General features: G+C 44.7%; 1 protein-coding gene and 1 pseudogene across 8 annotated transcripts; both read right to left on the minus strand.

The window, feature by feature from the left end:
* Positions 1–32948: 32948 nt before the first annotated feature.
* CSNK1A1 (casein kinase 1 alpha 1) lies at positions 32949–85078 on the minus strand. 8 transcript variants are annotated; one of them, XM_073355835.2, is made up of 14 exons: positions 84538–85078; positions 83641–83747; positions 64487–64613; positions 62449–62547; positions 59851–59934; positions 55664–55803; positions 51897–51975; positions 50799–50873; positions 49248–49354; positions 48140–48288; positions 47444–47484; positions 42143–44058; positions 40771–41621; positions 32949–34441 (listed from the first exon to the last, which is right to left on the minus strand). In XM_073355835.2, the coding sequence occupies exons 1-11, from the start codon at positions 84658–84660 to the stop codon at positions 47447–47449; spliced, it is 1128 nt and encodes a 375-aa protein (XP_073211936.1). In that variant the 5' UTR covers positions 84661–85078; the 3' UTR covers positions 32949–34441; positions 40771–41621; positions 42143–44058; positions 47444–47446. The 8 variants fall into 8 exon arrangements, with proteins under 8 accessions (XP_073211936.1, XP_073211944.1, XP_073211941.1 ...); XM_073355843.2 differs by lacking the exon at positions 59851–59934 and having other exon boundaries at positions 84538–85077; XM_073355840.2 differs by lacking the exons at positions 42143–44058; positions 47444–47484 and having other exon boundaries at positions 48176–48288.
* A 13207-nt stretch (positions 85079–98285) lies between these two features.
* On the minus strand, positions 98286–101135 carry LOC140916507 (uncharacterized; annotated as a pseudogene).
* Positions 101136–102070: the final 935 nt, after the last annotated feature.

A 102070-nucleotide genomic window follows, 5' to 3' on the forward strand; every position in this document is an offset into this window, starting at 1 on the left:
TGGGATAGGCCCCGGAACCTGAATCCCCAGTGCAGGGGCCTCGCCTCATTCCCCGTGACTCCTCTCCATTTGCCTGTCACCACCACACCACGCCTTGGTCATCTTCACACCTGGGGGAGGCACTGATGGTAATTCCACATGCCAGGGAATCACCAGCTTTGATGTGACTGGAGCTCTCTGATAGCCTGTTAATGACTTCTTCCTCCGCCCACCCATGGCACATGCCCCATAAGCCATCCTACCCCTGCAGTAGGATGGCTGGTCTCGTCTTCTGCCCGCCCGCCCCTAGGGCCTTCACTGGGAGTGTGAGTCTCTCACGCCACCTCCAGCTCTTGTGACTGCCCCAAGCACATGCCCCTGCAGTACCGCCAGCCCGGCGTGCACCCACTTTCTGCTCCAGTGCAAAGGCTGTAAGTGCACTGGGCATTTCTCTGCAAGCCCTCCCTTCCCTGCCAGTCTGGGCCCAGTGCTCTGGCCTACTTTAGCCATCATGCCCACACCCCCCCCTTGGACCTGCAGCCGGCTGGCAACAGCAAGTACAAACCTGCCGACTGCAGCGTTGTGGTGCAAAGACTGAGCCACAAGCACCACCTTCTGGCTTGAGGTGGTACTGTCTAGGCCATAAGGCACCCCGCAGTAACAGGACTCTGCCTAGGCCAGTGATGGATGCTCAGTGAACCTCACTGCAGTGCAGGGGTCAGGAGTGGTGCAGGGACAGTGAGGCTGTGGGGTGCCCGGTCACACTTATGATGCGCCTCTTCTGCAGTCTGCTTACTAAGCTGCCTGCCTTGGGGCTACTCCAACAGCCCAGGCCTCTTCAAACAGCTGCCACCTGCCAGAGGAAACCGTTTCCTGCTTTCCCTACAAAACTCTCCCCAGGCCTGAGGCCCAGGATGGGCAATAGAGAGCCCTGCCACAGTGTTGGGCTCAAGGCCTACTAACCCTCCAGGGCTAGACACAGGTGCTTTAGCTTGATTCCCAGCGGGACACTCTGTATGCATGTCTAGGCCTGAAGGGTTTGGGCTACTGCACTCAAAAGCCACATTCGGTCATTTTTAGAGTGGGATTGCAATCGCCACACAGGCTATGCAATTGGGTTCCTGCTGCTGAGGGTGAGGTCAATGAGAGGGACAGGTGACGTGAGTTCAAATCCCGCTCTTCTCAGAAAATGACATGGATTGGGAGGTGCCCGCATCCACACTCATCTCTGCTCTGCAGAGCACCAGGAGCCTGGCACCTCCGGAGAGCTGTGTAAAGGCAGACACACGCCCAGCAGATGGCGTTGCAAGTCAGGCTCATAGCCCAGCATTAGCCAAGCAAGGCTTCCTATGGTTCAGGATTGAGGGGCAGTAGCAGAGTGGGGTGACCCAGGATGGGAATAGCAGGGTGTGGGATGTGGGATCAGGCCTAGGAGATTAGCATAGTTTTGTGGGGAGCTCAGGATGGGACTAGCCTTGGGGTGGGGGTGGGCTGCAGGTCCGGCTTGAGGGGCCTCATTGCGTGCAAATATGCTGGTGCATGTGAAACACGTACCAAAGGTGCTTTCTGACTGGGAGCTCCAGCTGAAAAAAACCAGTTGCCCTTGAACAGCCAGTCCCCCAGCACCCATGTTCTCCCTCTAATGAGGAAAAGCCACCAGGTGCTGCTCGAATGACCCCCTGAATGTCAGCACAACAACCGGCTTTGCAGCGCTGGGAGGAGGAGCCAATCATCATCAGCATCTCCCTCCCCACCACTCCTGCACAGGCCCTCTCTCTCTGTCAGATCCCAGGGGGTCCCAGGCCCTCACGTCCTTTGGGCTACTCACCCGGCTTCACCGGGCATATCTGGGAGCCTGGGGGAAGGCAGGACCCTGTGTGAAAAGCAGCCACTGGTCTGAGCTGAACTTGCTCTGGAGAAGGGAAGGGAGGGAGAGGCATGCTGGAGAGTGGGACAAGGAGGGGGACACAGCCCAGGCCTGTTCCTGCCAAGGGGAAAGGGCTCAGGCACCAGCAGCTCTCAGGAATGGGTGCATGGAAAGGTCAATCTGAGCCATTTCAGTTCAGGTGAAGGAGTGACCGGAGCAGACCCATGTTCCAGTCTGCCAAGCCCATTGGGATCTCGCTTTCCTGCCACCCCAACACTCCAGAGCCCCCCCAAATAGCTGCCCAAGGATCCTTCTCTTGTGCTGGCTGAATCCCCCGGTCCCTGGCTTCCCATCCACACCTTTGAAGCTCTGTGATGCCAGCCTCGGCTGGCACCCCATCCAGCTCGCTATGCTCTTCCTGAGCCCCCAGCCTCAAGCTCCCCTTGGCTCCTTGACCCCTGCGGCCTGGCGCGGCTGTTACCTGGCAGCCGGAGAGGCAGACTCTGCACTGTACTGGAGTAACACACAGCAAATCTCTTCCCCCTCAGCCCTGGGCTGTGTCGCATTGTAGGGTGGGGGGTGGAGTAGCTGCTGTGGAGCCCAGAGCTGTTTGCGGGAGCAGGCTGGGGTGAGGCATCGCACTGACGCAGAGCAGCTGCAAGCAACACGTCTATGTCACTAGCCGCCACCCCTTCCCGCCCAGCTATGGGTGAAACAGGCAGGGAGCCCAGCCCAGCTCCGCCTGCATGGCTCAGCACTGAGGCGCCAGGGGCCACAAAGGGAATTTCCTTGGGACAGTCCCAGATGTGAAGGGTGCAGGGCATAGAGAGCTCCCCCTTCCCCCAAGTTGTACCGGAAATGGTCACAGAGGGCTCCCTGCTGCCAGCTTTCTCAGAGCCGAGCCGAGCCAGACTCCCTGCCAGCATCAGGCAACAAGCACTGGCAGCTGAGCCCTGGGGTCTCCCACACAGGCATAGGCCTTGCCAGCTGGCTCTTTCCGCCTGGAAGAAGAACATTGGGCCGGACTAAACCTAGCAATGCCGAAGGGTGGGTAGATAGCTAAACGGATGCTGCGCTGATTGGATAGGAACTAGCTGACTATTATTAAAACAAAACTCTTGATGTCCCTGTTTGCTGTCAAAAACCAGCCCCACAATGTCTCTTACCCACAGTACCCAGGCCCTTGCCTAGCCCACGGTCTTGGCTCCAGGCCATGACCCCTTGAAGCTCAGACCGACATTACCCCAGGAAGATGTTAAGGGGGCAGGACTTTTGGGGCACCCCAAGTGCCTGAGTTCTCCAGCCAGGCCCCCCACCTTGCGTTTCTCTGGCTGGGCCCCACGCTGGGGGAGCAGAGAGGTTCTGGGTTAGTGTGTGGGAAGGGGGTCCCAGTGCTGTCTGGAGCAAGTAGCCCTGCCACCCACATCCACCCCAGCTGGCCATGGGAGCTGCAGGAGGCCTCGTGACTCATGCTGCCTGCCTTTCCCCACCAGAGGGCAGCGGCAAGACTGTACTGGGCTCCCCCATCTCCTCAAGCCCCAGGGGGCTGATGCCTGACTCACTGGGGAGGGGCGTTCCCAGGGATCATCTCCAGGTGATTCATGGCCAGGAAACGCTTCCTTAGCGCAGCCCTCTGGGCCACGCATCGCATCGCCCCATGCCAGCTGCCTGCTGCGCTGATTCCCAGGGCCCAGGCTGCCGGGCCTTGCCCATGGCGCATTTGCTCCACCTAATGGTGGTCAGTGCCTCCCCTCTCCCCCTTCCAGGCTGCTGCAGGGCGACCAGCGGGGGTCTGCACTGCTCCGGAGCCGGCCGGGGTTTGGCTGGGATGGGGTGCACCGTGAGAACCGTATCAGCTGTCACTGCCAAGCGGATCCCAGCCAGCCACCGGCCCCACTCAGGGGAGGGGAACCTGCCCTCTCCGTGAGCGCTGCCAGCTGCTCTGGGCACTGCTTGGCAGGTTTCCTTCACCAGCGGGCCCCGGTCCTAGGAGGCACATAAAGAGTTAGCTCTGCAGGGCTCACAGCACAGAGAAGGAGTGTGGGCTATCTGGGTGACCCCTGCCGGGCTGTCACTGAGGAAGCAGCCCTCGGTGCTTCCTGCCTCGTGGCAGTGGGCCCCTCCACACTTCCACCCCCAGGAATACATGGTGCGTGCAGGCCCCGTGGTGTGCCCGCCCAGCGCAACCCAGTGCCCATGCCTCTCAGTGCTCCCAGCACCTGCCTGCCCCACAGCGCGAAATTCCCCATTCAATGGCCCTTCCTGGCTCAGGGAGCCAGAGCAGATCTGATCATTGTTGTGACCTGGGAGGCAGCTGAAGGGAAGCAGAATGGGAGGAGCTCAGTTCCTGTTACTGTCTGTCAGGGGATACAAGTGACAGAGAGGCTAAGAATAGCCCTGAATCTCAGCCACCGTGCACCACTGGCTTGCCTGGGAAGCTGCAGAGCGAGGGGCTGGGGGTGGGTGGGCAAGGACTGGAGGCATGGGTGGCTGTTGGGGCTGTGTCTGGGGGGATTGGGGGGGAGTTTGAGAGCAATAGAGCACGGTCACTTGACACAGGCCGTGGCATAAAGTATAGGGACCTTTGGGGAATGGCCCCGACGGTGGCTCAGGAGCCTGCTGCTTAGGGCGCATGATGGCGAACAGCCTTGCATAAAGGGCTCTGAGCAGGACATCGTCCCTGCTTGTCACAGGGCATGTCTGCACGACAGGCTCTACAGCTGTTGTGTAGACACCACCAGCATTGACAGAAAGGGGCTTTTCTGTTGCTGTAATTAATCCACCTCCCAGAGGAGCAGTAGCTAGGTTGACGGAAGGACTCTTCCATCAACCCAGCTATGTCTATACCAGCGTTAGGTCAATGTAACTGCTCGCACCCCTGAGCAATATAGCTGGGTCAAGCTCAAGTTTAAGTGTAGACCGGGGCTTAACTACTGCAGAGGCCCACAGAGACTGTGGGCAGCCAGACATGGGTTGGGGCATCCCCAAAGGCTGCTCTAACCAGCTCCAGGGCCTGAGATGGCTCCCTTCAGCCCCAGCTTAAGGGAGGCACAAAGATGGTGCAAAACACAGTCCCTGTGCTGGGCTCATTTCAGGCCCGGGGATGAACTGGAGCCTGAGTGTGGGCTCTGGGGTCAAGGGTGAGTGTGAGAACTGCCTTCCATTCAGACTGAAAGAGGGAATGATTAAGTGCTCCATTGCAGAGTGACAGCTGAAGCAAAGGAACACCACCAGCCAAGGACCAGAATACATACAAGCCTGGGCGGTGGTTGGACCATGCAGTCCAAGAGGCTTCCTAGGAGTCTGATAAAAAACATAGTCCCCACATGGGTGGATGACTGATTTGATTGCAACTGTGTGTGTGGGAGGGGAGAGGTGTGGGAGAAGCAGCAGAAACCCAGAGAACCTGATAGAGAAGCAGCTGAAAGCCAAGGAGACAGAACAAGCACTCAAGTGTGGCCCTGAGGAAATATGAGAGCGAGAGAGCTTTTGGGCAGAGTGCTGGCTGAAAGAGGCTTGAAACTGAGAGCAGAGAAACGTCCTCCTGCTGCTTGATTGCTCCTGTGTTCGCAGAAACAGGACATTGTGCATTCTTTGAAAATAAACAGGACTGCATCACAGATACCTGACTCCATGATCAGTTTCTTCTCCTAACAGAAACAACCCTCGAAGCCCCAAATATTGGTTACGTGCTGGGGTCAAGAGGGGCCTTTGCCTAAACAAGGCCTAAAGCAGAAGGAAGGACACTGGGATTTGTTCTGCAGGAGTTATCTAGTGGTCTCTCGGGCTTCCCCAGACTCTGTTCCCCACACACCCACCTCAGCCCAGACACACTATGCCAAGGGACAGGCCTTCTCCACCCCCCAGCGGTTTGTTTTCTGCCCTGCTCATTCAAGCCCTGACTGCCTGGCTCTCCCAGGTTTTTGCCTGTCACAAGGGGCAGTGAGGGAGTGTCTGGGCCCATCTCTTGCTGCTAGGACTTTCTCACTGACTCATAGCCGCCTGCTACAGCTGGTGGGCAAAGCATTTCCTCCAGCTTCTGTGGCCAGTTCCCAGGAGTCCACCCAAACCCCAACCAACTGGCACCAATCCCCAGCTCCCATCAGTATAAGGCTCCAGTCACGTTTCACACGGCTTCCAAAGGCTCCCACTGACAGCAGCTGCCCCTCACAGACACTCACAGCAACACAGCCGTGAACCCGCACACGGATACCCTCCCAATACCACACACAAGGGATCTGCGCACATCACATGCTCACACTAATGCCTCCTCTCTCTCTCTCTCTCTCTCTCTCTGTCTCACACACACACACAGACACAGAGTAGAACAACCCTGAACCTCCAGTAGGCAGGCGCACACGTCAGCCATCCCAAGGTTAGCAGAGATCAAAGTCTCTTGGCTGCTGACTCAGCTTTGCCCAGCGCAGGCAGGACACACCCCAGGAGGGTACAGGACAGGGCAGGGGAACAAACTCCTGCAGCCTGCATCTTTTCTTGGCAGAAGTCGCCAGCCCTGCCTCCCCCACCGCCTTGCTGGCTCTCTCCGTCCCGCTCCTCTCTGTGTTGCAGGTACCAGACACAGCCTGGTGTCATTCTCTGTCTCACCTCACTGACGCCTGTGTCTCACCGGAGCCAGCCACCCACGGGGAGAGCGGAGCGTTAGCTCCTCTCACACGCTGGCTGTGTCACTGTAAGTGCCATCAGTGTGCTCAGAGCTGCCCCAGACACACACAAAGACATGGTCACAGCCCCCATGGTCACAGCCAGACCCATCCCTGCTACCATAGCTCTCCTGACCCCAGCGGGCTCCCAGTCCCGGAGAAAAGTTTCAAGTAGGGCTGGGAGTGGGAGTACAGACTAGAAAAGCTGCCTTGATGAGAATTGTGGGGCTGCCCCATTGCATCCAGAAAGAGCTGGAGTCAGCCCCAGGGCTGAAGCCCAGCCCGCCCCTAGCACGCCCCTCCCTGAGAGGGGGGCGAGCAGCATGTGCCTCCGTGCCAGCTCTAGGGACCAGGGGAGTGATATGGCTGTGATATGGAGTCTGGAAAACTGTCAGCTTGTAGGTTGGCAGAGACCCGGGTGCCTTGAGACAGGGCAAGGGTGGGATAGGCAGGATCGTCCCACACAGACACCGTATATTAACACAGGGCCCCCAAAGACTCCTGTGCGCCGAAAGGCCCCACAAACTGCACCCGCCACCCTCCCCACCGCAGGAGGACCCACTGACTGCCTGCTCTGCTCACCTGCTGCTGGCTGAGCGGGTACCAAACTCTGAGCTTTTGCATTTGATCCACTTCATCCTGAAGATGAACCCTGCTGCTGAAAGAGGCTGGCCTGGGAAACCCAGTGACCAGTATGGGCTCCCACCCCCCAAGCAACATGGCACAGATGAGTCCCGGAGAGGCCACCCCTGGGCCTGCGTTGGGCTCCATCCCCCCTGGCCCCAGCCCCAAACACAAAGCTGCACTTGCTGAGATGAAATGCCCTCTCCTTGGAGCGGGGCTGGCTGGGAGAGGGTTTCCATCCTGGGAGAATGCTTGCGATTTCAAAAAAATGTTCCCGTCCCAGAACTAGGCCAAAAGTAGCACTCCTGGAAATGTTCACAAGCCGAAAACCTGGGGGGAAATGTCAGTTCGGGCTAATCCAAAAGGTTGGCATCAATTTCAACCATTTTAAACCTTTCTTTTGGTATACATTGTTCCACTTCAAAGGTGGACGGCATCCCGAGCCAGAGAAACAGACCGCATTTTTAAAACGTCTCAATGGGTTGTTTTAACAATTGCAAAACTTGCTTTCCACGGGGTTTTTTTGAGTTGGGACGTTCCAAACGCCCCTTACCACAAAGTTTTGGTTTAGCCTCGTCAGCATTTTCAGCAACCCCCCACCCCCAAAAAAACCTGTTTTGTCAAAACCTTCTGACCAGCTCCTTTGTAAGGGTGCAGGCCCTAGGCCAGGTGTCTCCGCAGCACTAAGGCCCTGTGACGCCATCCTGGGCCTACAAATCGTGGAAACGGTCACCAGGCCTACGCATGGCATAAGGAGAGTCTCAGCTGGTGTAGCGCTACGCCGCTGCCTTCTCCGCCAAGGCAGCCTTGCCCACCCTCCTCTGCACCCGTGGGAACTGAACAATGGAGGGTTAGGGCCAGGGACCTCACAATTCCGCAGCAGGTCCTGAGCCCTGCTAGTAAAACAGCTGCCTCCATCTAGGCCCCTTGAATAGAATAAAGGGATGTTTCCATTTGAAAAGCAGCTTTCACCCTGTGGGATGCCCCAGACATTTCAAACTGTTGACATTATTATAGCACCATTAAAATACAGCTGTCTCTGGGGTGGAGGGTGGGAACCAGACGTCCTGCAGGCAATACTAGATCATGACATTTTGTGCTTCCACCGCACCTTCCATCTCAGGCTCACAACCTGCTTTATAAAACCTAGTTAATATAGCCTCCCAGCAGCCCTTGGAGGGAGGGAAGGAGCATAGATCCTTTTGCTGACGGGGAAACTGAGACAGAGAGGGCGCCTATGTGACCAACACAATGAAGTTGTCTCTTGCCTTCCAGTCCCTGCTTTAGTCACAAAATCCTCCTTCTTCTCGTGGTGGGAGGCTAAGCTTTGGGCCAGGACGCTAGTCAAACTCCTGCCCTTACAAGAAGTGCCATGGGAGCTTTCCTGTCCATGTAAAATTTCAGAGTAACAGCCGTGTTAGTCTATATTCGCAAAAAGAAAAGGAGTACTTGTGGCACCTTAGAGACTAACCAATTTATTTGAGCATTTCTTTTTGTCCATGTCAAGGAGATAGGAGCTTAGGGGCCAAGGTCAGATCTGACTGACGCAACACAGTGATCCACAAGGGACTCCTGTCCCTCAGAAGGGTGAAGGGCTTAGAGGTCACAACTGGGGTTTGAATCTGTGATTCTAGCCAGGCTGGATGCTGCAAGCCTGATGCTCGCATCCTTAAATGTTGGCCCTGCACCTACCTCAGCCTTTGCTTTAATGGCTGCAGCTCCTTCCCGAGGTCCGTGCATCCCTCTTCCAGGATCCAGTTCCCCACTGGTTCCAGCCCAGCTGCTGCCACCTTAGAGACTTTGCAGAGTTAATGAAACCTTCCAGGGATGCTGCACTGCAAGCAGATAATGGCTGTAGCTAGGTGGAGCCAGCTGCCTCCTCCTAAGCCCCAGAGCAACAGCAGGTCCACAGGTGGCTGCACCAGCAGGGCTGATTCCCTGTATCACCCCGGAGCGCATTTCAAAGGGGCAGTGAAGACACTGACTTCATCCCACTGGCAGCCCAGCCCTTCCAGCCTTAGTCCCAGTCATCCCAACCTGGGGTCTTTCCAGCTGATTGTTTTCCTGGAGGTGGGGGAGGAGTATTTGGTGTCTGAGCCCATGCAGAGCCTTTTAAGCTATTCTCCAGAGGTTATTATACCGTGCTTATCACCGTAGCATCTGAGCAACACGACCGCACATCTGTCCCGTGTTGTTTGTTCTCTCTGCCTCTCCCTGAAGGGAGATGTGTGTGGCATGGAGTGTCTTGCTCTGGAAGGTTTGTTGTTGTTGTTAAATATACCTGTTGCTATGTGTTTATATTAGAGAAGGCAAAGAAATGCCTTCAGTACTGGTGTAAGTGTTCACCTGTACAGAGAGCCCCTGGGCTGCACAGAAAGGGCTTCGGACGCTGGGGATCGCTCTATTGCCAACCCCAAGCATTGGAAGAACAGGAGCCAGGCCCCCAGAAATCATGAGACTGGTTTAGAAAAAATACGTAGGGGGTATTTTTCTTTTCTTTGCCTTCTGGTTCTGAACTGTTAGACTGCACTTGGGTCACATTTTCCAGCTTTTCTCCCCAGCCACGAAGGATAGAAACTTCCTTTTTTTTTTTTTTTTAAAGCTGAGATTCCCACATAATCACATAATTCCAGGAACTGGTGGCTGCAAGAAAAACACCAAATAACATGAGACTCTCAATAAAATCACAAGGGTCGGAGACAGTGGAACCACTCTAGTACAATCCCTGACGGGGAAAGGGAGTGCTTCTGCAGCTTGTCCCTCCCCAGAGCCCTCCCGAAGGCTATTCAGTTAGATCCTGCTTCAGTGGGATGGGTGTGGCAGCAAGGTGCCTCTTTAGATGCTCATTGATCCTCAGCAGGTGATGACAGGTTAGCAGAGTGGATTAATGCAGGAGGCTTCCCATTTGGGTCTGGTCACAAGTAGAGATGGCCCCAAACCCCTGATTCAAACACCCCCAGACTGTGGGAAAGTCCAGATCAGCTCTGAGCTCTGGTTTTGCCTCCAGTCACCCATGTGACTCCTTCCTTAGAATCTCCTTCCTTAGAGGTTTTTAAGGTCAGGCTTGACAAAGCCCTGGCTGGGATGATTTAACTGGGAATTGGTCCTGCTTCGAGCAGGGGGTTGGACTAGATGACCTTCTGGGGTCCCTTCCAACCCTGATATTCTATGATTCTATGATTCTATGTGCTGAATTTGGTGGAGTCTCAACACCGTCTCTGGTGGACGTTTGCCTCCATCCATTTTGAGCTGACACTGCCAGTCACACCAAGATGGAGGGCACTTTGGGGGGGAGCCAGGCGTGGGACAGTACAAGCTGCCCACATCTAGGCCTAACAGGAGCTGTTAGCTTTCACTTTTATGCATCCTACCAATCCTCAGATAAGTGCTTTGGGATGTCCCAGCCTGGGCTGCCTATTTGTTTGCAACAGCTGGGATTTTGTCAACAGCCAGAGGCCGTCTCCGGGGAGATGGCAAACCCTGGCTGCAGGGTCCATCTGAGACATGGTTGAAGGCCTTAGGGCAAGGCTGCTTCTAATCCTAACTGCAAAGGAAGGACCCACAACTCCCCTGAAGGCAGCACTAGAGTGAAATGCCCTCTTCTAATTCCCCTGTTTGCCGGACTTCCCCCTACTCAGCAAATCATCCTAGTAATGCACTTCGAGGGTCGCACCCCCTCCTGACCCTCAACAGGTGGGTCATGGACCCACTGAGACCTGGAAAAGGAAGCTGGGGCAGAAGAGCCAGGAGAACAAATCAAACCGCTACCAGCAGTGTTTGCAGGTGTGGTGGGGCTATCAGACAGACCTGCTGCAGCAGGATCCCCTATAACAAATGGTCCAGGGGTTAGGGGGCTGGCCTTTGACTTAGAAAGCCATGGTCCCTTCCCTTTGTTGTGACCTTGGGCAAGTTACTCAGCTTCTATGTGGGATAATAGCACTGCCCTACCTCCCAGAGGTGTTGGGTGGATAAATACATAGAAACTGTGAGGGGCTCATGCCCTATGGTGATGTGGGCTGTATAAGTATCTAAGATAGGCAGTAAACTGAAACATATGATAACAAAATGATAACAGTATTGTCAATCTCAAGCATTGAATAAATCAGGAGAGTTTTAAAAAACGAATACCACTTGGGGTTCTTTTTATTTGGCTTTGTGAGTTTGAGCCTTTAGGGCTCTCCAGTTTTCATGCTTTTCTTTGCAATAATGAGGGTGAGAAACTTGCCATATTTTTAAATGAAAGCTGAGGTCCTCATGTGATCCCCTGACTCCAGGAGCTGGGGCTTTAAGAAAAGCACTGAGTAGCGTGAGACATGTGATAAAATTACAAAAGTTAACAACATGGTGGTAAGCGCCTATGAAACTCCTGGTGGTTCGTCCATCAGGATCATCGTAATACTTTGCCTCTCCACAGCAGCTTCTGTAAAGCCCACTTCATACATTAACAAAGTTCCAGGAAACGGACCATGTGAACCATCACCAGCTGGGTGAAAGACATCAGCTCTTCAGCACCAAACAGAACCTAACTGGCTAGGAAAACAACACCGTATCCAGCTGAAACTGCTGGGGGCTTCAGAGAGGCAATTCCCTTCTGCCTAGGGCACCAGGCCTTATATTGCTGCTCTCACAGGCCATGCCCTGGGATCTTTTCTAGCCTCGGTCAGCAGGATCTGCCTTACATCCCCTTGCCCCAAAGCTGCCCCACCAGCCCAGCACTCACTGACACACGATGCACTGGGGTGTTACTTCAGTACTGATGCAGAAGAAAGGGAGCCACCTCCCCAGTCACCCTCACTACTTCCAACCCCACCTACGTGCTCCTTTGAAGGTCTCCCTCCCAGATGCAGCCATAGCTTAGCCCAGCCCTGCTCAGCAGCACGAGCTGGGGTGGCCTATGAGAGCCAGAGGGAAACCTCATGAAATCTGTGCTAAGAACCAGCCAGAAAGAAGTCCCACCTCCTTCTGGCAATTTTGCCAAGACAGGTGGGCTTCGGGGGTCGGGGGGGTGGAGTCTCATTTATGGATCATGCTCCCCTCACATGGCAAAGTGAAGCTTCTGTCATTTCTAGAAACCATCTGGATTTCCTGAGGCATCCCAGATCCAGCTTGAATCCATAGATCCATATGAAAACTCCTTAGATCTGATACCTCACAGAACCTCCCCTTGTTGGTCAGATTTTGGTCTCTGTGCCCCAAGTTTCCTGAAAAGTTGCTGTCATTACAGTGACTCGGCTACTGTGAATTCTTACACACACACACACAAAAGGGAAACCATATGAGAATGCAAATTCGTAACATGTCAGCTACTGCCCCAGCTACCAGCCTTCTGCTGCTGGAGGCTGCTCTCTGAACATGCCATTCATGGGCTAGGATGGTGGTGACTCAGCATATATCTACCAGTTCTGCAAGATGAGTCATGGCCAGGCTTCCAGAACGAGGCCATGCCTGCTTTATGGGCTGGCCTGCTGGCTTTTTGCAGCTGGTGTTGAATCATAATGGGGAGAGCAGTTCCTCCTGGTTAGGAATTGAAGGCTGCATTCTGGGCATCAGAGCAGTGGCAAGAGGGGATGCCAACAGAGCACACAAGAGTAGGTTTTTGTGGGACACTGGCTGCACGGAAGCTGGGTTTGGCATAGCATCTAGGTCTCCCCATTTGCTATTTATGCTGTTACGCAGACCCAGGATAGCCGCAAAACCTGTTCCTGTGCAAACTGTGGGTGATTCAGGAATTGCTTGCCTAAGGATGACCTCTGAAATGGAAGCTAGCCAATGTAGCAGCCTGTGCAAATGGTCACAGCTGATGCTCTTCCTTGTGGCACCTTGTTAAGATGTGATTTGGCGGGTACAGGAGACATCTGCTCTAGGAGGAGCTTGTCTGTTTCTCTCCATGCACATTTCCAAAGAAATCCACATTGCCCAAGAGAAAACAAGCCCTGACAGTGGCTTCAGGCCCTAGCCCTTGTGAGGAGAGGTGACAAGGACAAAACACATCGGGAACAGAAAGGACAAGAGAGAGGGTGAACTCCAGGAGAGCAATGGAGGAGAAGCTCCTGTTGGATAATGGATCTATTATCCAGCCTATAGCTGGATATTATACATATTGTCCAGTTATGGGTATTGCAGAAATTCTGCCTAATTAGAAAAAAAATTGTAAGCAATAAATAATGATGATACCTTCAAATATACTTATGGGCTAGAACTTGCTCCAGGGGATACATTTAATGAAGGTTTATACTCCAGGGGATACTGGCAGAGATGAAAATCCTCCCGGCAACACTTGTGATAAGCTGTGCTTACAGCAATACTCAGGCTGCAAGGGGTCCTGGAAATGGGCCGGGGGTTGAAGAGCAGATTGTAGAGTGAGAAGTTCAAAGAGCAACTTACCAGAGGGACTCCGAGCCGAGCAGGAATCCTTTGATTAATTCTTCATGGCAAGAAATCAAAACAAATCGTCGGGTTTGTTCCCATTGTTCAATGGGAGTTTTCTGCCCATCCCCAGTGGATGATCCCAAGGCCCTTGGCATAAGGCTGCTATTTCCTCCAGCAGCCCCCAGGCAGGTGGGAGGGGTGTTCGGGCACCACAGCAGTGGCTGGGGAGTAAATGCAGAGAGGGCCTCCTGAGTTCCACCGGCCGGCACCTGCAGCAGCACAGTGCATGTGGCCCCGATGGAGAGGGGCAGGAGTCAGGGCCCCAGGGTGCAGGAAGGAGCTTTCCGGCTATGCCCTTGGCTGCATGAGGCAAGTACGGAGACAGCCTGTCAAAGAAAAGGTGTTGGAGCTGTTATTTGCACAGCCTGTGGGGACAATCAGTTTCTAATCAGACCTGTGTGCATGTGTGACGGAGAGATCTGATTGTCCCATTTGGGGCTGTAGGGAGGAGGAGGATGGCATGGCAGGAATTAATATGTTCTCGCTCATCCCCCCACCATCCGATTCGCTAATGGAAAGGGGGCAGCTGTTCCCTGTGCCACCCCATTCAACAGCAGGAGGAAGATTGCCCCTCACTCAACTTCCCACAGCTCTGGGCTTGATGCTGGGTGTCCCATAGTGTCTTGAGGAAAGCCCATCAGCTAGCAGGTCGAGGCAGGGGGCTCCCACCCCAGGGTGACGAGTGGTTCAGAGTTTGGTGGGTAGCGCCGTACCAGAGAGATGAACTGGGTTCTGATGAAAAGGGGCCGCTTCCCTCTGGCCTTCACTTTGCCCTTCTCCAAAACCTGCCTCCCGCCAGCCAGGCTTTTTTGTAACAGGGGAGATCCGTGCTTGGATGGGGCCATCCGGTCTGTCCGGGGAGGCAGAGGGGCCCTGCTGGGACTCCCTTCACCTCCCACACTCCCTCTCTGCTCTGACAGTGCCATGTTAATTCCACCCCTATCCCAGGCGCATGCAGGCACCATGTGACTTGCCAGCAGCGGGGGAGACTGCGGAGTGATGTGAAGCATCTCCTCAGTGTCAGCGCTTCCCTAACAGGTGGCAGAAATCAGCTTAAAACTAATCCCCCTTGTCCTGCTTTGGCCTCCAGTGCCTGAGAGAGGCTGCCTCTCACATGCTGCACCACTCCATGGGCAGGAGCTGAGGCCTCCGTGCTTTTATCTGGTGCCAAGGGGAAGGGGAAGGAGTCATATCCTAGGAGAGCAACTTGTGTTGGTGAATCCACCCATCATCAGCTGCTCGAGCTGCCAGAGGGGAGCAGAGCCATGGTTCTGCGGCTGGGTCGGTGCCAGGAGAGTGTACATGGCCGAGCCCTGCACATGCCTCTGGAGTCCATCTCTCAGGCAGCCCCAGGGCTCAGCTCCAGCCAGGAGCTCTGTGGGTTGGACACACACACTCCCCTGCTCCTCACTTTGTGGATGGGGAAACTGAGGTACAGAGTGAGTAAGAGCTTTGCCCAAGGTCCCCCAGGAAGTCTGCCCTGAAGTCTGCAGGGCCAGGAATAGGGCCTGAAAACAGAACCCACAGTCCCTGGGGTTTAACCTCTACCCTGTGCTTCCACCAAGAATAGCACAGACTCTGCCCCCTCCAGGCCCAGTCACACAGCACCTTCACCTCAGCAGTGTCCGCCCCAGCTCTGTCCGACAGTCACCTTCCGCAGATACAGACAGGCTCCCGTATGAGCAGCACCCGCCTTGTGCTTACTTGTTGGCTGCCATCTTAGCTGACATGCCGTCACTGAACCATGGACCTCCTGAGCTAAAAGCACGAAGCTAAAGCGTTATAGCTGTGGGACGTCACCAACCCAGATAGTCCATGGATCGGCCCAGAGGGGGCCCTGAAACTCTCACTCACCAATGAGTTACCTTTACATACAGCTCAGCCTCTCTGTGCAGTGGCCCAGGAAGCACCCTCAGCTCCCCATTTCACGCCCCCCCCCACCCCCACTGGGCAACATGTCAATACAACAGCTCTAGCTTCACCCGGAATCAGGGTCATGTGCTGTTTTGAAGTGGATGGTTCATTGTTCGGCCTGGTGGGGATCAGGAAGGCACTGGGCTAGCCCAAGTCCTCATGGCTGCTCCAGCTCCGAGCTCCTGTGCAGCAAGACCCACCTGCCTGCTCCAAGTGCCAACCCCTGCACGCCCCGGGGGCTGTGCTTTGGAGCATGGGGCCACGGGTCTGCTCGTCTTCTAGCCCTGAGCTGGGGACAGCCACCTGCTCAGCACACATGCTTTTGCAGACCTCCTAATTAGAACAAATAAGCACATCTATAGCTAGAGGCAGAGCTCCCCTCCCACCCCCCATCTCATTTGTGCTCAGTATTTGTAGACCAGGATTTCCTGGAGTTCCTGCTCATGGGAGGAGCTGGCTGAGAGCCCAGGAGCCTAAACACCTTCAGCATGAGTCATACCATTGAGCTGGAGGGACTCTTCTGGCTCACTCAGTCCTTGGCCTCTCTGCCATGACTTCCCAAAAGGGAGCCAGTGCGTGCCCGGTGTGATGGGGGCAGGGCGTTCGGTCCATGGATTCTACGGCACAGCAGTGGCCGTTCCTGGAGCATGATACAACTGCTGCCAATGCACTGGAGCAGATACTCCTGCAGTGACCGAGCAGGGCTGGCTCAGAGAGGCCTTGGTCGGTCTCATTTCCATGTGTGACTTATGGCCGTTTCAGGCAACGCTGAACCTGGGCGGGGCAGCCACGTGTCCCTGGCTCCCCAGGGGAGAGGTAGCAGGTTGGCTCAAGCCCCAGCTTGTCAGCTCAAAGGAGGCCTGTCCCAACATCCTCTTCAGGGTGCGGCTAGTGCACTCCTCTGTCCTCAGGCACTGCTCAGGAACAAGGAGCTTGTCACCAGCCTACCCCTGGGGCCCCCCTCACTGCCATGTTGTAAGGGGAAGCAGCACAGCTGCTAATTATGGTTGCTAATGGGTGAAGGGCACTGTGGCTGTAATTAGCCTCTGTTGCACTCTGATTCTGGCCCAGTCACCCCCAGCAGACCCACATGTAGGCGCATGCTCGCTCCCCGGCACAGGAAAGGATGGCAGAGAGAGAGGAAGATGAACCAAAGCCCCTTGGTTGCCTCACGGGAATCCCCTGCACAGGCCTCTGCCAGCCAGGACCCACCCCAGTGCCTTCTCTGTAGGTGATTCCCGGGGCACCCAGCTGTCACCAGGAGCAAACCAGTCCTGCCCGAGAGAGTGCACCCTGAGCCCCCCACCCACAAGGGACAGAGCCGTGGGGGCCCAGTTTCTGCCGTGCAGGAGACACAGACCCACCGATGAGTTATGCTGCTTTGTGCTGTATTAGATGAGACCATTGACCCAGCCAGTGCCCTGCCTGCACTGCTAGCACCAGCTACTTCAGAGGCAAGTGAAGACCCAGGCCATGGTGCAATACTGTGCAACCTGGATGGCATACACGGGGACGTTTCCTTCCTGACTCCTGGGGGATCAGTTTGCACCTTGAAGCATGACACTGGCAAATGTCAGGACACCCTGAGCTGCAAAGTCTGAGCATTTGCCCAGCTGGCCTCCTGAGGCATTAAATCCCACACGGTGGTCACAATAGCATTTCCTGCTAACCATTCAACAGCTGCTCTCCTGCCAGCTTATTGAAGGCCTCTGCACCCACTTGCCTAGCTCTTGGCTGATGGGGCAGGCAAATATTTGAAGGAGCTGGGTTCATAGTCTCTCTCCCTCCGTCTGCGGACAAAGAACCAGCTGGGTCACCCCAAAGCAGACTCACCTTCAGAGCGATCCCCTGGGCATCGCGTGGACCAGAGGCCATGCCCAGAGCGCCTGGCAGGGGCTGCCGGAGGGGCGGCAGTGCAGATGCAGTATGAGTGATTAGGAAGGACAAGCCTGAGAAGCGGGGGATGAAGGGGGTGCTGGGTGCCCTTCCCCGGCCAGGCACACATTCCCGCTGTCTGCCCTTCACCCATCACAGCACAAACGCAACAGCAGGGGAGTTACTACAGCGCAGTACAGCTCTCCCGCTCCCCGCCTGCCTGAGTCAGCACTTCAGGAGATTCATGTAAACACCGAAGCGCCCGAGTGCGTTTTCCAGGCCTGCCTCGTGTGCGTGATAACAGCTGCGTTATGCAGCTCGGGCACAGCCGAGCACAGAGAAAGCAAACTCGGCAGAGGGGACCACACAGGAAAGGCCCAAGGGGCCAGGGTGCAGCAGAGGGGGCGCGCCTGGGGCTGGGTACACTGGGGTTGTGGTGCCCGTGGGAAGACAGCAGAGGAGCGGAGGTCATACTCCTGCCCCCCTGAAATGGGCACTGCGAGGCGAGGGGCTGTCACTTTTCAGGAGGAGCTGCCGACCCCAGCACAAGAGAGCAGCGAGACCCGAGGGGCTAGAAATGTTGGCGCTATTGGTATGAAGTCTAGCCTGCCATTCCAGTGCCCCCTGCCAACCTAGCTATGCCAGTGTCCCCACCCGCACCCATGGCCCTAACACCCTACTCATCCCATCCCTGCCCTGTCCCACTGCCCCCCGGGCCTGTGAGCCAGCAGCGTCAGCTACGCTCAGACACCCTTGCTGGTGGCACTGGCAGTGTGGGGCTTTCTGACCCAGCTCTCTGCTCCTTTTTAATAGAGGGGATAAAGCTTCCTCTGCCAGCAGACAAATGGGAGCCCGAAGCTCTCGGGCAGGATGGCACAGGAAGAAAGGAGGGCCAGGCCAAGCCCTGCCCTGGAGAGGGAGCCACGGCCCAGACATGCCCAGACTGTCAGCCAAAAGCAGGGCTTGAAAGCTCCATCGTCAGCAACCTTCCTGGCCCAGAGCGGAGCTGGCATCCCTGCCCATGCTGATGAGCAGAGCAGCTCAAAACCTGCTTGGCTGGGGCTGGGCTGGGCTGGGCCATGGGCCACAGCAGTGCTGCAAAGCAGAGAGGGGGGGCTGCTGCTCCCCGCCCCGCCCAGGGCACCGCAGCCTGCTGTGCAAGCACCAGGTGTGAGATAAGGGGCCAGTGCACCAGAAAGTGAGCTGAGTGCAGACAAAACACAAGCCCTGGCATATGGCAACCAGAGAGTCCTCTGGAGGCGAGAGGCTGCAGCAACAAAGACATCCATCCCCTGCACCCCATTAGGTGGGGGGAAAGCCCCCCGTTCATGGCAGGGCCAGGAATAGAGCCCAGCTCTGATCTTCCACCCCCACTTGGGCCTGCGCCTCATGGTGCTGAGTGCGGGTGGCAAGCACAGCCCTGAACCAGGCAGGAAATTAGCTGTCCCCAGGAGCTCACATACCAACAGAGGGAGAAGGGGCACACCGGGAGGCCCTGAGAAGGACCTGGTGGGGAGAGAGGGCTGTTCTCTTCTTGCAGGCATTCTAGGAAGAGCCTGAGGTGTGGTTGCAGGGCAAGCTGGGTCACGCACAGGCCCAGGAGCTAAAGGGGGCCTGGAGGTTGGCCAAACTAGCAGAGAGGAAGGGGTGGGAGGGTCACAGAGAGCCTAGGGCAGGGCTAGGGCAAGCAGGCAAATCCCAGTCACGCCCTTTCCTGCTCTCCCCTGAGATCAGCAATTGCATTCTGGCCGTTGGGGCGGATACCAAAGCAGCCTGCACTCTGACCTCTGGGCCCCAGGCTGGTGGCGGGAAATACCCGGGAAAGCAGGGTAGTGCCCTCTAATTAGCTCCTTTCTTCTTCTTTTGAGCCATTCAAAAGCTGCTGGGGCTTTATTACACCCATAAAACACAAGTGAAGCAGACTTAGCAGCTTTGGCTGCAGGTGCAGGAGCACCTGCTGGTAGGGGTTAAGTGCCCACTCCTACCCTATAGCCTGGGCAGGAGCTCCTGCAGCTAGAGCAGAAGGGAGGTTGACCCTCGCCAGCCTGCAGAGCTGGACTTTACTCTGCACATTCCAGTGGCTTTTCAGTAGACAGGTCCCCCCAACACACACGGCCTCCTTTGCTGGTCTGCAGCCATTGCCAGGCTGTGGTAGCTGCCTGGGAACATGAGGGGCTGCAAACCAAAGGGACTGCAGTGACAGGACAGGAAGAGAGTTCCCTGATGAATTAAGAAGCCAGGGCTGTCAGGCTCTCTTCTACCACTTCAAACTGCGGGACTTAACCAGCATAACAACAGCTACGTAGGAGAGGACACAGAAAGAAGCACGTTTCCCCTCTCCCCCTGTGCCTTTTGAATTAGGAGTCTGCTACATACTCCCCAGCTATATCTTTGCTAGAGGATCACCATGGAAGAGAGAATACTCCTGCTGGAATGGGCCACAGCATTGCCCCTGCCTGCCCTGACAGGAGATGCAGGAGAGAGATGGCGGACTTGCTTACAGGGGACAAAGCTCTCCGGCACAGGAGCCATCTTACCATTCTGTGAGTGTACAACCCCTAGCACAACGGGCTGGCCGCAGGAATGAGGAAAAATACAACATTGACATTGCTGGGGGGCTCCACCCAGGGAACAAGGGGCTCGCCCTAGCCAGCTGACTCTGCTCCAAAGAGAACCCCCTCCCCGTCCCAGCTCAAATCTCAGCTTGCAACGCGTCAGGGCAGTTGTCAGCAGCCGGCGTTCTGCCCCTCTAGCTTTTCCCTGTGATTCTGTTCCCAGCCCCTGCCTGTGATGGGGACCGAGCTGCTTCCTGGCTGGCTGGGGCATCACCATCGCAGTAACCTGGCCTGCTGCTGAACTTCGCCTTCGCCCCAGCCCTTTCCTGGGAGCCTGGCCCATCAGGGCTGGCTGGTCGCAGGGAGGCTATGTAAATAATTCAGCAATCGCAGCTGAAATCAGTCCTGACAGGAAGGGGGTGGAGGGATCAGTTTGTATTTGGGCCAATACCAGCTCTTGTCTAAAGGATCGGCTTCAGCCGGGCTGCTCTCGCTCACCTGCTGTTGCCAGGGGACAGAGTGAAAAGCTAAGCGCACACAATCCTGCAGAGGATTACCGCCTGAGCGGGGTAAGGCCTGTTTGCCTTCCTGCTGCTGCACCTGGATTGAGAGCATGCCCAAGGGGTTCCTCAGTCTGTTAACCAGCTGCACCCCACACTGCACTGCTCATCCCCTTCTGCAGGGAAAGGGCCCAGGGGCTTGTGGGATGTGAAAGGCAACACTCCAGCCCCATGGGCTTGTTTAGCCTGCGTGAAACTAAGGATGTTAGTTTTGAGATTTCTTCTTCCACACAGCCCTGACAAGCTGCCTACCCCTCCAGTTCCGCCCCGTTATTCCACTTCTGAGCTCTCCCCTCTACTTTACCACGGCACCTCAATACTGATCCCCGGTGCCCTTCTCCTCACTCCAGCCCTTGGCTTCACTCAGCACCGTGGAGTCTGTTTGCTCTACCCAGAGCCTGGCGAGACCCCTGGGCCTGTGCAGTGGTGAGAAGGCTGGTGCGGTCTCTGCTCCAGGATTGGCCTTTCCACTGGGTTGCAGGATGGGGCCCAATTATTTGGGGATTTCCAAGGTACTCCCCTCACCCTGGCATCAGGCACCCTGGGCCCAACTGATCAGAGTCCCACCCCGTAGGTCATGCCTTATGCTGGTGGAGAGCTGGTGCCATGTCAGTGCTCCCATGCTGATGGGTCCAGTGCAGTGCAAAGCTGGTTAGCAATCAAAGGAGACTGCTCTGGCCCTCAAGGAGAGTTCAGTCAACTCCACCATGGCTGTAAGACATGTGAGTAAATAAGGCAGGCCCTTGCACCATGCCCTGATGGACGAGGCCCCCAGGCTCTGTGGATCGGCAGAACTTGCTGCAGACACCCACATCCAGTAGGAACGGGGCTGAAAGCTCTGGCAGGACCGTGGCAGCCATTCTGCATCTCAGACAGGTCTTCACCATGGCGTCTGAATGCCTGGACTGGACAGTAGACTCCTATGCTGCAGCTGTAAATTTGACTCAATATTTCAACATGGCCCCTTCTTTCCCTTGTCACCCAAGGAAGCCAGTCACACTCCTGCGTGCAAGGACAGGGGCTAGAGGTCAGCACCAGAGGCGTGTGGAGTGGGGCTGGAGGAGGGAGTGGGGCACAGAAGCTTTCATGAAAGGAACTTAGACAGCATTGCTATTTCTTTCTCTCAACAATTGGTTTCAAAAGTGTTCTATGATGACCCTTTCTGTGCAAGCAACACATTCTCCATCTCACCCCCCAGCCCCACCCTCGCGACGTACTCTTATTGCCATTTCTCTTCTGCTAATAACGATTTTGGGGCTATGCCTTCCTGAAACTCTGCAGAAAACTGACACAATTAGTTCAGGACTCTATTGTCCAACTTCCTGCAGCGTTAGCAAAGCGTCCTGTGTGCTCAGACTAAACACCTCGGTTTAGAATGGCTGCAGCTCGTATTTATATCACTATGGCTGCAAAAGACAACACGGGATATGAGAACTAGAGCAACTTCGGGCCTGTGTGTAATTAACAACTCAATGCTTTGGAGGACATAGGGGCAAAAAGGGGGTGAAATGATTAAAAATCCTCATTGCTAGAGGAGGGGATTTTCAGAAGCACTCGGTGCTGGCTGATCAGTTTGCCTTTGGCTTCACATGGGAGCAGAGAGTTAGGCTAACAATGTTTTGGAAAATCATGCTCTTACCTGTTGGAATGCCTAATCTCTACTGCCTCAGCTCCACTGGAGTCCCTTTCCTGAGGAAATCACCCCTCTCCACCCCCGATACTTATGCAAAACCATCATTGGCACTGGTATGAGTTCTGTTTGCCTTTCATCAAAGATTAGCAATTTAAACTAGGACAATTCATTGTACTGGGGCCAGAATCTACTGCTCTGGCTTCAGATTGCACCCTTAGCCCTAGGGCAATAGATTGATGCCATTGTCCCTCTGTTATAAATCTTACTTCATCTCAAGGAGAATGTGTTCAAATGCATCTTCAAGGCCAATAGCTTGTGGCATCAGGAGTGCACAGAGCAAGCCAGCCCACAGGTTTCGGGTAGGGATATAACCAGCTGGTAGTGTCCTTGTTTTTATGAAGGCCCATCACAGGATCAGGACAGCAGTGTTGCTGGCATATTCCGAGACCCGGCACTATGGCCTAGAAGACCCTTAAGGAGAGGTCAGGAGAGTTCAGGGCCTGTTGATCTTGACAACCTCCCCTCCCAGTCCCCTCAACGCTCACTGAGCTAGGACTCTGAGCACCTGGAGCAGGCAGAGTAATTAACTTGGCATAAAGCACAGAGACACTTCCCTTTGCACACATGAATTACTACCCCTGGGAGAGAAGGAAGTGCCTCTTGTTTTCCTCACAAGTGGTTTTCTCAGCTCACTTAGCAAGTCAGTGACAGAGCAGGTGTTAGAGCCCAAATGACCTGACTCCCAACCCAGGGCTGTGCCAACATCACAAAATAATCCTTCCTCCCTGACCAGGCTTTGGAGTGGGAACAGACCAACCACCACAACACGAATGTCATGAGTTATCCAGAAAGATACAAGTTCTAGCTACTGCCAGTGACCAGGGTGATCCAGCATCAGGCATGCTCCATTTGCACTCCTTGAGAAGTCTATTGATTGATGTTAGCCGATTACAGTTCTTCCACTTTAACAGCTGGGGCTAGAAGCGATAGAGCCACCTGGGGTATGTCTACACCGCACACTAAGCCCGGGCTCTGATCCAGGTTTGAGCCCAAGCCCTCTTTCCCTCCACACACAGGCCAGTCTGACTCAGGTCAGCAAACATTCAGGACCCAGATCCTAGGACCTTGCTAGGGGGGTGGGTCAGAGCCCAACTTGCCCTGTTATTTTGCCAAGTGGACACAACTCAAGCAGCAGACCCAAGGCAGAAGGGCTGCGTAGTGCAGTATAGACACATTAGCATGACTCTGAGACCCGGATCCAGCAATTGTAAGCTCAGGTTTACAATCCAGTGTGGACACCCCGAGTCCACCAGGCTGGGTTTACAGTGCACTACCCTATAAACATACCCTGCATCTTTGAATCCAGCATGTTCACAAAGCTCAGTACAACCAGCGTTATTAAATCAATTGCCCAGTTCACTGTTAAATATTACACCAGGCTCAGCGTCCTCTGGCGGGATAACAACAGGATGCCACGTTTAGGAGTGGAGTAGCAAGATGGGAGGGCACCAGAGGATTTGAGAGGAGGGAGGCTGCAGTTTGGTTTAGCAGCACTATGGGGGCTTTTTTGGCGGGAACTGCGGCACAGAAAGGCTGAACTGCAGCGCGATGGGGTAAGGGGAGACGCGGGGAGTCCAGTTGGAGGCAGTTCTCTTTGTGGAAGGGGGGAGATGGGAGGATTCTAGGAGGATTCTGCCACCACATCCTAACATGGTGTCTTATATGGGGGCTGCGCAGTCACCCAGCTGAGTTGCTCTGATCAGATGGAGCACAGCTAATCCTTTCATCTAGCTGCCCTGGCGAGGGCTGGCCTATGGTAGACCATGGAAGCTGGAGCAGGAATAAAGCCTTCTTCACTGGTGAGCTATGGTGAGCATAGTGACGATGGAAGGAGAACATGGAGATGAAAGCCTTAGACCTTGTCTTCACTAGGAAAGAGAGATGAGTTTGTAACGCGTGCCACATACTACCATGCTTGTGTAGATGCTTGCAGCATTTAACACTAGCTTTAAAGCCAGGTGATGGCCCCAGCCAGTGTGTTAAAACTAGACTACCTTATCTACACGAGGATTTTCACGGTGTTTGTTAAGGTGTTAAACAGCCTGGTTTTTCCAGCAAAGACACAACCTTAGGCGGTGTCGTCTTCTTTTCTCGGTAATGTTGAGGAAATGCAATTACGCCACAGGATGGCCTCAAACAGGAGCAGAGCTCCTGCTGAATGGGGCCGTGCCGGTGCTGGGAGGCCAAAGGGCAGGCGGGGCACACTGCAGCCGTTGTCAGGCAGTCAGAATGCGCTGCCCGCCCTGAGCCAACTGCCTTCCAATGACAGCTCTGTAATGGAGACAGCAGAGTGCGCCACTTTGGTTTGCGCCAAACTCTGCACTAGGTGCTATCCCATTGGCTGTACGCAAGGTAGGCCATAAATAACCCACTCGTCCATTCTCCCTCTCCCGGCTGTAAAGCACAGGCTGAGGGGGGTGTCACCTTTAATAACAGCAGGGGGACGGCTGGGAAATTGGAATCAGAGCAAATGATGGAGGCTGGTGGAGTGGAGCTGTTTATGGGGAAAATAAAACAGCACATTCTTCTACTTACAGCCCTGGCTGAAGCATCAGAATCGATGACTGACAGACACTTGCCTACTATGAACTAAGCATAGGATTTTCAGAAGCACCTCGTGAGTTAATAGCACGAAGCAGTGGGACTTGTACTCCTTTCTCCCTTTGGCCTTGTCTGCCCACAAACATATCACTTCAACTAGCGCTGTAGTTCAAACAGCACAACCCCCTGAAATGGACACAGTTATACTGGAGTAAAGGTGCTTTATAACCGTACAGCTCACGCCCCTGCCCATGCATGGAGCTGGTATAAGACACCGTTGGACTAACTAACTACAGCTGTAAGAACCTACCCATAGCTAACAGCTACATCAGTCCAAACCTAGGAGTAGACGAGGGCAGGGCATTTTTGAAAAGCCCTCCTTAAACTGCTCCCGACGGTGCCTTGTAAGAAGTTTACTGGCACAGAAGGTCGTTGGCTACTCATAACCACTCCCGTTAGGGAAGAACGTAGGCAGACTGTTAGAGCACAGGCAAAGACAGGCAGCAGCTGGTTGAGATGCACACGTGAACAGCTGAAGCCTCCTTTTACAATGACAGTTTTTGAGACAGAGGCTTTTCCATTTGCCCAGTGGAACATTTTGACTGACGCAGCGTTTGGCTCCAGTTGCACAGTGCTAGAGAAGCAATGCAGAGGACTGTACAGAAGCCAAGGTAGCTCTCTGCCCTCAGGTGCATAGGGCACTGAGCCCACACTGTCACCGTGATCATCTCAGCCCCACCCAAAGGGCAGACTGGAATGGAGGACAATAGCTGGACATAATTTTGCTTGGAGCTGGTCAGATTATTGGGGGCCGGGGGAGAAGAGGGGAAATCAAGAGCTTGTCTCCAATTCAGGCTATTATTTTTTTAACCTAGGCTGTGTGTACACTTAAAACGCCACAGCTCTGCCCCCACAGCACTGCAGTATTAGACAGTCACTACAGGTTCTCCGGTCACTGAACTCCCCGAGAGGCAGTAGCAAGGTCAGTGGAAGAATTCTTCCGTTGACCTAGCGCTCTTGACACCGGTGGTTAGGTTAGCTTAACTATGTCTCCCAGGTGTGTGGCTGTAAGTAGGACAGCGTAAGTTTCCAGCATCAACCAGCCCCTGATAAGTAGCTGGAGGAGATAGCCAGTCTCCTCTACATCAGTTACTGCATCCTATTTGACACCCTTGGTAGACACCCTCCTCCTCCTCAGCCATTGGACAGTGATTTTATGTAGGGCTGCTGGAAAGCATTGCCATGAGGATCAGCATCTCCTGCTTCTATGAAGTGGAACTGCTTCCTCTGTGACCGCAACTGTGGGAGGACCTCTGCCAAGGTCCTGTATCCCAGCAATAAAGGCTGGACTGAGATCAGAGCTTTGGCTCTAGTTCACACTTACAGCAGTGCAGACGGCAGTGTCCATATGGTGTCAGCTGATGGAAGTTCTTCCTGCATATATCTGTGCCCTTCTAGAAACTGATGTAGGTAACACACACAGTTCTTTCCTGGAAGGAGTTCACATGGGTTTAGTATTTCCCCCCCTTGCTCTTTCCAAATGGATCCCAAGTGCTCTGCATTCTCCCTTGGGACTATGGTCCCAGACACACGAAACAAACAGCAGCAGCTGGTGAATGTCACTCTGCAGGAGGAGCGGGATCCCTCCCTGCCATTAGCCGGGTATGCGTTCGTTTCCTCACTCCAGTTCCATGATCTCCCGCCAAAAGCAAGGACTGCCAACATCTAACTGAAAGGAAAGCTGAGCTCTGCTGCAACTCAATATGCTTCAGCTCCAACACAACCCAGGAGGTGTCAACTTGCTCCAAAGAACCAACTGCTCTTTGGAGAGGGAAGAGCTGGGCACGCCGTGACAGCCACGTTTTTCCCTTCAGAGAGACAGTTCGCGTGCAGTCCATCAGGAAACCTGTTGCAATTTGGTTATTTGCAATAAACGGAAGAAATGCTCTATGGAAGCAGCGCTAGACTCCCAGAAGTACTCCTAGGATTCAGAGAAGGCTCTGGCCCAGGAGGCCAAATGCCTCGGCTTACATACTGCAAATCTGGAGAACAGGGCCAAGCAGCTGCTGCCTACATGAAGGACTCCGGCTCTGACCTGCGGAGTTCATCAGTATCAAGGATGTCCTCCTCCAATGTTAGAAGTGATTTTAATGTTGGCAAAATGAGCTAGACAACGAAGTCTCTCTCCACACGCCTCTGCCTGCTTTGACTCTGACCTCCTTTGAGTCCCTGCAGGTAATGAAGTCTCCATGCTCACCCAAAGCCTCTCTAGAATACAGTTAATACTAGATTGCACTTACACATTGGCAGGGCAATTTGAATTCTGACATGCTCAGCCGGAACAGAATGAAGGGCCATAGGCCCAGTGACTTCATTTCTCCCCTCAGTGCCTTCCCCCACTGTAGCCAGGAGGGGTAATGGAGGAATAAGGTGCAACAACTGGGCACCAGTTAAAGGAAAACTGCAACCCCACCTCCAGTTATCCCTTCTGTTTACCTGTTTCCTGGCAAACGCCAAGGAGGCGAAGGCTGTGGTGCGCTATTTTCACGAGCTGCCCCCTTTTAAAGGTAACGAGGCAGGCCAGAGGCAGTCTGTGCTGGCCCCTCTTCTAGAGCGCACCGCACCCTGGCACTGACCAGCAGCCCAACAGGGAGAGAGGAAACCAACAGCAGTGGCCTTTAACCCCACCCTGACCAGGTGATTTGATTGGGCCCATCTGGCCTTAAATTCGGACTTCCTTAGTCTCTGGCAGCCAGAGTGCAACAGAAGCAGGCAGCTGCTCATGCGATGGACCCTGGCTTTTGTTGAACTGAACGCATTTATTTTTTTTTTAAATTTAAAATACACCCACCAGTTAAAGGAACGTATCGTGATGGCAGAAAGGTGTTGGAAGACTCGGGCATTGCCTCGTGCCGTCAAACATCCAAACTGATGGCTGGTATTGGTCCACAAAGAGCTGGCCAGCCCCCCGGGGCGGCCTCTCCTTGGTCCCAGCTGATAAATTACATTTTAAAAGACCCAGCTAACTGTGCTCTTCCTAAGGGTACTTCTTCCACATAAAGCAATTACTGGAGGCATCACAGGAAGAACATGCAAGCACAAAAAAAGGGGGAAAGAGGTGCATGGGACAAACCACGTTTGGACATCCTTAACAAGATCATTTGCTATGGGGGTGGGGGGGATTTCGTGTAACGTGTAAGAGCTGAGGTTTTGCTGCATGACACATGAACAAACCATGCCTGAGCAGGGTTAGAGATACTGCAGTCTCAGGCTTCACTTTGCCTTCTGGGCACATGCAAAGATCTTTTCCCAAGGACATGACACACAAGAAGAAAAGCAAGTCTCTCTCTGAATTGCGGGGAGCACATTATTATGCTGAGGCCCCTATAATACCCTCTACATGGGCCCGCTGACCGGAGAGGCTCTGAGTGTTATCAAGAGGTACAGGAACGGTCAGATAAGATACAATTTAAAGAGTTGTCAGCATGGAGAAAGTTCATTCAACAGAATGATTTATGAAAATGGCGTAATCAGTTTCTGGGGCTTGCTACCAGATCAATGCTAGCCACAAAGCCATTATCACAAGCCAGATGGGCTCATTGCAACCGAGCCCTATAAACTCATGTGAAACATGGATAAGTGTTGGGCAGTGCCGCACTGGAGTGCCTGTAGCACATCTATTAAAAATATTGCTGACTCGTTTAGTGCACCTAGAAGAGCGAAAAGTACATTGATTAGGGCGAAACTGCAACCCCCTGAGGAGGGACTCAGGGAGGGGTATATTTCCAGGATGTGACTCAGTGTGAATTTCAGGTGTTATCTACTAGCACCACTGCAATTTGAGACATAAATTGGCAAACAACTGAGTCACATCCTGAAGGATTATTGAGGAGTACTCTAGATTTTGTAACGGCCCTAAATACTAGAAATGCTTATTATACATATTAATCAGCAGGGCTTGCCTTTTTACATGTTATGACACAACAGCAGCATAGCCTTGGAAGTGGTCCTTCTAAAATACCAACTGCTCCTGCAGGAGGAACTGCCACCAAAAAAAGAAATGAGTTCAGCATGGAAATCTGAGCTTAATTGCTTCCAGTAACCAAGCTAGAAGGAACCTAGACTGTGTTCCTCCCCTCTGGTATTTTCCAGTTTGAGCTTTTCTCTGCTGCTGTGTAGAACTGTCATGCAAGTTACTGGCTCCACACAGATGCTGCACTCACCTGCATGAGGCGCTAGAAGTTAGTCAGGGATATCCCATGGTTCATAGCACTGCCATAAGCAGAGCCAGTCTGTGAGTCTTTTCCAGCAAACGGTGGGAAAATGTCTGGCCTTCTAGGCACACCCAGGGAATTGTGGGAAGGCAGGATTTTTCTCAAGTAGCCCTAGGGGTCCGTATACCCAGGTTTGAAAACCACTGCTTTACATAATGCTGTTTATACAGAGGAAAAGCCTTGTCTCCAGGAGTAGGTCATTACACAGGTGCATGGAGAAAGGAACTTCCCTAACAGCAGGGAAGCTTATGAGCCAGTCCAGGCATTATGTCAAAAGGTGATTTTTTTTTTTAAAAGAATGGGGAGGGGGGAGAAGAGGAATCCGTTTTCTGATCAGGTGTTTCTTTACATCCTGAATTGCTGTTTTCATTGTACTTTTAAAAAAAAATTGTTCAAAACTCTGCCACTAAACAAAAGGTGGCTAAATTTAGGTAAGTTGGCAAGCTCTACCTTGTATGTTCTTAAATTCAGGATGCCCACCCCATCCTCTGAAATATGTACGAGTTCCATCCAAAATGTTGCCCCACTTTTGTTAGTTTAAAAACTTGAGACTTTTCCTCCTCTTAGCTATGAATACTGATATTCTGCATGACACCGCAGAGAACCAAGATTCACTGACATACAAGCAGCTTCCCCCATTCAACCCCCCAAATGGGAAATTTAGGATTTCTCAAAACCAGAATAAATATTTCAGATGGATAAACCCAGGAGAGAAGCGATTGGGTCACAGTAGAGGCAGGGGGGGAAAAAAATAAAACACAAAGATCAAATATTTACTGAAAATTTGGTCAAGTACCTTCAGGAAGCAAAACATGAAAGCTTTCCATTAGTAATACAAAGTACTTAGACTTTGAACAATAATCTAGCTGTATAATTAGAGTTTGTGAAAGCTTGATTCTAATTTACCTACTTCCCCTGGAGTTCATCTCTTCTCCACAAATTACTCCTAGCTATCCGAATCCAGCACTGGCTAGTGGTGGCAGTCAGACTATGCATGGTGCACTTGTGAACAGTTTCTTTGCACATGCTCTTCGACGCATGCATTCAATGAGTCAACTAGACCAAAGCTTTCGTATATAAAAACTTTAATGCCTCAAACTCAGCTGAATATAATATGTTTGGGACTTGCAAGACTCTTTTCAAAAGACCCAATTTCTTTGAGATAGATTGTGTGTTAAGGGGATAGCTTTCTCTTCACAACTTGGGACAAAGCAGCTTCACATGTGTAGTCTGGAAAGGTGTCCATCAAAGTAGTCCTCAAGGCCGTGCACTGGACAGCCTTACACCTCTTGTTTATCAGCCCAAAGAGACTTCACTGCATACAGGATTTGCACCAAGGGCCCATTGGTTTATTCCTAGACAATGGAACTTTAAAGATATACTGTCGCACACTGGTGCAAGCCATGAAGGGAGCTGTCCTAGAAAGGTGGTTTTCTATAGTCCCTTGCTTGCCCCATTACAATTATGGGAGACATTTGTGCTTGCAGCAGTTAAGAGCTCTTCCTCACAGCTCAACTTCACCTTTCTGCTGGAGTCTGCGGTGCTTGTAAACTTGCATTTACGACACCAGGCTGTTAATGAATTCAGCATGATAGCTTCACTCTAAGTAAGGAGCAGATGGAGCTGAGGAAGCAGGCTGGCTCAGCAACATCTTCTAAATTGGAGAACAGTGTCAAGGGAAATTAAAATCCCATGTGAAAAGCTCACTAGATGTAAGTTTTGAAATAGAAATCGAAGATTCCTTGGTGCAAAATTCCCACTTCAGAAGGTGTACAATCCACAAAGCCACATGCAAGTTCAGGGAACCTTTCAGAAGTGCACACTTACAATGGTAGAACAGAATAGATACATCTCTTCAACAACTGAATTTAGGTACAAAAGTTTAATAAAAACCAGAATGAACCCTCAGACACCTCAAGAGAATAAACTTTGTTAAAGATTGCGTACATCAAGATTATACATTGAACAGGCTTTCAATGTGTTTGGTAACCATTTGGCAGGCTCCGTTCTTTAAAACGAACCTGCACGTCCCAGTTAAAACCTAGAATCTCTTACGAGGACCCCCACTGCTAATACCCAGTGAAGTAAGCAGAGCGCTTCTTCTAACATGAACAGAAAAGTGCATGGAACTTCGGTGCCCTACAAACTTGGTAATGTGCCTACACTTTAAAAACAGCATCAAAGTGACAGTACACTCTTGGTGATTTAAACAGTTACAAAATTGCTTAAAACCTGTTTTATTGTATTATGTTCAATTGTCAGGAACTCTGGTTCTCACTAGGAGGCAAGTTCGCATGGGATGGGGTCTTAGTATGTGCCATATATATGACCATCGTAGGTATGTTATTGCTTGGAAATCTGTTGCAAAATATTTTGCTTTGCCCTTTAGGGCACTGGATATTATTAGTAAGGGAACCACCCATGTGACATATCTGGCAGAGCTGCAACTGAAAGCCATTAGCCCAGATTCACAGAGTTTAGTACTTTGGCTTCAGTTTTACATCTTGGTTACAGTATGTATTGCACAGTATACAGCCATCCAACATTCAGCTGGTGTTCACCCTCTTTGGAAGAGATTCTCTTTGTTGTTCAGCCTGATGGCTGCAGGAGTGGGAAGTGCCTTCCAAAACAATGCCATACTGTCTGATGTGCATATGACAGCATCTCCCATGCTAGACTCACGTTTTCACATCAAACAAGAACCATATACACGTATTAAATAGTATCAATTAGCTTCCATCCTTTCCTGCACATGGAAGTAGCACAATTCTATGACTTTTGTAGATTAACAGGATCTCTTGACTCCACCAAATCCAGGTTTTCCTGATAGGTGAACAAGGCAGGCAGCTAGGAATGGATTTCACTTATAGTGCTACACAACTGCTGAATCCACCCCCCCACCATTAATAATCCATTACATACTCATTTGTAAACAGAACAAGATTATAGCTACACAGGAATCTCCCCCCCACAACTGTCGTATCTTCCCAAAACAGTAGCTGACAGTGGCTGTGATGGCATCTCCCCACAATTTTGGGGAGCTACATTTATGCAAGGAAATAGCATTGGTGGCCTATGAAGTTCAGATCAACTAATCCTTTCTGGAAACGTTACAGCTGTCCAGGAGGAGCTTACATTTCAGATCAGCGTCTTCCACTTGTACCAGTGTGTCTTACAGAAGTGGGACTTTCCATTCAGTTTAGATATACCTCAGAATACTCTGGTTTGTGCCTAGTTGTAAATTATGTACCTAGATGCTATGGCAACAGGTGCCTTTGAAATATGGCTGTTTCCATTACTGAGACTGGGATTTGTCAAATACTTAGAATTTCAAAGTTTCCTTTGGCAAAATATGAAGTAGAGGAATGCCACCTAGAACCTCACCACTACCCCAGCAGACTCCCCCAAAAATACATGAAAGAAATCAGTTCCCCATTCACTCTGGAAAATAGCTCTCTTAAGCATCCTCCCCCCCGGCTGCAAGAAACTGTCTTTACTCAAAGGCAAAGTTACAAAAGAAAAATGAAGCCCTTCATATACATAGACAGAAGCACTGAAAGTATATTTTGATATATTTGAGGTCTTCAACACTTTCAAACCCCTCGCCCATCCAAACAGATATTTACCCATGTTAACTATTGAAGTGGTGTTTATTAATATAGTTGCCAACTCACAAGACACAGGTTTCTCCGGATATGAATTTAACATCTTATCAGGAAAACTAGAATACAAGCCCACCCGCCTGCCACCCCCCATTAGGTTGCCCACTTTTTGGAACAGCAGTAGTCTGTTATAATTGCGATCTCAGTCTCTTTAGTAAGAGTGCACAGGATATATTGCAGACTTGGAATAGAGTTTTTCAAATTAAAAGATTTTTTCCAACAAGAAAAATATGCCCCCTGGCCAAAAAACTTTGCTATATGCATGGAAACAGTCTAAAAATGCTAACGTAAAAACACCATTTACACAATAGGCATCTGGCAGCATTTTCAGATTTTTTTAATTTATTCTGACATGCTATAAAGGAATAAATTACACTGTTAAAGAATTACCAGCAATAAAAGTACTTTTCTTTCAGCTGGGCTAAAGTAAGAGTGAGGAGGAAAGCCCAGGGCAGTAACCAATGTGAACACTGCACAGTGTGAGGCTGTCCAAGAACAAGAGTTAATTTGATTATATCCACTTCACAAGAACTTGAAAGAAAATGCCTTGGTTTAAAACCCTCCAAACACTTCCATTCTAAATTTTCAAAACTAATCACCACAAGTCAGTTCAGCCAATGCAAGACAACGGCAACACTTGTGGGCTGCCAATACTGGGGTCTTCAAAAGATGCCAATCTCTTATTATAGAGGGCTGGGTATCAATGCAGCAGGTTATAAAAAATTGCAAGACTGCCCTTTCCCCTCAAGAAAAAAAAATTAAAAACGAAAGTGAGGAAGAATTACAATACTAAATCTAAAATGATTTAGAAAGAAAAATGACTTTTTGCTTAACAAATGGCCTTGAAATTGCCTGTTTAAAAAGAACTGGGGTGGTGTTGATTTCTTTAGACTGAATTAACAAGGCAAATTTAAAAAAAAAATTTCCTTACAGAAAGTTTTTAGTTTTTAATGAACTTGTAAACAAAAAAGCTCCCGTTTCAAAATAAAAACAAAATCCCAGATCATATAGATGTTTACAGTGATTACATTTATCTAAGCAACTTACATACAGGTTGAGTTGTAAGATGTTAACTAAATTTCTGTGACAAATATGCTGTTTTTCCTTTTATACCAAGAACATTATAGAGTTAATGCAGAGTCCTAAAGATTATCTAGTAGTCGCTAAGTTTCTCTTAAGTCTTCACTTTAGATGCTGTTATTTCTAGCACAGGTAAGCAGGCAGAGTCTTTCATACGCTTAAAAACTGGAATCTTTGGTTACTACCATGTCAGCTGGCTTGGTATGTTGCACATAGAAGCCAACAATTTTAAGAATGTTTTAAGTGTACAACTTTCAAAACCCAGGGAGGAATAACCAGAAAGAGTGCACAGTTGTGAGCATTTACAATTATCACAACTGTTGCTGAAGACTGTTCATGCCATTCTTCCAAAACAATGAGATCTCATAAGCAGTGTAGTTCAAAGTAAAAAGGTAACAAAAATTGGCATATGCACAATTTTCTCCACCATTTTGTGTCAACCATTTAGTTAACTTTTCCACTTGAAAAAATGCAATAGAAAACTGGACACCATGTTTCACTATCTCAGTAATTCACAATTACAGCTGCTGCTACAACTCAAAGTGCAGCATCACCAGTACTGCCCAGAGCCAGTTTATACTGAAATTAAGTTCTTTACACCAAGTAAATGGTTGCCCACAACCACTGGCAAGTGTACGTATGAACTAAAATTTCTAGGATTTGGGGAGTGACAAGTCCTGCTCCGATCTGCTCTGCTTTGTTTGTTCCTCTCTTCATGCTCAGAAACCTGTAAGATAAACAAAGGCAACTTACTGATATTTGAAAAGAAAAACGGAACAGCCTCCGGGATGGCAGGGTTAAACACAAATAATTATGGTCATTTACAGAGGAAAATGTTGTTCCATTTTAGAACGGTATGGTCCCTGCTTTCCTTTTCTAAAGCTAAACGTGGTTTGACTGATCACTGTTCCGAACCAACATCGCATGCTTATAAATTTATAGCAACAGTACACATATGCACTAACTAGATGCAAAGTCCTTCAAATGGCCATTCAGTTTGGCAGCCAGCCATAGAATTTAAGAACAAGATGTGTTCTTGCCACTAGGAAGCAGGGTGTAATTTCACAGAGTTGTTTTCTACTTGTCTGTAATGCTGTGTGTGTGTGTGTGTGTGTGTATTTTGCAGAATGTCCCCACCGGTCACCTGATGACAGTCTCTCGGAGGAGCATCAAGTGGCAGGAAGCAGATTTGATCCCGTTCTTTGGGGCCAGCCGGATTAGAACCGTTTTGGAACTGTGCAGAAATACTTTAAAATGCCTTTTCACTCCATGAAGCAACTATCAGCTGGTTTGCTTCAGATCCTTATTTTAAAAAGGCACATTGTGATGTGTTTGGAGGGAGCCACTGCTTTGGCTGGGCACCAGTTACTTTTACAGATCCTTCAGGGCTCCATTTAAGCCCTTTGTAGTTGTCTACTTATAATGGCGCGACTGGAAATGCTCAGGTTTAAGAATTGTAGGCAGGCCCCAGACTTTAAGGAACACGGTAGACTGAAGTGTTGTAGTGAGATGTTCACAAATCAAGGTGCATTTTGTTTATGAATGTCTCTGGCCATCTGATAGTTTCCTATCCCCAATTCATTTGAGAGCAGTTACTGGAAAACTGAAATTCTGTTCTCAAACAGATGCAGCCATTAGATCATTTACCACACAAGAAATCTTCAATCAAATCACCCCCATGAGGTCATTTTGATACCCCAAAACCTTTAAAAGGTGACCAGTATTTTAAAATTGGACTTGCGGCCATTGCTATTTCATGAGGGATAAAAGCCTGAAAGGTTGTTCATTTTTGTTTTTGAACTTAGAAATGCCTGACTTTTTTTGGAGGGAAGTCTGAACACTAATGACTTACTGAAGGGACTAGAATGCTGAAACTAGCAAATTTTCTTTAACCAGAGTCAATCATTGAACAGATTTTAAAAAAGAATTTTAAAACCAGCGATTAAAAAAAAATCCCTTTCCTTTAACGGCTCAGCTTTTAGCTCTTGTGATGTCACCATTTCACTAGTTCTGTAGTCAGAGAGCGTTCCAGAATACACAGCACTTAGATTTCTAATGGAAACAAGCAAAAACACTTTATGATCTGTAAAGAAAACTGAACTTCAATTAAAGAAGCCAAAACGGATTAGAGTCAAAGATTCTTTTCTTCTTTGCAACTCATCTTTAATATGCCTTATCCAAATGACTGCAGCTGTATGTTTTTAGTTGAAAGATAAAGGCCCATCTGACATGCTTTGTCCCAAATCATTACCCAGCTTCAGACTATTCAGACTATTTTACCAGCCTATCAGAATGTGAAGTACACTGCACCTAATTTGGAAAGCATTTAAAACGCTCAGCATTTACACCACCTTCTTTTAAGCACCCTCATTAAAAGCTGCAGGAAAAACTACCATTGTGCAGTCTGCATTTTTGCTGTGTGGCTGTGTTCTTCTGTTGTGATAAGCCTTCGCCAATTTGACAAACACTTCCTACAGTCTCAGGACTGGTTACACAGATACTGGGGCTGTACTTTGGGATGTCACGCTGATAAGACTGGCAACCACAATCTGGTATGTACACTTCCCCCCTGCATTCTGGTCACAATACCATCCAACACTAGTGCCATTTTGCCGTATCATTTGTTCAGGTGCCTCTATTACTACACACCTACCACTGTTATAGGTTCACTGCATTTTGGAAGTTCTTATGCTCAGGAAATCAAACATCTTTAGAGCTTTTATCAACTCTCCATCACAGATACTCAATGTACAAGATAACACGAACAGCATGATATAAAGAAATGATTTATGGGAGATAGTGGATGAAACAAAAGGAAACAAAATGCAATAATCACATGAATCTCCTGTGTTCTGTATTACTGTTAAGCAAGGCAGGATACTCTACATCAGTGACCAAACTGTGGCCTGTGGACCACTAAATTGGCTAGTCTTGTGACAACAGTTCTTTGTTTCCAGTTGTCAAGCTGCACTAAGGACAATCAGTAGTACATGTCTTTTAAAATGAGAGAGGGGAGGAGTCAGAGCGTAAGTTTGGGAATCTTCCTAAATGCTAATAGCCTTTCGGGAACCATGGGACCAGAACGAGATTCACTAGTTTGTGAGTTTACGGTAAGGAAAGCAATCTAAAAATGACACATTCAGTAGATTTGCTGTGTATGCTTGAGTCTCATCTCTGAAAAAAGCAGCCAGTTTATAGTGATCAGCACTGCGGAGTCCATACAGCTATGGCATGATGAGCTGGGGTCTTCCGTGTCATGAAAAACCCCCATCAAAGATCAAATTGCAGATTACTGGGGATGATAAGATGCGAATTTGAGCAGGTTTTTTTTGCATTTCTGGTGTTAGTAGCTAGAAAACATCTCACTAAATAACAGAACAAGTTTTATTTGAATCTGGGAAAATATGAAAGGAAACAAAAGCACACTTTTACACTGCCACTTTTGCCTAATATCAGAATTTGCTCAATTAGGTCTTAGGTACTGCCATGATCTATGAACAGCATGCCGTGTTTTGGATACAAGTACTACCAACATTAAACACCAAGGGAAAATACTGTTGCCATTTCTTGGCCTTCTTAGGCTTTAACGTCAGACGTTCTACCAGTTTGTAATATTTTAATTGACAAGAGACGCTTTCACGTTTAAAAGCTGTTTTTTTTCAGATAATTTTTGCCTCCACTTCCTGGAGGAAAGCCCAGAGTGGATGCAGTGCTCTGACAAACGAGCACAGCAGCACTTATCCAGGATACAGCGTCCTGGTACTGTAACGAACCAGCCCTCATGCTGCCTCTCCTCTGTATTGCTGATGGAGGACTGTGGGATTAACAAAGTGAGGAAGCAGATGGGAGCATCCCCACCACAGAAGACACAAGAGACAGGTCTCATGCTGTGGAATCCATGAACCTCCTTAATGCTTTCCTCTAGCAATCCTGAACATACAAGGAGTGTTAGAGGAACTACTGGGGAGGGAGCAAGAAGAAGAAAAGATTACAGAGTAGGTGCTCCCACCACACAAAGAGGATCCATTTCTTGGTTCTGGTAACTGTCCAGTCCTTGGATGAAATGGGAGAATTGGGACAATCATAGAATACCAGGGTTGGAAGGGACCTCAGGAGGTCATCTAGTCCAACCCCCTACTCAAAGCAGGACCAATCCCCAATTTTTGCCCCAGATCCCAAATGGCCCCCTCAAAGATTGAACTCTCAACCCTGGGTTTAGCAGACCAATGCTCAAACCACTGAGCTATCCCTCCCCACAATGTCTTCCCACAAAAGCATGTCCCAACAGTTTGTTGAGACCCTGCGGTCTACTACCTTTCTCTGCATAGAGCAGTGTAAGTGGCTTTCAGATGAGAAGGTTTCCCGGCTTCCCTCTTAGCTGACTACGGTTTTACTTTATAGCCCTAGGACTGACCATCACAAGCTAACAATTAATTAATCATGATTAATCGCACTGTTAAACAATAGAATACCATTTATTTAAATTTTTGGATGTTTTCTACATTTTCTAATATATTAATTTCAATTACAACACAGAATACAAAGTGTACAGAGCTTATATTTATTTTTGATTAGAAGTATTTGCACTGTAAAATATCAAAATAGTATTTTTCAATTCACCTAACAGAAGTACTGTAGTGTGATCTCGATCTTGAAAGTTGAACTTACAGATGTAGGACTATGTACAAAAAAACCTGCATTTAAAAAAAAAAATTTTAGAGCCTGCAAGTCCACTCAGTCCACTTCTTGTTCAGCCAATTGGTCAGATAAATAAGTCTATTAACATCTGCAGGAGATAATGCTGCCCGCTTCTTGTTTACATCACCTGAAAGTGAGAACAGGCGTTCTCATGTCACTTTTGTAGCTGGTGTTGCAAAATATTTACATGCCAGGTGCGCTAAAAGATTCGTATGTCCCTTCATGCTTCAACCACCATTCCAGAGGATGTGTCCATGCTGATGACAGGTCCTGCTCGATAACAATCCAAAGCAGTGCAGACCAACATTCATTTTCATTGTTTGAGTCAGATGCCACAAGCAGAAAGTTGATTTTCTTTTTTGGTGATTCAGGTTCTGTAGTTTCTGCATTGAAGTGTTGCTCTTTTAAGACTTCTGAAAGCATGCTCCAAACCTTGACCCTCAGATTTTGGAAGGCACTTCAGATTCTTAAACCTTGGGTCCAGAGCTGTAGCTATTTTAGAAATCTCATATTGGTAACTTGTGTTTTCTGAAATCTGTTCTGAAAGTGTTCTTAAAATGAACATGTGCTGGGTCATCATCCGAGACTGCTATAACATGAAATATGGCAGAATGTGGGTAAAACAGAGCAGGGGACATTGAACTCCTCGGGGGGGGGGGGGGGGGAGAGAACTGTGCCAAATTTAATTAAAACAAGTGTCATCAGTATGGAAGCATGTCCTCTGGAACGTTGGCCAAAGCATGAAGGGGCATACAAATGTTTAGCTTATCTGGCACGTAAATACCTTGCAATGCCGGGTACAAAAGTGTCATGCAAAAGCTTGTTCTCACTTTCTGGTGACACTAAATAAGAGAGCAGCATTATCTCCCGTAAATGTAAACAAACCAGTTTGTCTTAGCGGTTGGCTGAACAAGAAGTAGGACTGAGTGGACTTGTGGGCTCTGAAGTTTTACATTGTTTTGTTTGAGTGCAGTTATGTAAAAAACCAAAAATCTACATTTGTAAGTTGCACTTTTACAACAAAGGCTGCACTACCGTACTTGTATGAGGTGAACTGAAAAATACTATTTTTGTTTATCATTTTTAAAGTGCAAATATTTGTAATCAAAATCAGTGCATATTTTGATTACAACACAATACGATATATATGAGAATGTACAAAAACATCCAAAATATTTAATAAATTTCAATTGGTATTCTATTGTTTAACAGTGCAATTAATTTGAGTTAATTGCGATTAATCAACAGTCCTAATACATATACACACACATTTATTTATGCAATTTTAGTTTAATAGTTTCAGATTAAGCAATATCATTCACTGTTTTCTAGCATACTGAAAATGTACAATTATTTACTGGATAATTAACTTTTGCCCATAATTTGAATCATGCTGCATTAGGACAGCAGCTGGAATTTAAACACAGAAAACAGCATTTTTATTCAACAAAACTTTGCTTATCAAAACATATTTCACATTTACAACTAAATGATTTAGGAAACAGGGATTAACTGCGTTTAGCAGTGATTAAATTATTTCAGGTCAGCTCCTGTTACTTTCACTTTGGCACATTTGCCCAGGCTGAAGTTCCTTTTCGCATAAGTCTCTTGAACATGAGAGAGTCTCCTACATTTCTTAGGCCCTCCTTCAAACTTTTAGATTTCATCCCTTCCCCTCGTTTTTATTCATAGACTAGAAGAGGGACTAGCTTTCCTGCTTTTTCGACTCCTAATTGATTTCTCAAATTTGAATTAGTTCAAATAAAGCAAATATTCACTGTGCCTGCAGAAGAGGCTACTGCTGTCAAAAGCAGGTTTAGCACTTCAAAAAACTCTGGTTCCAGGTGCTTAACTAGTGACAGCCACCAGTTCAGTGGTAGGACTTTGTTTAAATCATTAGCAAACGTGTATGGCTTGAATGGTTTACCACCAGCCCTGAAATTTATTGTGGTTGGCATGACTGATGAGTGATTATTAGATGCCAGTAGTATAGTAGCACCTTCAGCAGTTAAAGCATCTACCCTGGTGCTTTGCATTGACAATATTGACAAGAAAAGGAGATGAGTAAATGATTGATCCATCTGCTTCCTTACTGCCTGCAATTTAAAATTTGTTGTTCATTATTTCCTTTCCTCAATGTCTCCTGATGTTCCTTTCTAAATTTCAACAGCATCAGCAATACAGCAATCTTTCTGCAGTTTATCCAAAGCTACAGAAAGTGGTTTCAGTATATGCAGCATGTATTCTACATTTCTCTTCAGTCTGATGTTGACTACTTCAGCTGTGATAGTTCCATCTATTTTGCCAACAATTTGCTTCACAAATAGTCATCAAAACAGGTCAGTTCTTAATAAATACCTCAAAAGTCAACTACTAATCCCATTGTACATATTGGGTGAGAATTGGTTTGGATCCTCCTCCTCTCTGCAGCAAAGCTGAAGTGGTTGTTAGGGAATTATTTTGAAATTTCAACATTTTTATTTATTCCTGGAGGTGAACTTCGGCTAAAAGATTAATCAAATGAGCACTGCAACCCCAAGTTTTAGGGTCCCTTCATTATTTTCTTCTGGATATCTTCTCATCTTTGCTACATTTGCAGCATTGTCTCTGATGCTACACACTTTAATTTTTGTTCAACTTGTTATAGCTTTTACTGCTACTGATAAGTATTCTGCTACGTGGATATTTCCTGATGTATCAATTGTTCTTGTAAGATAGACAACCCCATCTTCTGTTGTCACACAAGCACAGATTATTGGATCATTGTGTACGTTGCTCCACTCATCAAGACTCAGATTAATGAAATTTCCCGTAAATTTTTTTTGCACACAGTGTTCAATTTCATTCTCACACTCTGTGTCCAGTAACTTTCCAGCATGGTCTGCTCTGCCAGTAGTGTGTAGCCTCATCATAACGACTGCGCCACATCAATGAAATGTTTGCTCTGAACAAGACGAAAGGGAGAATTTGTTGCATAAATGAACCAAGCAATCTTGTCACCAAAGGAGTCTGGTTGGAATGGGCTGATCCTGATTACTAACGCATCCATGGTTTTACTGGATAATGAAGAAAGTCTTTTCTTGATTCAGGTAATTTACTGTCGGACACATATTTAGTTGCGGCAATCTAGTGGTACCGGCAGATGATGACTCTGAAGTTGTAAACACTGCAGACAGATGTTCATAAACCCTTATTGTCTAAGATGGACCCTGAAACAAAATGGTAAACGTCACTAATTAAGCATTACTCAGTGTTGCTTATAATAAAGTATATATAAAACACATGAAACACGCATCCTACTGGACCTGTTTGTTCCACTGTTTAAATAATTTATTCCGAACCTAGTTTTATTGGAAAAAAGTCATGAGAATTATCCAATTCTATTAAAAAACCCTCATTTCTAGAAACATACCAGACAGCGTGAAAATAAAAACCCCTTTAAATGTTAAAAATTCATAAATGCCTAATCAAACTCTACTTTTGTTTGATTATACTGCGCAATAAAAAAGTCATTTCAGAAGTCCACCAGTAACAGTAAAAATGGAATCGATAAATATTCCCACAACAAATTAATATACCAATTATATTGTGAACACAAAAACTTTGAAGTTGGTAAGTAAATAATCTACCCAAAACACTGGTGTGTGACAATAAGCTAAGTTATCATTCACTAACATAGTAAGACATGGTAGGCAGTCCATAAGAATGGTGGAAAAATAAGTTTACTAACCAGATAATCCAGATTGTTCAGATATGTCCACATCATCTTCAAAATCATTGCCTTCTGAAGAGCATTTTGCATCATGCTTCATTCTGACAACCAGACCTTGCATCTCTGTTGTGCTGCTTACATTTAGCATATGATGTTCCTTTTATACCCAGGAGGTACAATTTTTGTTTGTTTTGTAAATATGACTCGCAGCCATGGCAGGTCTCTTTCCTCCTCTATTCCCAAGTGTTGAAATGAACAGAGAAGGAGTTCTCAGGATAAATGTTTTGGTGGCCGCGCTATGAGGCCACCAACTTTTGCTGGTGGCTACTCATATTTTTTCCCTAAAATATTTGTAGGATGGAGCCTGAAATCTTGTGTCCAGATCCTGAAACGGACAGGGGATGGGGTCTGGGATGGAGCCCAAAGCCGTAGGGCTGGAGCCTGGTGCTGCACAGCCGGAGCCCGAAACATGGCCAGAGCCTTAGGCCCTGCCTCCCCAGGGCTGAAGCCCAAAGCCTGAGCCCCACTGCCCCTGGGAAGGTGAGGAACTCACTGGCTGCCTGCTCCTCCAGCGTTGTGCCCCAGGTTGTCACCGGAGGGGGGCAGGATCCAACCCCTACTGGCAGCCCTCCAACCAATACCAAGGCGGTGCATCCAGGAGCAACAGGGAGGGGCCGCTACTTTGCCACTCCTTCCCCCCCCACACTGTCCCCATCACGGCCCAGGAGGCTGTGGCCACAAGAAAAGCTCCGGTAGCTGCATGTGGCTACAATGGCTGCATTTGAAAAACACTGCGCTAGAGGCTGCACTCTGAAGAATGTTATCCCTTTTTCCCAGTGTCCTGTTTTCACTCCAGTGTTGCACCCTTCTGCTCCTTCTCCCTTGTTACAAAACTCCTCTACCCTGCCCCAGCCCCAGCCAAACAAAAGAATTAACAATCCAAGATATAAAACAGGAGGAGACCACCTCAAGGTGGGCTCAGTGGATGATCCTGATGAGATACAGGATATCTCCTGAAGTTAGAGGTCCAACATTTATGACGACTGCCAGGCTCTTGCACCAAGCAGTACAGCCTGTGGGTCTACCACAGGATCAAGCTATTACAGTACATGACCTATTACATCATTTATAAAGCTCAAAAGTTAGAATCGGGGAAAATATTTTATATAGAAAAGCATCCTTTAACTCAAAGTTTTTGATAGAGGCTCATGGATTCGGCATATGTATTTTTTATTTAAGTGTTAAGAGATTACAGCAAGTTTAAGCCTTAACATATTTTGGAGTAAATTCAAACTTCATTTTAAAACAGGTTTATTTTTAAAGAGAAAATTGTTTAAAAATTTAAAACCTAAAAATCCTATTTTTGTATTTTTTCAAAAAAAATTCACTCACCCATTTAGCAAGGAGAACCACAGAACAGTTCTTTTGCAGCTGTTTACTGAAACAAGTGACATGAATAACTGTCAAAGATTCTTTCCTTCGCTGTTTCCCTCAGTGAAGATTCAACTTGCAAATCAAGCTTTAAGAAACTGCATCAACTGCAGTAAGGGTTGAGCATTCAATCAGTCCAAAATAATTGGCCAGCTGACTTGGTCAAACATTATTAAAAAAAATGGCAAGTATGGAAAACCACTAAAGCACTAATTTATCAGAATAGTAACAACAAAAAGGTAACACTTTATGGTCTTCAATAGGCTTAGCTTTAAACACTTGTGCCTAATTACGAAACAAAAGTTATTTAACTTAGAAAAATGTGAAGCACAATGAAAACATTCTAATAAATAGAATTACTACCTTTTTAGCAATGTGAATGTTATGCAAGAAAACCTCCGTGTAAGCTGGTCTCTCCTCAACAGAAGTTGGTCCAATAATAAATAATACGTCACTCACCTTTGTCCCTCTAATATCTTGGGACCAACAGGGCTACAACACCACTGCATACAAAAGTTATAAAAGAAAAATTAAACAGAAAACAAATAGCATATGTAAAAAGTGATTTTTTTAAATGCACATATGCTAGTGAGTAGCAGGCCAACTCTTCAAGCACCTGGCTTTTCATTTATCTTTTTCTTCAGCTTCAACTACTTCATCTATTCCTGCCACCAAATTCATCATTATCGCTTTCTTCTTCATCCGATGAATACTGAGTCAACTCTTAATCTGCCATTTTCTTCTCTAATATTAAATTGTGACACATGGTCACCAGCTTCCCAGCACTGGCGGTCTTCAGTCTATTTCTGGTTTCTGAATGGATGAGGATTCCCCAAACTGACAAGTTTTGTTCCGCACATGCAGTTGTACCGTCAGAATTGTTTGCACATTTGTATATGCTTTAAAATTTGCAACAGTCACTAAGAGGTCACAAACTGAATTGAATGTGTCACCAGAAAGGTCTTGGCTCTAGAAATGTGGATCAAGAAGGTAGGCAGCATTATGTGATCACTTGGCTTTTCCATGATACTGTTTTGTCTATTACCTTTCCTCTTCAGTTTTTGTAAGTGGGTTGTGTTCAGTATTCTCAAAAAATTTATCCATCAGCAACTCATTCTTACCATTAATGTTTAACTATAATTTTCCGTAGTCTGAATGGACTGAGCTATGGGGTACAAACAGTGAAATGAACTTTGAGCTTTATATTCAAGATATTGAGACTGTCAGCGCAGAGTACTCAGGGGCAGCACTTGGCCACCACTTTTTCCAACAGCTGTGTATTGAATGACCTTCTTGAATATTTGAAGATCTTGGAAACATTTAATAGAAGATGCCCATCGAGTATGACTATGCTTACTCTGTGTGGATGATACTGAGTCCTGTACTCAATAACTGAAGAATGGCTGTTTTTTCAAAAACTTGAAAATGCTTTTCACTTTTGACACATGATGAGAAATTGTCAGATCTCGCCAATGAAAAACTGCATCATATGGACAGCACATAAACAAAGAAGGTGTGGACACATTTATTAAAGCCCAAGCAGGTTTCATATTAGCCATGTTGTTGGTACAACCAAAATAACCTTCCCTGGAGCCAATTCATTGATTACATTACTACACTGGTCAACAATATATTGGGCTGTGTGGTGATTCTCAGTTGTGCACTGAAATGAGTAAAGCACTGTGGAGTTATCATGAAGTTGATGGAGCACTCTGACTATAGCCCCATTCATCAAATACTAGAGAGACACGTGAGGAACTTGCACAGTAAATACATCAATTTTTTCACATTGTCTGCTTTGGCATTCAGAAGACTCCCTATAAACTGTATCCTACTTGGTACTTTGTAAATAGGATGCAAGTTATGAAAAAATTCTAGCATATGAGGATTTTTGATGGTATGAAATGGTATATTGCCGGCATGAACACCTCTACCAAATGTAGTCAAGTTAGGTTTTTTCTGATCATGGCACATTTTATCCAAAAGCCTCTTAAAAACGATTATGAACATCTGAATACTTTCCAGGAGTAGGAGTTTTCAATGTTGAAGCAGGTGGAGTATCAAAATACTTATCAGAAGACTAAGAAGTTGAATTAGCTTCACTTTCACCCATATGACAGAAAATATCCCTGCATGCTTCTTGATGCTGCCAACGACAAAGTTGGAGTGCACAGAAGAAAAATTTTGATGCAGACCAGTTTTCCCTTTCTTGCTGTTTGACTGCAATAGTTTTGCTAGTAGCTGGACACATCATGAGAATTCATCAGAGTTTCTCCATTCTATCTACGTGTCATACTCAGGAGAACAGAACTTGCACTTCGCTTTAACGTTTTTTCCATGTTAATGTCTAGTAAAAAAGAAGTTTCCATACAAACGATTCTGGCTTTCCCCAACTCTGCATTATTTATGTCACTGTTGTTAATGTCTTCCTACTTCTGGAATGCTTTCCAGATTATGAAGTATCTCTTGTATTTCAACCAACCAGTAGCCAATTTATTCTCTATCTGCTGCTGTTCCGGAAGAATCCAGCGAAACAAAACGTTTTTGGGCATGCTGCCCTCTCCCTCCCGGGACCTTTACAGAATTCCAGATCAGATGAAAGGGAGAGACAGCTCTTCCTCCCTACAGCAAACACAATGGATTCATAGGTGGCAGCAGCAGGAGGAAGAACAGCAGGAAGGGAGAGGCCTTTACTGAGATGTGATATTAGAATCCACTCATTAGCACAGGACTTTTCAGATTATTGGCAAGGTTTGGTTGGGATTAACTGTGTGGGTATTATAAAGGAGATCTTTGTTGAGAGGGAACTAGTGGAAGTTTATTTACATGGGCATTTAATGTTGCTGTTTGCTTTGTTGAAGTAAGGAAAGGTGTGTGTGGGGGGTTAATAGCGGAGATTCTTTTCTTTGTTTTGGGAGAGGTTTAATGGCTGTGTAGCTTCTCTTTGTGTTGGGGAAGGAAGTTTAATGACTCCCTCCCCAACTCCAGAGTTAATTTCTTACGTTTGGTCAGTTTAGAGTAGACTGTAAGCTCTTCTGGGTAGGGACTATGTCTTAAATTTGTTTAATGTACTTTATAAACAGCCATGTACATTGATGGCCTGGTATACAAATAAAAGAAAAATACACAGAGAGTATTTGTTCTACAAGGTTCTAACCAGTCAAGATGCTCAATTTTCACCTTCCAACCCTCCCACCCACCTCCCGCAAACAGGTGGCATTAGCATGTAGTAGAGTGAGCAACCAATACGCTCAAGTTGGCTAGCTAACTTGTGGCATCATGGTTTTGCTGCAATCAAAAAGGTAGGATGCCAGCTACATCAGACTATTCTTGCTGGAATACTTGATAGTGGTTAAGTAGGCCTTCAACTGATTGGCTTGCCAAGTGCAGCACTGACCTCAAAAACAAGTTTTAATATCCCAGAATGGTCTACCAGTAAGAGAATGCTGGAAGTCAGAATTGTGCAGTGGATTTCACAACACTTCCCTGCATTATTAGTCTTAAAACTTAACCTGCTAGTTTACTGACTTCACACCTAGATTCACTGTAGGTTAAATTCTAACCAGGCATTATCCAAGGTTTCTCTTTTATTTCAGCCATGCTTGGCACAAGGACCTGCTATAGTAGTAACTGTTACTGCATCAATGAAATATAATCTAATACAGCATATGCATTGTGAAGGTAAGATTGAAAATCATTTCCTTGCTCAAATAGCTGAGTTTTAAAAGCAGCTAGAAAACATATTCAAAGTAGTCCCTAGGGCTTTTCCAGAAGAATTCAACAGTGTTCAAAGTGAAGCATGTTTAGTCTCAAAAAGAAGTTTTGGACAGCAATTGCATCTGAACATTTCACAACATTTCCCCGCAAAATCATCATCTAAAAACTTACGTTTTATACCAAGAAGTCTAAAAACCAAGAATGTCCAGCCACTTTGAAATGAAAAAAGATGGAAAATTGTGACTTTCTGGGATAAAACCTTGAAGTACAACAGCAGTTCAAGATTATACCTAAATTTGAGCAAGACATTCCAGGCTTATTGGTCCTTTCCCTGGACTTTGGGCCAAGTGAGGCTGAATGCAGTATGTATTAACATTAGAGGAAGCCAAGTGATGAAACCATATCATTCACAGTTTTCCATTTTCACTGCTGGACAGATGCAGAGTGGAGAAAAACCCACAACACTCCTATAGCTGGAACAGAGCAGAACCCAAAGTCTCCAGATACTGGCCCTAGTTAATGAGGACTATCGCTGTAAAGTGTTAGGTCTAGGATTTTGGATTGTATCACTTATCACATTCCCAACACCAAGTCATTTTCTTGTTTTGGAAAAGGGGTTAATGCGGGAGCAAAAGATGCAGTGGTTAAAATGACCCAACATCCCCAAAAGAAATGATATGAAGAACAAGGACATTTTGGTTTAAAGTTAGTAGTCAAATTCTCCAAGGACGTCTTTTTTTTTTTTTAAACAAACAGCCAAATGTGTGTTTTTAAACCACCTCCTTGATCTAACACTTAAATCACTGGCATTGTCCAATTTAGTGTTTAATTTTTTCCTGTAACGTCACTTGGTTCTTGGCTACTAACCTTTCATGTTACTCTTGGATTTGTCAGTTTGCTTGCCTGTGGGGGTTTGGGCCTGCTGCCCCTGCCCACTGGAAGAGGCGGCTTGCTGTGCTGCTTTCTGCTTTAACATTGTCCAGTCGAACGTGTAGTCATATTGGTGGTTCAGGGTCCTAGAAGACAGGGAAACACTTACTGCAACGTGACTACCTTACTGTGAATTTCAAGCCAGTCTGCTGAGAAATGAAGCTAGAAGTTAATCTTCAAAGCACTTTACAAAAAACAATTAAGAGCAGTGTACAAATGCTAAATATTACTAACTGAAAGGAATCCTTGGAGTAAGTCAAAGCCATTTGGTAATGTCTGCTTCCCTCATTCACACAGATATCTGCATCTGTAGAAGTACTTCTGCACAGCCCAGCTTCTCCTCCTGCCTGCACTGGAGTCATGATTCTTCCTTTATATTGTCTTATAGGAGAGATTTCTGGTGCTACAAATCATCCTACATGAATTTATAAGATTCCAAAGGGCTCAGATTATAGAGGGTCAACACCAACTTCCATTATTTAAAGGCACTTTATAGAGAAAACAGTTGGTCTTATGTTCTTGTTTGCTTCTTTACAGTGTAAAAAGTATTAATGGGTTTTAAAACACCATTCCCTCAAATAAACTTCCAGGACACCACCACCAGATCTATATGTAGCCCCAATCCTCACCGCACCCAAAAGCTTCCCATCGCTTCTTCTCGTGATCCAGATCCCATAATCCTCTTGCCACTGAGAGTTGCTGGAGATGGTGGGATGTTGGACAATTTCAGCCATTTTGGGGGTTGAGGATGAAGAGGAATCAAAGTCACTGATCTACGTCATCGCCAGGGCGGACCAGATCAAATAGAAAAGATCCTCTTCCTTCACAGCCAGTTTCATATTGTGCCACATTTCCTGGTTTTCTAAAGTTGTAGTTTGCATACTGTTTCTAATTTTAAATGATTTCTTGAAGTAAACTTAGAAGTTTCCCCATTCCAGGAATTTAAAAAGAAAAAAAACTCTAAAGAAGATTCATGAAGCAGTTATTGTTCATTTGAATGCTGATCCGATTAGATTTCTAAATTATGCTATATTTTTAGACTGACCTGAAAAGAATACGGAATAATTGCCTCAGATACATGTAATCCGGTGCCTCTTCAAAGCGAAGGCCACGACAGTAGTTCAGGTACATGGCAAATTCTGCAGGAAATCCCTGTAAGCAACAGCATTAGTCAAACTATGACCCGCAATGAGGAGCCATTTGTAAGGATTCAGAAATCAAAAAGCCATAGCCAATATTTAAAGGCAGAGTTTAAAAATGGATTTGGGTCTTAGGAGAAGTCAATAACTTAAGTCTCTGTTTTGGCCCCATTTTGCTCAGGATGCTCATCAGATCACTAGACACCCAAGAATATATTCCTTTTCCTGTCTTAATTCACAGGACCTTAATATGATGTATGCAACGTAAAAATAAAGACATATACAAACAGCAGCATTTAATTAAAACTGAAAATATACCAAATGCTTTATTCTTTTATACCTTTCCCCTTTTATTCTAGTTATGCTTAGTTCTTAAAAATCCTTTGCCCCAACAGAAGTGGTTACAGTTCTTCAGAAAACTCAGTTACTTGTACAGGCTATTTTGGGGGTATTCTAAGTAACAGAAGCTACTGCTTAATGCTCCTTGGGACCTAATCATGAAAAAGTCTACTTTGAGAACTGGCATCATAATGTGAATTTCTGCATAATAAGTGCTGCTTAAACGCCCTATTCTTAATAATAAAATAGTTATTTGCATAAACTAATGCTTTAGTGTTGTAAGAAAAAAAGCAAGAGGAGGGAGAATTCAGTGGCAGATACTTGTAAAATCTGTCATCTGTAGGAAGTAGAACTACTTTTCCAACATTCACTATATGGTGATTTGCAGGATTGCAGAGTTAGACCCAAGGGACTCTTGGAAGACACCTAACCAACAACATAACCTTACCCTGGAAATGGGTAAAAAGCAGGCATCTATGCCTTTGCTTTTGATGCCATGAGGTGCTGACATCTGCAGCCCTGGAGAGGGTACAGTGAGCTGGTCCTTTGAAATCCCAGATGACAGCATTGGATAATTGTTTTTCTGCAGTCAGGCCTCTCAAGTGGGATTCCACAGGGGTCCATTCTATTGCTTCTTCTACTCAACAGGTATAGGAGACTATTAGGAAACACAGGCTGCTGAGTGTTCCCTCACAGCACTGGATGAGAGACCTCTGTAGCTTCATCTCATCCAATCTTTCCCGTGATGCAAGTATTCTATTTGTACCTCAATGAAATACTTTGAGAAGAATTTGGACGACACTCAACCCAGATAAACCTGACTGAGCGTTTACATGGTGAGAGCAAGAAGAATTGGCAAAAGTGAAGATTTATATTGTTCAGACCCCCCAAACCGAGGCTATGCCTGCCTTATTTATATTTGCAAATTAAGGATCTTGTTAGATTGCCAGCTGCACCTGCTGTTCAAGTAGCAATGGCTAGCAGGAGAATTCAAGTGAATAGAGAATGCAGTTTATTTAAAGTGCTTTGACCATGTGTCCAACGCACTGGACATGTCCTTTGAGTCTCTACGGAATGATGTCATGCGGTGAAATAAAATTATTTCCATTTACTCTTACCTTACACAAAACCTCAACAGGAGTGGACATCTTCTTTTCACTAATCTTTTCATACTTTTGCTTCTTTGTTGCAGCCTGTGGAACATGTGGGTCACAATATAAAAAGATGTTGTGCAACACTGGATTAACAAGGACAGTAGCAAAAAATAAAAATCAAACTGACAGGGAAAGCCCTTTGTCAACCAGAAGTTTTTTTTATGTGAAATCTCCAAGTCCCACATACTTATTGCACAGGGAATGAAGGTCAATCTGGTATTAAGATTTGGACACAGTTTAATACCATTTATTGCAGTCTAAGGCTTCCATCACATGGCACAACTCGTGTCTTTCTAGCTGCTGCTTTTGTCCACTCAGACCCTACTTGAATATCCATTTGCAAAAGTTCCATTAATTCCAATTTCTGAACTCCATTCAACTGCTGCCTCTACTTTTTAGTGAGAAACCATTACATTAGATTGCAGCTGGAAAGTTCTAGCATTTTACCATCAGATTGCCTGTTTAAAAACTTACTGGTTGTGCAGCTATAACGCCCCCTGAACAGCACAATTCCCATATGGGAAAGAAAACTAAAATACAGTAAAGAATAAGTCTACACTATTCAAATCACAAATTCACCATGCTTTTACATGATGACCTCATGTTCTGACATAGGGTAATGCAAATGCACACCTAAGTTAAGCTTTGCGTATGTTTCAATTAAGATAGCCATTCAGCTAACCCACAAACGAGACTTAAATTCTCTTTTTAAAGTTATACTTTCATATCCTACATAGTTACTGAGACTATTAAAATAATCTTTTATATCTATGTCTCCCTTTCCAAAATGACCTCAGCCTTGGATAGGAAGAGTACTTTTGCAAGGCTGATGTAAGCCACTGTTTAGCATAAATTTAAAAAGTGAAACAATACACACATTTTGCATACTGCATGAGTAAAAGCAGAGGCCTTCTCCTGTCACATCCAGTAAAACTAAACTTGGAAAAGAGCTCTGAGTTAGAACTGCACAGATCATTTTATGCAGGCTAGTAGTCAAGAGCATCCATTACCAGCTCTTACATGTTTAGAGTCTACAGTAAGACTGCAGACTGCATGGCCTACCTTTAATCCTTGCCAAGGCAGGCTGGTTCTGTTAAAATACATCAATACATAGCCTAGAGACTCCATATCATCTCGACGACTGTAGAGAAAAAAAGACAATCTTAAAAACTGCAAATGTTATCAGAACATTAAGATTGCACCATTTAGTGTTCATAAGAATCCTTAAACTAGAAACAGTCTCATGTTTGTTCAAACTATTTCTAACAATGACACAAGGAATCAATGAGCAAAACGGAGAAAAATCTGGGATTAAGCTATGTTTCTCTACAAGTCATTTTAGAGATACTGAAATTTAGGGAAAACATGTAACAATCAGTCTGAAGGCTCCAATGTTACTTAGTTTTTCAAAGCAAGGAAAGTGACTTTCCCATTCAGCTCCTATTGACATTAGTTGCAGTTGTGACTAAACAGCTGCACATCTATGAAAATTTGTTCCCATGGAACTCCAGAAAGCCAAAGTGAAAAATTTGATAACCACAGATGCATTAACTCCTTTTAAGGCCCAGTCAACACTTGATATTCAGGTCCACAAACCTAAATCAGGAGTCTGTAAAATCCACACGAGACTGACGTAGTTATGACGACGTAACAGCCAGTGATGTCAACAGAAGAATGCTTCCATCGACCTAATTATGGTCACGTGGGGACAAAATCCCTAATACTCCTTTCCAACAGAGCTATGCCAGTATAGTCTCTGGAGTGTACACACACCTTAAGTAACTCGGGCAGGAAACGGATTTGAATTAGTGCTATTTTAAGAGACTTCTATAGTCTTCCTTATTTACATCTTTGACCTACTTAAAACAGTTTTTCCTTGAACTCTGCTTTTATTATGGGGCTTACTGTAGATTCTGATGTTCAGTTATATCACCATATTTAGACAGGGAGCAGATGTGACTTCTATATTTAAAACACACTTTTAAACCATCAAAAAAGGGGGAAAAAAATGTAAGAGGAAGCTCCAGTGCTATTTGCAGACTGTATTAAGAGCCTGCTGCTGAAACATTGTTTCCACTAGACATGCTCCAGCACCAGTAAGCCGCCTCAGACCGTATCACACCAAACATGCTCCACAGATAACATTTTCCTGAATCATTCTTCTGTGTGAGTATTTAAAGACAGGTGCAATCCACTGCAGTGAGGAGGTATCTACTCCACCAGTCTTCCTTCTTGGCAATGTCCTCTCTGCAATGGCAGGGAAGGCCTCTGCCCTTCTATATGCCAGCCTGCTGATGCTGCCTATTTAACATGGTCTGAACCAACTAGTTTTGTGTGTCTACCCACAAACCCCAGTTCATCAAACACACCTCCTGCCAGGCTGTTATTCTGCAGGTAAGCTAGATGTTATTCTGCAGGTAAGCTAGATGTTATTCTGCAGGTAAGCTAGATGTTATTCTGCAGGTAAGCTAGATGGAAATGGGTTCCCTCCTTCCGCCTACTAGGGGTTAAAGGGAGAGGGGAGATGAGAGAAAGCTTTTTTTTTGGGGGGGGGGGGAAGGAATTTATTTAATGAGACTGTAGTGAAGGAGCATCTACATAAGTAGATTCCAAAAGAATCCACATGTGCATGTAAGACAACCCTGCCCTGCAGAGCTTACTACCTGAGAGAATACTCAGTGAATGTACTTACAAGGTAGGATGGAAAAAATGCGGGTGACAGCAGTCAGACTGTGCAGTTTCCTAGACCACAGTGTGCAAAATGTGCTGGTTCTGAAATCATTTGTGTTTTCCATTTTAAAATAAGCACTAGCAAAGCCCAGTGACCTCATGCATAGACATGATGTGCCTAAGAGCTTATATAGGGGTGGTGGCAGTAGGACTCTGGGGGAGTTTTCTCTGAGCCCAGGCAGTGAGGGGGCAGCATGCACCTTCTCTGTAATTTGTTTTAAATGGATTTTTCAATGCCATAGCTGTACAGTATGAAGCCTGGAATTGACAGTCTTGTACTGACATTTCCTAATAAAGGCTTCATTAGAATCCAAACGCATGTAAGTGGACTCCAGGATATCTGGCTTGTAAAGGATGAGATGATATCACCTTCTGTTATACTAGGTATTTATGTTACTTCAGTAACAGCTGTCACTACACTTGACAGAGCAAACCCTGCGGTAGTCTCAATTTAGTACTGTAACTGATGAAGGGTTCTGCTGTCAAGTTTCAGGTCTCCTCCACCTTCACATGATTTACAGCAGAGGATCACTTAGTGACCTCACTACTGGCTTAGTCTGAATGTTTTAGTAATTCTTAGAGAGGGGTAAAAGAAAGTTTACCATTAAACTAGAATTCCAAATACCAAAATAGAGGATGGGAGAGCTGCCAGACAAACTACTAAAAATAGCCGCAAAGAATGCATAGTCCTTTTTATGATCACTGCCTCTACCTTCAGATCCTGGCTTATCCAAATCTACTTGGGATGCAATGTATCAAAACCTGCGTTAAGAGCATGTGTTCACATCAGAAGTTCTAATGCCCACATTCTCTATTTGCCCCACATGTCTAAGATGTTAGAAAATTGTCTTGAGAAGAACCACCATATTTAAATTGCTATTCATGCCAACTGCTACACAAAAAAAGCCATAGAGGAAGGAGGTCAATATGGAAACATATGGACCTTTCCTAAAGTCTATGGTACTAAGCCCTTCCCACATGCTCTGAATAGTCAGTTATAAGTTTTGTTACAACAGATGAGATAAAAATAGCTGCTCAAGCTATGTTTTAATAATGTTCAAGCTCTGACGACAGACCACAGGGAGCAAAAATTCAGGAAAGGCTAACTACTTCAGGATATGACCTATTATGGCTCTAAACTAAGTCCTGCAGCAGGACTGGGATCCCGCAGGACCCACTGAAATAACAGCAGGAGCAGGTAAAATGTACTTTGTTGTGGGTGGGGGTAAAAAGCAAACTGCGATAATCTGAGGGAAAAGATTAAAAAAAAATTTAAATAGAGGTTTTAACACTGAAATTTAAGCGAGGGATCAAAAGAGATTTGATGTCTATTATAACAGGAGTGAAGTATTTTTTTTTACATCGTTTAAGCAAGATTTGTTTCATTCTTTTAGTAGTAAACACTCTGAATTCTGTGTGTTCTTCTGAACAGTTAGAAGAGTGAGCACTCTCTCCACTTGATTTCTGGAGGAGTGGAGCTCACGCACACAGAGCGAGTGATGCACTCTGGCTCGAGGTGGTGCGAATCCACCCTTTTGATTAATGAATTTCAATATTTGCTTTGGAGAAGGTGGCTTGCTCTCACCCTTCTAGGAACAGGGATACTACCAGAACCACAGCCAAGTATACAAAAGACTAGAACAGAGGAGGAAAGCAGGGGTACCGTGATCCTCATAACCTAACAATTAATGACTGGGGGAAGACAAAGTAAAAATACCAGCACTGAAAGTCAGTACAAAAAGGCCCCTGAAGCCAGTTAAGAGTTTTTCCCATTACTGAAACAAAAAACTGGGCTATGGAAGTGGATCTTCCAAGACCTTTCAAAGTGACAACAACAAATGCCAGCACAATGAAAACAATTTGTGCTTTGAAATTTTATTCAGCACAAGTGTCTCTTCAGCCTGCAAGACTCACTCTTCAAGGAAGAAAATAAAGCACTTAATTAGCTTTCATACTCTGGCAGAAGCAGGCAGAAAGGTAAATATTTGCCAAGGGATGTGTTCACACATTTGAGTGAAAGTAGTTTAGAGACTTCTGAGTCTTATGAATGAGGTCAGCCATAGCCTTCAGGAGCACTGCAGTAATCCCCTTGAACTCACCTCTGCTCAATGCCAAGATGTGCATTGATACTGGCATATCGAGCTGTGCCAGTGAGATTTTTGTCTTCTCTGTATGGTATGTGTTGCCTTGTCCTGTTGTCCCGGTACTTTTTGGCCAAACCAAAGTCAATAAGGAATAACTTAAAAGAGAAATGAAAGTAGGTTATTTCTTCCAGATACAAGTATGTGGAAACCCCACCCAATATGTACTTCGTTTCATTAGGTCTGTAGTTAAACCAGAGGCAATAGTTTAAAGGAAGCAAAGTAACACTACAGTAAGTCTTACTTGCTCTAACAAGCAAACTCGACGTTTTAATATTCAGTTTTTTTAAGCCTTTCCTTTTCCAGGTGGGAGGGACTAGATTGTGCTACTCAACTCAAAGGTTTAGTCTTAAAACATACTTTACTACTGTTCTAATCTGTATTATACTAAGGTTATGTCTACACTGTCCTACAGTTTGGACTATAGGGGTGTGGACAGTGCGCACTGTAACTCCCTTGTACAGATGCTGTGGGTGTGAACTAAAAGGTTCTTACTTTGCATTCATGTAGTTCTCTTCAAAGAGGATTACATTAATGCACACTAAGAACCTTTTAGTTGGTGTCAGCAGTGGCCACACGGAGGCGTCACAGAAGAGCACCCTGACACGCATGGCTATTCACACCCCTGTAGTGCAAACTGTGGGGCAGTATAGGCAAGCCCTTACTCAAGATCTGTGATGTGATTATTAGTTAGGAAGGGAAAGGAAAATATGGTATGGCTATATGCATCACAAAAATGTTTTTATCTGAAGCAATTTTGCACTACATACATTTAGATATTCACTTAATGGCAGCTCAGCAACTTAAACCCTTCAATTGTTTTGATGGGCTAGCATTTGTGCATTTTAATAGTCAAAGATCATTTTGCATAGCATAAAAGGCCAACTTCAATAGCAATGAGATATATTGCTTTCAGCCATACACCCATATTTTTAAGCTACTGATTAGAAGTCAGCAAGCTAAGCACCACAGAAGCATGAGATGCTTTTATTAAATCCAGCTGACTATATTCACATAGCCAAGCAGCGCTAGCCTAGTAAAAGGATCAGATTAAGATTTATTTCTACAGAGCCCATGTCAACTAAACCTCCCTAACTATCAAACTTAAATAGGAAGTATGTTTAACTGGATTCCAGTTAGTGTGGTAACAGTTATTGTATTTTCTTGTGGCAAAACTTCAGGCAGAATTTGGCAGCGAAGAATGAGACTGAGGTATGTAAAAAAAGTGTTTTCAGTTATAGATCTGGAATATTACTCTTCTGTCTCAGTGCTGAACAATTAAATCTGTTCCTTTCTTTCCTTTAAGATACTCATAATTTTTTAGCTGAACCTTCAAGTTTCAGCCTGATAACATGTGACACCCCACTGCCATAGATTAGATCCAGAGGCCAACAGAAGATTGGGGTCTCAGTCCATACATATGACAAAGGATTGAAGTGGCTGAGTGTCAGGCTATTAAGGGGGCTTTTGCGACTCCTAAATAATTCGCAAGAGAACCACATTCAGGGTCTTAAGTTCAAAAGATTATTCTAGGTAACTAAGATAGAGGACATGGCTCTTAAATTCACTCAACAAGTGGGAAGGAAAAGACTGAAGGCTAGTTTTACCCTAGTATAAGGAGAGAGGGCTGCCTTTGGTACATCTAGGTGGTAACACAAATTAAATCAACAATTCTACTGTGCGAAGAAGCTTCACTCTAGGGTGGCTGGCTGGCGATTTGTTAACTATAGTTTCTTCTGGAGAGCAATCATCAAATTCAGAGTACTCTTTAGCAGCCTGAAGACATGCGTTAAGTTGGCAGGGATAAGGGGTAATGTTTAATGCTGAACAACTTGGGGACATTCTGACATAATTTATACTTGTTTTATATTTAAGACCATGATCTTAAGAACTTGCTTTCACACAAATCTGCATGGAAATTTTTTCTTCCTTTTCTCTTGAGGGAAAGCTTTGCCTTACTGAAATTTCTTCCAGTAATTTGGGTTGCTGTTATTTCATGTTCCACCAGATGAAGCCACTGCCAGTCTCAAAAAAATCTCTATTCTTAAGCACACAACACAACTACTGGTGTAGACAACACCCCACAGGCTGAGCATACTGGTGTAGACAACACCCCACAGGCTGAGCAGAAATATCAAATTCTTAGAACTACTGGGACAATTTAATAAGTCCTAAAGTAGATGCTGTAAGGTTACACTTGTATTAGCATGCTACAAGTGCTACCTACCTTTGACATAGGAAAAACTAAGTGCTGATGTAAATTTATAGCTGGCCTCCACACAGAAAGACGGCTCCCATCCACTGTTCAAAGTTTAAAGCTTTGTGATCACATGACAAAGACCAATATGATGCTTTGATCACAAAAGCTGTTTGTTAGAGTGCCCCCTTCCAGCAACAAATACAAGTATTTTATGTCTCAAATAAAATAAGTATTTTATTCCTCAGTGATTACATACATTCACTTAGTCAGAACATTTAAACTACACAAGGAATTTACAAAGTACTGGAAATACTTCAAAGTCTCAGCTGATATGACAGGCACTTGTAATCCTTGGGGTCTGCCATTAATCGCAAGTGCAGGAAGAAACACAGCCTCATGATATTGATCACAATAAAAGGTATAGCCACACACAGCAACAGTCTTTATAGTTCTTTAGGCAAATTCTGTATTTTTTCCTGGAGTTTTGTTCCACATGGCATTTTAAAGCCTACCTGCTGCTGCTTCTTAAAAAAAGAACAAGCAAAAACAAACAAAAAAAAAAACAACAACAAAAACAAAACAAAAACCCCACACTTAGTTGCAGGAATTTTGTGATACTCCATGCTTCCTGCTACAACTCTTATAGACCTGCTTAAATGCATATTGGGCTGATACGGCTGTTGTTCCCTACTCATATTTAAAATTTACAGACAGCAATTATTTAAAAATGACCTAATCCAGTGATGTATAGTCCTGTTTTACACTGATCAAGTAACTGGAATCTGTTATATTCCACTAACTCCCCCCCCCTCAGGAATTTAACCTAGTCTCCAGGAGTGGGACAGCAAGTTCAGCCACCTCCCTTCTAGACTACTATGGGTTCAATGGAGTAAAGTAGTATCTCTCAGTGTAGGAGGCTGGGATCTCTTCAGAACACCCTCTGACCCAATTTTAACAGGGACAGACTCTTCCATCAGATGCCAGTCAGCACTAACAGAAGAGCCATCATAGAAACAAGTTCAATAGCACCTTGATTTGATTTGAGGTAGAAGGGCAGGGCAGCTGCAGATGTAGAATAAAGATTGCCTTGACTGACATGTTTTCAGAACTAGATTCCTAATATCTGTCAGTGAGGTGCAGCATATGTGCTACAGAACAACTACAAGCAGTGAAGACTACTGCTTCCGCAAGCCACATACCAGAATAGTACGCCTTACCAACCCAGGAGTTGCTTTCTGATCAATTTCCATTTAGTTTCAACTGCATGGTTAGAAATAGGCACAAGACTTGCTTTCCCTTTCCAACCATGTCCTCTCTCCTAGCAGCAAGGAACCCTACACTTAAGATTTGAAAGCAACAGGCAACGGGATTATCCAAGAGACAGGTTTATCAGGGTAGCCTCATTTTATGAGCACAGTCTTAAGTCATGAGTGACCTCACACCATCATTTGAAATGGATTTACCAAGCAAGAACTGCATGGGAAGGGAGACTGACTGAGGTGATCAACAGGATTTCCCCATATCTGAATGCATTCAGATACACAGCATGCACCCTGCTTAGTGGGCATGTGTACAGCCCTATGCAGCAAGTCTGGCTGCTACGTTGCTACCACTTTGAAGGGGTAACCTAGACACATCAGGACATGCAACGAATTGCACTAAAGTTTTATATACCAAACTAAAAACTAATTTCTGCATTTGACTATGAGGCATGTACATATAACCCATTTCACATTTATGTTTACAGAAAACACTTTACAGTTTAGACAAGTGCCACAGGGAAACATCTTAGAAATGTTACATGTTTGCCAAGTATGTCTGAATAATGCCAACATAAGAGGTGCTTTTGCAAGGTCTACATTGTCCAGAAACAAAAAACAAAACAAAAAAATAAATAAAGCACATGAATTTGGGGTTGAGGTTGGAATAGGAGACAGTTTCAGACCTGGTTTAATCCTGAGAAAGATGGGTCCTGAGAAGTACTAACAGTCATGCTTCTTTTCCTCTTCCCCACTGGAGATTCTAAACACTGAACAAACAATAGAGGGTGGCAGTGCATCAAACAGTATTGCTTACATTGCAACAATGGCCGGCGCAGACAGGCAACACCGAGGCGTTAGAGAAAGAACAGGGTAGCCAAATGCCATCCTTCTTCCACCAAGCACTGTAGTTTTCCAAAACAGTTAATATTTTTTTTTTTAAAGAGAATTTTGAAAAATGTGGCAAGATAATTTTTGAATACGAGCCACTCCATAATGGCACTGCCTTAAACAGGGATAGCAATGGTGACATTTGGCTCTATCAAAAAAGGAAATTGAAGCTTTGCTTACAAAAAGCATTCTTTGGTACCACAAACTGCCCTTCCCCAAAAGACATTAAGAAAAAGTAAATCTTCAGTAAGGAAGAGGTAGAAGGCATTTAGTCACCTTAAAGTTTACTTTCATAAGCATGCAGGGCTAATTTCTAGCAGAGCTGAAAGTTTACCTTTTAAGGTAGGAACAAATTACTCCCAAATATCAAATTGAGAATAATTTAAAAATTGATCACAAATTTAAATTGTGACTACATTTAAAAAAAAATATATTGTTTATAATTGACAGGAAGCTACTGGAACAAGATTACCATAGTACCCTAGTCTTTTTGTGACTGGCATGTCCTCAAGGAGTACGTACAAAACTACTAAATACGTAGCTGTACTTAGCTACAAAGAAAAGGAACAAAACAGTGTATTATATCTGGAAGCAAATGTTTCTAAAATGGAGCAGCCATTAGTCCAAAACTGAAACAAAATGTCCCTTTTCAATTCGGCTTAGGTAAAGCAACAATTTTACATTCTTACGTCAAAGACTATTTAATAAAACTCATGCCCGCAACAAAGAGTGTTTGCCACTATTTCATTGTGTGGCTCCCTAACACAAATAGCAAGTGGCATTGACTAAAAATTCATGGTCTGCAGACAATTTAGGTTTTCCACTCAGCTGATGTGACTAACATGCTCATCTAATAAAACAAGCACAGCAGTATTTTCTAGGCCATTATTCCATATCAAGGTAAAACAAGGAGCTACAATGCCAACCCAGCATGACTGTGCAAAAGTGTGGGAAAACGGCCAAAAACGAAAGAAGTTGGAAATCAGAGACTGAAACTAGTAAAAAAAATTAAAAACAAGCTATTTTAATTTTTTATAATTATATTGCCAGGTCTTGCCAGAGAATTAAAGAACCTGACTGCTTTATAGCAGAGAAAAATAGAGCTCTATAGAGTAAAAGTATGAAACTTGGGAATGAGCAAGGTTTAACAGCAACAGGATTACATGAAGACTTTACCTTTCAATTGGACTGTTACAAAAAGATTTTCCAACAAAAACAGTTAATCTAAATGTTCATTGTGCACTGCACCCCTTCAGACAGAACTCTGATGTTTCTCATGTTAGCAACCAATTTTGTTTCTAATGTTAATGGCTTCAAGTTGGCATTCATACAGGCAAACAAAGGTAAACATTTTATAGCTAATAGTGCCCAAAGATAGTAAACATCCTCAGATAGCATATAAAGAACATAAGTGGGAATCTTGCTTCCAATAAAAAGCTTAATTATGTACGTTTGTCCTGAAGTTAAAAATTTCTATTAAATAGCATGCTTACTGCATTGCCAATGCTGCCTGTCTGCCCGAGCTCAACATAACAATTGAGAATGAAACATTTCACTCAACAGAACTAGTCACGGAAAACAGTATTTCTCTATGCAAAGTTTCCAACTGGAAGCATGCATCTCTGGCTAAATTAACCCCCCTACCCCCCAAGTTTAAAGTTAGCAACTAGAAGTCCTCCCAATTTAACTTAAAGTATTTAAGGTCCAGTAAGGTCAGTTTTGGTGTGTGATCTTTAAGCATTCAACTAATCTACATTTTAGTACTTCTCCAACTTGAAAGGTTTGCAGAAATTCAGTTACAAACACAGTTTAAGTCAACAATGCTACCATCTATAGGCTGACCGTTAGTTTTGTATGCATAATCCTGAAGATTGAAGGTTTCATTACCAATCATTGCAAACTTTAACACCTTGGTGACAGGTAGGTCAGGAGCTCCTACACTGGTGCAAATACATTTTGCATCAAGATATCCATCCTGGAGCCAAGAGTTAAGACTTGATTTTAACATTACGGAAAAAAATTATGCTATTCGGATATTCACTAACTTTGAATAATGAAACACCATAGTTGGACAGAAAATGTTTAGGTAATCAAATTAGTTTACACTTCAGATTTTTATGTTTAAAAACAATCCTGTCATTAAATCCTCCTTGTGGGGTGGGTCAAAGGCCCACATGTTCATGCTACTGCATTTAGCAATACACATAAGGAAATCCCACCACCTGGCATCAAAGAATTAAACTGATTTAGTCTCTTTGGCATATCTGTTTCAGCAATGACAAACAAACAGTTATCGCAAGCTGAATAGCTTTTTTCAAAATCTGAAGTTTATCAGTACCATTCTTAGAGGCATTACCCTCCTTGTTCTTACATGCAAAGAGCTTTAGACTAACCTTATTACAGTGACGCCCGATACCCATTAGGAAGTTATCTGGTTTAATGTCTCTGTGTATAAAATTCTTTGTGTGCACATATTCAATTCTACTGATCATCTGTAAATATAAGAAAAAAAATAATCAGAATTTAACATTAGAAATAGAAAGCTAAAGATCAAAGATATTAGAAAAAAGTCCAGTGGTTTAGTTCAAGTTCATTTTCCTTACTAATGAATTAATTATAAATTGAGTATTTAACCAAGTACATTTTAACAAATAATCACAAAATAGATTTGTCAAGTGACGTGACAAACAGTTTGATGAAAATAATCACTGGTCTGTCATCACTTGACCAATACTACAGGTCTTCAGTGTAAAAGCCTCCAACTGTTTCACTATAAGTAGCACAAGTTGTATTCACAACTGATTTATTCACGAATTTAAAAAAACCAACCTAACTAAAGTTACTTTGTTTACTACAGGACTGTTTTAGAATCTTTTCCTGATATTGTCCGACTAGGAACTAACTCATTAACAGTTGGTTACTCCACATATGCCTTTTAGCTATTCTGGTTATCTTAATTTGCTGGACAATAATATTATAGCATTAGGAAGGTCTACATTATGGGGACTATTGTGGTATAGCTACAACACCATCACTATGCTGGCATAACCCCATATAGCAATGGAAGGTGTTTTTCCTGTCACTGTAGGACCACCTCCCAAGCAATGGGAGCTAAGTCAATGGAAGCGTTCTTCCATCAACCTGGATGCACCTACCCTAGAGGGTTAGTTTGGCATAGCTATGATGCTCAGGCATGTGGATTTTTTCACACCCATGAGTGCGAAAGCTATACTGATTAAGCATAGACCAGGCCTTAGTGAATTACAAGTGTCAATACTGTAGCATCTCTCTAAGCTAGTAGCAATCCTAGTGGACTCTGTCCCAGTGGCCACCTTTAAACTTACTGTACTAAAGTTCCTATCCAGCAATGCGTTTGAAGGCATTCCTATTGTCCCACAGATACTCAGGTTTTGATTCTTTGAGAATAACCTTTTGTTTTACAACATTTAAAGATGCTACTACCACAGCAGCCAAGAGTGGTTCTCCCTCTGAAGTGAGCATCAGTGACTAAAAGCAGCTGAGAACAAGGACAGTTGACACCTATCTCCACTCAGAAATGCCCTACCCTTCCTTGGCTGACAGCCTGGGATTTCATGACCATTTGGCAAAGTGACAGTTACTACTAACATCAGTTGGATAATCTTGGATAATTTTCAATACAAGTTTTAAACTCACCTATATTTAGGTCCATCTAACCCTGGCACTCAGGGCATGAAATTTTTCACAGCCCTGAGTGACTTAGCCAGATGGTTCTAATTTTTAAGTGTAGACCAAGCCCCAGATTCTATGATGGAATATTTCACGCCTAAATAGAGAAGCAAGTGAAGATAAGGCATTTCTAAGGCACTCACCACTAAATATGTAACCTCAACTCTAGAGATTTGAATTAAGAGATAGAAGTTTGGCATCCCCATGTTTGTCACTAAAGGACAGCAGACATCCCAAAACCATTCAAATTTGAGAAGACTAAAAGTCAGGATATCAAGGATGTAACAGGTACACACGGACGTGCAGTGGCAGAGCTCGACGGAGAAGTCTATATACAGCCTGCCAACAACATGCTTGGCTGAAGCCTATTGGAGTGCTTCATTTAATCAAATTAACCCAAAATGCTGAGGATTGCTTTTTACCATTACCAGTACTTGACATCTGTGATGTAAGTAAAATAAAATGAAGAGCATGACTTTATAAAGCGTTAACACTAGCATGAGAATACTAATATTTGTGTTGCATTCTGAGTTCTCTACAATGCTAATCTTATGCTCTGCTATACCACAAAACTGCCACTAACACTGTTCCTATTTTTTGCTTCTATGCGAGTCAAATAGGCACTTGAGTATACAGAGTACCGGGTTGCACACATTCTGACATACTTAAAAGGAACATTATTTGCTTCGTTTTCCTTACAACGCAAATTTAAGTTTCACATACCTGGTCTGCTAACATAAGTACTGTTTTCATTGTGAACCTGCGGGAACAGAAGTTGAAGAGGTCTTCAAGGCTGGGTCCCAGAAGATCCATAACTAGAACATTATAGTCTTTCTCTTGACCATACCACCTGCAATGACACAGAGATGTTTAAGTTATTCTGTTTAAGATAATACTACAGATTGTTAGTTTAACAGTGAGGTAGCCAGTTAATATTTAAATTTTAGAAGATGCCAAGTAGTACTATGTTTTCCCACATCAAAATAACAATTGATATTGTTGATACATAAATGCAATTAACTAGACTGTTTTACAAAGTGTTCAGTATTTATAAGCAAGCCCTGGCTACCATTAGATATGGAGTTTTTTGTGACAGTAATTTACTTTGATGTAGATTAGTGGCAATGATGCACTTCTTTTATAATATTCATTTTGTTTAGGTCTTAATTGGATCAGCCCCATTTTGTTCTTCCTGCCATTGATTTCCAGAAAGCAATGCATAATGCTGGCCTTTAACGATGTTAACTCCCATTCTCTTATTAACCACCAAAAGCACTGACTAAAAACAACCCACTGGCAGTTGGCCTTTACAAGCTGAATAGTTTAATTTTTTTATTATTATTGATTATTATTAAATAGAATACCTTTTTGTAAAGCAAGCAGCAACAGAAAGCTCTATAGCAACTTACTGAGTCACCCTACTTTCTGGAAAAGCACTCAACTTTCATAGGACATTGAGCAAAAAGGTTTTGTTTGTATTTTAATAAGGTGTGCCTTCAATTTTCACTTCAAACAAAGGAGTGTCAAGTTTCCACCTGCAACTCTCCCATCCCTCTCAGTCTTCAACTCGATGTCTGCCACTTTCTGACAGAAAAACATTTGAAAAATACCAGTGTACCAAATTAAAATGACAGAGCAAAGCAGAGGCAGCTGTATGAACGGTAAGGTTCAAACCATGTTTGGACTGGCACCTTTCAAAGGTATCACCTCATTTTTGGTGTTGCTTCTTGTTGTTTCCAGTTTCACCCCAGAGAAAGTTCACATATAAGCAGTCTTTCCAGAGGAGAGTTGTACAGTTTTTTTCAAGCTATGACTTTTTTTCACTAGATAACAACAGGGCAAGGAAGTTAGACTCTCCCTCACTACACATTCATCCAGGTTTTTATTGGCAGCCATCTTTCCAGCATTTGAGCACCCAGTAGATATATTCTGTTCTAGTAGAAGAAGCTGATAGAAAATCTAGCGAGAGATCCTTGCTATACTTAAGACAAAACTAAGATTTTACTAAAAGTAGGAGTTTAAAATTCCAAAAGCAGATATCTAAAGGCACTGTTAAAATAGAATACTAAATTACTTTACTCTGGACCAGGCAGATCTTGCAAGCCACCAGAGTGTCTAATCTCAATTCTGAGCAAGGACATAGAGAAATAGTAAGGAACGACTTACAAAAAGCATATCTATCCTTTCAGCACCAAGGGAAGATCTCTTCGCATCCACAGTATTCCTGCTAATGTGTCTATGGTATTTCACGCCATTGCATACTATTATCCTACCAGATGTAATAGTGGTTGATGGGAGCACTTAAAAATAATTCCAATTCTTCCCTTCAGAATGCTCAGTATGGCGATGGGCTCATCTACATTGAGAGTGCTCAACTGCGAAGTCCCACAAATCTTAATACTTCCCTTCCATCAGGGATAACATCTTTTTGAGGGGAACGGAAGAGAGGAAAGAAGGAGTGACAACCACCACTGCTTTCTCTCCAGTTCAAATAGCACCTCTCCAAATAATTCCTCTGCCTAACCAAGATAATTGGTTGGATGAAAGTCAGGAAAAGGGACATGCTTTAAAAAGTTCTTATCAGGATTCAGCAGTTTACAGCACATATGTCCTCCTTGCTCATTACTGCTTGACAAAATGGTCATGACAAAAACCCTCTGTCATTGACTAGCCAGAGGTTGCACCTCATCTTCTCAAAGATGGACCTAGCTACAGTAATCGTACTTTTGGGACCTTCAGCCTTGACTACTGGAACTCTGTACCTAGGTCTTTCAATGGACATACAGTCAGACACTGGAAACTTCAGATATACAAAGCGAAGAAAATAAGATTAACTTTTCTGGGATCTGACTAATATGGCCCTTGCCATAGCATTAGTAATAAATACCCCCCAAAATAAAGGTAGGTGAACAGAGTACTAGATCAAGTTCTGACTTAAGCCCCAACTACCACATGTCTGTATAACTCCTGTAGCAAATACCCACTTAAGGAGAGGACTCTAGGAAAGTAAGTTATCACAGATTGATCTGTCCTCATCAATATTGACTCCATCAACCCAGATCATGTGTTTCAGTACAGCCAAATGCATGGTCCTACATCTAGGAACCAAGTACAGGCCATGCTAACAGGCTGGGGGCTATATCCTGGGAAGCAGAGTCTGAAGAGGACTTTAGGGGTTGTGGTAGGTAACCAACTGAATACAGGCTACCAGTGTGATGCTACAGCTAAAGAGGGCCAACATGAATAGGAGGATTAAGGAGGCACTGTATATGACACTGATGAGACCACTACCAGGCAGGTGTCAACACTTTGAAAGGACTTAGACAGGAGCCACAAGAATGATTCAACATCAGAAAAATATGCCATACAGCAAGGCTGGAAGTGTAACTTATAGTTTATGGAACAGAAGGTTGAAAGACAAACTGATCACATTCTTAAAATACATACACAGGGAGAAGATGTAAGAGGCTCTTTAGTCTAGAGCAGCAGTTTTCAAACTGTGGGTCGGGACCACAAAGTGGGTCAAGACCCCGTTTTAATGGGGTTGCCAAGGATTGGCATTAGTCTTGCTGGGGCCCAGGGCTGAAGTTCAAGCACTCCAGCCCCGAGTGTGTGTGGGGGTAGCTTCAAGTTACATGCCGCCTGCCTGGGGCTGAAGGGATTAGGCATTGACACCCCCTACCCTCCCTCAAGAGCAGCGGAGCTCTGGCTTTGGTCCTGGCCCCACTGCCCAGGGCAGCAGGGCTTAGGCTTCGGCTTCAGTTCCCCGACCTGGGGTCATGTAGCAATTTTTGTCAGAAGTGAGTCGTGGCGAAATGAAGTTTAAGAACCCTTGGTCTAGAGACTTCATAAAGAAATCTAATGGTTGGACGTTGACTTTACAAAAAAAAATGAGTTGTGATATAAGGCACAAATTTGTTATAATGGAAGTAATTAGCCACTGGAATACTTTACTACAGGATGTGGTTGATTCACAATGAACACAGGTCTAAGTCAATACTGGACGTATGGAAGGTAAGCTCTAGATCAACTACAGGCTATTGGGTTCAATGTCGAAATTACTGAGTATGCCAACCACTAAGAGCCTATACAAGCTGGCATCCTAATAGTAATGAACCACCTATATTACCTAGACACATCTACACCATAAAGTTTAAAGCAGAGCAAAGGCACTCCTGAGCAGTAAACAACTGGACTGACATGAAGGAGAGATCAGTTTGGCTTGGGACCAACTATCTTGTCTTATAATGAAACTTGAAATTACTTTTCAAAGAATCCTTTAGTTGTACAACAATTTCAGGCACTCTGAGTCCATCTGTTCTTTGGCATAGAAGCTTCTGAACCAGTTATTCATGATGGTCTTATGAAGATATAGTAAAAAGCTCAATTAGCCATTAGACCAGGGGTCAGCAACCTTTCAGAAGTGGTGTACAGTCTTCATGTATTCACTTAAATTTAAGGTTTCACATGCCAGTAATACATTTTAAATGTTTTTTTAGAAGGTGTCTCTCTCTCTATAAGTCTATATATTATATAACTAAACTATTGCCATAGGTAAAGTAAACAAGGTTTTCAAAACGTTTAAGAAGAGTAATTTAAAATTAAATTAAAATGTAGATCTTATGCTGCTGGCCCGCTCAGCCCGCTGCCAACCTGGGGTTCCGTTCACCTAGGCCAGCAGCAGGCTGAGCGGGGCCTGCAGCCAAGACCCTGGCTGGCAGGAGCCGGCAGCGGGCTGAGCGGGGCTGGGACCCCAGACCGGCAGCGGGCTGAGCGGGGCTGGGACCCCAGACCGGCAGCGGGCTGAGCGGGGCTGGGACCCCAGACCGGCAGCGGGCTGAGCGGGGCTGGGACCCCAGACCGGCAGCGGGCTGAGCGGGGCTGGGACCCCAGACCGGCAGCGGGCTGAGCGGGGCTGGGACCCCAGACCGGCAGCGGGCTGAGCGGCTCAGCCCGCTGCCAGTCTGGGGTTTCGTCCGCCGGCTCCTGCCAGCCAGGGTCCTGGCTGCCGGCCCCACTCAGCCCGCTGCTGGTCTGGGATCCTGGCCCTGCCTACATAGAGTGGGTACTACCTTCTCCCTGGTTCTAGCCCATTCTCTTCCTCTCTTTCTGCACTGAGCTGTGGGTGGGAGTGCACTGAGCACAGGGCTGGGGGTAAAGGAGCAGGCTGGGGGTTGGGGTGTAGGGTCTGGCCATGAGCTAGAATGAGGGAGGGGGCTCAAGGTTGGGGCAGGAGGGTTGGGCGTGGAGTGCTTAGCAGGGCAGCTCTCATTTGGTGCTAGGGGTGCAGGTGGGAATGTGTTTGTGTGTGTGTGTGGGGGGGTTTGCAGGAGCTCCCGTTTGGTGCTTGGGGTGGTGGTGGGAATGTGGAGGGTGCAAGAGTCAGGGCATGGGGTGTGGGAGGGGCTGGGTATGTGTGGGGGCTGCAGGAGTCAGGGCAGGGGTCGGGGAGTTTAGGGGTCAGGGCAGAGGGCTGGGGGTGTGGGCTAGGGTCCTGGGGGTGCTCCCAGCCCTCTGCTCAGAGCAGCTCATGGCAGGGGCTGGAGGGGATATGTCCTGATTCCACCCCCCTTCCCCAAGACCACGTTGCCACCTCTTCTCCACCTCCTCCCCGGAGCAGCAAGCACACTGCTGCTCCCAGCTCCGCTTCTCCCTCACAAGGGCCATCAGCTGATCAGCGGCAGGGAAGGAGAGGAGGAGGGGCAGGAACCCAGCACACCCACGGAAGAGGGGGGGACTTTGCCTGCCCTGCAGCCGGCAGAACCAAGCTTCTTCACCCTGCCCCCGCAGGGGGGCGGAAAAGAGCAGGCCGGGGCGGGCAGGATTTTTAATGGCACGCTGCTTCCTGCCAGGATCCTGGTCACCAGCCCAGCTCAGCCAGCTGCTGGCCTGGGTTCGGCAGCGGGCTGAGTGGGGCCAGCAGCTGGGACCCGGCAGGCAGCAGCGTGCCATTAAAAATTGGCACGCGTGCCATAGGTTGCCGACCCCTGCATTAGACCTTAAATTCTTTACTGGAACTCCTGGACGGGTCCACTTTCTAAACTTTAAGTAGAGTTCTTGATGTCAAATTTTTTCACCTACTTCAAGACAGAAAGTAGGACCAGAAGAAACCCAGACAACACCATAGCCAGCACTATACAGTAGTTATGCAATGCCCTATAGATGCTAATCTACTAGTTTTTGAAGTAGCGAGTCAGTTTTTGCCTTTGACAGAACACATAAAACAGTCAAGACCACTGTAAGAAGCTTTTAGGTTCCAGTTTCCCTTCCAAAAAGTACTATATTTTGTTTGCATTATAGGTATTGTTCCCTGCACAGTCTAAAATAGACAAGGTTACCCAACACTGTCCATTGTAAGACCATTTTCAACCCAAACAGTTACATTTTGGTAAAGTTATAAGCAACTGAAATTTGACCAAGTTATGAGCTTCTGAAAGTCTCAGCACCTGGTTTGGCAGCTACATTCTCCAAAGATTCTCTCTCTAATGGGCATGCTGCAGGGGTAGAACAGACTTTCCTGCTATTGCTCCTTCCACCTGGCAAGAGCCACTGTCACAACATGCATTGGGAACTGAGTTTCTCATACTCCCTCTGCTGGGACCTAAGAAGGAGAAGGAGGAACAACTTGACTGGAATGCAGAGGGATGAGGAGCTAAGGGGACAGAGGCTAGACACAAACAGGCTGGAGAGGTCAGGACAGAAGGGTCTGAAGCCACTTGTGAATATTCCCTTCAGAACCTGGAATAGCACCCACAATTTCAGAGTCCACATTCCTTTTATGTCAAATAGCAGTGAAGCATACTGAAAATATATGCATCATCCTGCAACCCAAGTGTTTTTAAACAAATCTCATCACTGTAGGTTTTTAAGCATAGGTTAGACAAACGTATCAGAGATGGTCTAGGACTGATCATCTCAACCTGGGGAGGGGGTCCAACTTTTAAGGGGTTTGACAAACCTTCTAATAGTTCAGTAATTATAGTAAATGCAGGGGGGTACTGTGGCATTGCATCCTGATGCTTGCCTCTCATTCAAAAGCAAATTTTAGGGGGTAGGGAGGGACAAGTCCAGGAAAAACAATGCTAAGGTGGGATGTGATTTAAAAACATCTCGGATATAGGTGTTCTTGGCCCTGACTCAGCGCAGGAGGGCTGTATTAGATGACCTCTCAAGATCCCTTCCAACCCCACATTTCTATTATTTAAAACTTAACACAGGAAATGAGCACATTAACAATGGAGCTGATGAACTAGTTTAGAACTAAAAAAGCTGCTTAATTCAACATAAGAAATAAGAGGTCAGTGTGTTTTGGGATGTATATTTAGAGGTATCAAGCGTTTGGGCAGACTTTCCAGAGAAGTTGCTTCCTACTTGCTTTGAAAAGCATTTCAATCCCTCCATCCAACCCTCATACATTGTATGAGCAAATAGATGATTCACTAGGATAGCTCCACCTCGCTTCTGCCCAAACATGTTTCACTAAGTGCTTAGGTTTGCCTCAAATGTAGAAACTGAATGCTAATTTCAGCCATGTTTTTATTTAAGTTAAATTAAGGATTATACAAAGCAAGGAAGCAATATGCTGGATTCCTGCTATCAAAAATAAAAAGGTAACTGACCCCATCCAAAACGTGCAGGTATATCTCAGTGAGGTCCATGAATTGTTGGAAGATGTAGGATTTTTTTCCAACAAGGCATAGATTTTGTTTTTAAATAGACAGTTATCAAGAAGTGGACTAGGATCATTCACCCAGACTACAGTCCAGTTTTAGATTTTTGCTAAAATCTCAACGTATTCTCCCTCCCACCAAAACAAACTATGTTTTGGGTGGATTATGTCCTTTATGGGTCATATGCAGGCATTCTAGAATACACAAGAGGCAGATTTTGTTTGGGGATTTTTTAAAACACAGAAAGAAACCCTGTCCTCATAACCGATTCTAAAATAAATGATTTCAGTATTTATCAAGGGTTCTTAACAGGCTTTTAATATGTAGTCTCCCTGGTCTAAAGCAAAGCTAGTTCTGCAACAACTTTCTAAAAGGAATTTATGTTGGAAAATGCGGTAGTATTTCACCACCACTTTCATTTCTTAAATTGTAAGAAGGCAGAAATAATTCCTATTGATTCACATAACCAGTTAATTTGAAAGGTTTGGTAAAGGAGATCTGAAATATTCAGTGTTTGGCTTTGCTAAACACTGCAAATCAAAGACTTCATTTTCCTGTAATGTTTCCAGGAAAAACTGGATTAAGAAGTGAGGCTACATCTTGTCCATTCAAGGTTTGTTTGGTAGCTGCTACTATTGGAAACTAATAGTAAAGAATGCAGAAACTTGGCTCTCACAAGCAAACCCTTGGAAAATATACTTACAACGTTTAGCTAAACAGTCATGTTACTTCAGGACATGGCTACGGATTTACTGGTAGTCTTCGAATGATCAAATTTTTAATCAGTAAGTGTCAATAAATGGTGATTTCACCGTACACACACAAACTAATGAAAATATATGTTCATCAATGATGATCACAATTTACAGATAGGCAAAGAAAGAAAAATGATGCTTGAGAACTTAGTTTGCTTTAAGGATATTTACATTGTATATTTTGATGTGATGCTGACAATTTGCATTTTAACTGTTATAAATCTTTAACTTTTTGAATCAACGTCTACTGTTAAACAATTACTGTCTGACCTCCCCATTGTCTTGTTCCACAAACAGCTTTCCACAACTGAAAAATTTAAATTGATAAAAATCTAAAACACTTAAACACAAATATTGATATTATCAGTCAAAATAATCAAAAAAGAAAAATCAAATTCTGCCAACCCTAGATATAGGCTGCACTCAAGTTAGTAAAGTACACCTTGTTTATAGGGGTAAGAAATCTGGGAGATCAGAAATTGAGGTAGCCTTGAGAGTTTTAAGGCTGCAGAGCTGGGGCAGTAGTCAGATTTACAACTGTATGCATCCCTGCACACTTCCCTACTTTCCAATGGGCTGAAAATTTCATATTCATTAAAATGAACTATTCAAAGGTACTGATTAAAGAGAAACTTTCAAATTAAAAAACCTTACATGGCATCAAAGACTTGCAAAAATATACAAACCTTCCAGCCATATATGTGCATTAGCACATTTTTACTATAGTAAAGCAGTGTAACATACATAGGCAGAATTGGAAAACTTGTTTGTAACCTCCTGTGTTTCAATGTCTGTGTCACTATGCTGGGGAATTCAGTCATGTGATACTGTGGTGTGAGAAACTATTTGGTTTGCAGCTCCCAGATGGGCAAGCAGGCATTATGCCAAGTCACATGATTCACCTTAGTGCTTACTCAGCAAACCCATGGTTTTTATTTCTTTAATGACTAACCTTGAGGAAAGCAAATGAAAGTGTTGATACCACAGTGGTAGGTACACAATTACTGTACTTAGTTCCACCAAGGCATCATCCTTTAAACAGCAACTGCTTTTAAGTTGGCTACAACTAGGGCCCTACCAAATTCATGGTCCATTTTGGTCAATTTCATAGTGATGGCATTTTAAAAATTGTTAATTTCATGATTTCAGATATTGTGAAATTTCAGATTTTAAGTGTTGTAACTGTAGGAGTCCTGACCCAAAATGGGGGGGGGGGGAGCTGGGGGGTTGCAAGGTTATTGTAAGGGGGTCACAGTATTCATAGCTACTAAGGTCAGAAGGGACCATTATGATCATCTAGTCTGACCTCCTGCACAGTGCAGGCCACAGAATGTCACCCACCCACTCCTGCGAAAACCTCTCACCCATGTCTGAGCTATTGAAGTCCTCAAATTGTGGTTTAAAGACTTCAAGGAGCAGAGAATCCTCCAGCAAGTGACCAGTGCCCCATGCTACAGAGGAAGGCAAAAAAACCTCCAGGGCATCTTCCAATCTGCCCTGGAGGAAAATTCCTTCCCGACCCCAAATATGACGATCAGCTAAACCCTGAGCATATGGGCAAGATTCACCAGCCAGATACTACAGAAAATTCTTTCTTGAGTAACTCAGATCCCACCCCATCTAACATCACAGGCCATTAGGCCTATTTACCATGATTATTTAATTACCAAAACCATGTTATCCCATCATACCATCTCCTCCATAAACTTATCAAGTTTAATCTTAAAGCCAGATAGATCTTTTGCCCCCACTGCTTCCCTTGGAAAGCTATTCCAAAACTTTACTCCTCTGATGGTTAGGTTGCCACCCTTACTTCTAGGGTGACCAGATGTCCCAATATTTAGGGCTGTCTTATATGGGCTCCTATTACCCCCACCCTGCCTGATTTTTCACACTTGCTATCTGGTCACCCTACTTACTTCTGCACTGCTTTCAGAGCTGAGCCCGTCCCTCCGGCAAGCCAGCTCTGAAGGCAGCACAGAAGTAAGGGTGGCAATGCTGCAACCCCCTTACAATAACCTTATGACACCCGCCCCCCACAACCTCCTTTTGGGTCGGGACCCCCAGTTTGAGAAACACTGGTTTCTCTCATGAATTCTGTATAGTATAGGATAAAAACATACAAGAGACCAGATTTCAGAGTCAGTGACGTGTTTTTCACAGCAGTGAATTTGGTAGGGCCCTAGCTATAACATACATTTTGGAACTTTTCATTGTCAAAACCCTGGTGTTAGTGAATACATGTTACAAGAATATGGCCAGTGACAAATTAATATTTAGAACATCTTGAGAAACCAGATGTCACAATAGCAAGTTTACTAACAAAAAGCAATTCTGTTCAATTATCAAAGCAGTAATTTTATGGTCAAATGTTACCTCCTAAAGTAGACTGTACATTCAATCTTGTGTGAGGAAGGACTCACTAGAGTATTTAACAGCGGGAGAAGGAAGAAAGCCACGTGTAGGAGCAGAAGTAGATGAAACCACTTGTTTCTATGTTAGCCAAACAGCCAGTGAAATTCTAGGCCTGATTTCAGACCATGTTGTACCACTTCCACCGTTCCACAAAATAGCAGTTAAGAGCTAAATTCCAAATCATTAGGCAAGTATAAACAGCATTCACGTAACTTCAAGGAGCAGAAAAAGCCATTCCATCTTCAGATAAATACCCATCTAAGAGTTCTCAAACATATAGATCTGCCCTTAACTGGGGCACAAACTTAAAACTCAAACACTGGCATAAAGGACTCAAAGGAATAATCTCAAAGCAATCTCAAAGGCATTCTTAGTGACAGTTAAGAAGTACATCATGTTACTAAACACAATAAAACTGAAGCAGAAAGTAGCCATGTTAGCAGTCTTAGACACAAGAAGCACAACTGTGCATTTGAGTGCATGAGGAAATGCAAACAAAGCTGTTATAAACTGAAGTTCAAACATATCACTACAGCTTTAGATCTTGTTTACTCAAATGCGTTTTATCTCAGACTACATCTAATGAAACGGACTACTTGAAAATATCAGTGATAACTTATTGACATCCAGCACAACTTAGGCATATGGATTTCATACCTCTACCAGGACACTACACACATTTATTTGTCTTGGTTCCTTATGTTTTGTCAGTATCCTATACTGCTTTAGCCTACAATTATTCTGACTGGCACCAAGCAACTAGTTCCTTAACATCTTTCCGTTTCAAATATACAGTTTCATTATGGCAGTCACTTCTCAACTATTACAGAGGGAGGAAAATTTCACAGCAAACAAGTATGCCAATGTACCAAAAGTTTGGATTCTTTACACTTGCTAATTCAACCTCTCCAGAGGCAGCAATAATGTAATGCATAGAGTGTATATAAGAAAAATAGAGCCCGTCACCATGAGACATTTGAGACTGAACTGCCTATGTGTTAGCTTCTCCATATTGACTTGTATGTTCTCTTCCATAAAGCTGGAAAAACAATTGTTAATTGTTGACCAACTAAGTCAGGAATACAAATGCAATTAACATAATATGGGATAACTGGTACAGTCAAGTGAAATATTTAGCAGATATCACTCACTGTGGCAACTAACATTAGTTATAAATTAGGCCACCCAAGTACTAAATTAAGAAGTGGCAACTAAACACTTTCTATAGGAAAGTTAAAGAGTTACTATAAATAAAATATTGTGACTGTTTTGTACAGCTAAGACACACTTCAAATATTTGAAGTATGCTAGTGCAACTCATTCCCATAAATACCATGCAACCTGATGGTTTAAATTGACTAGAATTCTCCATGCTGCATATGCACTTCTAAGTGATTGACTTGCTATTTTACTAACTGCTTAAGGCAGAAAATCTACATCTGGTAAATTGTTTCTATGTATGTTTCTACAGAAATTAAGCCTTCCTGCCTTTTTGGTTGCAAAGGTAATCCTCCAATATAAGGAGAAACCCATGGAGTGCTTTCATCCCAAGTCTTTATATTGCTCTAGTGCCGCTCAGCTTTCCCAAGCAGGATGAAAACTGACAAAACTGGTCAGTTTAATTACTGCATACAGGATGCCACATATATTGAAACTGACAAAACTGTTGGCTACCTTGGTATCTGCTTCTGCTAGATAAAAGTGTGAGCAGAGGTAGACAGAACCAAGTATAAGAGAAGATCTAAAAAAAGACTGAAGCTATCCCTATTCAATAGAAGAGATTACCCTCCTTGTCAGCCAAAAGGCTCTGCCACAAAAAGAAAAGCATCAGCTGCTGGAAGGGAAAAAAAAGTGACAGGGGAGTCATACACGCCTACAAATATGAAACAGAATCCATTGACAGGACCCTACCTCGTTCCAGCAGCTCACAAAAATGGACTTTTCTCACCAGAGCACTGCCAGTGGAAGTTACAGTTGTGCCCTCTCCATGTCTCATATTAGTATCTGGCTAGCAGGTCTGTTTTTCAAGCCCTGTCTTATGATTTCAAATAAGCAGTTCCAAGCTGAGAATGCATCCTCACTGATTAAAATATTTAACTTGTATAAAACACTGCTTAAAGGGACATTCACTTGAAAAGATGTCTGAAAATTATGCATCTACTATTATTAATAAAACTCTAGGATTACTATTAAGTAACTTTTTTCAATTTACTTTGTGCATTTGACAGCACTTTATGTAACTCAGTTTCACCGTTTCCCTGAATAGTCCATTATTATGGGAGATACTAGTGAACGCTAAAGCCAAAAGACCCTTGAACATTTTTAAGATGTTTCAGGACACCCTGTTAGAAGGGTGCTTTATCATAAGCTATAATATTTATAAATTTGAATGGTTTTAAATTAATACATTTCCAATGTCCTTTACATCACTACACATCTAACTGCACATATTGCACTCTTAAGGCTTAATGCCAGAGTAGGTTTTACTCATTTTATGAGTTAGGAAGGACCCATGCTAAATGTTAAATTTGAATAGCTCCATACAATGGTGTGATTCTACTTACGACTAAATTAAAATGTCACTTTAGTCAGCTTCATATGCTTAGTGGGGTATTAAGACTCCTACAGTGAGAACATAGTGCAAACTTCTCTGAACCTGGTAGGTCATATCAGGAGAATAAGGTTAATCATAACAGTCTTCTAGAATTTGCTTTCCATGAAGATGATGGGAAGCAGTAAGAAGCTTCAACCTTCTCCTTCCACTCCCCCTGCATTAAGGAATATGAAAATTGGCATAAACATGCCTCAACACCTGTAGAATATAAAACAGGTTTGAACATTAAGCTGGGTGGAAGGAAAGCTATGATATACACAATACATATTTTTTCAGTAGTCTTGGAATTCAAAGAACCATTGGTATATTTTCAGTGCCATTAATTATCACCTATCCATGTGTGTTATTATGCCTTGTCTACACAAGAGCAATGGCTTCCTCATGTAGCCACAGCCTTAGTTCTGCCCTCAATAAATAAATGCAACATTTAATATGTTACTCATGATTGGCTGTAACCAAGGAGCAGATACATCATCCATTCCAAATACAGCCAGATCCTGTCAATTCATCTGAACAACTAATCCTCAAGAAAAATCTCTACCCAAAGAAAACCTATTTAAAAATATGTAGAGGGTGCATCTTGAAAGACATTTAAGTTACAATAAATTAATACAAAAAAAAGTTCAGAACAAGCCACCAGCCAAATATACAGCCAGCCAGAACCAAGGCATCTGGTACAAACTCAAATACCCCAAATTAATGTGATCAATTAAACAAGAAAGTAACAGATGAAAATGATTGCCAGTACAAGAAGCAGACTGACAATGCCCTAGAACCATCTGGATAAACCTGCCAGAAGAATGTGGCCTTTTCATTTCATTCAGTCCATCAGAGCTGCTTTAGGGCACAAAATCAGTTAAAGAAGTGTAACCTTGATTCAAGTTCTGTCAACCAAAAATGAAATTCATGTTGCACAATAAATGTAAATAACACGCATTACACTGTTTAACTACTAGTGCATTTATATAGTTCCTTGTACTCTGAACTAGTTTCAAATTCTTAATATTTGAAGGGGTCTGCATGGTGGGAGTATAGAATAACAGCTGTGCCCTTTTTTCAAGATTTCTTTTACACCATAAAGCAAAACCTTTCCTGCCCAAATCTGACTGTGTTTTTTTATCTTAAACATAAGGATTGCAAAGTCTCCAACCTGACCTGTTTACAGGGATGGCTGAGGATTCATGTACCGTCAGCTTTCTCAGCTCTGAGGTGACATTCAAAAATGTATTTTAAAATTGGATTTTGCCCTTTTGCTTCTTTATACATTATGAATGCATGTAAGGGTTTTTTTTTTTGCTAATTTATCTTAACATATCTGGAAGACCAAGTCTAGTCATCTTGGTTTTATTGGATGTATCTAAGCATGTTTCTGCACTTGCATCTAAGGTGCAAGAGAGCTGAATATTAAACAGAGACTTCCTCTTATTGCAAAAGTATTAATAACTGCACTTCCGTGTTTACTGCTTTGATATATGTAGGGTATATCTACACTTAAGCGTAGCACTTCAGTGTAACATTACCTACGGCAACAGGAAGGGTTCTCCTGTCAATACAAGTAGTCCACCACCCCAGGTGTTAGGTAGGTCAAAAGAAGAATTTTTCCATCAACCTAGCCGTCTACACAGGCACATAGGTTGGCTTAACAATACTGCTTCAGGGTGTGGATTTTTCACCCCAATGGACACAGTTAAATCAACCGAATTTTCTACTGTAGGCTAGGCCTAAGAAGGCCCAACATGTTTTTCAGAAGCTAGCCTGCATAATCTTTACTTTAGTAACTCAGACGTACCATTTTATTTCTTGTATAAGCATAACAAAGTTATGCTTCAGATGTTGCTTATCTAGTGTTTTTTATACACAGGTCTCAACACTGATTCATAGAAACACAGGACTGGAAGGTTCCTCGATAGGTTATCTAGTCCAGGCTGCTGCACTGAGGCAGGACCAAGTATTATCTAGACCGGGTGGGCAAACTTTTTTGGCCCGAGGGCCACATTTGGGCATGGAAATTGTATAGCGAGCCACGAATGCTCACAAAATTGGGATTGGGGTGCGGGCCCTGGGGTGGGACCAGAAATGAGGAATTCAGGGTGCGGGAGGGTTGGAGTGCAGGTAGTGGAGTGAGGGCTCTGGCTGGGGGTGCAGGCTCTGGGGTCCACGACAGTGGGACTGAGAGGTTCGGAAGGAAATCAGGGCTAGGGAAGGGATGATGGAGGGGGTCAGGGGTACAGGCTCCGAGCAGCGCTTACCACAAGTTGCTCCCAGAAGCAGCGGTACATCTCCCCTCTGTCTCCTTTGTGGAGGCGTGGCCAAGCGGCTCGGCACGCTGTTCCGTCCACAAGCGCCACCCCTGCAGCTCCCATTGACTGCGGTTGCCAGCCAATGGGAGCTGCGGGGCTGGCGCTTGGGGTGGGAGCAACATGCAGAGCCCCCTGTCTGCCCCATGCATAGGAGACGGAGGGCGGACACGTTGCTGCTTCCGGGAGGCGCACGGAGCCACAGCACGCATAGAGCGGGGCAAGCCCTGGATCCTGCTCCCTGGCAGGAGCTCAAGGGCCGGATTAAAACATCTGAAGGGCCAGATGTGGTCCCCAGGCCATAGTCTGCCCACCCCGATCTAGACCATTCCTGATATGTTTGACTAATCTGTTCTTAAAAGTCTCCAACTGCCGGAGATTCCACAACCTCCCTACATAATTTGTTCTAGTGCTTGACTACCCTTATAGTTAGGAAGCTTTTCCTAACGTCTAATCTAAATCTCCCTTGCTGCAATTTAAGCTCATCATTTCTTGCCCTGTCCTCAGTGTGTAAGGAGAACAATTTATCCCCCTCCTCTTTGCAACAACCTTCTACATTCTTGAAGACTTATGCCCCCCAGCCCCAATCTTCTCTTCTCCAGATGTAACATCCCCATTTTCTTCCCCAATGTTATCTCATAGGTCATGTTTTCTAAAACTTTAATTGTTTCTGTAGCACTCCTCTGGCTTTTCCCCAGGTTGTCAAATGTAATCTTGCATTCTTTTGTAAAGTATTACCTCGGTTTTACAGATGGGGAAACTGAAGTACAGAACGATAAAGTGACATTTCCAAGGTTATACGACAAGCCAGTGGCAAAGCCAGGAATGAGCTCTCGATTCCCTGTCAAGTGCCATATCCACTGGATCACAATGCCTCCTGCTATGACTACTTTAATAGAGTGCAGCTGTAAGGTTTTATAACAGTTTTAAAGCTTGCCTGACTTATGAAGAAAAAAAAAAGGATTAAATTTTCCTTAACATTTTCCTCCAGCAGAGCACAACTCAATTCTATTCCAACTGTTCAGATACACACATTCTGCCATAGTGCTGATGTGGTGTACTGTCAGAATATTTAACCGAAAACTAAACTAAATATAAAAGTCAAACATTTTCCAGACAAGAGTGCATTTAAAGCGTACCAGATCACATGCGTCTAAAGAGACATACTGGTAAATCAAGCACAATATGCACACTCTATGGACATCACCAGGATCAAAGTCACAAATTAATTCTTTGTACAATGTACGTATCCTTGATGGGTGTTCTAGTGACACATTCCATGTTGTAAGTCAGGTTATTCATCTTCATTCACAGAAACAAGTATTTGGCCTGAATCAAATTCCATCATCTTCATGTTTGTGGACAAGAACTTTCTTGAACAAATTGTTATTGCCCTTCTCTGATGTTAAAGTAGAAAACGCAAAATAAGAAGCACTTTATTTTAGGTTCTCTCACTGCAACTGTCACCAGATATCATCGAGCAGGATGCCAGCCAAAAGTAGAAGTGTGTGGCTAAAATACATCCCCCCACGCAAGATTTAAACCCAGCAGAAGTGCTGTGGAAGAATTTCGAATGAGGGCAGATGTTCTGAAAGGTAGCATTTTGCAGAACACCCTATGGTAGGACTAGGGCTGTGAGAACCTCAAAGTGAAATTGACCAGAGATCGTTTCAGTCACATAATCTAAGGGATTACTCAACCTGAACTTTCCTCAGTTTAAAAAAAGTAGTGAGTTGAGTAGTTTCAGATACCATATCAGTTGCCAAATCTCCCAATCAATTTTTTGTGGTATTATCCATCATTTCCTGTTCTTTAAAACAGCTGTTCATTCCCCTATTGTTGTGTGGAAAAAACACATTTAAAACAAAGGTGAAATTGCTGACTATATACAAAGTGAAATGGGATATATAAAATACTGTCAAATGCACAAAGAAAAAACTCAAAATATTAAAAACAAGTTTTTTCTTTCAGTGATATCAATCTTGTTATTTTCAAACAGTAGGTAAGTTTTATACAAGAATCTTATTTAAGTAGACTTTCAGCATCTCAGCTTGTAAAAAACAGTAATAAATTGTTTATCACTGATCAAGCCTGACGACATCTCTTTGAACTGTAATTCACTTCTGCTACATGGAAAGAATACTAAATTAAGGATTTGTTGGTAGCATAACAGGTATGTTTTTCACTTAAAGAATAACAATTTACATTTACCTAAAAACACCTGTTTTTTCAGACTGGCAGTGAAATATTAAGTACCTGTTCACTTTGGCAGTTTTTCCAAGTTATCATTTTAATGTTCAACTATTTCAGTAGTGGCATTTCAATAAACAATGTTACGTATTTCTTCAATGGAAGGCTTTCATTTTTAAAACTGAAAAGGATATTGAAACTGCGTAATCTGTGCAGCTCTGATTTCACACTTATAGCTAGAGGTTTTTTGCTTCATCCAGGTATATTTGCTCTATCCTTACATAAGACTATACTGATTTTATAAAGGGTTTAAATATATAGGACAACACAGCCTACGGCAATATAGTTATGGCATATGTGCAGGAGATATTACTGCTCATAACTGGGGGCACACACAAATGTCCTTATTTTAAATGAAGGAAAGCATTAAACTAATTAGTATTCGATAAGATTTACAAAACATGTCCTACAATAACAGCGGCCAGTCACAATGTCCTACAAAATCTCTTGGGTTATACCCATTATGTATTATAAAACAAGGAAAAGAATAGGTACAAAGCGTGTACTATAGCTAGGCTTGTCAGAGTTCAATTTTCATCTTTTTACAACTGATGGCTAATATTGAATTTAAACATTTTCTATATTTATCAAATTTTAACAGTTGCGGGAAATTTTGGGAGATCAGACAATAATAATTTAATGAGAGCAGATGCTGAGATTCAAAAAGTTAAAGCTTCAAACTCATTAAAACATCACCTCAAAATATACAACGTAAATATCTTTAAATCAAATTACATTCTCAAGAAGCATTTTTCTTACTTTGTCTATTTGTAAATTTCTATTATTGATGGAAATATTTTTTCCTTGGTTTGTGTGTACACTGTGAAATTGATGTTTATCAAGATTTACCATAAAAATCTAATCCTTCCAATCCTAACTATTACTAATACCCTATCCTTTGCAAACCCCTAAGTTTTGTTTATGTAGCCACTGACTCCAACAACATAGCTTTGATTTTCTTCACACTCACCACACAACAGATGTTAAACACAATTCACAGAATTTTAAATGCAATAAGCTTCTAATGAAGGCTCTCGAAAAGTGACAACTTTTTATAAAAAGTTTTTGTATAAAGATAGTTACATTGCCATTCATCTTTATATTGAAGTAAGGGGAACCCACCAGCTTTTGCTTTATTCTTGCTCACCTGGCTGACCTACCAGTCTTAGTAAATTAATCCAATTCTCAAGTATGCTTCACTACTAAGAAAATTTAAAAAATAGTTCTGACTAAGCCTCCCCTGATGTATTAAAACATGTTTTCACAACTAGCATGAAACACCGAGACCGCATAACAAGCAAATGGAAGGGGGAGGAATAATCTTGGCACTGTATCTCTAGAGGGCTCAGTGACGCATCTGTTGTGGGCAACAGAAAGGGGCTGCCATTTCATTCCTCCTGGAGGTTCTCTGCAGGCCTGAGCCTTCCAGACACACAAATGTGATGGAAGGGAGAGGTACATGCCAGAGCATGTCCCGTGTCCCAACAGAAGATGGGGGAAGGGTTAGTCACGTCCATCCGCCATTTTCTAAGCAGAGAAGGAAGACATGTTGGAACAAAAACACAACAAAAGAGAGCAGCCATTTCCAATGCTGCCTCCCCGGAAGCCAGCCTACACTCCCAAACACAAATCCTGCAGGAATTCCCCCTCCTCAGGGATTGCTGCATAAAGGGCTGAAATCTACAGGGCAGTAAGGGGGAATGGGGAAGGCTGGGTTGGAGAGATCCTGCTAATTCTACTGGATACACACTTTTCCACCTCCTAAATCAATCCTGAGTAAAAACACTCACCGCTTCTGTAACCATGGAGCCCCATCACAAACTGACGCACTGGACAAGAGCCCATACTGGTGTCCCACAGCTTGTTTGACTCTTACCTTATGTGTGGGATGCCAACTCCCCCTTGCAGAATCTTGTACAATTTGCTCTCGTACAGCAACTGGGGATGCCTGGCCTTCTGAGACTCCAACTTCACAGCCACTTCCTGCAGTGAGAGGGAACAGGGATCAGAGCATCCACCAAGTACAGGGGTTTAGGAGGACACAGCACTCCACTCCCACTCAGAGCTCTGCTGCAGTAAATTTTGGGAATATAGGAAAATTTTCTAGTGCTCACAACACTAGCTCAATATCCATAATATGGAGAAGCAGCAGGCTCTGCAAATAAAATCCACAGGGTGCTGATCTGTGCATAAATATCCATCCTGAAAGGGAAATTGGACTAGAAATGTTTAGTCTTCAGATCCATACAACTAATCGAGATGGGAATTGTTTCTTCGTGGCTCAGAAAAATGTGGGATGGAGAGAGAAAAAAGAAGAAAACCGAAGAGTGGGGGGGGTGTGTGGGGGTGTCCTTCTGTGTGTCTCACCATATGTTGAGTGCCAGGTAAGTGTGTGCCCCCTCAAAGCAGAAAAGATGACTGGGGGAGGGGAAGATGGCCCCCTGCGCTGCCGATGGCAAGGTACATACCCCCATTTGTTTTTCGGGGAGAGGTTCCTAACTCTACCACCCATCCCCAGGGTAAGTGGAGATCCCCCGAATCGATGTGCTATCATCCGGTAAATTTCCCCTGCGAAGGGCCGGCCAGCCTCTCTCTGGTAGCGGCCTAACCACCGCAGCGGGTCCGCGGGTCGCCCAATCTCTTGGTGAAGCCAACCACAGGGGCCTGGGCTCCCTGTGCTGACAAGACCCCGGCTCGAGGAGGGTCACTGGGGCGGGGACTCCCTCAAGGGATGAGTCCCGGGGCTCCCTGCGGGGCTACGTGGCGCCCTTACCTCCCCGTTGGTGATGTTGATGGCCAGATAGATGTCCCCGAACGAGCCCGACCCGATCTTCCGCACCAGCTTGTATTTACCCCCGACGATGAACTCGGCCTTGGAGCCGCTGCTGCTCGCCATGGTGAGGGGCGGCTCGCGGCCCTCCCGGCGCTGAGGGGAAGTGAGGTGGGGGCCCTACGCTGGAACAACGGGCCTGGGGGGGCTCTACGCCGCCTGGGAGGAGGCGGCAGCGGAGGAGGAATCTGGTCCCCGCCGCTCAGCTTAGGCCGGGCCCCTGCGGCGGGCGTCCTCCTCCGCGGCTCTGCCCTACTCCCCGGCCGGGCGCCACTACACTCTCTGCCCGCTCCAGAGATACGGGAGTGGCACCGGGAGGCTCTGGGTGTCCGAGCGCAGCTGGCACCGCCGGATCCCGGCCGCCACCGCTGGTACTTCACTCAGCAGCCGCCGCCATCTTGTATATCGCGCGGCTGCTATCACGGACACAAAATGCCTCCACTCTGCGGCCGCCGCTTCTTCACCGCGCAGGGCACTCTGGGAACGGGGCGGGGCAGCTACTGCGCATGTTCGACAGGACACAAAACGCGCAAGTGCAAGCTAAGAGGGCAGGCGAGGACGTTGAGCCAGCGCGCATGCGCATGCGTAGACGGCGTTGACTCAAATTCAATGAGCAGCTCGGCTCTTCACGCAGCGTCAGTTTCCGCAAGTGCACATGCGCACAACCCTATTCGGAAACCAGGCGGAAGGGTGAAAAGGAAAGGGTGCATGCTCGCCCGTCCTCCCTCACCTGTTCCCCCCCCCTTCAGCCTTAAAGGGCCAGTGGCCTTTCAAAATCACAAGGGGTCTCTGTCACTTGACATGGCCAACTTTGTGGGAATGGGGCCAGGGAGGGGCACGGGGGCTTTGCAGCCTGTTTCTGGCAGCCAGCCTTGTTTGGGGGAGAGCAGAGCCATGGTCCTGGGCTAGCAGTCTTAGAAATCAGTCACTCTCAGAGGGGGCCATCTGATTATGGGTGCTTCCGTTTTTGGTGACAGCTGGAGCCTGATTTTCAGAGATCTTCAGCATCTGTTGCAGCATTGAGTGCAGTTAGGGGGAGCTTCTCAATTGGTACTCAGCACTCAGCCCTGGAAAATTGGGCCCACGATGTCTCTAGCTGGCAGTATTCCTCATGCTGAGTATTCAAAAATCATGAGTCAAGCCCCAGAAAAATCACGAGCTTGGCTTAAAAATGATGAGATTTTAAAAAGTCTAAATTTTGAGTTCTTTTTTGTTTGGCATCTGTTTTTTGAGCCTCTAAGGTTAATATTTTCAAGTTGGCTCTGCAGACATGAAGGATAGAGACAATTTTTTAAATGTAAGCTGAGATCTTCAATTAATCACGTGACTCTGGGTGCTGGGGCTTTAGAAAAAAAACCAATGTCATGAGAGCTGGCATTGCAACACTTGGGCACCCAAAACCAGAGGTATCCAAAATCAGTGGCCACTTCTGAGAAGTTGGCTGCACAACTTCTTTTGCACAGCTTCTTTTTGTCCATTTCACAAACCAATCTGCTAAATATTGCTGGTTGGTTGGCTCTTTGTAAAGTGGCTGAGAGGACCCTAGGTGAAGAATACTTTGAAGATATAAAGGGCCTAAAAGTCAGACCAGGTGTAAATGGGTCCACTCCCACTGAAGTCAAAGGAGTTGCAACAGCTTACATTTGGCCCTTTTTATAAGTGGATGGATCTCCTCTAGAACCTCTTTGGAGCAGGTACCTGACTTAGGTGCATTATAAATAATAATTAATGCTTTGGGGTCACATTGAGGAAAGCAGCAGTAATGTTACATTATGCTTAAATGGAGTATTCATAGATCTGATTTTTGTACCCATCCTCTTAGTCAATTTTCCTGCTACATACCCCCTTCTTGATCTTCAGTGTGTCAATTACACCATCTTTCTAACCAGTACACACATGACCTTTAATTCACATCACCTTTTACATCAGCTCTGAGTATTGCCCAAAGTGGATTGTATCCAAGCTCTGCTGACAACTTATCAGATCCCAAATCAAATCCGAAAACCTTTGGTACATTAATGTTAAGTGCTTGACTTCATTGTATAGAAAAATAAATTCAGAGTAACATGTGGCACCTAAGGTCCCCCTGCTATTCTGAGATTCTTGCTGCAGTATCTCAGGCCCAGAAGCACAATAGGGGTGAATTAAGAATGGAGTGGAGCTGTCTTGTGTTTTTGTGCATACACAACCTCTGTTTTATCATCCTTCTTTGGTAGGTCTGACATGATTTGATTTACCTCGTAACCTTGGTTCAGCTACGAGTCTTTTTGGATTGTAAAGTGTGTAGCACTAATTGCTGGAGATGCCTTGCAAATTTCTGCCGGGAGTTCTTTAACCAGCTGCTTTGTGTCAGCCAGATATATTCTGGGTCTGCTGTTTCTTTCTGCCTTTTTAAATGTTCTTTCCTTCTTTGTCCTCTCGATCCATTCTCTGCATTATTCTTTTGCAAGAGCATGAAACTGAGAATTCCTTGTGACTCATTATTACTCACTGTCAGGATGGGCTCCATTGCGCAAGACTAAATTTGGGAGAAGATTTAGGCCTCCAGCCCTGTTGAGAAAGTACCTAGAGAAATGCAGCCAAATTATAAGAGCAGCATACATTAGATGCCAACTTGGCATGTCTCTTGCTAACTGGATCAGCCACAGAAGCTCCCTTTCAGCTCAGCTGGTGGGGTTGCTAACCACATGCTTATGAATGATAAGGAGCCTAATTTAAGGCCTTGTCTACACACAGTTTATGTATCGATTTAACCACTTTGATTAGGGCTGTGACTTTATACTGATATGGTTAAAGTGGTACAACCCCTAGTGTGTATGCAATTATACCAGTATAAAGGTGCTTATACCGGTAAAGCTTATTCCCCTGATATATCTGCAATCACACTAGGAGTTGTATATTGGTTTAGTTATTGTGGTAGAAGAACACTCTGTCAACAAGCCCTAAGTATTGGCTGTGACTATGTGATAACTCTGAGACTTGCCTAAATTCATTTGGTCTCCCCTTGTTATCTATAAGGTGGCTGCAAAGCAGGAAACCAAGAGGAATGAGAAGTCCAAGTAGGGGATGAAGCTTGCAGTTAGCAATGATCCTGAACTGCAAAGTTCAGTTCCAAACTTTCTTGTGCTTCAGGGTATTTGGATCTGAGTTTTGCTTTGGTCCCATCTCTCCCTGCAATGAAAATAAAACTGATCTTAACCAACACTGATCACATTCTGGACTAATCCACATACTTTAGAATCAGTAAGAAATAACCAAAGTTAAAGTCAACCCAAAACTCATTCCCATGTAAATTCTGTAATTGATTCTTTGCATAAGTAAGAATATCTGCACTGGTCTCTCACTGAAAGTGAATATTGATCTTGTACCAAGGAGTACGGATACATATCACAGGAGGATGGAACTGGACTTTCAAGGGCACTTGAGATGTCTCAGAACAACTCCCTCAACTCATTTCTAAATAAGGAGCTTTGTGTCCCCTATTGCCAGTGCTGTTACTGTTGATCATGATCTGCAAACAGCTCAGGAGGACTGAGAAGCACTTAAAGCTCTACAGGATTTTTAATAGCTGCTCTTGAAGGGATTTGAGCAGTTGGGAAGTTGTTTGGCTTGAGTCACATTTATTTGGAAGAGCTGGAAAAACAGGTTGTCTGATAAATAGACCATATATGGGTGTATCTGAGTGCTACTGACCTCTCTGCTCTAGATCTGCAAAATTGTGCAATGCTGCCATCTGATGGCTGAAAAGTTACTGTTATTATTACTGTTTAAAACTAACACTTACATAGGTGCTGGAACTTGGGTGCTGAGGGGCGCTGCCACAGCCCCTGGTTGAAGTGGTTTCCATTATACATAGAGTTTACAGTTTGGTTCAATGGCTCTCAGCACCCTCACTATAAAAATTGTTCCAGCACCCCTGAATATTTATATTACAGTGGCACCCAGAGACTCCAATCAGGATTGGAATCCCATGAAGACCACTGTCTCTGCCCTGAAGAGCTTACAATCTAAGAAGTATCATACTTGGATAGGGGGATATGATGAAACATACACAATTTATAATATACATATAGACATTTGTTATTTTTTCTCTTGATAATTTTAAATATATAAGGTAAATGCCAGTTATCCCCATCTGTCCCTCAAGCTAACTTCTTACAGGCATCACAGCAGAGAGAGGTTTTGAAAGATTTGAAAGAGGATCAGTTCAGGAAGGATGTTCTGGGCATAGAGGGCAGCCAGGAAGAAGGCACAGAGATGTGTGTGAGAAGCTGACGAACATGCTGGAATGGAGGAAGAGTCATGCAAGAAGAGACAAGAGCAGATACATTTGGTGAGTAGAGCTCTGAAAGGCCTTGAAGGTGAGGACAAGAAGGTTAAACTTGATGCCATGAAACCAAGGGAGCCAGTGAGGAGATTCAAAGGGAACTTGGTCAAAACAAAAAAGATGATCTTAACAGCTACATTTTGTACGGTGATATGGGTCTTAGGGAGGCCACAATAGCGAAGATGGGATATGATGAAACCTGAATGGGAGTTTTGGCTGTCTGGACAGAAAGAAAATAGATCTATTTATCTGTCTATGCTTCTAGTTAGCAAAGGCATCAACATCAATACAGTCATCTCCTTTTGATTCCATACACACACAAACATATGCATTGCCCACTATTTAAACATACACATGCACACACATACGCTTTCCATGGACATGTGCACACAAGATCACAGGGACAATTCCACCATGTCACTCATGCATGAGGCTCAAGGAACATCGCAGAATGTATGTAGGCTTGGAAGGATTCAACTTTTATCAGGGAATGTCAATTTCTCTGCACACACACACACACACACCCCTGCAAAAATATTTCCATAGATAACAACTGAAATTTACAAATAGGCAAAGGAAGAAAAATGCTGCCTGAGAACTTATTAGAATTTGATTTACGGATATTTATATTGTGTATTTTCACATGTGATTCTGACAGTTGGTTTTTAACAGTTACAAAGCTTTAACCTTTTAAATCTCAATGTCTACTGTCTTAAACAATTACTTTCTGATTCCCCCCAACTTTCCTACAGCTGTGAAAATGGAAATCGATAATAATAAAAAAATGTTTAAATCCCATAATTTTGCACAACTGAAGATTTAAATTGATACAAATTGGAAAAAATGCTTAAAAAATCAATATTAGCCATCAAAATTATTTTAAAAAATATATAATTCTTCCAAGTCTAGATGTATGATACTGAAATGACCTCAGCTCATATCCTGTTTCTACTACTGTTCTGTCCACATTTTAAATGCCAGTTTTCAGATTTGGGTCGTGGCAGTTTATGAGCTGTACTTGTGTATGTATCTTTCTGCAATAGCAAGAAGGTAATATTTTTCTCAAGAACAAGAAAGAGAAATTAATTTCTGGATGGGCAGGAGTTCAACACATTTAGTGAATGGGATTAGTAAGGACATAGGATCTGAATGAAAATCATAGAGCTATCCATTCAGGTATCCCACGCCTTACCCATATCAGATCAGATCCACAGGTCCATACAGTCCTGTATCCAGCTCTGGCACAATGTATCAGACTCAGAGGCCTAAGCTGGTATTCTGCCCCTTGCCATATAAGATCAGATCCACAGGTACATCTAGTATGGTACCCTACCTTCTGCCATACTGGATTAGACCCATTGATCCATTTACTCTGGAATCCTACCTCTAGTAGTGACCAATCTCCGATACCTCAGAGGAAGATGAACACTCTTGATAATGCACCTTTCCAGCTGTCAAGCCCAATAGGAGAAATAGTCTCTTTCCGGCTTTTCCATGGATAAGCATGGCCAGGGATGAAAGTAATCATAAATTCTTACCAGTACGGGGGCCGGCTTCGGCCCCCGGAAGGGGTGGGGCCTCTGGCAAACGGGGCAGGGCTGCAGGTCAGCCTCCCCCAGCCAGCCCATCTACGCTGCCTGGACCCCGCTGGCCGGGGCTCCGGTGGCGATTTAAAAGGGCCTAGATATCCAGCTGCTGCTGCGGTAGCAGCAGCCAGGCCCGGGAGCTCCGAGCCCTTTTAAATTGCCAGCCCTGGGCAGCTGCCCTTTTGCCCCCCTGTCATAAATATAAAGAGAAGGGTAAACACCTTTAAATTCCTCCTGGCCAGAGGAAAAACCCTTTCAGCTGTAAAGGATTAAGAAGCTAGGATAACCTCGCTGGTACCTGATCAAAATGACCAATGAGGAGACAAGTTACTTTCAAAGCTGGAGGTGCGGGGGGGAAACAAAGGCTCTCTCTGTCTGTGTGATGCTTTTGCCGGGATCAGAGCAGGAATGCAGGTCAGAACTCCTGTAAATAGTTAGTAAGCAATCTAGTTAGGTATGCGTTAGATTCTGTTTTGTTTAAATGGCTGATAAAATAAGTTGTGCTGAATGGAATGTATATTCCTGTTTTTGTGTCTTTTTGTAACTTAAGGTTTTGCCTAGAGGGATTCTCTATGTTTTGAATCTGATTACCCTGTAAGGTATTTACCATCCTGATTTTACAGAGGTGATTCTTTTACTTTTTCTTCTATTAAAATTCTTCTTTTAAGAACCTGATTGTTTTTTCATTGTTCTTAAGATCCAAGGGTTTGGGTCTGTGTTCACCTATGCAAATTGGTGAGGATTTTTATCAAGCCTTCTCTAGGAAAGGGGTTGTAGTGCTTGAGGGGGATATTTTTGGGGGGAGATGTTTCCAAGTGGGCACTTCCCCTGTTATTCTTTGTGTAACACTTTGATGGTGGCAGCTTTTAACCTAAGCTGGTAAGAATAAGTTTAGGGGGTCTTTCATACAGGTCCCCACATCTGTACCCTAGAGTTCAGAGTGGGGAAGGAAACTTGACAGCCCCCGTCGGTTGCCCGGGGGGGCAAAAGGGGCAAGCAGCGCTTTAACGTCGTTGTCCTTTTTGCCTCCCCCATCGGCAGCCCTGCCGCTAGGGTCCCTACCGGAAGGGCCCCGACGGATGGGGGAAGGGGCAGCAACGTTAAGGCACTGCCACAGCAGTGCTTTAAGATGGGCTGTGTATGGGCTGGTACCGGCATCTTAATGGTACGCCGTATCGGCCCATACCAGCTCACTTTCACCCCTCAACATGGCCTATATTGTGGAGTCTGGTCTTTAGTTTACAGAGCTATGAATCAAAAATCCATCCAGGCCTTTCAGAAATGCAGCCACAGCCTCTACATCCATGTTCTCACTCTGCGACTTTGAGAAAAATCGTGAGTTACACAAATGTTAATAACATTTGCACAGCCTGTCAGTATCAGAAAGAAAATGAATTGATGAAAACTTCTGGCTTTGGATTTCTTTTTGAAACCACAGGGAGCATTAGCGGCATTGTAAATGTGAGTTGCAAGGTGATTTGTACTGTGTGTCAGAGGAAGATGGACAAGTCTGATCAGCAAAAGAAGCCTGCATTCCCAGCTTCAAAGGTGGTTTTGCAAAAAACTGAGAGAAAAAAAGTAATTGCTTAATTCAAACGTAAAACTGGAAACTATCAGCCTACACACCCTCATCAACAAAATACGATAAAAAAATTGCCTGAGACAAATCAATCGGATGGAACCCTAGAAGTGTAGGACTGGAAGGGACCTCGAGAGGTCTTCTAGTCCAATCGCCTGCTCTCAAGGCAGGACTAAGTATTATCTAGACCATCCTGGTCCAACCTGGTCTTAAAAACCTCCAGGGATGGAGATTCCACAACCTTCCTAGGCAATTTATTCCAGTGCTCAACTACCCTGACAGGAAGTTTTTCCTAATGTCCAACCTAAACTTCTCTTTCTGCAATTTAAGCAGTCACCCCACCTTCTGCAAGTCACCCCACCTTGCTCTAGGCTGGATCTTTGCAGACTGGCTACTACTGCACGCTTCCCTACAGAGTACCCTCGCCAGCAAGCAGCACCAGTAAGGTAAACTACTGAGAATGTAAAAATTTATAATTTTAACACACTTTTCAATACACCACACTTTTTAGCCTCAGCTCTTTAATATTTTCTCTGTTTAAAGCTCTGAGATGCTCTAAGTCTCGTGTATTTCATTGTTTTGTGAGGGGCAATGAAGCAAGGAAGAGATGTTTACATCTGTATCACCAGATAAAGCAAAAGAATAAATCCCCTTTCTTCTCTCTCCATTAGATACACTGAACTTCCTGCTTTGTTGAGAACCATTCTCATACAATTAGCTCAATATCACCTTGATCCCAGCACTGCTCACACTTCAGTTGTTCTTTCTATGCAACTGAATGTCCCCAAAGCTTTTAATTTGATCCCAGGGTAGGGACGGGGGGCTGTGCACACCATAATGAAACAGCTGTTCTATACAGTACAGATCTAGCAGCATACTTGCAGTAGTGCTGGTGAATCTGTCACTGTGAAGTCAGAGAGAGAGAGGGAACAGATCCTCCTTCTGGGCAGCAGGGATATCCCCTGCTCTTGCCAAATAGCATTAGGGGGGAAGCCTTTCATTGACAAGCTACATCATGCAGTGATCTGAAAGGTCAGAGTGTCAAGCACATCTCCTCATGGGTGGCCTGTGAGTGCTGATAATGGGGTGTTTAACTTCTGAGCCCCCTACTGGGATTCACTCTTGCTGCTGTTGGCAATAGGGGCTGGGACCCAGTGTCAGAGAGGAGAGTCTAGATTCAATTTTGCTAGACTACTGTTTTAACATCAGAGCTAGGGTGGAGCACTTCACCAATAGCATAACGATTACAAAGACTTTGAGACAGAATCTGATCTCAGGTATGTCAGTGTAAACCTGATGCAAGTCCAGTGAATTACTCAAGGTTTACACTGATGTAAATGAGATCAGGATCTGCCCTTTTGTCCTTGTATTGCTCCTGCCATTTGAGGATCTCCAATCACATTATGACTTTTCATGAATTTAACTCCACAACAACTTTATGAAGTAGAAAAGTACCTCATTTCACAGAACCTGCGGGCCCCAGCATTTGAGGGGAAAGATTTTCAAAGGCACAAAGGGAGCCTAAGCCTTATGTGATTTGCCCAAAGTCACACAGGAAGTCATTGGCAAAGTTGGGTATAAATCTCAGATCACCAGACTTCAAGTACCTTGGTCTAGTTATTAAATAACACTGCCTCTCCATCTGACTGGTGGGTTAAATATCAGGTTGCAGAGACCCAATCATGGGCCGTAGAGCCTATTTGATGCAGTGAGGAAAGGTTGTTAATACAAGAACAGTAACATGGCTAACATCTACGTGCTTCTGCATTAGAGACGGCACTGTGTTATTGGCACTGCTACAATATTTATGCATCAGATTAGATCTGGATGAATGGTTTTGCAGACTCACTGGGATATTCATTTCAGGACACCCATTCTGCCTCAGCATCTCAGTGCTTTCCCAACTGCCCATGCTGTTATGTCCAGAGCATGTCATTGAGACAAGGGCACAACTTCCAAGGGCGCCCTTCTGAGCAGGGTGGCCAGGTCTGTAGCTTTTCTATGACCTTCAGCTGGGGGCTTTTTACAGCAGAGAGTAGGCCATTTACTGGTCTATTTTTAGAGCTGCTCACAGCTTTTTGGGCTGCTGCTGTAGACAGGAATCTTGCGCTGCTAGGGGCCAAATCAGACACACATCAGCCAAGGGCAAGACACCGGGACATAACCAGAGGTAGCATTATTGCTCTGATAGCCACTAGCAGGGCTCAGACACCCAGAATATAGGGCTGCTGAAGTTATTGACAGGATGTAAAGTTCAGCAATCGCCCCCATACAGTGGCTGTTACATTCAATGGGCCAAATTCTGCTTCTGATCCATGTGCCCCAACCCTGACCTGGAGATTAATACAACAGATCCTTGCTAGAGTAAGGGGAGTTAAGTATCTGTGGCCCATTCAGTCACTGGGCTGTCTGCTGAGACTGTCAGCAAAGGTGTCAACTGGTGCCACTGTGATGGCGGTTTCTAGTGATCCTATTCATGGTGTGGGGAGCTATTCAGCATGAGTAAAGGTGGAAGAATCAGACCCTAATTCTAACCAGGAAAAAGGTCTGGAGAGCTCAATGAAAGCCTCTGCCAGTGTGAAATGGCAGTAAAAAAGAAAGTGTCAGGGTGTATAAGAAAGGGGACAGGAAATACTGCTCGAGATATTCTAATGCTATTGGATAAATCCAGGGTACACCTTCCCCTGGCTGGAATAGCGTGTTAGTTCTGATCAGCCCATCTTAAAAAAGATATGGCAGAAATAGAGCGGGTTCAGAGGCAGGGAGTAGTAACTAGATGCCTGGAGAGGCTTCCCTAAGAAAATAAATTGACAACTCTGGGACTATTTTTGAGAGGAAACAAAGAACAGGGAGCATCAAAATAAGGACTGGAATAGAGAAGGCAAATTTGTTGCCCTCTCAATATAAAAACAAAGCGATGTTCAATGGAAGGAAAAGGCAGCAAACTTAAAACTAATACAAGAAAATCGTTTTACACAACCCATAGTAATCTGTGGAGCTCACTGTCACAACAGATCACTAAGGCCAAGAGCCAAGTATCAGAGTATGGGAACAGCTCCACGGAAGTCACTGCAGTGGTGGATGTGACCCAGAGTGTTATTCGTTCATCTTTTCATAAACACTGTATCATCCACCTTGTTTTATTAAAAAATTCCCTTCTAACATATACTAAAAAATTAAGACAGCAGCTACTAAATATGCTCAGCAAAATGCAACAGAATGTGCTCATTTAAAACATCCTGTAGTGATTCTTAAATGCTGAGCTATAGCGAGGATATCCACAAAGACTACACTACTGTATATCACCAAATTAGACTACCAAAACCATCCAGTTAACTCACACTGTCTAGGTGTGTCAAGGCTAATTCCCCACTCTGGCACTTCGAGTGCAGAAGGTGGAGGCCTGCAAGGATTCCAACAATTAATAGTGGCCACTCCAGGCTTGTATTAAACTCCCAAGGTTACAGCTTTTCTCTGACCTTGGACTGGTAGATACTGCCATCACCCAAGTGCAGAACCCCTTTGAGAACTCAGGAAGGCACACTTGGGAATTCCTTCCTGTGGGGTACCCTCAAGCCCTTTCACACACACACACCCCTGCTTGGAAGGGCTGAGAAAGAAAAAAACAAGAAGAAGAAATCAGCTGTGGTCACCAGATAATTAAACAACATGTGCACAAACCTCTTAAGACACAAAAAAACAATTCTGTTTTTTAAAAAAGTAAATTTTATTAATAAAAACAATACACCTGGGAATTTAGGCATTTGCTAGATTTAAAAAAAAAAAAACTACAAGGATTAAGCATCTAGAATAGCTTTCTTGAGGTCCAGTTTAAAGGTTACAAGCAAAACAAAAGGACCTGGGTTTAGCATAGAGGAGTCCACAAGCCATAAAGAAACACAAGGAATAAACCTAATTGCGTCTTCCTAGACATTTCCTGATCTACTTACATATCTCGGGTTTTAAATGAGTAGTTTCTAGGTATGATACTGATGGTTTTTTCATACCTGGCCCAAACTCTTACAGCAGAGCTCTATTTTGTTTGCCTCTCCCCAGGAGAACAACAACAGAGAGACAAAGGGGAGTCTTGTTTCAATTTTAAAAAGTTCTAGCCTTCCCATTGACTCTTTTGGCCAGGTGCCCACTCACTTCCTTTTACCTATGCATAATAGTGAGACTCTTTAACCCTTTACAGGTAGAGCAATTAGAGAATAGCTACTGTGAGGGATTTTATAGCTACTGGCTGGGTGGGTGTCCATAAAAGGGAGCTACCCTACCCCTTCATTTATCACAGGGTGTCTTCTTGTAACAGAGAATCCCTCTCAATCCATTTGCTTATGCCCAAGGGCCCAATCTAGCAAAGCCATTAAGACTAGAGCTGGTTGAAAGTCGGAATTTTCATTCTGTGGGAAATTCCAAAATAAAAAATAAAGTTCTGTTTAGAAATGTAAATAGAATTTCGAAATTCCCTGCAAAAGGGAAAATCTGGAAAAAAAAATCAGTTTGAAATAATCAAAACATGTTGTTTAAAAAACTTCTAAGTGAAATTGAGCCTGAGCTTCCGGCTCAACTGTGGTTCCCAGAACTTCTAGGATCCTGACTCCCCATCAGGCTGCTGAGGAGCCGGGGCGCTCAGTCTTCCAGTTCTGTGGCTGGGAGCCTGGAAGCCTTGAGAGCCCCCAAAGCCTTTCAGGCTCTTGGGTCCGGAGCAGAGACCTTGAAGCCATAGGGCAGTCCGCATAGTGAGACTGCTCAGAGCTGCAGGCCCCAGAGCTGGTGGATTTCTGATAGAGCCCTGCCCGTGTGTGGTTCATGTTTTTGTGAAATATTTCAAGTTCAACAAACAAATTGGCATTTTCCAAGGAAACCGTTTTGTTGAAAAATCCAGCTTTAGTTCAGTGGGACTACTCACATGCTTCTATTCTATATTGGTTCTCTGATCTCGCTAATCACCATAGTATCTGAACACTTGCTTAAAGTTAAGCATGTGCTTAAATGCTTTCCTGCATTTAAGCCTTAGGTCTTATGTACACACAAAAGTTGTACCATTTTAATGACACCACTGTAACTAAAGCGGTACAATCCCTCTAATGTGGACACAGCCATATATCTATAAAACAGTGCTATATTGGTATATCCTTATATATATATCCTGGTATTCCTGAATGGGAAGCACAATAAGCAATAGTGGTACAAGCACTTTTACACTGTTATAACTGCATCCACTCTAGGGGTTGTACCAGTATAATTATTTCATTAAAAATTACAAACCAGCCAACATGGTTCTACCAGTATAAACAGTGTATAGAACAGGACTTAGTGTGGATATCTGCTCCCTGTCCAGATTGATTACCAGTGTCAATCTCTTGTTCTAAAGATGAAATCTAGAAATTAACCTAAACATTTAAAGTTCTTAAACATTAAAAAATGAAATGTAGAAATTAATCTAAACATTAGGCTTTAACAAGTGTAAAGATAATTAAAAGTTCATAGTAGAGCTTTTTCTCAATGCAGTTGTTCTCTTTAATTGCCTCGAAGCTGGATTTACATAATTTCAGGGAGTTTGAAAATGAAAGTTTGCACCTTACCTTTTCTTAAAGGTGATTTGCATATTGTTTTAAAATAGTTTCACAATAAAGGTCATATGTTCACTGTGCCAAACAGCTGCAGACAGGAAGGCATTCATAATTTTGTTAAGTTTTCATTTTGGGTTTGCAAAGGTTGTTTCCATCATTCTTTTCTACCCCAGGTTTGCTCTCTTTGGTTCACAATTACTTAGCTTTGCTACTGAGCTCTTCTTTCTTTCTTTCCTTTTTTACATTTTTAAAGCACATTAAAACCCAATTAACAAATTTCATCAAATTAAGCTTGATGGCCCGCAGACTCAAGGCTTCTGTTTAGCCACAGAACAGGTACAAGAACACATAGTATCAAACAAGCTTCACTCACATACGGTCACTAGCCCAGTCTATAAGCCTCAACCATGGCTTGGCAATGTGCAGGTGGTTTTAGGACTGATCTCTTTGTAATGCAAGTGCCACTGTCATAGTCCCCTTCAGTGAGGGGAAGCCAGATATTTTCAAATACTGGACACAAATGTCTTCAATTTCCAGGCTGATATCTAGAAATCGCAGAGATGGGCCCATCAGAAGTGTCATAAGCAGACAGAGAGAGTCACTGCAGGCCACTGTGTTTGGGATCATTCCAGATGGAGACCAGAAGACAAAATAGGATCTTCATCCTCTTTCCCCTAACTTGTCTTCAAGGCCATGTTGAGTTTATGCCAAAACAGCGGAATCTCCTTCTCCTCCTGGGGCCACGTGAGATATGTTTTCTTCACCAGCTTTCTCATTCTGCGGTAGGGTGATAGACTATCACTGGGGATGTGTTCCAGGAAAATTAGGACCAGGACATCCATGTGTTCATCAAAGAGGCGAAAGCTGGCCACCTGCATCTCCTTAGAGCACCACTCACTTTCCAGGTAATGGTGGGTTATGACACAAATGGTCTTCCTGCTGGCATAGATGTTCTGCACAATGTTCTTCAGGATGCACTTCCCTGGTTCAAAGTCACGGTGGTGCAGACATAGCCTCCAGTGGTATTTGTCTTCCAGTGTGGGAAGGAGCTCATTGATCACCCACTCCTGGTCATGCGTGTTGTAGGAGACAAACGCGTCATACTCGTATTTTTTATGTTGCCTCATCCTTTAGTAGCTCTTGTCATGAATATTGGCAAGGAGCAGGTGATAAGCATAAATCCCCTGCCACCTCCAGGGAAAAAAGATGCAGGCTATCATCAGTAAAATAATTGTGGTTGTATTCGTAACAAACAGAATAAACTCATGGTCGACTGTGCAGGAGGAGGTGTGAAAGGCCCATAGTTTCCTTCCCTTATTGGCAAGTGGGAAAGCACAGGTGTACTGGTAGAAATAGATCATCTGAGTTTTTAAGTCATGAAGAGACCAATTGAGGAACATTTGGTTAGCACAAGAACAAGTGAAAGGATTTTGTCTAAGATCCAAAAAAGTAAGGTAAGATAAAGCCCTTATGTGCTTAAGTTCAATTACATTTAGTTTGTTTCCAGACACTGAGTATGACTAGCTTAGAAAAGTTTACTTGGAGAACAAAATCAAGGGACTGCAGCCCTATTTTACTGAGATGTAGCTCTCTCAGCTTCGGTACAGGCTGGAACAGAGCTGGGCTAATGGGACTGATTGGATTTGAGCAACAATCCTGTTCAAGCATAGGGGTGTAACTAAAGGTGGCTGGATCCAAATTAGTGACGGGCAAGTTGCCAGCATGGATTCTCACTATTGATTCCAACCCTTGCAAGAAGTTAGATGGGAAATTCAGAAGCCCATTCCGATGTTGGTTGTTCAGAGAGAGGTATTTTAAGGACTTCAGGAGAATGAAGGGAGGGTTGTCAAGTTCTCCAGATGTCTCATAGGGGATGTAATTTTCAAAAAGCTGAAGATCAACCAATGAGTTTACTCCCTGGAAGATGCCTTTCTGGAAGGTTTGCTTGGTGATCTTATTTGTGGCAAGAAGCAGTGTCTGAAGGTGGCTCAGACCTTCAAAGGCTCCGGGTTCTATTGTGCTAATTTGGTTGTCCAGCAGGCTGAGAAACTGCAGAGAAGTCAGATTCCTAAAAGTTTCTTTCTTGATGGAGCTCATCTTATTTCCTGTTAGTTCCATTTTTTCCAGCTTCCCTAAACTATCTGAAAAAGGTTTGAGATTTCCAAAAGGAGGTTCATTCCGATATTTAATTCCAACAAATTGTGTAGATCCGAAAACAAATCTGAGCTGATCTTAGTGATTCTGTTTCCAGTTAGATTGAGGTGCTCCAGGTTCTTTAGATTGGCAAAGTCATTTGGGACAATTTTCCTAATTTGGTTAAAGCTGAGACCCAGACTTTTCAGAGACGTTATATTCGAAGTTGCATTTGGTACTGCAGCGAACTCATTGTTTGCCAGGGAAAGACTCTGTAAAGAATTCAGGGGCTGAAAAGATATACACGGCACCACTTTAAACCTGCTGTGTGTCAGATCCAAATGCCATAAATGAGTGCAGTTTTCAAAGACAATTCCTTTAATGCTTTCAAATTTATTGCCTTGTAAGTTAAGAGTCTTGACATTTCGGTGCCAGAGGCATACTTTTTCTATGATATTGTCAGAATCAGTCAAGTTCAACTCATTTAGGTGGATCTCCTCTAGCAAAGAGCAATTCAGTTTTTGGACCACAGCCAATATGTCTAGTGGTGTCATAAATATTCCTCCTAAATATAATCTCTTTAACCCTTTCAGGAAACAAGGGTCTTGTATAATCCATGTAATGTGGTTATGGGTGCCAGAGAAAGATAAATCCAGTGAAAGAAGTCTATACAAAGCATCAGTTGCAACATCAATGAAAGAGATTGGGTTATGGGATGCATCCAGTTCACGAAGCCACATGGGCACATTTACAATATCTTTGGTAGTGAAATTTGTTATATTGTTCTCTCTTATGTGCAGCTCTTCCAAAGATTTTACCTTAAACACAACATCCAAAGCATTCAGAGAATGTAACTTGTTTGATGATAAATCAATTACCTTTAACTTCATCAGGTGGGCAAAGGCAGATGCCTCAATCCTGTCAATATTATTTTCCCTAAGTAGCAAGACTGTAAGGTTCCCCAGCCCATCAAACATAGAGCTGGAAAGAACTCTCAGCTGGTTTGAAGTGAGGTTCAAGATCTTTAGGCTGCTTGTGTGAGTAAAAGTGCCTTCTTCAATTAGATGAATTTGGTTCTGAGAAACATTCAAGACTTGCAACAGACTCAGTTTGCTGAAGTCGCTCTGCCTCAGGCTTGCAATCTGATTCTCAGACAGATCTAAGTTGTTTACATTCCAGGGAAGATGACTTGGGACTCGAGGCAAGTTCTGATGATAGCACAGCACCTTTATCATTTTGCTCCACTGTTCATGGACCATACAGTTCTGCAGTGAGTAAGGAGTCACTCCTTGGACTTGGCTGTAGAAAATCAAGGCAGAGAAAAGCTGCAGGAACAACATCTCTCTAACTCCTGATCGCTCCTTAGTTCAAAACCAAGAAGAGTCGTAGTGAGGAGAAAGCTGAAAGTGAAATTAGTGCTCTTGTATAATCAGGAAAAGTCTCCAAATGCGGAAGAGAAAAATCCTCATGTTGCATATCACTATTAATAAAATATTGAGGTCTCTGTTTTCAGAAGAGCTGGAGTTAGTTGTGTTAGGGGGCTTATTCCTTCACCCACTTACTTCCCTGGTCCTTCTCGCATGAACAGAGAGCAACAATACCCGAAGTCCAAAGGTGCAAACAATTCGATGTTTATTGGGGTGAACTTCCAGCAAGCATGATTCCAGTTTCCTTCCTTAGTATCCTCCTTCCCAGCTCTGACACCACAGAGCCTTACACCTGTGTCCCTGTTCCCATTCCTACCCTTAGCCAAACATGATTCCAACTTCCTTACTCCCATTCCCTGTTCCCATTTCCCCCTTTAGCAAAACATGATTCTAATTTTCTTACCCCCATTCCCTGCTCTCATTTCCCCCACCCACATACCCACCCACACCCAGTCACTTCCTCATTGACTACAGATTATATAGTAAAACTTGAGTTCTGCTTAGCTATACCTTAACCAATCATTTTCCTGAAATTTAACTAACCAATCCTAACATATTGTAACATGATTATGTAACCAATTATATCCCACCACCTTAATTAGTTTACACCCAGCAAAATTAATTATACAGCAGACAGGAACAATCACAGAACCAGACAGAGATTATACAGACAAACAATAGCAAAGTGGGAACTACAATAACAAGACAACACAGAAGTGAGGATTTCACATCCCAGCTATTTATAAGTGAGTTCTTGCCAGACAGGATGCTATCAAACTAAGTTTCCTTTTACATTTTCTAGGCACTTCCCTTTCTCTGGAGGTGATAGGAATACAATCCTGTCCTGA

The sequence above is a fragment of the Lepidochelys kempii genome, chromosome 8 (assembly GCF_965140285.1).
Source record: "Lepidochelys kempii isolate rLepKem1 chromosome 8, rLepKem1.hap1, whole genome shotgun sequence".
Lineage (NCBI taxonomy): Eukaryota > Metazoa > Chordata > Testudines > Cheloniidae > Lepidochelys > Lepidochelys kempii.

Bases quoted from the DNA above. Each gene is read 5' to 3' on its own strand.
- CSNK1A1 (XM_073355836.2), bottom strand. From the start codon at position 84,660: ATGGCGAGCAGCAGCGGCTCCAAGGCCGAGTTCATCGTCGGGGGTAAA. The intron at 83,748-84,537 runs GTAAGGGCGCCA...CTCTCACTGCAG, and splicing joins TCAACATCACCAACGGGGAG to GAAGTGGCTGTGAAGTTGGA. The intron at 55,804-59,850 runs GTCTGAAACTGT...TTCTCTTTTAAG, and splicing joins CTTTCTCAGGATTAAACCAG to TTATTCCTTATTGACTTTGG.